Here is a 144179-nt window from a genome sequence, read left to right on the forward strand (position 1 = left end):
AGGGTAGGATCCAATTGGTTTGTTTTACTCTTCATGTCCCCAGAAACTAGGCACATGGTGCCTTGCACTCCTAGGTACTTGGTAGATGTTGAATCAAAACGAAAGCTATGTTGTGGATGGAATTCTTTGCCAAATACCAGTTGGACCAGATGGACTCTGAGGTCTGCTCCAACTCTGAGTTTCAATGATGCTGACATAGTCAGACTTATGGATTAGAAGGAACATTTTGGCATTCATAAAAGAGATGAATTGGAGAGTGGAAAGACTCAGGGGAAAAGCATTTGGCAATTATTACAGTCATATGATAAACAAGATGGTAATCCAAATGACTAGGGAAGGAGTGATAATCATGATAATGATGACAGCTTGCAATTATATAGTACTTTAAGGCTTGAAAAATATTTTACAAATATTTCATTTTCTCTTTGCAACAACCCTGAGAGATAAGTGGTATTTTTTTATCATTTTATCAAAGATGAAGCTGAAGCATATAGGGGTTAAATGACTTCCCTAGCATCACAAAGTTCTGGAGCAAAATTTGAACTCAGGTCTTTTGATCACAAGTTCAATACGCTATCTCCTATACCTTCTAGCTATGTATAAATAGCATAGTTGAGAAAGTTATCCTAGTGGAGTCTCTCAAATAACTATTTGAAATTAAACATCTTTATTTGACTAATAAATATATATAATTAGTACCTCCAAAAACCTTCAATTACTATGATAGACACTGAAATTCCTTCAGAATTCTCTTTAAGTAAAGGCAAGATAAGTTGTGTCACTAAACAGCCAGGATTTATTGTAATCCTATTATGTGCCCTGCACTACAAGAGAAGTAGGACAGTCTTTGCTTTCAACACATTTTTAAACACGTAAGGGAAATAAAACTAAAATGCATAGAAAGTAAATAAATGATCACATTATTTCTGAATCTCCAGTGTTAAAAGGGAACTCGTAAGTCACCAAATATAGCTAAAATGTCAATGGAACCCTCTTCTGTTTAGGTGGTACAGAGAGGCCTGCAGTTAAAAAAGCTTGTGTTCAAATTTCACCTCAGATGTTTACTTGCTCTGTGATACCAGACAGGTCATTTAACCTATTTGTCTCAGTTTCCTTATCAGTAAAATGGGAATGATAATAGCACCTACCTCCTAGAGTTGTAGTAAGCTCAAAAGACATAATGTAAATTGTAAAGCAGTTAGCAAAGTGTAAGCACATATTGAGCCCCATGTTAATGTTAGTTATTATTATTATTCATTTAATATGTTCTAAGAACTCCCTAGTAGCTATAAATATAAATGTAGTAATTAAAGTCCCTTCCTTGAAGTCCCACAGTAATGGGAAATCCACTATATCTCAAGGCAGCCCGTTCCAAGTCATAGAAGTTTTCTTTGCATTAATAGAAAACCTATAATTCCAACAGTAGACCGTAGCACTCATTGCTTTTAGTTTATACATTTGCAGGCAGATAGAATAAGTTCAATTCCTCTTTTCCATTATACTGTGGCCCCTTGCCAGATCATATTTGTTTTGACCAAATGCATATCACAGGGCCAACTCTTCTAGTATGGTAGACAAAAGGAGGGAGGACTCTACCCAGGGCTTGAGGAAGATACAGTCCAGAGCTTCAGTCCTATGTTGTTTTGGCTTTAAAACCTAATGGTTGTTCTAGAGTCCAAAAAGAGATTCACATGAATATCAATTTCCACAAACTGTTAAAAATGCTTGCTTTAGTAGCTTGTAAATGCCCTATGAGTAAACAGCGCTATATAAAAGTCAAAAACACTAATTAAATCATAGACAGCAGCATGAGAGAAAATTTGGGTAGTAGAGAGAGAACTGGCTTGAAATCAGAACCACTTAGAATCAAGTCCATTCCCTGACACATGCCAGATGTATGATTCTGGGTAAGAAACTAACCTCTTAGTTCTTCAGGGCAGAGGAAGGAAGGAAGGAAGGAAGGAAGGAAGGAAGGAAGGAAGGAAGGAAGGAAGGAAGGAAGGAAGAAAGGAAGGAAGAAAGAATGGTCCTTGTCCTCAAGGATCTAACAGTCCAATGGGGGGAAGAAAAACATATATAGAGGAGTCATTGTCAGTAAAAGATACTACAATTTAGAACACTATAGGGATGGTTAATGGAACCACAGGAGAGTGGAATGACATTCTTTCTCATATTAATGACTACATTAATTTTATTACATTTCCAGAACTGAAAAACAATAAGGGGATAGAGTGGAAGGATGGTATATACAACTTTGAGAAGATAGGGTATAAAATGAAATATGGATGGAGCTGGCCTAAATATAGTGGCCCACATGAAGCATTTACCAATCAGTGCAATGAAAGCCTTTGAGTAGGAGTATGGAGATGAAAAGGACTTTCTGCATCTGCAAATTCAGAAATAAGAGATATCACTGGATATTTTAATAATTAGTGAAAGTTTCACAGGAGGGGTGGGGAAAGAGCTGAATCTTGAAAGATAGATACAATTCCAAAATATGGAAGGAAGAAGAAAAAACCCTCAAGGTTGGTTCTTAGGAGAAAACAATTAGCATGATGTATGCTGGGAAAGGGGAGAACAATAACCCTGTAGAATCATAAACTTAGAGCTGAGTTATTGAAGATTTTTGGATAGATAGCCCAGGGACGGTTAATGTAAGTATAAACTGCCAACCAAATAGTAAATTTACTTAAAGCTGAGAATATTGGTCTATTTCATAACTGTTTCCATGGTAGATTTTAGTATACTAGATTTTCTGAGTGACACAAAATATTGTTATTCTCTGAATCAAACTTATGGAACTGTATAAAGCCTTTTCTTATTCTCTACACAGTCACAAGAAGTCTTGTGGCTGCTTTATCTGTATCTGTGTACAAAGTTTAATCCAAAAGATATTTATGGAGTCAGGAAGGGTAGAGATTACAGTGAAAGTCCAATACTCTGGACCTTTCCTAGCTACAGAGAGATCAAGGGGGGACTTTGGTGAATGAAAAGATTGTGATAGGGAGAGAGTGGCAAATGAGTACCTGTTGTCTGAAGAAAAAGACTAGATTGAAACATTGAGGGAGATGATGAGGTCATGACACAATCTGTGATAAGCCATTTTGACTCAAAATCGAATGAAATCATCAGGTTAATAGCTCCTGCCCAGTATGAGTATTTACTGTTCTGTTTCAATAAATGCTGGGGAAATGGATTTCACCACCCTTCCTCCACTCCCCCTTCCTCCTCCTGCCACAACCCTAGAGTCTGAATGAAAGTCCTGACTTGTGAAGACATTGTACTGGGAGAGAAGCAAGTGACCAATATCATGATCTTACAGATACAGGTCTTGAGAAAAATACAGTTCACCTTTAAAAAGAATAGACACCTTTGAAAACAGGAAGAGAAAAGTATCTGGGTTAGGTGGAGAGGTAGAGAAAGAAAGAGAGAGAGAACACAAGAATAAATAATTTTAGTACACTAGATTTTCTGAGTAACACAAACATTTTGTAGACTGAATCAAATTTATGGAATAGTATAAAATAATCTCTTAGGAATGTATAAGAAACTGAAAGATAAGATAAAGAAACTCAAAAAAATAAAAAAAAAAGATGAAGCAATTAAAATGTTTCTAGACAAAACTTGAGATTCTTTGATGAACAAAGGCCTTTTCAGAGTAAATTAATATTCACTGATAGTGCTACATACTTAAAGAATACACAGGTAGATCAATTAACTATAGCCTAGAGACAGCCTTGAGGGAAAAGACAGAAATTAAACTAGACTTGAAAATCGCAAAAGAAACTTCTGAGAATGCAGTGATCATGGGCCAAGAGAGCTCTTAAGAGGTCCCTTGATTCTAACTTCATCCATGAAATACCAAATTACATGTATTTTATAACTATTCTTTTTTCTAGCTTTTGAAATTGAAAATTTCCTTAAGACTAAAATAATACTGAAAAATATTGCTTATTTAAATCGCTTTTGATACTAGTAAGGGTGAAATTTGTTTTGATTATGCTGATCAGAAATCCAAGGTTTTTTTGTATCTTGTTTCTAATTTGAAGAAATGGAAGTGATGCTTTTCGAAAGGAATATCCTTTGACAGGATTGTTAGCCTGAATATATTAGTCTGGAGGGAAAATGATCATCCTAGCTATATGTGAAATAATAGCAAAAAGCCTTTTTAATTAGAGATGAAATTAAACACATAATCCTAGCATTTCAAATAATAATATGAATAATAGCATTAATATAGTTCTTTAAGGTTTACAAAGCATTTTATAAATATTATTTTATTTTATCTTCACAGCAGTCTTTAGAGGTAGGTGCCATTTTAATTCCCACTTTTAAATGAAGAAACTGAGGCAAATAGAGGCTAAGTGAAATGTCCAGGATAATAGAGCTACTAAAAGTGGAAGGTGAATTTGAACTTGTTTTCCTGTTGCCATGTCCAGCAAGGTATACATCAGTGATTCCCAAAGTGGATGCTACTGCCCCCTGGTGAGTGCTGCAGCAATCAAGTGGAGAGATGATGGCCACAGGTACATTTATCTTTCCTATTAATTGCTATTAAATTTTTAAAAAATTAATTTCCAGGGGGCTTAGTAATATTTTTTCTGGAAAGGGGACGGTAGGCCAAAAAAGTTTGGGAACCACTGCTATACATTTTATCTCTTAACTAGCTCTTACATTAGAAAGGAAAATCAAGATTCATCATTTCAACAAAAACCTAAGGGAGGAAATCTACTGTAGCATTCTCTATAAGTGATCATTGAACCTTTGTAAGATGTGGAGGGAAGGGGAACCAACTGTCTCCAGAGGCACTTTATATAGCTCACATATATATGTAGTTATTCCCGATATTAAACCTAAATTTCCTCTTTGGAAATTCTAATTATTTTTCTTACCTCTTCATATTGGCTATAGTAGCCTATATAAAATAATATCAAATACATACAAGCAGAAATAATGTTTTTTTTCAATTTTTAAAATTTTATAATTTTCTTTTTTTTTAAATTAACAATCACATTTGTATTTGTTCTCCAACCCAATTTAAAAATAAAATAAAAACCCTTTTAATAAATGTGTATACTCATTACAGTATGGTAATTTGCCATAAAAAATGAAGGGAAAGAATATGAAGGAAATGGTTTTTGTGTCTCCTATTTCCTAGTCTAAATAGCTATAGTTCATTTAACTGATTTTCAGGTGGTATTTAATCAAATCACTTGTGTATTGTAGATACCCTCCTCTGGATATTCTCCAGGTTAATGATACCCTTCCGAAACAATGAAGTCCAGAACTGAATGCAATATAATCCACATATAGTCTTAGATCACATTAATTTTAAGGTTTTGGGGTTTTTTTGCTACCACACCACATTGTTGACTTATATCAATCTTGAATTTCACTAAAATACTCAGATTAAAAAAAAACTACTATCTAAATGTGTCCTCCCTACCTTGTACTTATGAAATTGATTTTTTACATTCAAGTATAAGACTATATTTAGACCTAAAAGTTTCCTATTTTTTAATATATTAACTATCCTCAGATAATTATTTGATATTTCTCACCTTTACCATTTTTTCACTGATGATAGGTAAGGGAGTCAACGTGATGACTAAGGGGAAACCTTTTCATATTATTACTATTATTATTTGTTGCTACTATGTAATCCTGTAAAACTCTGAATTAAAAAAAAAAAGGCTTCTCTCCATGGAACATTTAGAAGTTCCTTCTGCTATTATCATTCCTCCCAAAATAAATAAGGAAACAGAGAATTTGGTGAGGACTCAATTTTTTTAACTCCTTAGCAAGTTTGTTTAGCTCTATTCATGATGTTTTAACTTTTAAATAATTTTAAAACACTGAAAACACAAATGTGCAAGTAGCAGGTATAAATTACATACCTCAAAGAAACCATCTGAACAACAATGACTCGTCCTGCAGAGTTGGTCTAGAGCTCTGTTTCTTATATTTTGCACCTAAGGTCAACGTGTCATTTTAGATACTGGAGCCTCAAGATGGTGGTCATAACCTGAAAATTATAAACAAAAATATTATAGCATTTTAAACACATAGTTTTATTTTCCCATGACCCCACTCCTAAACCTCTTCACCCACAATCCTGGAAATATTTAAATTCCTTGGGAAAAATTTCACACAAGATTGAAATTGAACAAATCAAGAATCATTTGAATAGAAACTTATTTTCATAAGAACATCACAAATGACTATTCTAAGGAGAATGGCATAATAATACATACTGAGTACTGAATGGATAAAAATGCTTATTGCTCAGACTATGGCATACTATACAGTAAGTACATTGACTGAAGGGAAGCTTTCTCTGGAAAAGGAACAAGAGAAGACAGATGAATCGATTCCAGAATTGAATAGACAAGAGTAGGTTGCATTGCACAGGTCAACCCCAAACTACCCCATAGCACACAGGACAATATTTGCAACTCAAATGTTCTCTCTGCATATATCATATGGTCATTAATACTGAAGACTACAATCTCCAAGGATTCAAAGCTATCGGTGACCCCAAAAAGGAGCTGTGTGGTGGGCCCAAACAGAGCACAGCTGATTTCTTGTTATACACTGAGAAGATAAATTGTTGAAGAAATATATAATAAAGAAAAAGAGGTAGGTTGGCCATATGGTGAGAGTGAGGGAAAGCAAATCCAAAATCAGAGTGCTCAGCTGACATCTAGATTTTATAAGACACTTAGGAAAGGGCTTCTCTTAGGTGTTTTCCAAAGAGAAGTGCAATGCATCTCCTAAGCAGCAAAGATATTAGTTCAAAGGCAGGCTGGAGAGCAATAGGCCCACAGAGGCTTGGATTTGGTCTATTCTAGGTGGGCAAAGGGAGGAGGAGAGAAGTGTCAGTGGCTGAGGCTATCTGCCACTATCCCCATTAAGGAAATCATTTTTTACCCTTCGTTTCAAAGCTTCTAAAATCTTCCCGAAGAAACCATGAGTGAGGAAGAAGATGGGGCTGAAAGGATTAGGTGGATATAATTTAGGAGGAGACCTCAACATCAAATAAATCATCTAATCTGAAATCTGATCTACTGAAATCACTAATTATGAGGGTGGAGTGGAAAATTGTGCCAGGAACTCTTTGAAAAAGAAATGAGGTTTGGAGTCAGAAAAAAACCAGGCTCAAAAAAACAAACAAACCAACAAAAAACACTTCAGAAATTTGGTGGGTGAACATAGACAAATTGTTAAACCTGCCTTAACCTCAATTCCCTCGTCTATAAAATGGGAATATTAAGCTCATTTATCTCATGAAGATTTTGTGAAGTTCAAATGACAGTCTATATAAATAATTTTTCATATCATCATATATTCTATTTAATTTATATTTTATACATTATATTATAATTATATATATATTATGTGTAAAATATATATGATTAATTACCATATGGATAAGGTGATATGTAGTTTGATGAAGAGAGGTCTAAAGGAGAAACTGCTGAATGATGGCCATAGAGATGGAAAGTCTATACTTTAAGAAATTAAGAAACAAGGAATATGCATCGCCAATTAGCAGTGGTGACAGGATGGATTGTGAGAGAGAAATAAGGTGTACCTAATGTCTAACAAAAAGGGTAAACAGGGATGCCAGGGCTTGACTGGGGGTTGGGCTGGAGAGCCAGATTTTCATCAGAGCAAGAAGATAAGAAACAAGAAAGGAAGAGGCATAAGACAAAAGAAATTTCATTAATGTCCGCCCAGGTTTCCATAAGACAGAAAGGAAAGGGAAGATAGAACAATCTGAGTATTTTGAAGGTTAAGGGATGGGTTGAATGACAGTTAAGTGTTTGTTACTGGTAGCAGGGAAATGAGTTCAGACCTACGTAACAGATATGTCAAAATAACAGGGTTTCAGAGAGGAAAGTGTTCCTTGCCCCTTTGCCATGGGAATTTGCTTCAGATGCCAGAATCCTTAGTTTTAACTGTAGTTGCATCTTCTTGCAGCATAAGTTCTTTGAAGACAGACAGTTGAGAGACAACTATTGTCTTTGTATTAATGCCAAACTCTTCTGCACATAGAAAGCCTCCTATATTCTAGTCACTTAACTTTTTTACCCTTATTTGAATTGAATTAGGGAAAGTGCAAACCAGAGCTAGAAATATAGAAGCTTTAGGCAACCAGAAGATAGGATGTACCTACTGGGTGTTTGGGACTAGAAAGTGGGATGCCAAATTGGAGAATAAAATTCAGCTCCTTTGAAAGTTTTCCTAGGGCTGACCCATTCAGCACAAATTAAGGGGAGGGAATTTAAGGTTAAAAAATAGAGTAAGGGCGACTGCTGATGGGGAGAATTAAGGTATTAAATGCTCTCTTAGGAAGGGGAAAAATAAATTTCTAAAGTTTGTATTAACTAAGGTGAAAGGTGGGAAATATGTTGGGTGTTTTGGTTTCCCCCCCACCCTGGGGAAAATTACTTTTGCTTGTTCTGCCGCTGACAAGGCTGAAAAAAGGAAACAAACAAATCAACCAGGTTTCAGATGGCTAAATGATTAACTTGGCAAAAGAAGAAGCTGCTGACACACTAATAAGAAGAGATTTATTTGAAAAGGATCCTTTTTGCCTCTGCAGAGGATTATGTAACCTCGTGCTACATTTTTTTTCTAAAATAGATTTGTTAACTCTGAAATAGCTCAGAAGATTGGAAGCTTTTAAAAGCCTTGACAATTATGCAAGGAAGATGTGTAATGCAACATTTTTATCTCCTTCTCACTTGCTTTCCTCTAAGATATCCACTTAATTTACACAGCTGTTCACTTCCAAATCTGTATAAATTTAAAACTTTCATGCTCTGAACTTCATATTCATGTTGACCCTTTGTCCATGTGCACACTCACATACATTTCTTTTAGGATAACACATCTCTGAGCCCCCTAATTCATTCATATTGAAAATTGTTTTCTTTTCTAAGCACTTGTATAATTGTTTCTAATTCTTAGGATCTTAAAAGATGACAAGTTCACAAGCTGATGATATCTTAGTTTAGGATTCACAAATTTCCTATGAATTTCACACTTCATTCTTTTAATTAAACTTTAAAAAACTACCCTTCCCCAATTTCTTCCTAGGAATAAATGTAACCAAGATTTATGGGAGAGTTTGGTTTATGCCCTTGAAAGCAAAACCAGTTCCCATTAGACATAGATATGGGAGTAATGGGCAGATTTTTTCTCCCAATGATATTATTCTTCCATTGATATTTTTGCCATTCCTTTTCTCATTTTTGGTAATTAGGTAGATGCCAGGAAAGTCTTATATGTGATAAATGAAAATGTCAAAATAAATCTTGGACACTTTCCATAACAAAATAATTGGACCTGCTAAGTCATGGCTAAAGCACTGTGCCTGCCTTTGAAATCTATGATGTCGTTCTTTTGGGGCAGACAAAAGAAGATTGAATCATTCACAGAGAAAAACAACATAATAGAAATAAAACATCCTTTTAAAATGTTTAGCAGAGTAAAGCATTTGAACATAAGATTGTAGACATGTGCTTTGTTCTTTGTTTAAAGTACTGATGTCTTTAAAAAGAGCACTTCAGTGAATCTATGGTTTCATCCATTTGGGTATTTACTCCCTCTTAGATGAAATCACCACTTACTTATGCCTCTGTATCTTGGGAAACTTCTGTTTGCATAGCTGTATAGTACTGTAATTCCTTCATGGGAGGCCCACTCCCAGATTCTTGATCTTTTGGTATTTCATGGATCCCAATAGAGCTGCGAGACTGTACATCATTTCCATTTTTTTCTACCACTTCATGACATTTCTTCTTCTTTTTTTTTTACCATACATCTCCTTTTTAATGTTCTCTATGCTTCTTCCCTGGTGGAATTCTTTCATAGAAATATTGCAACCTTTTAACACTCATCATTTGTGCCTATGTTATCCTTTTGATTATTTAGAGTTTTGATTCTTCAGAGGTGGTAGTATTTGAAGATCCATAGCCATGTACCATCATTGGGAGATTCTTGTATTTCTCCAATACAAGTCAGCCTGCCCTCTTTACTTATTCTATTCTGGGTCAAATTCATTACCCATCCACAGTATGTGTTCAAAATCTAGGAGCTTTTCATACAAATGAATATACATCTATGTGTGGAGGGAAATTCTGGGGGGGGGGCTCAAACACTGAAGAATGACTCTAATGAGCAGACAGGAGACTTGATAAGATGCTGACAGAGAAAAGTTGCTTTATTTGGAGAAAACAGAGGACAGCAGGGAGGAGGGAGGAGGGGGGAGGAAAAGGGACTCTGCCCACATAAGCCGCTAACTTTGGGCCAAAAATGTCCTCTCTTCTTCTAGGTACAATCAGACTTTTATAATAATCCTGAAGCAAGATTCTCTTCCTCCCCTCTGTCCCAAACCTACAGAAGGAAGGGTTGTGTGACATTTACAGTCTTGAGTGCATGATTTTCAACATTACATACCCCTAAAGACCCCGATGATTCAGAAAAACCTGTGACTATCATGGGATTCCCAGGCTGGGGATCATAATGATACTTTTGAAACTCACTTGTAATTTTCCCTCCTTCATCTTATCGTATAGTTGGCTTTCTTCCCACGGTACAGATAAACTCTTCTCAAGGTTTTTGAAAATAGGTCAGGAAAACTAGAAGTTTTATGGGGTGTGGGGGCAGGGCAGGCAGTTTTAGTCTAAGGAATAGTAACACCAAGGGGTCTTGAGAATTGGGGTTACAAGCCAAATACTACTCTGAGAAATACACAGTGAATCTCATCCCACATATCTAGATAAGAAACATTCTTCATCCACTTATTTTTTCTTTTATGAATAGTCATATCAAACTCCTTTAGATTGTTATGTATCTTACTTATGAGGCTCTCCAATGTTCCAAAGCATCTGAGGGCTATCATCACCTATAAGGAATCCTTTTTCCTTTCTACTAGATATCTTTCATGAAAGTGGAAATAACTTTGATTGATATATAACTTCTTTTTATATCTCCTTTTATATCTCACTTAATATTCACCATCAAGGGAAACCAATGACAAATCTATTATTTTTGTTATATTTTTACTGAATATTGGCCTTACAAATAATGTAAAAAGCATTTAACCTAACTGATAACTTGGACATTATTTTAGAGACCAGATGAAATTGCATCATTCTCCCAAAAGGAACAAAAACAACAAAAATATCTAGAAAGAATGTTTTATAATCTTACTATATCCTGAAAAAGATATCTAAAAATATCTACACATCTACATATACATTATGTATACATCTCTTTATGTATATACATATGTAAATAAATAAGCACAGTGGATTTTTCTGGAGGTTTCAATTATTTAAAAAAATTTTAAATATGCTTTTGCACAAAATAAAGTTTACAAAAGCCCATCTGTCTCCTAATCAAACTCTTATTAAAAATGTCCTTGTTGTATTTGCAGATTATTCTCATGGAGTTTTATTATGGAAATGAGAAAATAGGCATAGGACCTAATAGATTTTTTTATTAATTGATCTTTTAAAAATAATAATAATATATCTATTTTGTCAAAAATTATTGTATTAATTTCTTTCAAATATCTTGACTCAATGGCTTCAATAAGATGCTATTTCCAGTAAGATCTCCTCTAAGAACATTTGGTCTAATCCAACTGTTCTTTAGTCTTATTTCTATCTCCACATACAATACATCAGGGACCATCATATCAGAATATAATATATCTTGATGGAAAGAAATGTTTATTTTACAGATTATAATTTAGCTATTAGATATTTAATCTGGTTGTTGGGCTACTTTCAAATTAATCCTTAAATACTCTAAAGGTGATTTGGTTTAATAAGATCTTTTAAAAAACTTTCTGTAAACTTGCTTTTCTACCACTAATACTTAATGTGGGGTAATATAATGATGCTCAAATTTTTCACTATCCTCCTTAATGGAATTCTATAAAAGAGCATTTTACCTTAGGTGCTGTACTCCTCAGATCAAGTGACTGATGAAGACAGTTTCTAGGATCCTTTGGTCTTCTCCTTATGATTTATGTGGGCAATAATTTGTTAAAAAATGTTGAAAATCTGCATTGATAAGTTACTACTTCACACCTAACAGATTGGCCAATATGGCAGTAAAAGAAAAATAATAAATGTTGGAGGGGATATAGCAAAATTGGGACACTAACACTCTGTTGGTGGAGTTGTGAATTGGTCCAACCATTCTGGAGGCCAATTTGGAATTATGCCCAAAGGGCTTTAAAAGACTCCCTGTCCTTTGATACAGCCATACTACTGCTGGGTTTGTATCCCAAAGAGATAATAAGGAAAAGCATTTGTACAAAAGTATTTATAGCTATGCTCTTTGTGGTGGCAAAAAAAATTGGAAAATGAGGGGCTGTCCATAGATTGGAGAATGGCTGAACAAATTGTGATATCTCATGGTGATGGAATATTATTGTCCTGAAGGAAATGATGAACTGGAGGAATTCCATGTGAACTGGAATGTCCTCAAGGAATTGATGCAAAGCAAAAGTAGTAGAAAAAGGTGAACATTGGACACAGAGATTGATACATTGTTGCACAACAATGGACTTCTCTACTAGCAGCAATGCAATGACCCGGGACAATCCAGAGGAACTTATGAGAAAGATGCTATCCACATCCAGAGAAAGAACTTTGGAAATAGAAACACAAAAGAAAAACTTATCATTTGAACGCATGGTTTGATGGGGATATGATTGGGATTTTGATGTTAAAAGATCACACAACTGCAAATATGAATAACATGCAAATGTGTTTTGAACAATGATAAGTATAACCCAGTGGAATCTCTTGTCTGCTCCAGGAGGGGAGAGAGATGAGGAGAGGGAAAGAAAATGAGTCATGTCACCATGAGAAAATATTATAAATAAATAAATAAAAATTAAAATAAATCTCTTATTGTCATTGGAAAAAAATCTGTGTTGATATGTATTCTTTTGTCCATTCTATAAGGGTTAAAATAGGAATTTTGACAAAAATAAGAGAGCAGCTTTTAATAACTTAAGTTTTAATGAAAATATAGTAGAGTTGTAAATTAATATTATCCCTTTAAGTCAGAGAAAAGAAAACTTCTAGCAGCTTTTAATAATTAACAATTTAGCTTACTACCTAAAAATGCCTATATCTACCTATAACTGCAGGTAATAACTGCCCTTAAAGAAAATCCAGCTCATCACTCTTCAGCTCAGCTCACCAGGCAGAATCAATATATAAATATCTCCCAGCCATCAACTAATCACCAACTCACACCACCAGCAACCAAACCCCAACAACCAACTCACTCCCAGCAGTTAACTTCCACTACTGCCAGTCCTAACTGTCAGCAACTGACAGTCCTACCAACCCATATATAACCTACTCTTACCTCACTTCCTATCTCTAAGGTTTCTACTTCTTGTCACTGTGGGCTGGTTAATCCCTACATATCTTTATGGTAAGAGGAACTTTAGGTCCCCTGTTAAATTAGAGAAAAAGAATAAAGAATTCCTTTTTTACAATTCCATGTTTTTGATAGCAGGAACTTATTTAAATCATATAAACTGACATTACCTTAATCACCTTAATACCACACATACATGTAGGCATGCACACACACACACACACATACACACACACAGTCTCATTTAAGATTAATTTTTGTCATTGCTCTAAAAATAGCCAGTGCTTATATATAAGTAGGTAATTGATGAAAAATGGTTCTAATTTTGGTAAAGTCATGTTTTCTGTCAAAATATACTCATTTTATTTTTTGATGTTATTTGCTATTTGCTTTAAACAACAAAATTCTACCACTAACTACAATTTTAAGTTCAATAAAATGATGAAGTATATTTTAATCCCTGGCTTAGCATACCACAGATATGTCCTTTATAACACAGATCCAACATATCCTGTTCATTCCCCAGTTTGATAGTGTACTATCAAACTCTACCCTCCCAATTGCTGTTCTTTGGTCCTTTGTGTAGTTCCATGCCATCTATCTTGTCTCCATTATTAAAGCAGTGCCCTTGAAGGAAGAATACTGTGTCATCTCTCTGCTATGCACCCAGTCAACATTTTTCAACTGACTGGTAGGTAAATGGTAAGAGGTAAAAAATTATTCTTTTAAAGGTCATATGCATGATCCTGAGTATATTGTCAAATCTAAAAGAGAAAAAGAACATTCACTGATACTACTTTAGGTGAATTGCTTTAGCTTTTATACAGCTTCATCGTATACTTCACTTTAGCCAGAACAGATACACTTGCCCATTTACCTAGCAGATGTATTAATTCCAATCATTATACTAAACTCCCCAGAAAAGAGGGGAAAGGAAAATAAACATAAAAACATCCCAAAAGAATGAATAACAAGTGAAACTGAATATAAAGCCAAAAAAGCCCTTGACCATTGCTCCCGAAAAATCACAAAAAACAAACAAAAAAACTGTTTTCTATTCTGGCATGTGTGTTATATTTAGCAAGACCATCTATGTTATTACTTTAATGTGAACCTTTCTGAAAAGGGCCAACAGATTTCTTCACAAGTAATGCATGTGGATTTTGTGCATGGATGGGAGGGGGTGAGAAAGAGAGAGACAGAGACACAGAGACACAGAGAGACAGAGATATAGACAGAGAGCTAACAGAGACCGTAAAAGACAACTAGATGGCTTAGTGGATAGATATCTGCATCTTCAGTCAGGAAGATCTGAGTTCAAATTTAGCCTCAGATACTTATTAGTTTTATTACCTTGGGCAAGACACTTAAAATGTAAAGAGCATGGGACACATACATTGCTGGTGGAGTTGAAAATGGCTGCAACCATTCTGGAGAGCTCTCTGCTCAAAGAGGAGCCATTAAACTGTGCATATCCTTTGCCCTAGCAATACCACAATTAGGCCTGTATGTCAAGGCAAATAAAGATAGGGGAAAGAACCTTCCTATATAAAAATATTCAAAGCAGTTTTTTTTTGTAGTGGCAAAGGACAGGAAACTTAAGGGATGTCCATCAATTGGGGAATGGCTGAACAAGTTATGGTGTATGATTGTAATGGAATACTATTTGCCATAAGAAATGACAAATAAGGTGAGGATAAAAAATCCCAGAAAAACATATGAACATAGTGACTTGGCTGTTATCAACAAGATAAGGATCCAGGGTAACTACAAGAGAATCAATTAAAAAAAATTGGTATGCACCACCATAGAAGAAATAGACAGTGTCAGAATGCAGATTAAAACATACCATTCTTTATTTCCTCCATGAATTTTTATGTAATATAATCAATGTGTCTTGTAATATGAAAACATGGAAATAAGTATACTATGATAATATATATACAACCTATATCATATTATCTACCCTTCCTTACTGGGGAGAAGAGAAAGGCAGGAGGGAGAGAGGGAGAAAGGGAGAGACGGAGAGAGAAAGAGAGAGAAAGAGAAAGTGAGGGAGAGAGAGAGAATATAGAATGCAAAAATCAGAAAACAAATATTAAGAAATTATATTAAGTTGTCATCTAGAAAAATATAAAACTTGTTAAATAAAGTATGTAAAGTGCAAAGCAGGAGCCAATGTACATTGGAAGACAATTCTTTAACTCTAAGTTTCCTATAGCAAATAAATCACTCCCCAACATTACAAATATACTTAAATACACACACACAGAAAAGTTATTTTGGTTATGTATCTGTTTAAATTCAGACTTGTGTTTACAACTGCATAGGAAATTATAACCCAGTTAAATTAAAATTCATTAAGCACCTCTTATGCACCAGGTATTGTGCTAAGGTCAGGAATATACTAAGTTAAGGCAAAAGACAATCTCTGCCCTCAAAGAAATTACAATGTAATGGGGGAGATAACATGCAAACAAATATGTACAAAATAAGCTATACACAGGGTAAATTGGAAATAATTAAAAGAGGGAAAGCACTGGAATGAAGAGGGCAAAGGGAGGCCTCCTATAAAAGGTGTGATTTTTGTTAGGACATAAAAGAAGCAGAGAAGTCATTATTTTGGAATGGAAACTCTATCAATGCCAATCAGTAATTCACTGCCTGAGAATAAGTGACTTGCCCAAAATTACCCACATGGACTGTTTGTTAGGACCCGGTTTAGAATCCAATTCTCAATCTACGTTATGCCCCACCCTTTCCCCCTCTCTTCATTTCTCTCTCTCCCTCGTTCCCTCCCTCTCTCTCTTTCCCATTTATATTTATGTATATAGATTTGAAGAGGCAGATTCAATTGATAGGTAATGTATGTGCATTTGTATGTGACTCTATTAGTGCACAGAACTGGTTTTGATGCAATGCACTTTTATATCTCATCTCACTCAAAATGAGTGGAAATGTGCCAGAAGATGAATCCAAAGACCAACAGAACTGCTTGAATTAGTCTACTTGTAATGTAAATGTAAAAGTTATTAATGCTGTTATCTAGCTCCCTAAGTGATAATGCTCTTCCATCAGGTTTTCAAAGGGTCTGATACCACAGACAGTGATTAGTGGGCAAAGCCCAACATCAACTTTTAAGAGAATGTGTGTGTGTGTGTGTGTGTGTGTGTGTGTGTGTGTGTGCATGCTTAGAAGTAGTCATCTGTTTTCTCTTTCTTGTCTTTAGTAGAATAATTCAGCTTTTCCCATGTACTGTTGTAATCGTTGAGGGACTTGATTGTAAGGATTTAATGGTTAGAAAAGGTAAAGCAGAAAGCCCCAGATGACAAAGGAGCTTTAAACCTTCCTTAGGTATAAACAGAAAATCAGATAACACAACTAAACAATCTCCTCAACCAATCACAGTGTGTTTCTTCAGGAAGACTATGCTCCTGGCACCAATTGATGTTTAATTATTGATAATTAAATCAATAATATTAGAATAACAATGATAATCAAAAACGTACCTGACTACTGATATTACTGATGCTGGTTAAGCTCAACTTCAGGGAGTAAGATTGGATCCTCCTCTGACCCTTCAACTTGCCCTAGAACTTCTTTAAGGCTGACCTGTTGCCAAGTCAACCAACAAAAGGTCAGTAGCTGGACTGAATTTTATAAACAAAACTTTTATTTGTGGTCGTCAGACAACAAGGGAAACTGATAGAAGGGAAGAGGGTTTTTAGGAATCCTAAAATGAAGTTTGATCTTAGCTCTAAGTATTAAATCTAACAGCTTCAGAATGTTGATAACTGTGCTAACCAGGCCCACTGGCCCAGTCAGGCCGCTGGTTGATCTGGCCTGCTTTAGTGGACACTGCTTGTCTATAGACAAATTAGATGTAGTTTGATTGAAGATAAATAGATGAATAGATGCTTGGCTGCTGACCCAGGGCTGACAAGTCCTGGGCCAGATGATGATGTTTAGTTGGTTGAAATATATTCTTGTTCCCTAAGAGTTTGTTGGGTTTGTCGATGAGATGTTGCTATTGGCTAGCAATGATAGTTAAACCTACTTGTCTGAGTAATCTAAACCCATGTTCCTCCTCTCTCCACCCAGAGTCCAACCCCCAATTTGTTGAATTTTATTAATTGAACCAAAAACGCAGTAATACTTCTGTAGCTTTCAGGTATGCTAGTTGATATTTGGCTAGACTAATAAAATGAGGAGAGAAAGGATTACCCTCAACCACCCTGGATCCCTGGCTCCAAAATGAGTCTCAGGGTCCAGGCTCTGCCTCCCTTATATAGGGCACAGCCCAACCAATGATTGGTCTCAAGCCCCAGGATGGCATCAGGAATCTCCAAAGATTCCAAGTGTCCAACAGCAAACTCTGCCCACAGGCATAGCTTCTTGCAAATCTTTGCAAAACTTAACTTACAGTACCTACTATGCTTTAGAAGGCTGTAATGAGCTAGTGGAATCTACATTATTATTACCAGGACAACTAAGCACCATTCAAGTATTCCAGGAAATTAGAAAAATATGAATATTCTTTTTTATTCATGCACATGTATCTCCAAAGTAGAAACACAGAATTTAAATGGGCCATGTTCAGAAAGGTTAGGCAGCTCTGGCTTTGATATTCAATAATGCATGACTAGGCAGGACAAAAAATATCACTGTGGATTTTTGCTTTCTCATATTTAAAATGGTGATTAAGATGCTTACATTAATACTTCAAAAATCTAGAGAGAGAACAGCATTATAGAAACCATAATATTCTACATAAACAAAAGATCAATTAGTTTGTCTTTCATGGTTCTTGAAGCACGTGTTGGAAACATTAACAAATGTTAAGAAAGTTGGATTTAGAATCAGAGAGACTGAATTTAAATAGTGACTCTGACACTACTTGTGTATGATCTTGGGAAAGTCATTTGACTTCTTTGGCCTCAGTTTTTTCCATCTCTTACATAAAGGGATTACACTTGAAAAATAATGTTAAAAGAATAGATATTTAATGAATTGGCTTTCTTAGCAACAAAATATGTTCTGTGAATGAACCAAAATGGTATTATATAAAACCAAGCACTAGGGGAAAATATAAGAACAAAAATGAAGACAGTCAGTACCTGAAGAAGCTTATAATAGGGAGAGACACTATAAAAAAGGAATGTCTTCCAAGGAATATTATGTTGATTTAGAACATACAAGGCTGGAGTCATAGAGGGATAGGTTGACTCCATATTAGAAATGCTGTTCAGGCATTTCAGTCATACATAACTCTTTGTGACTTCATGTGGAGTTTTCTTGAAAGAGATACTGGAGTGGTTCGCCATTTCCTTCTCCAGCTCATTTTATAGATGAAGGGTTAAGTGACTTGCCCATTGACATACAGCTGGTGAGGGTCTGAGATAAAATGTGAACTCAGAAGATAAGTGTTTCTCTCACTTCAGGCCCAGCACTCTATCCAATGAGCCACCTAGCTGTCCTATGCTATTCTATGATCTCCTTAAGAGAAAAGACTACTTTTTTTGCTTTTCTTTGTGTTCTCTATGCTTAGTAGATAATAGTTGTTTAATAAATGCTAAGCAACTGAACAACTCATCCTTTCCAGTAGTAATAACAGTAGTGATTTGCTACTGAATCTAGAACTAGGTAGAGTTTGGGGAGTACAATTTCTAAGGCAAGCATCCTGTGGCAAGATAATTGGTGAAAAGATGGCTGGGGAATAACATTCATTTCTAGTCTGACCTAATATAAAGGGCCATGAGAGGCACTCAGCAATCAGGACAGCAAGACCCCAGGTTGGGAATTCAGAGATGAAAAGCTTAAACCTGATCAGTCATGGTCTCTAGGCTAGTGAGTATGAAAATTGGGGAGGATACAGGATTTAATGAATAAAGAGGTGATATGTACTTTTATGGAACTGGTTTGACATTTGAAAGGAGGATGCATCAGAGAAAGGAGAGATTTAGATTTGAATAAATGGAGAATTGATAAAAATAATTTTATATAAATGCCAATACATAAGATGATATCAGAAAATGACTCCTTTTCATTTGTTTGGTTTCCAAAATGATGGCTTTGGAATTGGTGTTACTTAAGATATCTACATGCAGAAGCATTCTATGATCTACAAAACTGTTTTGTTCAAAATATTTAAAACACTGAAACAGAAAAACATTTGATGCCTTTAAAAAGAGTTATTTCCTTCAAGAAGCAGCTCTAAAATTGCTGCGGCTAGCAGGTAGGGACTATATAACCCAGGGTTTAGTTAAAATACTCCTTTTACCATTAATTAGCTATTCAGGGTTCTAGGGGTCTGTCTGTTCTGACAGTGTAAAAGCAGAAAGCCAAGTTCTCCTGAGAAATCTGGACTAGAGAGAAGCAATCCAAGCAATAGCAAAAGCTGAGTGGAAGAAGCCTCCTGGAGCACACTTGCTTTCTCTATAGGTAATTAGAAAGCAATAGCTCAATTAACAAAGCAGGGAGGAAGTGGCTGGAAGGACTCTTAAGCCTCCCTCTGCTAAGACCAACAGTTTTCTGGCTTTCACTGGCCTCAGCGATGGATTTTTGAAGGTCAAATGATTTCTGGAGTGATTAAAAAGAGATGCCAGAAGTAAGTGAAATTGGGATTCATTAAGAGAACATATTATACCTATCTCTATTTCTTTTAAAATTTTCCTCTTATTGTACACACACACACATACACACACACACTTCACCATCATATTTAAGAAAGTCATTTTACTTGTAAAGAAGGCAGAGACTTAGGTTGGATGTACAAAGGTTGCCACCTCTTCTCTGCCCCTTTACTGTTACTACAATAAATTCCTCCTGGAGGGCATGAGGAAAGCTTCAAAGTAATTTCATGGCCCTGGTCAGGTGGCACAGACGAAGCTGAAGCAAATCATGACAGGCTGTGGGAGGGTAGTGGATATTTCCTAAGTGGAGCAAGGAGAAGGAATGTGGTTGAAAAAAAAAGAAGCTATTGACCTAAGGAACTCTTCTGTGGGTCAACTGGGTTATAAATATTAGAATAACAAATAATGCATTGTTTAGTCCTAGTCATTTGGCAAAGGAATCCCAACAAAGAGGTATGGCATTCCCATTGAATGAAACAAAGAAAAGTATGCCAGAGTGGAAGGGGTATTGGCCTTGGAGTCAGGAAAAATCTAGGCTTAAGACCTATTCCTGGTAAAGTAGTTGTGGAATTCCATATAGTGCCCAGTGTCCTGAAGCAAATGTCTAGCACGATAATTAAAAATAACTTGCTCATTGTGAAGAGGAATTGCCATGCTCATGGAGCTAATTATATGGAAAAAAAATAAGAAAATAATTTTCTTATAGCAGAGCAAAAGCAGAGAGATAACAAATAGCAAAGGTGGAGGCAAAGAGAAAAAGCAGCTTTGGAAGCTAAGTTGAAAATAAATGAGGTACAACCACTTACTAGGAGATGGAGTCATTAAGGGGTTCCATTCATAATATAACCCTAGAGAATACATTATCCTGGGCACATGAACTGCTATATGGTGTTCCCACTTCTACAAATATTATGGGGATTTATGGATGACTCCTTCTGTATGGGGGAAATTTTCTGTCATTCATTTTGCTCATTTGCTCATTATTTATTTTGCCCAGTTTAAAATCCTGACCTATTGCTAGAGTATACATGTATAGGAGCTTGAGTATATTAAGATATTCCAGAGGTACATTCTATTCATTGTATATAGTTATTCTTTTATAGGAGAAAAATGATAAAATTCAATTGGGCATATTATGTATTATTACTGTGACAATTATTTTTAGTCTTTAAAGGATCAATATGTATTTCTATATTTTCCCTATGCAAGGAGTCAGGTTAGGATTAAGTTCTATGACTTTATATGCCATTCAGAAGACATAATTCTGAGGGAAAAGGCAAAGTGAACTGTATGTTAAGGTACTGTGAAGGAACAGTTAAAGGGAATACTCTCTGATGACTGGCACAAGAAATCAGAAGTTAATCCTGTAGCAAACATGTTTAATTAATTCGGCAAGCAAATATAGAGAAGCCATTCTGTACCAAACATTGGGATTAAAAGATATAGGCACTGTTCTGATGAAGATGTTATCAAATGAGTCAAAAGGTATAGACTGGGATAACTAGAACCATTGTTCAGGAAACAAGGTCAAGAAAGCCAGTTCAACCACATCCAGGAAATGGGGATTGGAATAAGGCCAGCAGTAATGATGGTTCAGATGTCTACGAAAGATCTGGCCTTGAACATGTCAGCCCATTTCTATAAACCCAAATGTCTCCCAGTGTAAAATGGAGATAACAGTTCTTATACCATCCATCTTGTAGGGATATTTTGAGGGAAAATATTTTGCAAACCTTAAAGTACCAGGAAAATTTTGCTTCAGTTTTTAAATATTATTATTCCTTTCTTTTTCAATATTATTATTTCTTTCTAACTACCTTTACATCAAATTCACCAGGTACTAAATCATATGTTGACTTGGTTTGCAAAAATTTATTAAATTCTTGAGGCAAGCATATACATTAGTTATGATTATCTTCATGCAATCTTTGCTAACATTCAGCATGAGCATTTCAACAACAAAGTGTTCAAGTATATCTTGCCATTTTATTCCTTATTGCCTTTCTTTATATGGCAGCTGGAGGAATTTTATATAATTTCTTGAAAAAAAAAAGAGAATTCTACATAATATATTATATAACACGTACTCAATCATCATACTTATCAACAATCAATCAAAGGGCATCCCAGTGTTAATAGCAGGTGCTAGAGAACAATTGGATTTGGTTGATATTCTTTATGGATGAAATCATCCTCCAGAGTACTAGTCTAGGGATATCCTGGCTACTACATTTCAGGTGGCACTTAGACTAAGGAAGGTAGGTGTTTGTATGTTCTCCACAGTGGATCACAAGGGCAAGTTGCTGCTTTCAATTATACTATGGAAAAAATGTCCTCTGCATAAGAGTCAGAACTCAGATTGTTGGTCATTTTTATTATTCTTTTACTATCATAGATTACTCCGGAATGAGAAGTGCTGAATGATTCACAAGGTTGGATAAATAGCCTTGAATATCCTATTACAGTGATGAAACTAACTCTTGCCAGTGCCTATATTTGCCTCTCCAAGGAGAATTATATGCCATCCTACCACTTAGCTGAAATGTTCTTGTATTTTTGAGATATCATCATCATATGAATATAAATATTGATTTATCTCAGTTCTGAAACATTAAGTCATCATTCATTGGATATACATTTTACATTGAGAGGAACTACAGCTGATGTTTATAGAAGACCCCACATTTGTATGATTCTGAACATCCTTTGCCCTCTTTTCCATTATTTCATTATAATACCTACAGAAATTGAACAAGAATATATAGCACTGATGGTCATTCTGTATTTTTTTGTTTCTCTGACTAATTGGGTCAATTAGTTCATCATCTAATGGGAAACCTATTTGTGATGAATCTCTCCTAAGTTAGTTTGGTTGGTTCTTGAAGAACAGGCTTAGTCTGCTGCCAATATGATATTCAGAGACTCTCTTTCTTTATGAACTACAGTTTATAGTATGCTAGTATAATTTTCAGGAACCTAGGATTGCTTCCATGCCATAGGTTGTAGACTTTGGGGTATCATCATCATCATCATCATCATCACCACCATCATCATCATCATCATCATCATCATCATCATCATCATCATCATCATCATCATCATCATCATCAATCATCATCATTATCATCATCAGAGTATTTATGGAAAAACAAAGAAAAGAGAAGTACAAAATAAAAACATATGGACAGATTGCAATTGGTATTATCTGGAGTGAGTAACCACATGAATGAAAACACATCCACTAAAGTAACATTGTGGAAAATTGTTTTGATAAAGTCTAAAGTAACTCATTTTTTTCTGAAGCAATTACATGATCCTATTCACCCTAACTGTCTGGGAATTTAAGGATTCTTTATTTACCAAGATGCACAAGAGATAACACATCAGAGCACAAACCTGAGGAAGAAGGGGAATACAATGCCAAACAAATGCACTACCCACTTGGCAGAAGTGACAGGAATCACCAACAAAGAGCTACAGAGTAAATAACCCATTTTATTATTTGCTGCTAATTGCAGCCTCTAGACTCACAGATCCTGCCTATTGTAGCAGCAAATGGCTCACACAACACCAATATAAGAAACTTATTACCATAACACCATCGCAAGGTCTGCCTATCTTAAAATACTTCCTTATCATTACAAAGTGATTATTTAAAAAAATTCTAATTATGGATAAGTGATGTTCAAAAGAATATAAACTAATAAGTTAGAAATTCATCTCTTTAAGAGTAGCAACCACTACTTCAAAATGAGTTTTTCTGTTGAGCTATACTTTGCTTCTAGCTCTGAATTGTTTACTCGTTAGACACTATTATATGGATGAGCAAGCTTTCAAGTCCTGTGAGGGAGTTGTTACTAACTTGAGTTGGCAGGTGAAATAACCTAAAACAAAGAATTAACAACCTAACTCTACCAGTTACTTTTAACAGACTCAAAGAGAGGTTAAGGAAGGTTTTTCGCCATGGAGTACATTAAGAGTGTTCCTGAGGGACATGGAGAGAAAGACATTTTGCATTTTCACATTTTGCTATACTAAAGGCTCTCTTTTGTCACAGAGCATTGAACTGAACTCTCTTGGAAGAACCTGAATCTGAGGCATTCGTTTGAGTTTTTTTAGATGGCGGGAAGTGAGCAATGAGTGTGAAGAAAGAATTTAGTTGAATAAAAAACACTGGTAGCTAAGACCAATCCTTCCTATGAATTTGGTAGAGAATGATTCAAGCCCAGGATGTTGACCTTGACATCACTGAAATATTTATTTTTAAATGAATATTTTCACTAAAATATTTTATGATTTTAATGCTGTTAATTAATAACACTGGAAATCTCTTTGGTTGATATTGAATAGCATTAAATTATGGTTAATCATATATGTATATATACATATATATTCATATATTGAATGATAATAAGGTCATGCTGTCATTCCTCCTTCTGTAACAGTGTGGACTGAATTTTGGGTTCAGAAAAGCTAAATTCATTTCCAGATCCACCCAGCCACCCACAACCACCAACCCCAAGCCCACCAGAGAGCTTGAATGTCTTCTTCTGTAATTGGCAGTTGGCAATTGACAGTTTAAAATCTTCAGAATCTTCACCAAACCCCCTCCTTCACTAGCCCCTTCCAAACAGAACCTCCTCTAGGTTCTGTGAGGCCAGCTACAACTCCTATTGTCTGCTCTCCTTTGCAAAATTCAGTCCACACTGTTACACTTCCACCTAAAAATGTGAGGCTTTCACCTTCCTGATTTACACATTTAGGAAAGTGGTTTTCACCTTATTTTACCTGTAATTTCTTAATTTACAAGTAGATGCTCTACTTGATCAATTCCACTATTTTCTTTTTCTTCTAGGATAAAATATTAATTTCTCTACAGCTTTTAAAACCTTACATAAATTAGAGTCAGTCTATGTGTCTAGTTTCATTAAACATTTTCACCCACATCCACACATAGAAACGCCCACACTCCCTTTTTTATGCAAACTGTCCAGTTTTCTGAACCTCATAACATGATACTCTTCTTTCTTGGTGCCTTCAACTAGTCATCTAACAAGTTCTTTTCAGACAATGACTTTTTACTACCACCTTAAAGAGTTTCTCTCTGTCCCTTTAAGATGTCACTTAAACACCATCTTCTGCATGAAGCTTTTCTTTAAAAAAGAAAAAAAAACCTCACTTTCTGTCATGGAATCAATAGTGACTAATGGTTCCATGGAAAGAGTGGTGAAGGCTAGGCAACTGGGGTTAAGTGACATGTCCAGAGTCACATAGTCAGATAGTGTCTCAGGCTAGATTTGAACCCAAGACCTCCCATCTCATGGCCTGGCTCTCTATTCACTGAGATATCTCACTGCTCTATTAAATCCTTCCTTAGAGTCCCCCTTCCACTGTTCATGTCCCCTTTTTAAGATTCTCTTATGCTTTTTTGTACATATTTGTATTAACTTTATATTTGTGCCATATATTTTTATGTGTTTTTGTTTTCTCCCCATTAGAACATAAGCTTATTGTGAAAAGGGGTTGTTTCATTCTTTGATCTTGTATTCCCCAGTACCTAGCACAATATCTGATTCATATCAATTCCTTAATATAAACTTTTGAATGATTGCCATCTCAAAGATCATAGAAATGAAGGGAAGCTAGGAGCTACTTTGGTGGATCAAGAAATTGAAGGGGACTGAGTTAAGATGGTGGCTTAGAAGCAGCAAAAGTTGAGTACTCTGTGAAAATCCTCCCACACCAATCAAAAACAAATAGCTTCAAAGGGAACACAAAACGAAATCCAACAACAGGACAGAGTTAGGGGACACTTCTGCTCAATTCAACTTAAAAGCTACACAGAGAAGTTTGAATTCTCAGGTTGGGGTCAGCTGGGTAGCTCAGTGGATTGAGAGTCAGGCCTAGATATGGGAGGTCTTAGGCTTAAATCCAGCCTCAGACACTTCCCAGCTGAGTGACCCTGGGCAAGTCACTTGACACCCATTGCCCACCCTTACCACTCTTCCACCAGCAGCCAATACACAGAAGTTAAGGGTTTAAAAAATTTTGAATTCTCAGGTTTAAGGAAAATAAGGAAGGTCCCATGACCCCTCCCCCACCTACTGTGCTGAGACACAGGCAGTAGCTAGGATCTTTGGGTGAGGGTTCCAGTGTAGAGGGAGTGTTTTGCTATGACAGCTATTCAAAGCTCAGGGCTCTAACCAGAGCTGGCAGGGAGGTAGCTGGAGGAGAAATATAGAGAGAAGTGAAGCCTGGTCATAGCCTTCAACCACCACTCCTCATGGTAACTACTTTCAGCCCCCAAACCTTCACCTTCACCTTTGGCTTCTGCTGGCAGCTGTGGAAGATTTGGCTTTAGGGCTCATGAATACAAAAGGCCAGCTCCATCAGCCTAATTCAATTAATCAGTAGATCAGAGAAAAAGTCAATTCAGTATAGAATAGCTCAAACCCAGCAAATAAACAGAGGTGAAAGAATACAGCCAATGACAGGGATGGAAAGAAATGAAACATATGAGTAAACAAAAGAAAAAGAAAAAAAAATAAAATTGACAACTTCTATCCAGGTGTGATAATGAAATTAAATCTGCCCTGCCCATGCTTAATCTAATCACCAAAGGTGAGAACATCCCCATTTAATTCACAAGTTGGGAGGTCTGTGACCCACTTGTGTTAGAATGAGTGAGGAATCAAAATCTACTGACTACCTCCTGGAAAGTCCTAAGCAAAGCATCTGTTGTGATTGGACATGTAAAATAAGAGGAAGGCACAGGAAGTGATGCAAAAGAAGCACCTTTTAAAATGGAGTGACAACTTCCTTTCAGAGAGTTCTTGCTTGTTTCCTGGAGTTGGAGGATAAGTTGTAGACACTGCTTGCTGGACCTGAGACCTTGACCTTGAGACCTGGGTAAGAAAGTTCTTAAATCTCTTCCTTAGAATTACAAGTGTGTAAGAAGAAGGCTGACTACCTTAACCTCCCTGAAGGCACTAGCCTCCCAAAGGCTCCCTTGATTGGGAGAAGCCCTTGTAGCTAAACCCCTTGTTAATTGACTTTTAGGCTCTCCAGCTGGGCCTCTAGAGTCCTGCCAGAATAAGGCCCAGACTTGAATACAAATCTAGTTTGTTAAGTTAGATCTCTTACTCTATCCTCTTCTCATCTCTCTACTTCCACTCTCTTCTATATTTTGTAAATAAATTACTAAAATAATTTTAGGACTTGGTATTTATTCAATTCCTTGCCAACCACACCTTTAAATATTAATATCCAGCCAAAAAACCCATTTTTTCCCTTTTACACAGGTAATGAACAAAAAATGAATGGAACATAGGAGGACCAAGCAACACTAATCAAAACTCAGGAATTTCAGTGAATTGGACACAGTCTTTGGAAGAACTCAAAATACAACTCAAAAATCAATTAAGAGAGCCTGAAGAAAATTGGGGAAAGAACTTAAAAAGCAAAATAGGTCCTCTTGAAACAGAGGCACATGAACTAAAACAAGAAAATGGTATTTTAAAAGCTAAAATTGACCATCTTGGAAATGAGGCAAAGAAAGAGAAATATGAACTACAAAGAAAAATAGACCAAAAGGAAAAAGATGATCAAAAAAACAGGGATGAAATTCAGTCTTTAAAAATTGGAATCTAACAACCAGAAACAAGTAACTTCACAAAGCAGCAAGATTCTATAAAACAAAATCAAAAGGATGAAAAAATTGAGACGAAAATATGAAACAATCATTGATAAACTACAGACATGGAAAATAGATCCAGAATAGACAATTTAAGAATTATTGCACTACTAAAAACTCATGACAACAGAAAAATGATGGACATCATTCTACAAGAAATTATCCAAGAAAATTGCTCTGACATTCTTGAACAAGAGGGTAAAGTAGAGATTGAAAGAATCCACAGATCACTGCATTAAATGCATAACTGACAAATCCCAGGAATGTTATAGCCAAGTTCAAGAACTACCAGACCAAGGAAAAGATGTTACAACTTGCTAAGAAAAAATTATTCAGATATCATGGAGCCACAATTAGGATAACAATAGGACCTGGTTGCATCCACACTAAAGGACCAGAAAGCATGGAATATGCTATTCTGGAAAGCAAGGGAACTGGGTCTACAACCAAGAATCAACTACCCAGCAAAACTGACTATATTCTTGCAGGAGAAAGTATGGTCATTTAATAAAATAAAAAATTTCTAAGCATTCCTAAAGAAAAGACCTGACTTAAACAGAAAAGTTGATACCCAAACACAAAACTCAAGAGAATCCCCCAAAGGTAATTAATAAAAGGGAAAAAAATTATAGGATCCAAAAAGTTCAAATGATTTGTATTCCTATAAGAAAGACATTACTGGTAACTCTTAAAAATTGCTATTATCATTAGGGTAGCTAAAAGAAGCCTACTTATTGGGTACAATGACAAACTGTATAGGATATGTTAAAATATATATAACAAATCAGGCTAAAAAAGAGGATAATACTAAGAAATGGGAAAAGAGGTAAAATGTGGTAAATATATATTTTATAAGAAAGTGCAGGGGGTAAAGAGGGGAGAAGACCAATACAATGGAATGGTGAAAATGATTGGAGACAGGTAATACTAAAATCTCATACACATTGAATTTGTCTCAAAGAGGGAAGAAAAATCAGATCCTTTGGGGCAGAGAATTGTAGTGGGCCAGTGGGGAGGGGAGCAATACAAGAGAGGGAGGTGTTCGGGTGTCATTTAAACTACAGTAAAAGGAAATAAGAAGTGAGGGTGTGGGAAGGGGAGTAACATTGGGGAGGGGAAAGGGGGGAGACTGATTAAAAAGGAAAAGTTGGAGGGGATGGTAAGAGGGATAAGAGAAAAGGAGAAAATCAAAATGGAGGGGAATATACAGACAGTAATTATAACTGTGAATGTAAATGAGATGAACTCATCAATAAAAAGAAAAGAGATTGCAGAAAAGATTAAAAACCAGAATATGCTGTCTAGAAGAAACATACTTGAGGCAGAAAAATACTTGAAACATAAAGGTAAGAGGGTGTAACAAAATCTACTGGGCTACAATTGAGAGAAAGAAGGAAGGAGTAGCAATTATGATCTCAGACAAAGTTAAAGCAACCATAGATCTCATTAAAAGAAATAAGAAAGGTAATTACATCTCAATGAAAGGCAGTATAAATAATGACAAAATATCAGTACTCAACATATATGTACCAAATAGTATGGCATTCACATTTATAAAGGAGAAACTAAAGGAGCTAAAAGAAAAAAAGTAGATAGTAAAACTATACTAATGGGGGACCTCAACCTTCCTCTATGAGAACTGGATAAATCAAACCAAAAACTAAATAAGAAAAAAGTAAGGGAAGTGAATGAAATGTTAGAAAAATTAGAGCTAATATATATCTGGAGAAAATTAAATAGGAATAAAAAGGAATATACCTTCTTTTCAGTAGTGCATGGCACATATAAAAAGAGCATAAAAACATTGCAAGCAAATGTAGGAAAGCAGAAATAATAAATGCAATTTTTTCAGACAATAATGCAATAAAAATCATTATCAATAAGGGCTTGTGGAAAGGCAGAATTAAAATTAATTGGAAAATAAATAATGTAATTCATCAAAACTGGCAGGTCAAAGAACAAATCAAAGAAACAATTACTGATTTCATTGAAGAGAATAACAATGTGTAAACAACATATCAAAAGCTATTGGTTGCAGCCAAAGCAGCACTCAGGAGAAAATTAATATCCCTTAGTATATTTATCAACAAATTAGAGAGAGAAGAGGTCAATGAATTGGTCATACAACTGGAAAAAATAGAAAAAGAACAAATTAAAAATCCCCAGATTAAAAAAAATGGAAATAATAAAAATCAAAGGAGAAATGAATAAAATTGAAAGTAAAAGAACTAATAAATAAGACTAGAAGCTGGTACTTTGAAAAAATAAAGTAGATAAAGATATGGTTAATCTAATAAAAATAAAGAAAGAAGAAAATTGAAGTAACAGTATCACAGATAAAAAGGATGACCTCACCTCTAATGAAGAGCAAATTAAGGCAATTATTAGGAACTATTTTGGCCAATTATATGGCAATAAATATGACTAGGTGAAATGGGTGAATATTTACAAAAATAAAAATTTCCTAGATTGAAAAAGAGGAAAGAGAATACTTAAACCATCCCATATCAGAAAAAGAATTTGAACAAGTCATCTATGAACTCCCTAAGAAAAAAATCCCAGGGCCAGATGGATTCACAAGTGAATTCTATTAAACATTTAAACAACTAATCCCAATACAATACAAACTATTTGACAAAAATAAGCAAAGAAGTTTTACCAAAGTTCTTTCATGATACAAATATAGTGCTGATTCCAAAGCCAGGCAGACCAAAAACAGAAAGACAACTTACAGACCAATCTCTTTAATGAACACAGATGCAAAAATCTTAAATAGAATCTAAGCAAAAAGACTCGAGCAAGTGATCACAAGGATTATTCAATATGAACAGGTAGGATTTATACCAGAAATGCAAGGATGGTTTAATATTAGGAAAACCATTTATGTAATAGACCATATAAACAACCAGACCAACAGAAATCATGTGCTTATCTCAATAGATGCAGAAAAAGCCTTTGACAATATAAATTACTCATTCCTATTGAAAATACTAAAAAGTATAGGAATAGATGGGCCTTTCCTCAAAATAATAAACAACATATATTTAAAACCATCAGCAAGTATCATCTGCAATGGGGATAAGTTAGAAGCCTTCCCAATAAGATTAGGAGTGAAGCAAGGATGCCCATTATCACTCCTATTATTTAACATTGTAGTAGAAAAGCTAGTGGTAGTGATTAGAGAAGAAAAAGAAATTGAAGGGATTAAAGGAGGCAATGAAGAGACTAAACTATCATTCTTTGCAGATAATAGGATGGTATACTTAAAGAATTGTAGAGAAATAATTAAAAAAGACTAGTGGAAATAATTAACAACTTTAGCAAAGTTGCAGGATACAAAATAAAACCACATAAACCATCAGCATTTCTATATATTTCCAACACAACTCAGCAGCAAGAATTAGAAAAAGAAATTCCATTTCAAATCACCCTGGACAATATAAAATATTTAGGAATCTATTTGCCAAGACAAACACAGGGATTGTATGAACACAACTATAAAACACTATCCACAAAATTAAAACTAGATCTAAATAATTGGAAAAACATTAACTGCTCATGGGTAGGATGAGCTAATATATAATAAAAATGACAATCCTACCCAAATCAACTTACTCATTTAATGCCATACCTATCAAACTACCAAGAAACTTTTTTATCAAATTAGAGAAAATACAACAAAGTTTATTTGGAAGAACAAAAGATCAAGAATATCAAGAGAAAGTATGAAAAAAATGTGAATGATGGAGGCCTAGCAATGCCAAATCTTAAACAGTATTATAAAGCAGAGATCATTAAAACAATATGGTACTGGCTAAGAGACAGAAGGGAGGATAAATGCAATAGACTTGGGGTAGATGACCTCAGCAAGATAGTCTATAATAAACTCAAAGATCCCAGCTATTGGGACAAGAACCCACTATTTGGCAAAAACTGCTGGGAAAAATTGAAAAACAGTATGGGAGATATTAGGTTTAGATCAATATCTCATACCCTTTACCCAGATAAATTCAGAATGGGTAAATGAAAAATATAAAGAAGGAATTTATAAGTAAATTAAGTGAAAATAGAATAGCATATCTGTCACATCAATGGGAAAGGAAATAATTTAAGACCAAGCAGTAGATAGAGAATTTTACAAAATATAAAATGAATAATTTTGATTATATATTAAATTTAAAAGGTTTTGTACAACAAAAACAATGCAACAAAAATTAGGAAGGAAGCAACAAATTGGGAAAAATATTTAAAACAAAAACGTCTGACAAATGTCTAATTTCTTATATTTATAATGGAGTTTAATCAATTGTACAAAAAAATCAAGCCAGTCCCCAGTTGATAAATGAGCAAGGGTCATGAATAGGAAGTTTTCAGATAAAGAAATCAAAACTATCAATAAGCACATGAAAAAGTGTTCTAAATTTCTCATAATTAGAGAAATGCAAATCAAAACAACTCTAAGTTTCCATCTCACACATAGCAGATTGTCCAGTATGACAGCAAAGGAAAGTAATAAATGTTGGTGGGGATGTGGCAAAATTGGTACATTAATGCATTGCTGGTGAACTTGTGAATTGGTCTAACTATTCTGGAAGGCAATTTGGAATCGTTACCAAAGTGACTTCAAAGAATGCAAGCTCTTTGATCCAGTCATACCACTACTGCATTTGTATACCAAAGACATAATAAGGAAAAATATGTGTACAAAAATATTCATAGTCATGAATTTTGTAGAGGCAAAAACTGGAAAATGAGGGGTATCCATCAACTGGGAAATGGCTGGGCAAATTGTGGTATCTGATGGTGATGGAATATTATTGTTCTAAAATGAATGATTAACTGGAGAAATTCCATGTAAACTGGAACAACCTCTACGAATTGATGCAGAGCCAAAGGACCAGAACCAGAAGCTTGTTCACAGAGACTGATATACTGTGGCACAATCGAATGTAATGGACTTCTCTATTAGCAGCCATGCAATGATCCAGGACAATCTGAGGGACATATAAAGAAAAAGAATACTATCCACATCCAGAGAAAGAACTGTGGGAGTAGAAACACAGAAGAAAAACATATAATTGATCACCTGGTTAAAAGCCAATATGATCAGGGATTTTGACTTTAAATGATCACTCTATCGCAAATATTAACGATATGGAAATAGATTTTGATCAATGATACATATATAACCCCATGGAATTGCTTGTTTGCTCTTAGTGGAGGAAAGGAAGAGGTGGAGGGAAAGAACATGAATCATGTACTGATTAAAATATATTTTAATTAATTAATTAATTTTTAAATAAAGAAGAAGAAATCTAAAGGATTCTCTCCCAGAAGAGAAATTTATTGGGATTTCAATCATGTCTTTAAAGTTCAAATAGCCAGTTGAAGGGCAAAGAAGAAAGAATATGGAACCTAGAGTTAGAATAGACCTGACCTCAAATCAAGCTTCTGGGATTTAGAAGCTCTGTGACCCTGGGAGAGACTCTTGACTTCTGACTGTTTATGTTTCCTCATCTGTAAAGTGAGGATAATAATAGAACCAACTCCCATTGTTGCTATGATGATAAAATGAGATATTTGTAAGGCACATTAAAAGTCTTAAAGAACTACATAAACACTAGCTATGATCATCCTCATTATTATTAAGAAAATTGTGCTGAACAATGTTTCAGATTTCACAGATGAAAGCCAGGAGTCACGGATTGAATATATAGTGGGATAGTTTAAGTTAGACACCAGAAAGAATTACATGAAGTTCTGTTACATAAAAATGTTAAGAAATGCCCTTGAGTGAAAAGAATAAATCCAAATAATTTAAGATCCAATTTCTCCTATTCATAAGTTATTTGTATATAATTATTTGCTTATTGTCTATTCCTCATCAGACTGTGAATTTATCAGTAATATTTTTACTGTCTAGCCCCTTATTTCTCCATAGTGAAAGTGGTGGAATAGAGGAAAAAGGAGATAAAAAGATGATAAGAACTCAAGAGTTAAGACTATTTATAATTATTCATTTAACTATTGGTACTCAATACCTAAGATCTTTGGCCAAAAACTAATATGTTGAAAAAGCATTGGTGGAAATGAAGTAGATTTGTTTTAATTTTTATATCCTTGCTATGGGAAAAAATATTGCCTAAGTAGATAAAGGACCATCTTTGGAATCATGAACCTTTAGTTTAAGTATTTCTTATGATATATACTACTTGTGAGATCATGGACAACTTCCTTAAATCTTTAGTACCACCAGAGATTTCTTCTATGAACTATAAATTCCAGGTGAATTGCCAATTTCTACCATTGGGATTTCAAACCTGTTTCATCCCAATATTGATGTAATTTGAAATGTGAATAACCATATCCACCCTCTTTTTATTCTTTTTTTTTACTATAAATGAAACTAGAATACCTAAAGAAGTTTTAGCCTAATGTAAGGTCAGCTCCAAAATTATCATTAAAACAATGAAAAAAAGAGAACAAAGAAGATGACAGAGTTGGTTTCATAATGTTCACAGTCAAAAAGAAACATTGCTTAATGGCATACTTGATCATTTAATCTTGAAGTGTTACCTGCTGATAAGCATAAGAAAAAGGAACATCATAAAGATAAGTTTCCTTTATATTTATCTTTTAAAAGATGAAGTAGAGAAATTTCATAAAGATATCCACAAAAGTTCTTAAGCTCATGTAAGTTTATCCCTTAAGACTGTATAACATTAATAAAAATGTAGACATAGGGAAGAATTGGGGGGGAATGTGAAAAATTAAAATCTGAATGAATCCTTAGGTTCCTTGATTATTTGAGTCTTAATCTTAGCAAAACAAATATTTCCTTAATGAAGAGAATAAGCCTTGCTCCAGACATATCAAGCACTGAAAAAATATCAAAACTTGACTCTAGACAGAAAACAACTATTTGCCAAAGCAGAACTCATTTTTCAAAATAGCTACTGTATCCACATGTGATTGCAGACAATTCACAAGTTAAAGCCAGTGTCAAAATCAACATCAAAAGAAAACAGATGATAAGTAATGTCCAATTACAATAGCTCCAACCTAATCTGTTTCAATAAGCTGCTGATTATAAAAACTGGGAGAGAGACAAAAAGTTGTTGATTTTGAGTATCATCCCTTAGTAAAGTTTAACTAATACAAAATAGTTGCCAAAACAAGGAGATCTAAAAAGTCAGAAACTATCTCATACAACAAATAGTGATCTCTTTGCCAAGTAAAAAAATAAGACAGCAAAAGGCAAATATGGTTTAGAATATAAACACATTTTCAAAATATACTGTAGGAGGATGATAAAATCTTATGAGCAATATCACCTCAGAAAATAAGTAAAAAGCAGTGGAAGTCTAAACATATCTATATAAAGCTTGTTAAGAAGGCCCAAACAAGCCCAATTAGCACTAGAACATTTGCACAAAGCATAGTCAAGGAAACAATGAATAGATGTCAAATTGAAAATTTACCATAGTTCCATTTTCATCTTCATTGATTATACTGGAAACACTACACAAAAATCCCCCTTATTTTTCAGCTTCTTTTTGTCTTCTTCTATTAGAATATAACATAAGGGCAGGGACTTTCTTTCTGCTAATATTTATATTCCAAGGGTTCGGCTTGTATCACAGTATTTAGTAAGAACTTAATATTTTTTTCTTGACTTGACTTGATTTTAGGTCCTAAAAAAGATTCCAGAAAGGTCCAGATTCATAAATGAAGAAATAATGGAAGATATTAAAAGTATATAACATAAAATTAAAGCTATTCTCTTTTATTTTTATGTTAATTCAATTTTTAATAATTGCTTTCTGATATTTTGCAAACCAAATTCTTTCAATCCCTCCTACCACTCCATCCTCCCCAAGATGGCAGTTAGTTAATATGGTATAGGTTGTGTTTGTGTTCTTTTTCATAAATCCCTCAGAGTTGTCCTGGGTCATTGCATTGCTGCTTATACAGGAGACCATTACATTTGGTTTTACCATAGTTTATCAGTCTCTATGTATAATGTTCTCGTGGCTCTGCTCCTTTCACTCTGCATCAATTCCTGGAGGTCTTTCCAGTTCACATGGAATTCCTCCAGTTCATTATTCCTTTGAGCACAATAGTATTCCATCACTAACAGATACCACAATTTGTTCAACCATTCCCCAACTGAAGGGCATACCCTTGTTTTCCAGTATACCCTGGTATAGAAGGAAATAGTGAAAGAAGAAAGGGCAGGAAAAGGAGAGGGAATCAAAATGATGTAGAATAGGACAGAATGCAGAAGTGGGGCAGAGAGAGGGGCAGAACTTCCTGTCACAGAAGATTTAAAAAGTGATTTGGCTCCAAGGAAAAGTTGTTGATGAGTGCAGAGCCCCGCTGTGAGGCAAAGAGGAGAGACCAGAGGCTGGAAGACCAGGGAAGTTGAGGTTTTTCCACTGTCACATCAGCAAGAGGGCCCAACATGGAAACCCTGTCTTTTCCCTGACTAAATCCAGCTGAGATTGTGACGCATGTCCAGAATTCCATCCTGACAGGAGCTGATGGCAAAAACCTTTCCAAGAATGATCTTTTTCCCCAATCCAAAGCTAGAAGTTTTGCTCACGACTTTTTGGGGAACTCTACAAATTGTATATGGGATTCACCTCGACTCTTTTTACATGATGCTGGTGAATGCTGAAGTCATGTATCCTCAGATAATGGAAGGCTTCTTACCAATGTGTAATTTGTTTATTTACATGGATTCATTTCTTCGCATCTGTTGGGCGAATGATTTTGAGTTTGCTGATATTCTGCATCCAAAAGGAAAACGTACATGTCGATTTTTAAGTGCCATTATCAACTTGATTCACTTCAGAGAGTCCTGTCAAGAAATATACATAGAACATTTAAGGAGCTACAAATCCTCTCTGGACAAAATGCAGTAACTTCATGCAGCTCAACAGGAAGCATTAATGAAGCTGGAGAAACTTTACTCTGTCCCTGTTGAAGAGCAAGCAGAATTCAAGCAGCTCTCAGAAGACATTCAGGAGCTACAACAAACACTGAACAGGTTTCATTAAAAAGCAGTAAGAATACAAGAAGGAATTTCCCAGAAGTTAGACATTGCTGAGAGCACTAAACATTTGAATGAATTAATATTGTCACTGGTTACTTTAAAAGAAGAACAGTAGAATTTGAAAAAAAAATTTTTTGGACTCCCGAGAGAAGTGAAAGTATGATAAAGAGAAAATGAAGGAGACAGTGTAGAAGCTCAAAGCATCAAAGCTTGAGGTGACTGAGAAATATGAAGTCTATTGAGATGCAGTCAAGGGTATGCCCGCATTCCAAATGGAGTTACAATTGTATCAAAAGAAAATGCAAGAACTTGCCTAAAGCATGGACAAAGTAAAGATCCTGAAGGAGAACCAATCCCTGGAGGACCAGATCAAAAGTACTCAGACAGAATTAAAGAAAGTGAAGGCTAATGAGACCTCACTGAAAAGATAAGTCATTGTTGAGAAAGAAAAACTTGCCACAACCCAGATAAGGATGAATAAGAAGCATGATGATATCAAGCAATATAAACGTTCTGTACTTGAGGAATGTAATAAACATCAAGAGAAGAGAGGAGCCATATATGAACAGGTGACAACAATTAATCATGATTTCCAAAGGATCAGACTTAAAATACAACAGCTCAAAGATATCACTGAAAATGAGAAGCTAAAATTCTAGGAAATCTTCCTTACCTTGAAAAGTGCTATGGAGAAATACCAAGAAGCCAAGGAGAAGGCACTAGTGGAAGGCAAAGCAAGAATCCATGAAAAAGCTGTGCAGCTGAAGAGTGAGAAGTTTAGTATGTAGACTCAGCTGAACATTGCTTTTGAATAGAGCCTAAAATGTGAAGATCACAGTTTGGAGAAAGTCAATAACCAAGTAAGCCAGTTAGAGGATTAGAATCAGTATACCGCAGCACTTCCTGGTTGGGAATTAAAATAGGATTTGATTCCTAATAATCTTCTCAAACCAGAATATGCTTTTGCAGCTCCATTTAAAGAAATTGTTGGTCAATAAAGTCATTTTCCCTGGGAGAACAAAATGATGGGGAATACACAGTTGACAATTACAACTCTGAATGTCAATGGGATAAACTCATACATAAAATGGAAGCAAATAGCAGAGTGGATTAGAAACCAAAATCCTACCATTTATGTTGTCTACAAGAAATACACATGAGACTGATAGACATAGATAGAGTAAAAATAAAAGGCTAGAGCAAAATCTATTGGACTTCAACTGAGAAAAAGAAGGCAGGAGTTGCAATCATGATATCTGACAAAGCTAAAGTAAAAATAAATCTGGTTAAAAGAGATAGGGGAGGTAATTATATCCTGATAAAAGGCAATATGGACAATGAAGAAATAGCAGTACTTAACATGTATGAAACAAATGGTATAGCATCTAAATTTCTAAAGGAGAAACTGGCAGAGCTCAAGAAGGAAATAGATACTAAAACTATACTAGTAGGAGACCTCAACCTTCCCCTATCAGATCTAGATAAATCAAACCAAAAAATAAATAAGAAAGAGATAAAAGAGGTAAATGAAATTCTAGAAAATATAGAGCTAATAGATATGTGGAGAAAAAGTAATACGGACAAAAAGAAATACACCTTCTATTCAGCAGCACATAGTACATTCACAAAGATTGACCATGTAGTAGAGCATAGAAACATGGCAAACAAATGCAAAAGAGCAGAAATAATAAGTGCAAACTTTTTAGATCATAATACAATAAAAATAATAATTAGTAAGTGTACATGTATAGGCAAATCAAAAACTAATTGTAATTAAATAATATGATTCTCCAAATTCATTTAAAGAACAAATCATAGAAACAATTAACAATTTCATAGAAAAGAATGACAATGATGAGACATTCTACCAAAATATGTGGGATGCAGCCAAAGCAGTACTCAGGGGGAAATTTATATCTTTGAGTGCATATATTAACAAATTAGGGAGGGCAAAGATCAATGAATTGGGCATGGAAATAAAAAAACTAGAAAGCTAACAAATTAAAAATCCCCAGATGAAAACTAAATTAGAAATCAAAAATTAAAGGAGAAATTAATAAAATTGAAAATAAAAGAACTATTGAATTAATAAATAAGAGCAGAAGATGGTACTTTTAAAAAAACAAATAAAATTGACAAAGTACTGGTGAATCTAATAAAAAAAGCAAAGAAGAAAACCAAATTAACAATATCAAAGATGAAAAGGGAGACTTCACCTCTAATGAAGAGGAAATTAAGTCAATCATTAAAAATTATTTTGCCCAATTATATGGAAATAAACATAGCAATCTAGGTGATATGGATGGATATTTACAAAAATATAAATTGCCTAGATTAACAGTAGAAGAAATAGAATACTTAAATAATCCCATATCAGAAAAAGAAATTGAACAAACTATCAAAGAACTCCCTAAGAAAAAATGCCTAGGACCAGATGGATTCAAAAGTGAATTCTATCAAACATTCAAAGAAGAACTAATTCCAATATTATACAAATTATTTAGCATAATAAGCAAAGGAGTTCTACCAAATTCCTTTTATGACACAAATATGATACTGACCCCAAAGCCAGGTCAATCAAAAATAGAGTAAGAAAACTACAGACTAATCTCATTAATAAACACAGATGCAAAAATCTCAAGTAGAATACTAGCAAAAAGACACCAGCAAGTGACTATGAGGGTTATTCATTATGATCAAGTGGGATTTATTTCAGGAATGCAAGAATGGTTCAATAATAGGAAAAGCATCCACATAATTTTTGTACTTTACAAGAACTATTATAAGCTGTTTCTCAGGGACTGAAGAGATCACATTTTTTAATCTCTGCCTTCAGATCATCAAGTGAATGCGGTTTCTAATATATATGACAGTTTTAACATTCCCACTCATGCAAAAATTTTGTGGTAACAGATCAGGTGAGAGGTGGTTAAGGCAGAGAGCCTTCTCTATAAAGATCCACCTTTCTGAGAAAGTTACATCCAGGAACTAACAATGCAAAATGACAGCATGCACCATCTTATTAAAATTAAAATTAAACATTTACTTTTCAACATTATGAAAACTGAATAATTGTAAAGGATATATAAATCTATTCCAGGGTTCAATAAACTTTTTGGAGACTATTTTTCTGGCTACTCTGCTGCTGCTACAGCCTAGTAAAGAACCCTTATTATCACATATTACATACCTATCACATACATATATCATGGTCTGATGTGACTTCTTCTGCTTGATAAGATAAATATAGTAGAGCAGAGAAAATAAAAACTGACATGGAAAAAATGGTAACACATTAAATCACTGTCATCCATTAACCACCTGTCATAAATTACTTTATCCAAATAGAAAGTAAACTCCTTGACAACAGTGATTTCATTTTACTTGTTTTTTTTTTTAATTTTAGCATTTATATCCCTAGTATGAAATAAATTGGCTATGGAGTCCTAACTCTCACATGTACTGACTGTATTACTCTGGGCAAGTTCCTTGGGTTTTTCATGTTCTGGACAATATTATAAGGTTATAAATTTCAGAAGAGGTGCCAACTTGCATTGGCAGATGAGATTTCCTCATTCAGCAGCTCTCTATACTAATGAAATGTATGGTCCAGTCTTCATTTTCCTATGTCTAGTGGGCACCTGGTGCTGCCTACTATTACTACTACAACAGCTACTATGGCTACTACTATAACAGCTTCTACTCCTAAGAGTAAACATTTATATAGCATTTAAAGGTCTACAAAGCCTTTACATGTACTATATCATTTTATTTATTCAGCAATCCCATTAGGTAGGCACTACAATTATCTCCTTTTTACAGATGAAGACTTGGGCTAAGTTAGGTTAAGTGATTTGCCAAGAGTTATACAACTAGTAAGCATTGGGGAATAATCCAGATCTTCCTCATTCCAGGGTCACAACTTTTGCCACTACCTTCCTGCCTTATTATTGCTCATTTTGAATTGTTTGTTGCATAGTGCTGAACTGAGAAGACAGCCAAACACTTGACAATGGATAAGTGAATAATACTTAAGACATTTTGATTCAATAACATGGTATAATGAAAAACTTGTTGAAACAAAAGAATTCAAATAAGAGGATCACAGAAAGTTAAAGGTGGAAGTGAGCACAGAGGCCATATAATCCAACCCATACCTGAATAAGAATTCCCTCCAAACCTAATAATCATAGACTTTGCTGTAAGATTTCTAGCAAGGGAAAACCTACCTCCATCTAAAGTGGCTCATTCTACTTTTAGTTAGCTCTGATCATTAAAATGAATTTCCTTAAATTAAATCTAAATCTGCTTCTTTGCAACTTCTGCCTATTGCCCTGTGGTGACAAGCAGAAATATATATCCTATGGCAAGACCTTGAGGCATTTCACAAACCTCACTGCCTTCTTCTTGAAGCTTTCAGATATGTCAAATTCCTTCCTGTGAAGCCTAGAACCATTGTCTCCAAAGAGGTCATCATTAGCCTAGCTAAGAACATTACACTTTATTTAATTTAACCTATGACGATTTACATTGTTCTTTAACTACCATAACATACTATTGATTCATTTTGAGCTTGCAAGTCACTGAAATTCCCAAATATTTTTAAAGAGGAACTATCAAATCATGTTTCCTATATTATACATATCAAGTTGATTTTCATGCAAATTTAAGAATTTATATTTATAATATTATGTAATATAGTATATTTGTAATTACAAATTATATAAATTATTATAAATTTATATTATTATAAATAAATTATAAAATATCTGTATCACCACTATGTATATTTTCATATGATTCTCTCTGACTCTCTGTCTCTCTCTCTCCAAAAAAGCAAAATCATAGATAATAACAAAGAAAATTGACCTCATTCCAATTTTCCTTGGGACACTCTTTGTTTAAGGATATAATGTATTATAAGTTGAAAGGCAGTAAACAGCAACGAGTAGCCTAGAATCACAAAATAATTCTGGAAAGCCTCCAAGGATAGAAGTAAGATGTATCTTTGGGCTTTGAACCATTAAAAAAAACAGTAAATCATTAATCAATAAACATTTGTAAAGTGATGAGTATGGGTTAGGAACTGTTTTTGGTGCTGGAGATACAAAAAGAAAATAAAACCTTTTCATTTAGGTAGAGAAGATCCCAAGGTGGTATCAAAGCTGAGTCCTGAAAAAAGGAAAGAACTGGAGCACATTTTAGATTTTCTTCAGTTTCCACAAATTAAATGAATAAAACTTACACATGTATAGCATTTTTAAGTTTGAAAAGCACTCTTGTTCTACCTTTGTTTCAGTTATGTCTACCTCTTTATGTCCCAATTTATGCATTTTCTTGGCATTTCCTTTTTGATCTCATTTTACAGATGGGGAACTGAGGCAAAAAGGATTAAGTGATTTGCCCAGGGTCAGCAGGTATTAAGTTTCTGAGGCCAGATTTGAATTCAGGAAAATGAGTTTTCCTAATTCCAAATCAAGTACTCTATCCACTGAACCATCTAGCTCTCCCCATAGTCCAGGCTATATATATATATATATATATATATATATATACATATATATAGTGATATATGTGTGTATACATATATACATATAGTTATGAATGTATATATGTATATCTGCATATGTAGATATATATTCTAAATGGAAATGTGTGAGACTAAGCAATATTTGAGTCTGAAATATTTAAGTCTTCTCACTTTTAGTTCCTTTTATAAAAATCAGAGTAAATCCAGAAGTGCTGTGATGAATTAGAATATCCTATCAGGAAGAAATTTATTTCAAGGACACAATGTCCTTATCTAGTCAAGATCTTTCAGAAAGTTGGGAAATCAAGACTGCTGACTAGTTGATGACGGAGAAACAATATAGAATACCAAAGAGATGATAATATGATAGAATTCCCTTAATTAATACCCCCCATGGAAACAAAATATGCTAATTAAGCAATCATTCCTATTAACAGAGACTCCAAGGAATAGCTTGTACAGCATAATGTTCACTTTTAATTAATGAATTGTTTTTTTAAATAACTGGAAAGTGTGACAGTTTTTAATGTATATATAAAGTTTGACTTTATCAAATAAATATAGCAATTTATTGTCAACAATTTGTCCTGTGGAGTAAAACAAAATGAATGATGTTTGAAAGTGTGCTTCATTAAGCATGTTTGAAGCCAAAATATTTGGGATACTGGTAGAATTGGCTGAATTTTAGCATCTTCTGATTGGCAATCTTGCACTGCCCATTTAATGTTGGCTATAGTAGCCAGATAACACTAGTGAAACTGCATGAGGATATATAATCAATGGCAAATTCATAGCTAAATAATGGATTTGAAACAATGCTAGATCCTTAATTTATGCTGGGGCGAGCTACTACATTGATGAGCTCTATCGAGGGACATGCTGCCTTTCTTGTTATTGTGTTCTGATTTACCTGTCAGCTCATCATTTTTAACATGCACGCCGATGTAGTAGAGTCCAGGGAAAATTTCCATCTCCATTAAGTACTATTTTGTTGGCATCAGAAACAGACAAGGCTTCCAACATGACTCGAATTCTTTATTGTGTAACATTGGATCTCAGATTCATTGTGCAGCCTTTAACCTCCATCACTCCAAAAGTACAAAAATAGATATTTATTTAATACATAATATGTGAAGGTAATATTTTAATAGTGGCACACCTTTCTATGTGTGCTGTTCGCATTTCTACTTGTGCATAATACACTGCCCATCATACCTATCTACTGGCATTTCGCAAAGATTATATTTTATCTAGCAAGGAAGCTGTTACCTCAGAATACATTTGTCTCTGTGCTAAGTGAGGGGTAAAGGGTAGTGAAATTTCATTTTATTAATTGTAAAGGTCAGAGAAACTCAGTAATTGCTTCCTTCCTCTAACACTAGCCACCCCTGAAAGGGCCAGATCAGGCAGGCTGCGAATCGAACATTCCTCTTTATCTCCAAACACTTCCCGCTTGGTGTTCCCACTTCTAAAATCCCCAAACTATTTGCCTCTGAAGGCATAGAAAAACAAACTAAAACAAACAGAAATTTCAGTGAAAACACACATCAGCCTACTGGACATCTCTCTTAGTAGAGAGATACGGTCAAACATAGAAAAAGATACATCAGGAAAAACACCTGGTGAATCATCCACCACTGAGTTTGTAGCAGATGACTGCATGGAAGATTCATTCCCCTTGTTTTTCTCACTCCAACTTAATTTTTCACCCTACATCTGTAGAGTGATGAGGCCAATTTTCCGAAACATCAGTGGATCTTCTCTACTAGGTTTTCCTTTAACAGTGAAGTATATTTCTGCAGGTGTAGAACTATAAATGAGCTTCCTGGAGTGGAGGCTTTCCGGCTCATAGAACCTGCCCAAATGATATCTTTTCTTCTATTCTTGATCCCTGCTATTGCTGACAGTTTTCTCCTAATTAGGGTCTTTCTTTTTTTCTTATTCTCCCTACAGAATGAAGAAGAAGAGCCTCTTGAGTGCCTTTGATGGAAATCATTGACCTATTCTATATGAGATCCTCAAGGCCAAGAATAGATTTTCTTGTAGTCTTTCTATGCTCAGCATTTAGTACCCAACAAGAAGGTAAATATTGCTGTTTTGTTTTTATTTTTCTTTAGTTGGATTGAGTCATCCTCTTTTTTTTTTTCATTAGTTCTCTGGTCCACATTCCCATTTTTTGATACCACTCTATTTATTTAATATAAAACTTTAGTACACTCCTTTAATATGCCTTCTCAAGTGGACCTGCTTTCTCCTGTTGTTATTAAAGGGAACTTTAGGTTTGCTTAAAATCATGAATTGAGGAAAGTCATATGAATCATGGGGCTTTAGTCTATAGTTTACCATGGAATATCAATAAGAATTATCAATATGTTAAGCATCAGTGATAAAAATCTACCTGTAACATAATCTTAGAGAGTTGCTTCAATGTCAGAGATGTGAACAACATCATACATTCTTGGATCCTCTCCCTCTGGAGACATCAGCTTGAGATTACATGACATTCAAGGCTATGGAAAAAATTTCTAGAACTACTCCTCTCCTTTGGATATCTGCTAATAGATGGTGGTGTTTCTTGCTTTCTTTTATTTAAAAAAATCCTTTCTATCCTTGAGATCCATGTAGGGCATTAACAGACTCTCCTCTCTGATAACCCAAGAACTGGGGAGCAACTGTTATTTGGGTGATGCTAATAATGACAATGAAAATGATGAAAATATGATTGACTTGTGCTTTCCTTAATTTATGTGTATGAGATTGTAAAATAATTTCTTCAAATAATGAGCCTGGAAGGTAGAGATTATAGTCAATTCATAGGCTATATAGCAATATCTGTGTTGTGGGATTATTCTATTCTTACATTATCTGATATATTACTTAAATTTACCAGGCTATATGAGATATTATTTAAGATGAGCAATGCATAGATCATGATATTTTTGGGGACAACAATTGATAAAACAACCTGGGGACTATTCATAAAAGACATTGTCACCCAACAAACCTTCCTATTTTTTTTCAGGTTTATTGATTTTTTTTCCATTACAAATATTTACAATTTATTCCTATTCCATAAGTAATTAATGAAAATCCATTCAGCATTTACATCTGTAACACTACCCTCAAATCTGTTATGATTGAAATTCTCTAGAGACTGTATCTTAATTTATAATTATTAAATGATAAAAAGCAGACCAGGAATAAAGAAGGCACCAGCTATGTGGGGCCTGTTGCCTTCCATTCTCTTCCATTTTGAGAGCTAGGTCAATACTTCCACTAGCCCTGGATTCCTAGGGGAAACGGCGCCAACTTCTTTCTAGTACTCTAATTTGTCATCTTCAAGACAGCCCTTTCCAAATCCCATTTGTTTGAAGAACCCTAACACTGAGACCTTTAGAAAGGCCACATAATGTTCATCTACCTTTATTCTACCCCACTCCCTTTCCTGTACCCCACTATCTCAAGGGGCTTGTTGTCAGATGAACAAGAATTTTTGTCTCCATTCTTATTCAAGAGGGTGGGGGAGGAAAGCAAGTGGTAGCTTCATTCTTAAGATATTCACTTTAAAATCCAAAAGTTGTCTTGGGGAGCTACAAAAGGGATTCTGGCTAGTGTTAAATTTCCATGATCTCCCCTCTAATTCACTGGGAAACATATTAGCCTCCCTACTGAATGATTCCCTATATAATATCTATTTATTGTAGCATTATCTCAATAGGATACATAAGGCTCAAATGTTTTATATATTTTATGTAGGTTCTAACTATTTGAGTATTCTTAACATATTAAAAATCATTGACAGATTCATTGACAAGGGGATATTTTTCTTTTTAGACACAAGTGTTACAATAAAAATAAAATATCTGCACATGGGAAGGACTAAAGGGCATGGATGATCCTTCCCCAAGTTCAGTCCCAAAGGCTCACCCAGAGTTTCATGATGTGGTGTCTGATTTCTGGGAGCATCTAGTATTCCTGTCATCATTTTATTTTATCTATAATCATGATAGTCCTTGCATTCTTTTCTCCAGCTCTGCTTTTCAGGTTCAGGGTAATGGCAATATCTTTCCCTAAAATTTATTTTAAAAAAGTTTAATCTCTGAATGTTTAGGATAGTTTCACAATCCCCCCCCCTCAGGAAAATGTGATATTGTCTAAGATCTGACCCTATACATAAACACGTACATAACGTGATGACAATACAAAATAATGTTTCAAAACAGTGTACATTATAATAATAAACTGGTATAGGATATACAGCTAGGTTCATAATTTAGGAATGCATTAAATAAATCACCCAAATAATATATAAATCAGCTTCTCCCCCCCCAAATATATATACATTAAAAAAATCAAGTCCCTGATATTTGTCCAATTTCTAGTGGAGATAGTTTATATCCTACAAGCATGTAGGCCAGGTCAAACAATATTGCAATTATTCACCATCTGCCATGACTAAAGAAAGTGGCTATACCAAAAAAAAAGATGGACAGAAGTATTGCAAAAAGGGGAATGTGATCTCCTAGTCTGATTTCTACTCCACAGAAGAGTCAGAGGAATAGTGAGGTAGAATCAGAGCTATGTGAGAATTTTCTCCAGAGGCGCTGTCTTACCAGATAACAAGCCAGGAAAAGCCTACCTTGATCTTTGCCAAATAGCCACTCTTCTGACCCTCCCCTAAGACATTTCTCCCCACCTTGGCACTGACAAAGATCACTACCAAAGAAACTACTGGCACCCATGATCAATGGTTTATTAGGACTCCGTTTTTAGTATATCTGGAATCCAATTCAAACATCATTTATAAATCTCTATTTTTTTAATGAACAGAAATATATTTTTCTCTCTCACCCTAATCCGATTAGGGAAAAGGGAAAGAAAAAACAGTTTCCTTAAACAATGTGCATATCCAAGCAAACTTTTTTTCCCTTCAAGCATACTACCTTTCTACCTGTATCTTTTTGGAACTGAACAATCAAAATGACATTCCCTAGTAAACAAAATTGTCATTTAAAAATAAAAAGGCAAACTTTCATTCACTTCCATCCTATCTTGGTAACAGTATCCTTTTTCCTATTTGGTTTGATCCTCAGTAAACTTCAGATTACCTGCCAGAATGGGACTTAGAGATTAATGACTCCAATCTCCTCGTTTTAGAGACAAGAAAACTGAGGTCCAAAATGACTAATTGACTTCGACATGCTCACCTTATAAATGTCTTGCATGTAATTTGAACCCAGGTCTTCCTGACTCTAGGTTCAGCACTTTACTTTTATAGCATAGTCTAAATGTCTATGTATCTTGAAGAATGGACTCTGTCAACAATGAACAAACAGAATTCAGGTATTAACTAAAAATGAAAATGATCTCATTGTTTTCTCTAGGATCCATATTTTCAAAATCTTCTAACTATATCGTGAACTGATATCATTAAAACTCTTTTAAGCTTATGATATATATCATATTTATATATGTATATGTATAAAATAAAAAAAAACCTCTTTAATAAAATTATTATATTGATTCTTGAATAGGTGCCATTCTGATTCTCAGGTTAGAAATATAGACTTTTGGATAAAGACAATCCTAGAAGAAGAACAAATGGGCAATATTTTAATAATGCAGAGAAAATTAATGTACCCTCTCCTTTCCAAATATTTATGTTGGTTTCCCTAATTTGATATGATTTATTTTATTCTTGAGGCCTTTTATATACTTGATATTTAAAAAATAATGAAAAACCTATGGGTGCATATTTTAAAAGTGATATTCCTTCCCAAAATGTGAAGACAATCATTACTAAATCAAGAAATTCCCATGACATTCCTATTCTTATAGTTCAAGTTTCTTCATGTTAGTATCTGCTAATATGTAATAATACAAAATAATAAAATATTTAATTTTCCTTTGAACTGAACTCAAATGCTTAGCCTATTCTACCATCAAAAGATCATAAAGATATTTTTAAATTTTTGTCATGTGGTACCATAATAGTATTCAAATATCACTAATCTACTATGACCCAATCACAAAAAACACAGCAATATTACTCTCTGTCTAATATGACTACAGTTGGAGTAGGGACCATGTCATTGGTTCTAATACTCATATAACTAATACTAGGTATTGTTTACCTACTGTCATATCAGGAGTTTTCTGTTTTCCTAATGACTCTTCAATGACTTTTTCACAAAAATTACTGCTCTTTAATATTTGCAAAGGCTATTACAAACTCTGCAGCACACTTACATAAAAATGAAAATAATCTCCACAGGAAGAATTGAGCAGACAACAATTAGAACCATTAGCTATTGCCTATGATCCTTCATCTCATCGTTAGACAATTTCCATATCAGGAAAATTACATAAAACTTCATCCAATCAGTTTCCAAAATTGTTGCTTTGTGATTGATAGTTCAGTGGCCAGAGTGGTGGTAATTGATGAAAAAAGACTAATTTCACATCCTGCTCCAGGTATTCACTAGCTTTGTGATTATGGGAAAGTCATTTAACTTCTTTCAATCTCCTTGTCCTCATCTACAAAAATTGGAACTAATGATAACACCTAACACAAAGGACTGGCATGAGTATCAAATGTGACAGTAAATATAAAGTGTTGGGCCTAGATTCAAGAAGTATCATCTTCCTGAATTCAAATTTGGCATTCAATACTTAATAATTATTTGACCATGGGCAAGTTACTCAACCCTGTTCATTTCAATTTCCTCATCTGTAAAATGGTCTAGAAAAGAAAATGGCAAATAATTTCAGTATCTCTGCCAAGAAATCTCTACACGGAGTCACAAAGAGCCCAAGAGAACTAAGAAACAGCTGAAGGACAACAAAAATTTAAAACACAGTATGTTATCATTATTAGTCACACAACTTTCAAAAGTAATAAAACATGTTCTTATATAGCTATTGCTTATGGAACCATAGGGTTTCAGAGATGGAAAGAACCTCTGAATTCATCCATCTAAACCCAATCAAAATGGTATGATATCCCCCAAAGTAACCATTTGGAGATTATATTTTTTGAAACTTTCAACTTCTTGAGAAGAGGAAAGGACATATTAGAGAGACGGAGCTATGCTCTGAAAGTACAAAAAATGAAAAAAAAAACAGTACCTAACTTCAAAGAGTTTATAGTCATTGGAATCAATGGGAGAGAAAATATATACTAGAAATATAGTCGAGATCCACAAAAAGTAAATGCAAAGTAAAGTTAAAGAGTTCTGGACCCTGAACTACATTTCCCACTGTGTGAAGGGAACACTCTTCCAGGATCATGCATGGGGTCCTATCTGCATCCCTGCAATCCTAGAGCTATATCACATCACCAAGAATGGGTCATGGGATGGTAACCTAGGCACTTGATCTGGAAATGATTCTGAAATTGATCCAAGTTTAAAGGGAAGAAATAAAAGAGGAGATCCAGAAGTAAGGATCTTTCTAGCTCAGGTGGGCATGCCAAGGGAATGGAGGCTGAAGTAGTTAGACTGAGACTGATAAGCCTAAAAATCAAAACTCTAGCCCCAAATATTTTCTGTTCCCTCACCTCCCCACCCCCATGACAAACCTAAAAACGTTTCCCAGCTAAAGCTATCTTAACACCTCCTTGAGAAATGTTTTCTACCCTTCCTGGGAATGTTTATTACCGTGATCTACCTCCGGAATGTTTATTACCCTGATATACCTCCGTGGGAATGTTTTATTTACCCCTTTTTATGAATGTTTGATCAAGTGCTTCCTGACCCCTAATCCTGAAACCCCCCAAATGCTTCCTGACCCCTGACCCTGAAACCCTCCTCCCCAGATGTTTCCTGACCATCTGTCCCTGACACTACCTTGATAATTTTGTATGCACCAGCCCCCTTCCCCAAACCTTTCTATATAAACCCTTGGCTGGAGAAGCCTCGGGGTCAGACTGGCCAGCCTTCCTCTCTGCCACTGACCCTAGCTTCTCTGCTAGCAAAATATATGGGCCTCTTCTTGCATATTGCAGTGTCAGTGTGATTCTTCCTGCCACGATCGAATCTGGGTATCAAAACTTGGATACAACAAGACCACCTACATGGTAATTTAAGTTTGGCTATGTTACTTTTATGCTTTTACATAATTCTGATCTTTACCTATTCAAGTAAATTTAATAAACTGTATTAAAATCCTAAGGACCAGAGTCCTGAATTTTAATTCTTACATGATGATGCTTATCTGTATTAATGTTATTTGTCCTATAAAGAATTTATTAAGGCCCTAGAGAGCTGCATTAGTCAACTTCATCTGTATCCCTTTTAGTTTGTCAATATCCTTTTTAAAATTACTGTACAAAGCTAAAAGCAATGGTATAACTAGGGTCAGGATTTTATCACCTTCAAAACTTATGAGAATGTAATTTAAATATCTGAGCAATGATTATGAAATTAATTATAATTTTTCCAAATCATATGGTCAATAAAATGGCAGAGTAGACACTTACCCAATTCTTATTCTCAAAAACATATCAAAAAGGAAATATGCACTAGATATGTAATTAATAAAACTGAGTCCACAGCAAAAGTCAGTGAGAATCCCCCAAAGGTAAAAATACTGGAGAATGCTAATTATTAAAGTATTTACCAATTATCCTTGTTTAATAAAGTTCCATACTCCTGTAAGAATGTACAAAGTATATGCCTAAAAATGTATATGAATAAAATATGGGGAAATTAAAAAGCCAAAATAAAAACACACCCTGAATAATCATCAAAGAGGAAATCTTTAAAATAATAAGAGAAATATTTAATTTGGAAATCAGAAAACACTAGAAAACTGACTAACAACACTAAAAGTTAGTTTTCTTTTTAAATACCAACACAATTGATTAATCTCTATCTAATTTGATTAAAAGGAAGAATAAAGGGGAAAAATCACTACAAACTAGATGAAATAAAAATTATCATACCCTACAATGAACAATTATCTTCCCCCAAAATACTGAGATCTCAAGATCTATCTATCATCTCCAGGTAATCTGATAAAGAGTTTAGTTGATAAGGAAATTAAAGGATACTGAGGATCTTTTTGTCAGCTCATGCTGCTGCTCTATCTCTTGAAGCATGGAGTGTATTATATATATATATTTCAAAACTCATTTCACACAAAAGAACCCCACCCCAAACTTCCCAGATGCACAGAAACACAAATTATGTCATATCAAAGCACAATAAAGTCATAGTTTTACAAAGAATTTTCTTATGATGATAATGACAGATGAGAAAAAAGTCCCAAGGCTAAAAATGAGCTTCACTTTATCTAAAAGTTATTTTGCCTAAGCTTGCCACTCCATGACCTTGGGATGCCTAGAGCAGTTAGTGTGATATACCTACAGCCTCAGCTTTACTCTGCTGAGTGAAAAAAGGCGGTTAATTCATTAAGTGCTGGTTTACTAAGAACTTAAAGTCCTGTAGGAATACAAGGCTATAATGTTTTTCAATAAGAAAAGGTGTGGATCATAAAAGGAGTCAAAAGAGGAGTCTCAGATTTTCATCTATTTAAGACTCTGTTTCTCTTATTGGCCTCGCACAATGAGGATATAAAGGAAAGAGGATGACCTAAAAAATTTAAAATAACTAAATATGTATATGTGTATATATGTAAATGGAGAATTTATATTGTCCCATCTCAAAAAATAAAACAGACCTATCTGTAAAGCAACTATCAAAGGAGAATACCCTTGTCCACAAGCATATATTCTATAAAATGTTAAAGAACAATTAATAACAGTACTAAAAAATATTCTCAATACCTGAGAAAGAAGGCATTCCATCAAACATCTTAAATGAGATAATTAGGTTGCTAACACATAAACAAAGAAAAGATAAGTCAAAAAAGAGAACTGTAGATTGATATTTTATTGGAAGATGATAAATAGATAATTTATTAAGAACATAAATATATGCTAGCCATTGTGCCTTTCACTAGGGATGCATGGAAGATGGTCCTTACTTCCAAAAAAACTTTCATTTTGTAGCCCCCAGTAGTGAGAGTAGGCCCCAATGAAATAAGAGCCATTATCTAGAAATCACAGAGCACATAGTCTACTCTATGGCATGAGAAAAGCAATATTTTCCCCCTCTCCAAATGCTAGATGTCCTGCCAAGAAAACTACTGAATTAGGAGTTCTGTGAGAACAGACAGTATTGGGTCATACAGTGATATGCTGACATCGGATTTATTATCCTATAGAAAAGCACTGCTTAGAGCCACTAAGGCACCACTAAGGCAATCTACATCCATTGTTTCCATCTTGTAAATCATTACCAACTATTGTACCTGCAAAAGGCTTACCTAATCCCTTAGCCCATGTCATTTCCCTATAAATTGTGCACCCCAAGTCAATAAACTTTGTTATTGCCCAGCAGGAGGACATTTGCATGCCTGATTTCTCAGACTGGTGGTTTGACCCTCCTGTAATAGCAGAACCATTTTTCTCATCCCTTTCACAGACCCACGAATAATTTGCTAAGTAGGACTTAACATTTTATCTGGGCAAACAAAATAAAGAGGGAAGCTGGAACTGAAGATGGACTTAAGAGGAAGATACTCAAGAAGAAGTTAGGCACCTGAGAGGACAGGTGGAATGAGCCCAAGAGTGAGCTAAAATTGAATAAAGTGAGTAATGTTTGAAATAATTTAAATAGGATCCTATCAAACAGACTATAAGAATTTATTCCAAAAATCATTCTTTTGAATAAGTTGAATTTCTACTGAGAATGTAAGGATGATTCAACATTAGAAAAACAATAAACAGAATTACTCATGTTTAAAACAAAAACATCAAACTATATAATTATCTCACTACATATAAAAAATCCTTTGAGAAAGTACAATATTCATTCATGCCCAGAAATAAAATAAAATGAAAATCCTATCAAGTATAAAATAGGAGGATTTCACTCTCTTTTTTAATATTAAAAAAACTATATCTAAAACCAAAGCAAGCAAGAATTATATGAAAGGGGGAAAACACTAAAAGCTTTCCCAGTGCAGAAGTAAATCTAGGTTACCTTACTTCAATTCTATTATTTTAAATACAAATGATAGAAAGAACAATAAGACAAACAAAATAAATTAAAGGAATAAAGATAAAGAAAACCAAACTATCTTTATATGCTAATAATAGTTTACTTCAAAAACCAGGGGAATGATCAAGAAAACTAATTGAGACAATTAACTTCTGCCATGTGACAGGCAACAAAATTAACCTATAAATATCAATGCAATTATAAAATTCAAGAAGATATAATAGAAAGTGCCATTCAAAATAAGTATGAAATATATAAATCTCGGAGTTCAATAATCAAAACATAATCAGTACTTATGTAGATTCAATTTCCAAATATTCCTCAGAGAAATAGGGAAAAACTTAAATTTCTTGAGGAATAGTCAAAAACCTAGCTAGACTATGTCTACATAATAGTAATGAAAATAATATACCAAAATTAATTTATAGATTTAATACTATACCAAACTACCAAAGAGATACTTTGCAGCATTAGACAAAATAATGACAAAGTAATTTTGAAGGATCAAAAAATCTAGAATATCAAGGAAATGACTAAAATACTGAGTTAGAAACAGATGAATTCAACAACAATTATTTGATAAATAAATCTCAAAATATGAATTTCTAAGAAAGAACTGTTTAAGTGGTAAGAAAATGGAAAAGACATCTGACGAAAAATTAAGACTAACATCTAAGACCACATTCCACAATCAGTTCAAAATGGGCATATAACCTAATTATTAGACATACTATTAAAAAAAAGTGGAAAATATATCTTTCACAAGTATGGGTAAAGGTGAATTCACAAACAATGGATAGAATCAGTTACCAAAGAGAGATACATTTGATTACAAATTAATGCATATAAGCAGTCATCTGAGAAGAAAATCAGTTCTATAACATATCTGTGATAATTTTCTTATTGAAAATATATGGATACCTAATGTAAATACTCACTACCAAAAGCCATCACCACAATAGATTTGGCCAAAGAATTAAAGAAATGGTCTCAAATGAAAAATCGCAAACAATTTAACAATCTATCTAAAATGTTCCAAATTACTAACAATTAAGTGGCTCAATAGATAGAATGCTAGCCCAGGAGAAAGAAGGTCTTAGGTTCAAATGTGACCTCAATGACTGTGTGACCCTGAACAAGTTACTTAATTTGTAATGACATTTTGCAATGCAATATGAAAAGCAAAATGATTGACAGTTAGCTGTTTAGAACTTAGAATGAGCTGAGCTGGGCAGAGCCCCACTGTACAAATTCAGTTGATGGAAAAAGTAAAAAAAAGCAGGATTTGAACTGAGAGAGAGATTTCAATTTTGATAGAGGGATTGGTGGGAGGTCTTAGTTGGGTTTGGGTAGGCCAAAAGTCAACTTAATAGCCCAAAAGTCAACTTGATACCAGCAACCAGCACTGACCACTTCCATAGTCTCAAATCCTATGTTATCCTATACTGAACATTCTGATTTAATTCACTCATCAAGAAGAAGAAACATCATTTACCATCAAATAACCTAATTCAGGTTGAGGCAGTCTGGCTCTGCCAGGCTGGAAACTGGCAAACTAACCATCAACAACTAGCAAGCTTGAATACTCTGATTACCTTCAATTCATATATCAGCTGTGTCATCAATAACTTAGGCCAAGGATCTCCTATACCCTCTTCCCATCATCTTCCTTGTTATGAGCAGCAGGGGGCCAAGGAATGGTAGCTGGGTTAGCTCAAGGAGAAGCCCTATGCACAGCTAGATGTGAGAATAAGATTTGATCCCCACTCCAGCTGGGCTAAGCCTCCTTCAAGACTGAAAATTCTCTTGCTAACCACAAACCTTAGAAAACAGTCTTTGCAGTCAGTTGGGTAGAAGTAACCAGGAAGAGGAATGTTGGTTGCTGAAACTTTCGGTTATAATTAAGGGTTAGCACTAGCTTGAAAGTGGCTATAACCAGTTAGAGATGTCATCAGGATCTGACTACACCAATTTAGATACTGTCATCAAAGGTAAGATGTTGCCTTAAAGATTATGATAGGCTTTGTGATCAATCTGGGTTTATTTGATAAACTAAAGGGTAAGTAAATGGAAGAAGGAGAGTGGGTGATGGAAACCCTAAATGATCTTGCCTAAGTATTAAAGTCTGATGAAAATTTAAACTCTAGTTGCTCCCCAAGGTGCAGAGTATGGAAAGACCTTGGGGGTGTCTTTCCAACTCTGTTCCTGTTTGTTGCTGAGCCCAGGGCTAACAAGCCTTTGGGTCAGATGCTGTTGTAATTCTTGTAGTTTGCTATATAATGTTGTTTAGAAATAAAGCTTATTGCCTATGCCAATAAAGGGGCTTGATATGGCTAGCAATAAAGTTTGACCCTGCCTGCCTGCTTAATCAAACTTCCCACCTCCCTGGGTCTAGTCTGATATCTCCTACTCCAAGGAGAAGAAAGAAAGAAAGAATGACCCTCAGGGGTTTTTGGAACTCAATTTTTACCATCCCTAACTGTCACCTTGGCACAATCCCAGGGCTACTTTGCCAGGTTCTGAGTTCCAAAGTGGCAAACTGCATTTTTGTACCTACAGAAAATGGCTGCCCATTTCTGTATATCACACCCTGTTTCCCTCCCTAAGCCTGTTATTAAATCTTTAAACACACCTCAAGTGAATGTCATCTTTACCTTAGGGTTTAGTGAATATATCTTTTGGTATTTGACAGAAGAAGGAGATTCCTTTCAACTGCAAAAGCTTAAATCCTAGTCAACTAGCATTATCCATATTAAGATAGGATAAACAGTTAGGAACAGCTGTGTGCTCTTAACCACAAATTCTTCCCTTGACTGTCTGTTCTGGGACACTGTTATACTGAAGTTGGGTAAAGCAGATTCATTACAAATATTCTCGTGGAGTCCTTGGTGTTTCACTATCACAACTTGTGTGTTACACTTAGGGATCTTCCACACTCATTCAGCTTCAGATCCACATAACACCAGGTACATATAACACCAGGTACACATTGCTTAGTCCTTACCACTCTTCTACCTTAGAACCAATACATAGTAACTATTCTAAGATGAAAGATAAGACTTTTCAAAATAAAAATTAAATATATGTTACATTCTGCATGTTACTTTCACAATTGTCATTATTTATTGTATACTCTGGACTTTCTTCCATTCTTCCATATTACTGATATTTGCATTTAGTGATCATTTAGAGTCTACATCCCCAGTCATATCCCCATCAGCCCATGTGTTCAAGCAGTTGTTTTTCATTTGTGTTTCTACTCCCACAGTTCTTCCTCTGAATGTGGCTAGTTCTCTTTCTCATAAATCCCTCAGTCTTGCTCTGGATTCTTGCATTGTTGCTATTAGAGAAGTCCATTATGTTTGATTGTACCACAGTGTATCAGTCTCTGTATACAATGTTCTTCTGGTTCTGTTCCTTTCACTCTGCATCAATTCCTGGAGGTTGTTCCAGTTCTCATGGAATTCCTCCAGTTCATTATTCCTTTGAGCATAATAGTATTCCATCACCAATAGATACCACATATTATGTGCATTTTAAAAAGGTTATAAAGACTTATTTTGGTCATTACTGTGGCTAAACTCTTTCCTTTTCTTTATCTCTCCTCTCTACCATTAACCAAGATAAAAAAGGGGGGTGGGGATTTTAAGGAAATGAGAATCCACTTAGTGGCTATATTTAAAAATGTATGTCTCTGAATCAAGTGTCGATTATCTTTCTGTCAGCATAATTCTTTATGCTAGTGCTTCTGGAGTCATGGTTATTACTTGTATTCATCAGAATTAAATTATACAAAGTTTTGTTTTGCTTTGGGATTTTTTTGTGTGTGTTTTTTTACAATGTTGTCCTCATATTAAATATATTACTGTTTCTTCTCATTACACTCAGCATAATATGATACTATTGAATTTTCTCTTAAATATTCTTTTAAACCATTTCTTCTATAATATTAATATTTCATTATATTTGTAAACCTAAATTTGTTTAGCCATTTCCCAGTTGTCTAAAAGCCTACCTAAAGCTTCCCCTTAGCTTTTAGTTCTTTCCCTCATCTCCCTTAATTCCCATCATCCAGGGTTAGGAATAATATTTATCTCCCTTTTAACTGTATCTCCACTTCTTTCCTGTTAAACTATATGTAGGTATTCAGTCCTTCATTGTTCATTTTTAAGTTGGCAAATATTAGATGGCAGAGTAGAGTCATGGAAAGCTCAAACTTCTCTGAGAATCCTCTCCAATCAACCTTAAAATAAATCTTCAAAAATGAATACTAGAGTGATAAAACCAAAAAGCGAATATTATAAAGCAATTATTCTGCAGATAAAACCTTTTAAGGTAGACAGGGAATAACTGATTCACTGTGGATTCAGGGGAGTGTAGCCCACAGCAAAGCTGCCCCAAAAAGCACCAGCATAACCAAACAACATGCTGCCCCCACCTATCTCTCTCATGGATCCAGGTTCTGAACCTGGGCCTAAACTAACTTCAACACTCCTAAGGCCCTGTCTAAGCCCACAGCCAAGCAATCCCATCCCTGCCCTTAAAGTTCTAAGCCCTTGGGCAAGCCTGCAGTGAGGTCTTAAGACCTAAAAAAAGTCAGTTCAGTGTGGTGCCCCTAGCAAGTGCAAAAACAAAGGGAGCAGGGCAGCTGGGTAGCTCAGTGGAGTGAGAGTCAGACCTAGAGACAGGAGGTCCTAGGTTCAAACCCGACCTCAGCCACTTCCCAGCTGTGTGACCATGGGCAAGTCACTTGACCCCCATTGCCCACCCTTACCAATCTTCCACCTATGAGACAATACACCAAAGTACAAGGGTTTAAAAAAATACTAAAAAAAAAAAAAAACAAAGGGAGGACCAGAACTCCTTTCCATCCTAGCAGCAAGGCCCAAAGCTCCCACACAAGGCAAGTCTGCAATGCACCTGGCCAGTATAAGCCTAGAGTGAAGCCTTGAGCTTCTACCTAAGCTTAACATGAGGCTCCAAGCCCAATGCAAAGCAGTCCACAGTGTGCCTTCCTATTGCAAATCCTCACTAGTGTAGGTTTTTCTATATTCTGAGAACACTGTTCACCTTTAAGATAGAAATAAGTCGGGGAAAATGAGCAAACATAAAAAAATATACCCACAGAAACTATTATAGAGACATTTGTCTCTATCAGACCAAGACAGAAACTCACAAGGGAACAATGAGATCAAAGCATCTAAATGCGAAACTTCCAAGGAAAATGGGACTTGGTCTCATGCTCTGGCAAAGCTCAAAAAGAATTTAAAAAATCAAATAAGAAAAGCAGAGGAAAAATAGAAAAGGGAAATTAAAATAATGCAAGAATATAATAATACCATAAAAAGAAGAATTGGCCATAACATAAAAAGGGGTACAAAAATGCACTGAGGAAAAGATTTCTTCAAAAAGTAGAAATGGTCAAATTATAAAGGAGGTCTAAAAGCTCACTGAAGAAATTATTCTAAAAATTAGAATTGGGCAAATAGGAACTAATGACTTCACAAGACATCAAGAAACATTAAAACAAAATCAAAAGATTGAAAAAAAATAGGAGAAAATATGAAATATATCATTGGATAAAGAAATAACCTGGAAAATAGAACCTACAGAAACAATTTAAGAATTTTTGGACTACATGAAAGGCATGACCAAAAAAAAAATCCTAGACATTATATTAAAAGAAATTATTTTTAAAAACTGCCCTGATTGGCATTTGCTGGGAACTTCCTGGTTAAGATGGCAACTGAGTAAAAAGCAGCTGCATAACCTCTCCTAACCTAAACATATAGGACTCCTCAAAAAGACATAAAAACAAATCCAGAGGAACGAAGGGACTCCACAACAGGGCACAGCATTGAAGTAACGTGGAATTGGGGCATTTCCATGCTATAAGGGGGTGAAATAGCTCTCACTAAAACGCAAGTTGAGCAACCCCCTCCCCCAACCCACACAACCTACAGTGCCAAAGCCTGCACACAAGAGCTAGAGCAAGTTTGGGGCACCCATTAAGTCCTTGGCAGCTACCTGGGGTCACCAGGGCCTGTTCCTGAGAGCATCAAGACTTAAGACCCCAGGGGCAGCTAGGTAGCTTAGTGGAGTGAGAGTCAGGCCTAGAGACAGGAGGTCCTAGGTTCAAACCTGGCCTCAGCCACTTCCCAGCTGTGTGACCATGGGCAAGTCACTTGACCCCCATTGCCCACCCTTACCAATCTTCCACCTATGAGACAATACACCAAAGTACAAGGGTTTAAAAAAAAAGATTTAAGACCCCAAGAGGCTAAAGAACAAGCACGGACAGTGAACGCAGATCCTGAGCTCAGGCCCAAGTGCAGGCTCTTGAGTCCACAGATCCTGAGCGCAGGAGCAGACTCAGATCCTGAGCACAGGAGTGGACCTTGAGTGAGGACCCAGTGCAGAAGAGTGCACAACTGTGGAAATAGCACCCTGAAACTATTAAAGGAGCTTCAGACAGAGGAAGAAAAAAGGGACCACCAGGAGGCTTGACCCTGAGAACAATGAGATCTGAGACTTCAGGAGCCTAGAGAGTACAAACAGACTCTGGGTGTGAGGAAAAACCTGAGAGGGCTCAGGGGTAACAATGGCAAGCCTTTCTCAAAAACCCCAAAAGAGAAAGATCATCAAGAAGAAATCTGTAACACTGGACAACTTTTACACAAAGAAAGGCCAGACAGCAGAGCAAACAGCAGAGGAGAACAAACAAGTAATCACATCCAAACCTTCCCAAAATAATGAAAAGTGGTCACAAGCTATTGAAGAGTTCAAATCTGAGATGATGAGAAAGATGGAAGAGATCTGGCACGAAAATAACAGTTTTAAAGGCATGTCAACTGAAGACCAGAAATGACCAGATTGAAAAGGAAAACCAAAAGATTATAACTGAAAACCAGTCCTTAAAGGCTAGAATTGAGCAATTAGAAGCTAATGATCTCTCAAGACAGCAAGAACAAATAATACAAAGTCAAAAGACTGATAAAATAGAAGGAAACATGAAATATCTCAATGAGAAATTGACAGATCAAGAAAACAGGGCTAGAAGAGACAATTTGAGAATCATTGGTCTTCCTGAAAAAGCAGAAATTAATAGAAATTTGGACTCCATACTAAAGGAAATTATCCAGCAAAATTGCCCTAAATTTCTACAACAAGAGGACAATATAGACATTGAAAGGATCCATAGATCACCCTCTACAATAGACGCTAAAAAGACAACCCGCAAGGAATATAATATCCACATTCAAGAGCTTCCAAGTAAAAGAAAAAATCTTAAAAGAAGCCAGAGAGAGACAATTCAAATATCAAGGAGTACCAATCAGGATCACACAGGATCTGGTAGCCTCTATGCTAAAAGACCTCAAGGCTTGGAATATGATATTCAGAAAGGCAAGAGAACTGGGCCTACAACCAAGGATCAACTACCCATCAAAACTAACCATATACTTCCAGGGGAAAGTATGGGCATTCAACAAAATTGAAGATTTCCAAGTATTTGCCCAGAAAAGACCAGGACTAAATGGAAAATTTGATATCCAACCACAAAAATCAAGAGAAACATGAAAAGGTAAATAAGAAACAGTGGGGAAAGAAAGAAAACTCATAATTTTTAAATTTGTCTCTTTAAGGGCTTCAAAAAGATCTAATTATCTGTATTCCTATGTGGAGAAATGCTATGTATAATTCTCTGTAGTGAACTCTATTCACTATTTTAGTATTCACTATTATAGTAATCAGAAGAATAATTCATAGGGAGAGGGTAGAATACTAAATGGTCTAAGATGATATGGGGGATGGGAAAGAGGGGGTAGAATAGCAGGGGACCAAGAGAAACTTGAGAGAATAAGAAAAATAGGATATTCTATTACACACAAAGAGGGCACAGGAAGGGGAGGGGACAAATACTATTATAAGAAGGAGAGGAAGAGAGCATTAAGAGGTAATATTTAATTTACTCTCAGCGTAATCAACCCGGAGAGGGAAGAGTAGCTATATTATCCATTGGGATAAAAAACTCTATCTAACCCTACTGAGAAAGTCAGAATGGATAAAGCAAGGGGAGCAGAGGAGTGGGGAGTTCAAGAAAGGGAGGGGATAAGGGGGAGGGAATTTATTAGGCCTTTAAAAATAAAAAGAGGGGAATAATAAGGGAAGGAGTAGAAAGGGAAATAAATCAAGGGAAAGGATAAGGGATACTGGTTCAAAGCAAGCCACTGGTTTAAAAGAAAATAGTATAAGAAGAAGGGGTGGGTCTAGGGGAGGATACAAAGATGTCAGTGAATGCACAACTAACAATTGTAACTCTGAATGTGAATAGGATGAACTTGCTCATAAAACGGAAGCAAATAGCAGAGTGGATTAGAAACCAAAATCCTACCATATGTTGTCTACAAGAAACACATATGAGGTGGGTGGACTTACACAAGTTTAAGGTCAAGGGCTTTAGCAAAATCTTTTGGGCGTCAAATGAGAAAAAGAAGGCAGGAGTGGCAATTGTGATTTCTGACAAAGCCAAAGTAAAAATAGCTATGATTTAAAAAGACAGGGAAGGTCATTATATCCTATTGCACCAAGTGGCATAGCATCCAAATTCATAAAGGAGAAACTAGCAGATCACAAGAAGGAAATAGCAAAAACATAATAGCAGGAGATCTAAGTATTCCTCTTTCTGATCTAGATAGATCAAACCAAAAAATAAATAAGAAAGAGGTAAGAGAGGTTAAAAAAGTCTTAGAAAAATTAGATTTAATTGATATGTGGAGAAAAATAAATAAGGACAAAAAGGAATACACCTTTTTTTCAGCTGCACATGGTACATTCACAAAGATTGTCCATGTAATAGGGCATAGAATCATTGCAAACAAATGCAAAAGAGCAGAAATAATAAATGTAACCTTCTGAGATCATAATGCAATAAAAATAATAATTAGTAAGGGAACCTATACAGGAAAATCAAAAACTAATTGGAAATTAAATAATATGATTCTCCAAAACCAATTAGTCAAAGAAGAAATCATAGAAACAATCAACAATTTCATTGAAGAGAATGAAAATGATGAGACATCCTACCAAACTCTGTGGGATGCAGCCAAGGCAGTACTCAGGGGGAAATTCATATCCTTGAGTGCATATATTAAGAAATTAGGGAGGGCAGAAATTAATGAATTGGGCATGCAACTCAAAAAACTAGAAAGTGAGCAAATTAAAAATCCCCAGATGAAAACTAAATTTGAAATACTAAAAATCAAGGGAGAAATTAATAAAATTGAAATTAAAAGAACTATTGAATTAATAAATAAGACTAGAAGCTGGTATTTTGAAAAAACAGATAAAATAGATAAAGTATTGGTCAATCTAATAAAAAAAAAAGAAAAGAAGAAAACCAAATTGACAGTATCAAAGATGAAAAGGGAGACCTCACCTCTAATGAAGGGGAAATTAAGGCAATCATTAAAAAATATTTTGCCCAACTATATGGCAATAAATATAACAATTTAGGAGAAATGGATGAATATTTACAAAAATATAAACTGCCTAGATTAACAGCAGAAGAAATAGAGTACCTAAATAATCCCATATCAGAAAAAGAAATTGAATAAGCCATCAAAGAACTCCCTAAGAAAAAATCGCCAGGGCCTGATGGATTCACAAGTGAATTCTATCAGACTTTCAAAGAGCAACTAATCTCAGTACTATGCAAATTATTTGATATGATAAGCAAAGGAGTCCTACCAAATTTCTTTTTTTTTTAAACCCTTGTACTTCGGTGAATTGTCTCATAGGTGGAAGATTGGTAAGGGTGGGCAATGGGGGTCAAGTGATCAAAAACAGAGAAAGAAAACTACAGACCAATCTCCCTAATGAACATAGATGCAAAAATTTTAAATATAATACTAGCAAAGAGACTCCAGCAAGTAATAAGAAGATCATCCAACATGATCAGGTGGGATTTATACCAGGAATGCAAGGATGATTCAACATTAGGAAAACCATCCACATAACTGACCATATCAACCATTCTACCCAAATTAATTTATCTATTTAGCGCCATACCTATCAAACTACCAAAAAACTTCTTTACTGAATTAGGAAAAACTATTACACACTTCATATGGAATAACAAAAGGTCAAGAATATCAAGGGAAATAATGAAAAAAAATGTGAAGGAAGGGGGCCTAGCAGTACCAGATATTAACTATACTATAAAGCAGCAGTCATCAAAACAATATGGTACTGGCTAAGAGACAGAAGGGAGGATCAATGGAATAGACTTGGGGTAAATGACATCAGCAAGACAGTTTATGATAAACCCAAAGAGCCCAACTTTTGGGACATGAATCCACTATTTGACAAAAACTGCTGGGAAATTTGGAAAACAATATGGGATAGATTAGGTCTAGATCAACATCTCACACTCTCCACCAAGATAGATTCAGAATGGGTGAATGACTTGAATATAAAGAGGGAAACTATAAATAAGTCAAGTGAACACAGAATAGTATACTTGTCAGATCTCTGGGAAAGGAAAGATTTTAAAACGAAGCAAGAGTTAGAGAAAATTACAAAATTTAAATTAAATGGTTTTGATTATATTAAACTAAAAAGCTTTTGTACAAACAAAAACAATGTAGTCAAAATCTGAAGAGAAACAACAAATTGGGAAAAATCTTTATAACGAAAAACTCTGACAGGGGTCTAATCACTCAAATATACAAGGAGTTAAAGCAATTGTATAAAACATCAAGCCATTCCCCAATTGATAAATGGGCAAGAGACATGAATAGGCAATTTTCAGGTAAAGAAATCAAAAGTATCAATAAGCACATGAGAAAGTGTTCTAAATCTCTAATAATTAGAGAAATGCAAATCAAAACAACTCTGAGGTATCACCTCACAGCTAGAAGATTGGCTAAAATGAAAGAAGGAGAGAGTAATGAATGTTGGAGGGGGTGTGGCAAAATTGGGACATTAATGCATTGCTGGTGGAGGTGTGAACTGATCCAACTATTCTGGCTGGCAATTTGGAACTATGCTCAAAGGGCTATAAAAAATGCTTGCCCTTTTATCCAGCCATATCATTGTTGGGTTTGTACCCCAAAGAGATCATAAATAAACAGACTTGTACGAAAATATTTATAGCAGCGCTTTTCGTGGTGGTAAAGAACTGCAAAAGGAGGGTATGTCCTTCATTTGGGGAATGACTGAACAAATTGTGGTATATGCTGGTGTTGGAATACTATTGTGTTCAAAGGAATAATAAACTGGAGGAATTCCATGTGAACTGGAAAGACCTCCAGGAACTGATGCAGAGTGAAAGGAGCAGAGCCAGAAGAACATTGTACATAGGGACTGATATACTGTGGTAAAATTAAATGTAATGGACCTCTGTAACAGCAGCAATACAGTGACCCAGAACAATTCTGAGGGATTTATGGTAAAGAACGCTACCCACATTCAGAGGAAGGACAGCAGGAGAGGAAACATATAAGAAAAACAATTGCTTGAACGCATGGATTGAGGCGGACATGATTGGGGATGTAGTCTCGAAACTACCACACCAATGCAACTAACAACAATTTGTAAATAGGTATTGATCAATGACATATGTTAAAACCAGTGGAAATGTGCATCAGCCATGGGTGGTGGCAGAGCGGGGGGTGAAGGGGAAAGTAGGAGCATGAATCATGTAACCATGTTAAAAATGAATATTAATAAATGTTTAAAAACAAAATAAAATGCATTTTCTGCTAAATGCTGGGGAATAAGTGGTAGGAACTGATCACTTCTTCATCCTCTGAAATTATCTGCTTGAACCCAAAATAAAATCATGCTGTAAATTTTAAAGAAAAAAAAAGTGCCCTGATTTTCTTGAATTAGAGGGTAAAATAGTAATTGAAAGAACCCACCAATTTTCTCCTGAAATAAATCTCCAAATGACAACTCTAAGGCATATTACAGCCAAATTCCAGTGCTCCCATCCCAAGGAAAAATTACTGCTAGCAGCAAGAAAAATATTCAAATATCATAAACTGACAGTGAATATTTTACATTATTCACATTATACATATGTACACTAAGTCAGGACTTAACAACTTTGCATTAAAGGATCAGAAGGCTTGAAATATGATATTCTGGAAGGCAAAGGAACTATCTTTATACCCAAGAATCACCTACCCAGCAAAACTTAGTATATTCTTTCAGGGGGGTAAATGGTTATTTAATAAAATAGAAAATTTCCAAGTATTGCTGATGAAAAGACAGACAAACAGAAAATCTGATGTTCAAATAAAATGTAAGATTCCAGAGAAGCATTAAATGGTAAACAAAAAAAGAAAATTTAAGAGGTTCAATAGAGTCAAATAGGTTTTATGTCTTTTTTTAATTTTAGAGTATTTTCCATGGTTACATGATTCATGATTTTTCCCACCTCTCTTCCCTCCCCCATCAAGTTGATGACAAGTAATTCCACTGGGTTTTACAGGTATCATTGTTCAAAATCTATTTCCATGTTATTCATATATGCAATAGAGTGAACTATTTTTAACATCAAAACCCTAATCATATCCTTATTGAACTACATGATCGATCATATGTTTTTCTTCTGTGTTTCTGTTCCCATAGTTCATTCTATGGATGAAGATAATGTTCTTTCTCATGAGTTCCTCTGGATTGTACTGGGACATTGCATTGTTGCTAGTAGTGAAGTCTATTATATTCGACTATGGCACATGTATCAACTCTGTGTATAGTGTTCTCCTGGTTCTGCTCCTTTTGCTCTGCATCAGTTCCTAGAGGACATTCCAGTTCACATGGGATTCCTCCAATTCATCAATCCTTATAGCACAATAGCATTCCATCACCATCAGATACCACAATTTGTTCAGTCATTCCCCAATGGATGGATACCCCCTCATTTTCCAATTTTTTGCTACCACAAAGAGTACAGCTATAAATATTTTTGTACAAGTCTTTTTCTGTATTACCTCTTTGGGGTATAAATCCAAAAGTGGTACACCTGGGTGAAAGGGTAAGCATTCTTTTAAAGCTCTTTGCACATAGTTTCAAATTGCCTTCCAGAATGTTTGGACGAATTCACAATTCTACCAACAGTGTATCAGTGTCCCAATTTTGCCACATCCCCTCCAAAATTTATCACTTTCCTTTGCTGCCATATTGGCCAATCTGTAAGGTGGTAACTCAGCATTATTTTAATTTGCATTTATCTAATCAGGAGGGATTTAGAACACTTTTTCATGTGCTTATTGATAGTTTTGATTTCATCATGTGAAAATTGCCTATACATGTCACTTGACCATATGTTGACTGAGGAATGGCTTTTTTTTCTTTTTTGTAAATTTGACTTAGTTGCTTATATATTTGGTAAATTAAACCTTTGCCAGAAAGTTTTGTTATAAAAATGTTCTCCCAATTTGTTGATTTCCTTTTAATTTTGGTTGCATTGGTTTTGTTTGTACAAAGCCTTTTTAATTTGATATAATCAAAGTCCTTCAATTTACATTGTGTAATGCTCTATAAATCTTGCTTGGTCTTAAATACCTTCCTTTCCCACAATTCTGACAGTTATACTATTCTATGTTCACCTAACCTATTTATAATATCACTTTTTATATTTAAGTCATTTACCCATTTTGAATTTATCCTGGTATAGTGTATCAGATGTTGATCTAAACCTAATTTTTCCCATTCTGTTTTCCAATTTTCCCAGCATTTTTTGTCAAATAGTGAGTTCTTGTCCCAAAAGTTGGGAGTTTTGGGTTTATCGAAAACTAGCTTGCTGAAGTCATTTACCCCTGGTCTATTCCACCGATCCATTCTTCTGTCTCTTAGCCAGTACCATATTGTTTTAATGACCACTGTTTTATGGTACAATTCCCTTGATATTCCTCATCTTTAGTTTTTTCCAGATGAATTTTGTTATAATTTTTTCCTAATTCTATAAAAAAGGTTTTAGTAGTTTGATAGGTATGGCACTGAATCAGTAGATCAATTTGGGTAGAATGGTAATTTTTATTATGTTAGCTTGTCCTACCCATGAGCAATTAATGATTTTTCTAATTATTTAGATCTAGATTATATTTCTGTATGGAAAGATAATATTTGTAACTCTTAATTTTTTATCGTCACTAAAGTTATTTAAGGAACTTACATAAAAGTACAAGAACAAACATATTAGAATAACAATATTCTGAAAAAAAAATCAAAGGATGAAAAAGAGAATTTCACTGAGAGAAAATGGAAAGGAGAGGAAGATTGGGGTATCTCACCCAATAAGGCATGAAAAAACTATTACAATGGAGGGGAGGATGAAGGTGGTGAAAGGCAATGAAATGGACAAATATTGTCTTCTAATTTTATGTGAATAAAAGTGATTTCCATTTGATCTCTACCTTTCTCATTTTGTTTCCACATTCTCATAGTCTTCTTTTCATGCACCCCAACTATGGGAAATATAAAGTTCAATCCCCTTCTTCCTCCTTCCTAGATCAAAGTATTATTCATTTTGTCTTTCTTTTTCTTTAACCTCTTAAACCTTTGAAATGGCGCCAATACACCCTTGGGAAAGAATAATTTTATTTAGCTTTCTTAGTATCCTTTGAAAACATTAGTTTCTGATAGATACTTATTTCCTCTTCCCACTTACAATATGAACAATATATCAAAATACATCCCTATTTTAACTATTCAAACAAATTTACCTTTCTAGGTTTCTTTCTTTGGCCTGCCCTGATCTTTTTTTTTTATCAGAAAAGCTTAAAGATCCTATATTCCGTGATTTTTGAATCATTTCTTTTCAACTTATTTTTCTAGGTCATTTGTTTTTTATATTAGCTAGTTTATATTTTCTTCTATTTGTTTCAATTTTCAAAAAATGTTTATAATTTTTCTTGCTGCCTCAGAGTCACAGATTTTTTCTTGGTCTGATATAATGTTCAAGGAATCTACTTCTTAAGATAAATAACTCTCTTTAAACTACTCATTCTTGTTCTAATTTTTCCTCAAAAGTTTCTATTCTATTTTTTAAAATATCTCTTGCTTCATTTATACAATAGGTTCATGGAGTTCTTGTGGAAAATCCACTTTTTGATTTAAGCTTCTTTTTTTACTTATTATGGAGTTAGAGTTGCAAAATATATTTAATCTTGGTTGGTATTTCATTGATTTACTCTTCTCTTTAGCTTTAAATCATGAATTGTTGTATTGTTTTTTTCAAAACCTGGCACTACTCCCTACCATATTTTTGGCAGCAAAGGAAAGTAATAAATGTTGGAGGGGATATGGCAAAATTGGGACACTAATACACTGTTGATAAAAAACTTTTACAAAAATACTTATAGCTGAGTTATTTTTGGTGGTAAAAAATTGGAAAAAGAGGGAGTATCTAATGATTGAGGAATGGTTGAATAAATTATAGTATCTGATGATGATGGAATACTATTGTGCTGCAAGGAATTATGAACTGGAGGAATCCCATGTGAACTGGAAAGACCTCTAGGAATTGATACAGAGTGAAAGGAGCAGAAACAGGAGAACGTTGTACACAGAGACTGATACATTGGGGCACAATCGAATGTGATAGACTTTTCTACTAGCAGCGATACAATGACCTAGGACAATCCAGAGGAACTTGTGAGAAAGAACACTATTCACATCCAGAGAAAGAACTGTGGGAACATAAATGCAGAAGGAAAACATATGATTGATTACATAGTTCAATAGGGATGTGATTAGGGTTTTGATGTTAAAAGATCACTCTTCTGCAAACATGAATAACATGGAAATATGTTTTGAACAATGAGACATGTAAAACCCATCGAAACTGCTGGTCAACATCTGGGAGGGGGGAAGAAAGATAAGGGGGCAATCATGAATCATGTATCCATAGAAAAATATTCTAAATTAAAAAATGAAAAAATAACTCTTCCATGACTTCTAATTTAAAAATAAATTAACATATGATCAATGATGAAAAAATATAACTACATCCTAAAGACCAGGCTAAGTAAAGTGAAGCTCATCAAAATATTGATCACAAAATGATGAAATGTTTGGCCCCGGAACTTCCAAAGATTCCCCAGAAATGTAGAGTTGACTGGTAACTTTAATGTCAGCAATATCTGTATCCACTGAATTCTGGTTCAATATATATGAATATGTTTTGTGGATCTGGATATTTTAAGAATACTTTATATGGAATAATTATATAATACCATAAAGATATGACTCAGGGTTAGTTGACTGAATTTTTCTATGTGTTCCTTAAACCTGATTCTATGATAGGAATAGACAGGGCCACATTTAAGACTTAGTCAAAGCACCTGCCTGAACAGAAATTGTCACTTTCCCCAAAATTCTCTAAGCTTGATATATGTCTGATTCACACCTTTTCTGGGAAAAGGACTATATTAGGTTAAATCATTTTTCTCCATATATATTAAGCTTGATGGTATACTTAGACTTAGGTAGAACCTAGATTAAGGATTAAAGTAAATTCTTAAATATCTGGAATTTATTGAATACTTAAAATTAGGAACAAGGAGTAGAGAATGAAACTGATTTCATTCAAACTTCTACAAACACAGATTGGCATTAATGTTTCCATGAATAACCTTAGAAAGTTGTTTGGAGAACTGAGAGATTAAATAACTTGTCTAGGGAGAAGAGATAATATGTCTGAAGCAAGACTTGAACCAAGGCATTCAAGATTCAGAAGCCAGCTCTCCAATCACTATACCTCCCTGTTAAAATTATCTTTTCAAAATGTAAAGTAAAATTCATGTTTTCATGTGTCCAATCATTCTGTTGACTTTTTGAGTCAAATACATCTTTAAAAGTGATTAAATTAATTCTGCTTTTTAAAAGGATTTCTAATTGTTTTCAATTTGGCTCTTATACAATAGCTATTCTAGTATTTAATGAAACAGCATATGAGAGGAATGAAGTCTGCTAGAAGAATGAAGTATTTTTTTAATCTTGTCTTCTACTTGGGAGTCTGTCATCAGCTAGTGACAGAAGTCCTCAGTGATTTCCTAAAGTAACTGACAGAGAAATAGGATGCTTTCATCAACCTGAGAAATGTCTATTTCACTGGTTGTCAGGACCATTCATAGAAGTGTCACCAGGGAAAATGCTGGAAGGGACTGTCCAGAGTCTATCATCCTAATATTCCATTAAACCTACTCTACACTAAGAAAATATTATACCTTGAAGCTATTAAAATCTTTAAAGCATCAAATTATTAAGATGAAATTTAAAAGAAACCTGTTACTGGGACCAGTCCAAAAAAACTCAAAGCAATGTCTTATCATCCCTCTTGATGTGTGATGAGGTACTCATCATCTCACTGGAATGTTATTTTTTATGTCATTTGATAAATGTGGGAAAACCTAAACATGCATTAGCTTGGGATCATAGTTCATAAAGTTATCTAATACCAGTTCCAGTTGCACAAAACCTCCCTTCCAATTTTTAAACACATAAAAATCTGTAAAGTTTTATGTTTTGATTTATTTTTTTAAGTGAAAGATCAACTTATTGGTTCATGAAATAGCTCATTTCAATTACAACTGATCCTTTGAGAATCTCTTTAAAAATAGCAAGTGATAAAGATTTTAATTTTTATTTTTTAATCCCACTTATATTTTATTATTATCATTTGACTTTTGGAGAATCTAGGGAAAGTTAGGCTAAGGATGAGAAATTAGGATCTGGAGTCTGAAGTCCAAAGAAGTAACTTTTAAATTATAAAGTATTAAGTAGAAATTGGAACAACATTATTAGGATAATTTTTGGTAACTATTAAGATGGCATTAAAACCTGCTAAGATGGTTTCCTGGGGTATTAATCCTAATGGGTCACAAGTGTAACAATGATCCCAAAATGCTAACCCCAAAGAAGTTGTGCACAGTACCGTGTTGAATCTGCTGATTCTAATAGTTAGATAGCTTTCTGACTGCTGGTTAGTGCTGAAGCTAGGAAGAGAAGAATCAGCTGATTGGTGAACACAGCTGACCTGTTCTCCCTAGTCTAGACCTAAATCAAGGACCTCCCTCCTTGCCTAATTGTATCTCAGGACTGAGACCAAAAGTTGATTCAGATTTGCCCTTATATAGTCTATTTCCAACTGCCCCTTTGGCTCACACCAGCCTCATGCCACTTTTGGTTAATTTTGATTCCATTCAGGTAACTGACGGTCAAGCTTGATCCAACCTGGCTGCTATTAAAATCCTTACAACATTGACCCCAATTCTGTCACATGATCTAGTTGTTACATTAAGGCAAGCCAAAGCTTTGATAAGATATTAATCCTCTTTCCTTCTACAAAAGAAATAATCAAATGAAAACCTGGGCTGTTGCCTCTTCAACTTTCTCTAAGGTTGAATTTCTGAAGAGGTTTTTATGGTGGGTCATATGCAAAAGTAGATTTGGCTGAAAATGATGGAAACAGTAGGTTTTTACACATTACAGATTTGTGAGAACTATTCTTTTTGAGTGTGTGCATATAATACTCTTGTATATCATATCAGTATTTGTTACTATGCCAGTTCATTTTAAACTAATCAAAACTTTTAGACAAGAATCAGTACTATCTTGACCCCTTATGCCATTGAAATAGAGTTAAGTGACATCTGGGGAATGACTAAACTAATACGGAAAAGGAAAGGTAATGGATTTTCCTGTGCTATAGGAAATAATTGTGAAAAATGTAGACGTGTGGAAAAACATGTTAACTTACAGAGAGAGGGAAACACAATCAGGAAATCAAAATACAAAGCACTCATAACAAAATAAATGGAAACAATGAATACCACCAAAATTAAACAAACAGAAAACATTTACCCTGTGTAATTATAATGATGATTATGTTCTGGGATGAGAAAACACATCTCTCTCCTTTCTTTGCAGATATTGGGATTCATAGGGTTGGATCATTTCATATATTTTCAGGCTCAATTCATGAGTTTTTATTGAATTGCCTTTTCTCCCCTCTTTCTTTTATTGTTCACACTCTCGGAGAGTGAGGTTGGGAAGGGTACAGAACATATTAAGAAAGGAAGATGATACAAAAACAAAAGATGTCAAAATATTTTAATGGATAGAGGTTATGGTAATCAGGAATAGATTCTCAAAAATTCTAAATTACTTGAATATTAGATTCGAATTGTTCCTGTTTGCATTGCCCATTCTACGTATTTCTGTCCCTTTCTCAAGTTTCCTGAAAACTAGTTGTGATTCATCTAAATCATATTCTATGCCAATGGAGTGGTCAAAGAAGTTAAAAAGACTAGTGATATTCCAGAATCTTTTCAGTATTCTTATTCTGTTCTCTAAAGCTAAGTAAGTGAAATTGAAGAAAAAAAAACTGTTTAAAAATGTGACCTCTTTGACAAACCCAAACCCATCAATCATGAAACTTTGACCACTGCTTAAAAGAACATAGTAAGAAATCCTGAGTCCCAAGTGTTATGGCAAACAACTGTAAAACAGCCCTTTTAGAAGAAAAAAAAAAGAATATGTCACAATTTTGTCTTAGCCACAGGTATTATCCATGGTATCAGTAGATTGAGATTTTGTTTTCCATTCCATTAATTTTATTTTAAATTCATTTTCATGTTTGATTTGGACATAGAAAAATATATATTTCTCTGATGGAATGAATGAATTAAATGAGGGAATGATTTAATGAAGAATTAAGATTTGCCAGAACTTTGGGGACTTAAGATACAGGTTGAGTAATGGAATTTTTATGCAGAAAACTTTACTTTTTGGGAAAGCTTCAGGTGTCACATTTTTGATGGCCTTATAAATGTTTTCTGAATACCATAAAATAAATACAGCATGAATTTTATTTTTCTTGTGATTTATAAGGAGTTTCATATCTTCTGGCAAATTAAATTGGAGAATGGAATGGAAGCGATCATTGGTAGATAGAATAATTTATCATTTTCACTTCTACACAGGTAGATGAAGCTCAATTTTTTTAAAATTTCAGCTGAATCACTCTACACAGCCCATTATTGCAACATTCTGCCCCTAAATTTTAGAATTACCTAATGAATATTGGAGACAAATAGTCTTTGTCAGACTTACTATTTTAATAGCAAAGCCATCACAGCTCAATTTATATCTATATCTATAATATATCTATATTTATATCTATTAGTAGTGGAATTAGAATAATCAAGGTTAAACATTAATCAGAAATATATTACGGGGGCAGCTGGGTAGCTCAGTGGAATGAGAGTCAGGCCTAGAGACAGGATGTCCTGGGTTCAAGCCCGGCCTCAGCCACTTCCCGGCTGTGTGACCCTGGGCAAGTCACTTGACCTCCATTGCCCACCCTTACCAATCTTCCACCTATGAGACAATACACCGAAGTACAAGGGTAAAAAAAAAAAAGAAATATATTAGTGGAAAATTCACTCAACACATAATGAAAATCCATTCATTATATAATAATGATATGTAATAATTATCATATACACACTTTCTCATTTGATTCTGATGATCTTTTGAGGAATTATTATTTTCCTCATCTTAGATTTCCCCATCCTTAGATGAGGAAAATGAGATTGAGGTATGTTACAAGGTCTGAATTACATGTTTGAATCAGGATCCCTGGCTTAATGTAATGCTACCAAACTGGACTCAATATACGTCACTAAGGAACTGTGAGCAAAGATAGTGGTATATAAAACCAAGTGATAGGGTCACATGAATGTAAATGGATGTAGGCACAGTAATGGAAATACAATTAATATAATTTTGCTACTGATTGGATATTGGGATGACAGAAAGGAAGAATTGAAGAAAAATCAAATCATAGTCATGACCTTGAATTAATGAAGGGGTAATGAGAGAGAGAGAGAGAGAGAGAGAGAGAGAGAGAGAGAGAGAGAGAGAGAGAGAGAGAAATTAAGCTTTGGGCCTATGAGAGGTAAGTTCTATTTTTAGACATAGTCAATTTGAGATAAAACCAGAGCTTGATGATGCCTTTAAGGAGAGAGATTAGGGTAAAATAGATCTGATTTGGGAATTTAAATTTGTTATACATAATTAATAAGTAGAAAAATTCTAATGGTGACTTGAAAAGATTATCTGAATCAAGTCAATATATAACTGGATTAGTGATTTCAATTTAAAAGTAGAAACAGGAAAATGTTGAAAAATGTAAGAAATATATATTTAATATTAAGAAATGAAAGTGGTCAGTGGCTTATAGATTACTCATAAGATTTTTATGTCTATCTCTTAATTTTTTCTTCAAAAAGTATCTGTTGGCAATGGATATGGTAAGAACCAAGGAGTATTAATGTAAAAAAAATTAAAAAAGATTCTATCATAAAAAGTTTGCATTTTTTTTATTTAGGAGGGAGTTATTTTAGAATCAACTATTTATATGGTTAAATATTCAGCTGGTTTAGTGATAAGATAAAAATATCACAATATTAAAATGAGGAGGAGAGAATGAGAAAGCTGCAAAGAAAATTACATAGTTATATTCAGATATATTTAAATGTCAGTCATGGATCAGTTATCTCTTTGATATATGTATTTCATTCAATGGTACAAAAGTGGTACAAAGAGATCACAACCTGTCTTCTTATTTTAGGCCAAAGTCTTTATATAAATAATCTTATGTAGAGCAGTGTGGGACAGTCTACAAAATGTGGTGGAGCCTCTTTCATATTTCTTGACAATGAATAGGTCAAAAAAGAATATACTAGTTTTAAGCTATCCCTTTCCCTTGCTACATGACCAATTTACCTGCTGTGCATTTTCTACTAATAATATGAGGCAGCTTTCTGATATCCAACACATATGTTACTCATAACTTTAATCTTTTGGAGGAAGCAGTTTCATTTGTAACAATACAGAATCACTGAAAAAATATTAATGTTATTAAAAGTTGGACCCTTTTTCTACTACAAAAAGTTAGATCATTAAAAGTACAACCCAACTATCCAAATGAATTCCAATCCCTCATTTGCTTCCTCCCTTACAATGCAAGAATGACTTGATTTATCTTGCAATGTCTGTCCTAGAAATATTTATTTAAAATCCAGATTCATGGGTTGTTCATCTAGAACACAGGAGAGGCATGGAATGAGAAGACAGGTTTTGATCTTTTTGTACCACTGCATTCAGTGGTACATATGTCAAGGAGATCACTGATTCATGAATGGCATTTAAACACATCCAAATATAAGTATTGTAATTGATCCTGGCATGTACATGTGTAAGTCCACAGGAAACAATATGAAGTTGTTGCATCATCCCAAAATTCAAGTCTGTCTTTGCTGATTCAAAGTACATGTCACCAAAAGAAATCAGAGCAGAGACTCAGGACCATAGGGAGTGATCATGACCCAGACACAGCTCTCCAAATGTCCACCTTCATATATCTTTCTCTTCTACATTGCTATTACTACCCTTCCCTTAATTTTTGTCAGTTCGATTCCTTGTGAACTAGGTATGTGATATAATTTTGCTATGGAAAATGGAGAACAGGATGAGTGACACTCAACAGTTTTAGAATTTAGAACCAACCCAGATGCCACGAGCCAGAAGGCAAAAGCAGTTACTGCCAGGACTATAAAAGGGAGAAATATGAACAAGAAGCTTTCTCATTCCTGAGAAGGGACCTGGGTTGGTTGGGTAGGTAGGGCAAACCAAATCTGCTTAGGTTACCTGCATCCTGTTCCAATAGTTATCACATCCTCAACTTCTGGACAAAGCTGTGCTATATATTAATCATTTGGACATCAAAGAAGAACAATATCGATACTCAATCAATCTGGTTAAGGCCAGAGGTGCCTGGCCTGGCCAGGGTGCCACAGAGAGGAGAAACCTCTCTAGCAGACAGTCTCAAACCTGATTACACTTTGATTGACAAACCTGATCATCGATAGTTTAGTGAAGCTTTCCTAACACCTCTTTCCTTCAACCCTGTTCCTCTCCCTAAGTTTGTTATAATTAAATCCTAAAAGCTTACTTAGGTGAACGTCATCATTGTCCTAAGGATCATTGATCATATCTTTTGGATCTGAGAGGAAGGGATTGCCAAAGCAAAGTCAAATCACAGTCATCAGCGTTATCCACTTAGTATATAGTGTTATCCATCAACTTAAACCCAGGATAAGCAGTCAGAGAAGCTGTGTGAATCTAATTCACAGCTTCTCACTTGATCACTTATTTCTGGGCACTGCTTTGTGGGAGTTGGTGTTTAGCTGAGTTTCAAATACTTCGTGAGACCTGGTGTTCATTACCACAACTTGGTGATCCACCTAGGCTTCCCACCTTCACTCAGCTCAGGTCCTATACCATAAGAGGACCTTGGGCCATCTCTCTATCAGGCCCTATCCTGTATCACCATCCCACCTATAACAGGTATCATTTTCCAAAGAAATGATGTAGTAAGAGTTATTCATTACTAGCTCAAAGATATATAAAAGATCAATTTTGCTTCTTTGTCTTAGTCTTCAGTTCAACTTGCTTAAATTCCCATATTGGTGCTCTTGTGTATAGATACTGATTCCACAGGTTTCCCTTCTGGCTTTTTTCTTAGTTTTTGTCCTCTGTGAACTTCTGGTCACATCTCCTAATATTCTTCTTGTTACAATATAGTTATTTGCATGGTATCTATATTGGTAGATAACCATTCATGGTTTTCTCCTTCTGACTTCTTTTGAAATTTAAAGCCATTTTGATTATTAATATTCCAGGCAAATATAATTTTATCAGTTCTTCTTATATCTGTTCCATTCTTCTTTAAAATATTGTTGTTCTTATATTTTAAACTATGTTTCAGAATTTCCACCATTCATTCTCAGATATTACTTCCTTAACCATCTGTTATAAATTTCCTTTCTTTTTTGAAATTCCTATCTACACTCAGAAGCAGGGATGAAGATACCACTTGAACCCTTAAAGAACAGACAAACTTTCATAGATGATTTTGTATAGCAGATCATATCTCCCCATTCACACAATTTATTAAATGATGTAGAGAATACAAAGTCCCATTATTTCAAAATTTGTTTGGTACAAAACTCAGACTTAAATGCTCTACTCTCAGCAACTATTCTGGAGAGCAATTTGGAACCATGCACAAAGGGCCATAAAACTGTGCATAACCTTTGACCTGTCTGTATCCCAATGTGTTTATAAATAGGAGGAAAGAAACTACCTGCACAAAAATATTTAGAAAAGTTCTTTTTGTGGTGGCAAAGAACTGAAAACTGAAGTGATATATATCAATTGGGGAATAGCTGAACTACTTGTGGTAAATGATCATAATAGAATATTATTTTGCTACAAGAAATGACAAGATGTTCACAAAAATTTTTCTTTGTAATATTGTGAATTTTAAAACATTTTTCTTAGAATAAGTTCATGGACTTCACCAGAATGCCAAAGACAACTATGACACAAAACAAGATTAAGACCTTCAGATTTAAAAGGATAGTTAATCTTCAATAAGTACTTATTAAGCACCTGCTTTTTGCTAGTCGATACACCAATGTGCAGCGATAAAAGTAAAACCTTCCCCAATCACCAGGAAGTTATATTCTATCAGAAAGATCATATTTAAACATAAAACTAGATACCAAAAACCCCACCACATAATGGGGCAAAGGACACCAAAAAAGGACTTAAACTGGTTGTTAAAGGAATAGAACAAACTCAATCAATAAGAAAGATGAGAAATTTACTGGGTATAAAGAACAACCAGCTTGGATGGAATGCAAATTGCACTAGGGGCAAATTGAGATCCATCTGGAAAGCTAGGTTGGCCAAATCAGCTTTCAAAGCTCAACTGAGTTTATATTTAAGTGGAGAAGTAATAGGAAACCACTAAAAAATAACATGATTAAACCTGCATTTTAAGTTAGACAATCACTTTGGCAGCTGTTTTTGGCAGCAGAAATAGAATACAGTGAAAGAAAATGAATAAAATAGCTTGTGGCACTTCAGGAAGATAATTAGTTTTTATTTTTTTCTAATGGTCCTAATGATTAAAATCAATGAAAGAAACTATAGGCCAAGAGGCCAGTGAAAAAACCTATTGAAATACTCCAGACAAGAGATGAAAAGTTCTTGAATTAGGATGGCTAAACTGGTGGACAGAAGCAAGAGATCTCACTCTACTAATAACAATGTCATTTCTATGATTCTGAACTAAGAAATTACCTTCTGACAAAAAAATATATTCTTTATCCTTCTATTCCCCCCCCCATTGCTCTTCTAAAAAGTTATTTTTTTTTCGTCTCTACAACCTCCAATTCCTTCAACATTCCCTGTTCTCTCTTCTTTTCATAATCTTGACAAGTTCAATTATACACTTATATCCACATATCAACAATGCAAATAACAAGATGTATCAGTTCTTCTGGTTGGACAAAAGATCTAACAAATAATGGGGAGGATCCAGGTGGTACTAAATCTTTTGATTTTTTGAAGAGGGTTTACAGATGCTTGTCAGTCAGTGAGCAGTAGATTGCAACTGAGAGGTTCTACTACTCCAGACTGAACATAAAAGCAGTTGAAATCTTGTCCAGCTCAATGATCCACTTAAAGAGTGATCCTAGAAATAGTTTTGCTGTCTTCCAAATTGCATCTACTTAGCTACTTCTTGAACCTACATCTATTTCTTACACACACACACACACACACACACACACACACACACACACAAAATTATTGCTTCCTTGTGAACAGACATATCTGGGCATTGGAAGTTTTCTGCTCTCTTTAAATCTTACTTATCTGATGCTTGGTGTTTTGTCTCCAGCTAATGATAAACTGATTTTTTATTGCATTCTGAGGGATGTTTGCTATAAAGTTGTGTGGTTCCATATGGAGAGAAAGGATAACAGGAAATACATGATACCTAGACTTAACCATGTCAGTTTTAAAGTCTCTCTATGATAATAGAAAAAGGAGTTTCATGCTGTTCTCAACTTTTTATTTCTTTGCAACTCTTGTCATATTGCTGTTTATATTCTAGTGACTGTCAATCACTTTACTCTAAGTCCTTGCTGGCAAACCTATGGCACACATGCAGATCATGCCAGAACATGCTAGAGGGGGCTGCTCCCTTCCCCTTCTTCCTGGTTGCCTAAGGACATTTCTCACATCACTGGCCCCTCTGCCCAATAGTCCAGTGGCAGTGGTACCTCCCTCCCATGTCTAGTGTAAGGTGAGGACTCACATGTTGTGTGAGAGTTGCAGTTTGTGTACTTGGCCTCTAATAGGTTTGTTATCACTGCTCTAAGTTGTATATGCTCTTGCTCCCAAGATGTTAACAACACTGGGGGAAGTCCCTTTATACCTACTGGTTACAAATTCCTTTTACCTAATCTCAACTGCAGCTACACTGTTGCATAAAAAAATTATATTCTTGAATTCAATCTTCCCTCCAGCCCTTGGGAACTATCCCAAACCTTTTCTTCTCCCTAACCATTCCCCCCTTCACTTAATAGCTGTTCTCCTTTCATAATTTATTAAGAAAAAATAGCTATCAGAAAACTTGTATTTTTACAAATTTTCAGAAGATTCAGTGAACGCGGCCTTGATCTCAGAACCAGCAAGATTCATCTTTGTGAGTTTGAATCTACTTTCAGATACTTACTAGATGTGAGAACCCGGACAACTTGCTTAACTCTTCCTCAATTCTTCATCTGTAAAATCAACTTGAGAAGAAAATGGCAAACCACTACAATATCTTTGCCAAGAAACCCCCCCCCCCCATGAAGGGTCAGACATGACTGAAACAAGTGACCAGCAAAAAATAACTTTGAGCTAAACCTGTTTAAGTCTGCCAAGTTAACAGACTCACATGATTGGGAAATAGAGGAAAAGGCATTAACAGAGGTTATAAATATTTCTGAAAGAAGTTTAACCACTGTGAATCAATCGCCATAATAAGAATATCAATGGATTTTAGAAACTCCTTCCCTCACTTGTGTTCCCTGCCAAACAGAAAATTCAAGCAACGGATATTAATATCAGATTAGAAGAAAAATGTGTTTATAGGGTTTTATTGAGATTATGAGTTTATGGGACCTCAAACAACATGAAGCAAAAGAGGTGGACTGGAAAAATTTAAATAAAGCCTAAAAGAAAACATCATCCCAAGAACATGTAAAAATGACACTGGGAGTATAAGAAGTATATACATAGTATGAAATATCTGTAAAGGTCTTATTATTGAGGACAGTATATCAGTCATATTTAAACTATTTTCATAATTCCAGTTAAGCTTAAAAAGAAATGGCACTGAAGAAAATGAAAATGAAAAAAAAAACATTAGACTAGACCAATTATTTATAGTTAGCCCTTGCTGGAGTGGAGAAAATTTTGAAGGTCTTATTCTCATATTATCTAAAATAGAAGAGAATACCAAAAACATTGGAGGAATTATCAGACCTTTTAATAACTCCTGCCAAAAATAAATAAAATCAGCAACTACATAGCTCTTGAACTGACTTAAACTGGAGGAGAACAGAGGACAATACTCAATATGTGAAAGTGTTGACTCAAAGTTACTCACTAAACCAAGTCATGGCTTTTTTAAAATACACCATTTTCTGGTAGTATTTAATTGCTACAAATAACTAGATACTGAAGTATAAAAATGGAAGTATATCATTACCTAAAGAACAATGGAGAGAGGCATGGTGGCCTTAAGCAGCCTTCAGGCATATTGAAAAAAAGAAGAATTTCAAAGTATAAGGATTTTAGATAAACTTGAAAGAAAAACAGTTTGGTTTTGCCATGGTGACATGGCAATATTAAATTGAACAAAAATGGATAAACCACATTGCCAGGAAGAATTTATTAGGTGTTTATTATGTCATCAGCACTTTAGAAATAATATCTCATTTGATTCTCATAACCATGAGATACAAGCATTATCATTCTCTCCATTTTAGAAGAAATTGAGACATACGAAGATTTCATGACTTTATCATAATTACACAACTAGTGTCTGAAGTTGGATTTGAACTTGGGTCTTCATGACTCTAGGCCCAGCACTCTAAACACTGCACTATCTAGCTTCACCACAGACATGCATATATATATGTCATAACAATTATGCTCCTCCTTTTTCCAAAAGTATATGTAAGCAAAGCATGCTTCATACACATAGTTTAAAGAATTGGAAGAGGACTTTGATAGAGCTTTTTTGAGGTTCTCTGACAATTTAGTAATGAAAAGTATGATTTCTCTGTAGTACTCAGATCAAAGTTGGAACAATCCAAAGAGTCTGGAAACCTTAAAATTAACTATTGTTTCACGAATTATTCTGTCCATAGTTTAGTTGCTGCTCTTACTACATACAAGAAACAAATAATTTATATTCAATTTTCCCCTTTACTTTCCCAGTCCCAGCTCTGTCTACATTTTAATTATTTCTCTAACATGTCTGCCTTTATCTTCATGCCATGTAGAAATTAGACTCCTGACACAAAATCAGAATAGACAGTTATATATTTAGCTGCAGCCTACTAGTGAGAATGTTCATAATTTAGCCAAAAGTGATTTTGTACAGTCTGAGGTTGAAAGGTCAAACAGTATTTTTAAGTTGAATACTCAAGAGGGGAAGGATATTCTTTTGGGAACTGCCCAGGTCCATGACTTCCAATGAAGTTGAAAAGGCGTTTGTAAATGAATCTATGATTATCCAGTTATATATGACAGCTACCAGCTGTCTCCATTTACCTCAAGAAGTGTCATGCATTTATGGATACCTTATTAAAAGAAAAAATTATAATTAAATCTATTTTTAAGCCACCCATCTCCTTTCCCTACATTAATTGGCTTTGCTTTTTTTGCCTATATGTGTACCCACGTGGTTTGAATGTAACCAAGTGATGTATGTTTAATAATTTATGAATCAGATGAAAGATCTATAATAGATTGGTCTTGGGTTCAAATTTTGAGGTGATACATGAATGTGGAAATTTAGGCACTCTTCTATTTAAGTGTGATATCCTTGTGACCAAGAATGACAATTGTTTTATTTTAGATAACTCTATTTGGTAGCCTGGAGAGATGGATGATGTGAAGTGTAGGATTAGGGAAACTGTAAGATGACAGAAGTGGCAATGGAGTCTCCCCAATTCCTTGTCTTTGGAGAGACACAAGCAGGCTTGACCGGATGGGAGGGGCAGGAGCTTTTGGAGTACTCTTTCACCTCCCCCCTCCCTCTAAGCAGTTGGAAGTCAGTTAACTGTTTGGTAATGGAAGATAATCTAGCTTGGTAACTTCTGGGCCAAGATGGTAAGTGGGTTAAGGCTCAACCTTGTGGTGATATCTTCCTCTGTATTATTTCCCACAGGTTAGAATAGGTGAAGTTTGATGTCTTAGAAGCAATTCACTGGCTCAGAGGTTAGGATCAACTTCAGAGCCACTAGTAAAAGGAAGTTGGCTTATGGAGGGTTTGAGTATTTCCCCAAATTATCTGTATCCAGACACAGTTCCTAGATGATAAGGGTTTAATGATATCTGGGAATAGGAAGGGGGGAAATGGTTTAGGATTGAGAGGTAAGGAAAAACTACTTAAAACAGCTATGTCAGGGGCAGCTGGGTAGCTCAGTGGTTTGAGAGTCAGGCCTAGAGACGGGAGGTCCTAGGTTCAAATCTAGCCTCAGACACTTCCCAGCTGTGTGACCCTGGGCAAGTCACTTGACCCCCATTGCCTACCCTTACTCCTCTTCTGCCTTGGAGCCAATACACAGTAATGACTCCAAGACGGAAGGTAAGGGTTTAAAAAAAAAAAAAGAAAAGCTATGTCAAAAACAGCCCCTCTACCCAAAGGGTAAAATGTACCTTGAATGGCTGACCTCCTATCTAAGCCCCTGAATATTCTTCTTTCTAAACCTAGATAGCTAAACTAAGGTAGACTGTGGTCTTGTTTGAAGGTCTAACAAAGTAAAGCAGCTTTGGCTGTCAAAGACTGAATGGCTCTGCTCAGAGCTACACAGATTGCCCCTCTGTTCAGATCCAAGAGCAAAGAGTCAGGACCAGGCCCCTGTAAGAAGGGTGACCTGTCTTTTTATACCAGGACTCCAACTGCCTTTAACTGCCCCCTCTTTTTAGAGTTCAGAGGACACTATGAAATTCTTTGATCCAGCTTGAACCCCTCTCTGCAGCTTGAACCTCTCTCAGCAATATGGATCCCACAAAGTTCTTGTGAACAAAGACAGAAACAGAATATAATCTATATGCCTAGGAGCCTTAGTTTCTGAGAGAAAATGAATTTTCCTCTTAACTACTTAACTATAAGTTCAATATCAGTAAAAAAGCCAGCTTACACTTAAATTTAACCTTTTCTATGAGTTACAGTCCCACCAACAGAGAAAAAAATTTTTTTTTCCTGTGTTACAATAGAAAGAGGACAACTTTGGACTCAGAGGACCTGGGTTCAAATGTTTCCTGTTTCACTACTTGTGTTATCTTGGAAAAGTCACATAAGCTCTCTATGTCTCTGTTCTGTAATTTATAAAACTAGGAAATTAGAAATAAACTCTGAGTTATTTTATATATCTGTACCTGTGATCCTGTAAATAGTGTGCCCCACCTCCATGCACTGTTGCTACCTACCTGCAATGATCCTACTCTCCAACTCAATTAGAACTAAAAGATCACTGCCTATTTTTGTTTCACATAAGAGTTTTCTCTTTAAAACTTTGGGCAAAACTATTTACTAATTCCATTTTCCCAAATGTAGAACTGCATTTTTTTTAACTCATGGTGCTCTTTAATTAGCAATCAAGTGATCCTCAGAAACAATGACAACAAGCTGGTCCCAGAAATAGGTAGCACTTTGGGAATATAGATCACACGAAACTAATGAAGCAGCTTCAGCTACAAACACTAGAATGACATTCAGAGCAGCTACATGTACAGGTCAAAAAATAATCCTCCTTTGTACTAAATAACTTGCATTTCAGGTTAAGTACATTGTTATTGACATCAACCTTTCAAATGTCTTCAAATATGAGAGACAAATGAAAATATTCTTTATTTTTAATAATTTTATATGGAATAGACTTATCTAATATATAAAACCTCACTCCCTTTCTCCTGAGATCTCAAAGATATCAAGAGGGTATTAAGATTTCCCACCAATTTCTCATTCTTTTCACAGAATCAGTCTATTTTCTTTTATATTCAATATGAAACTTTAATGAAATAACTCATACAATTTCATGATTACTTATTTGCAGGTGTGGTATCTTACTCACATATATCATGAGTTTCTCTGTTTCCCTCTGAGTGACTTCTTTTTTTCAGATATTGTAGGATTCCATGAATCATAACATATAGTACCCAAGTCCCATAACTGATCAAACAAAACTAGTCTATCTCCAAGCCAGGATATATATATATATATATATATATATATATATATATATATATATATATATATATATATATATATATATATATGTGTGTGTGTGTGTGTGTGTGTGTGTGTGTGTGTATGTGTGTGTGTATATATATATATACACATATATATATATATTTTTTTCTTTTCATCATCTTTATTTTTTTTTTCATTTTTTTAAACTCTTAATTTCTGTGTATTGGCTCCTAGGTGGAAGAGTGGTAAGGATGAGCAATGGGGGTCAAGTGACTTGTCCAGGGTCACACAGCTGGGAAGTGTCTGAGGCCAGATTTGAACCTAGAACCTCCCATTTCTAGGCCTGACTCTCAATTTACTGCCAGCTTCCCCCTTTTAACCATTTTTTTAAAAAAAGTTTTTAAACTTATTTATTAACTTATTATTTATTAACATTAGAGAAGGTATTATTTGACAAAAAAGATATATGTCTTGATGGTTTCTGTTTATCAGTTCTTTTTCTAGAAGAGGACATACATGACTTATTTTTCTACAGAATTTCTGTTGCTGTATATAATGCTTTCTTGGTTCTCCTGTTCATTTTATTCTTGATAATTTCATGTAGGTCTTTCCTTTTTTTAAATTAATCTGCCTGTCCAGTTCTTACAGCAAAGTAGATTCTATCAGAATGGGCAAACATGTAATAAAATTCTCTTTTCAAAGACAATATGATGTATGTAAAGAATATCATAGAGATGCAACTAAAATTTTCTTTGAAATTTGAATAATTTCAGCAAATTATCATATTATAAAATAAACAAACACAAATCATCAGCATTTTTATGTATCACCAACAAAGTCCAACAATAAGAGATAGTAAGAGATAACCCATTTCAGATAACCATAGATAGAGTATACCTGCCAAAACAAACCCAGGAGCTACATAAACATAATGATGAAATGTTTTTACTTCCTTTTAAACAATGTCATGATTCTCCCAATCCTTTAAGGAAAGCAAGAGAGAGTATGCCCATGAAATGTAAAGAGTTGCCTTTTACTTTCTATTTTAAAAGGGTAGCCAGGTAGGGTTAAGGATTAATCTAATTCCAAACCACACTTCTATGCAATATTCTAAGACCACCTGGATATGAATGGACACTGGTACCTTATATATACAGTGAACCCAAAATGGCCAAAAAAAAAAAACAACTCTGATAGCAAGAAAAAGTGATTACTTATCATTAAGGAGAAGAAAATGGTCTCTACATTTTGAAATAAAAATAGCTTACCATTGTTACCAGTAGCATTATCTGTTACTCACTTAGAATGTACTACAGGCATAAACTAAGAAGTAATAATGATTTTCAATAGGGAGAAAATAATATGGTAAAGTTTTCTCCTTGAGTTTTCATTCCCACATTCTGGTCAGAATCTGATTCAAATGATACCAAGTCAAATCTTATTATAAGCAATTTTAATGTTACCAATGGAATGTGTTTCAAAAGTTTATTTGTTCATCGGTGGTCTGAAAATTAAAACACATATTGCCATAAAAATAATATTTTAAAAGTGACTAGATCACCAGGTGTGAAAATAAAAGTCTATTTAACTGATAGAGTAATTATAGCCACTAGTCCAGCAGCAGATAGAGTGCCAGGCCTGGAGTCAGAAATCCCTAAGTTAAAAATCCAGTCTCAAAAACTAATTAACTTTGTGACCCTGGATAAGTCATTTAACCATTTGCTTCAGTTTCCTCATCTTCAAAATGAGCTGGAGAAGGAAATGATAGACTACTTCAATATCTTTGGCAAGAAAACTTCAAAAGGAGTCATGAAGGGTTGGACACAACTTGAAACTACTAAACAATGAATTCAGAACTCTTCCAAGCCCTGAGATTCAAGATTCTCCCAATGTAAATTTCCCAATTCTTCTAAACCATGAGCACTTAAAAATTTTTGAGGTCAACATTATTTTAAAAACAATATAGTCAGACTCCATTTTACAATTGTAAAAACTGAGGACAAGGGAAATGAAGTGATTTTTCTAAATTATTTATAAAATTGGGACTTAATTTCAGTTCCTTTGATTCTAGAATTTATTATTGCTCCTAACATGCTATATTGCCTTTAATCTCTTTGAATTCCTCCTTGATAGTTCCTTCCCCCAGATAGCCAATCTCTAGTCTCCTGGTTGCTCAAACTTCTCCTTTTCAACATTTATACAACATATGTCTTCCATCCACCAGAACTTAGTTCTCTACTGTCCTCTTTCCACGAAACTCCAACAAAGAAACTGATAGAGCTCATTCATTCTAAGGTATAGATGATGGCTAAGAGCTCACTTTATTTACTATCCAAATTAAATTATTTAAAACTATCTGTTGGAATAGAGAGAAAGCAACTGATTATTAATCTTAAAACTAATTTTTTTTAAAAAAGTGTCCATGAAAGAGGCATTTACCTTGAAGGTCTGAAGTTCTGGTGTTATGTAAATAATGCAAAGATGTTCCTAATTTAAAGATATTACTCCTGAGAAGCTTATAGATTTTGAGCTCAAAGTAACCTAAGAGATCATTCAGTCTCATTCCCTTATATAACAAATCATGAAATAAAAGCTTAGAGAATCAGTCACTTGCCAAGCTTAGAAGTCTATAGAAGCATTTGTTAAAGCAAAGCTGTCTCATACACACAGTGCTCAACACTCTTTCCATCACACTACATAGTATTTTATGCTTAAGCTAAAACACCTGCTGAAAGATCCCAACACAATTGACTGAACACATTCCAGACCAAAATTATTTGGGGATATTTTGGTCATTGTCACATTTTAAGATGTCGAAAATCCCAGAAAGATGCTCTTTCCTCAACTACTCATGCCAAGCATAATTATTGATATATTTATATGGCAATTAAGTCTCCTCCTGGGAAATTGGTAACAGTCCTGGTTGCCTGGGTATTGTCAAAAAGCAGCAGCAGTCATTCTCTAACTTTCCCCCCTCTTCAATTTCTATCTTAATTTAAATTAGTTGAAGTCATGGAAAAAAATTGAGGACAGTCATATTCTTCCATCATTCTTTTCTCTCAGACCTTCGGCTACTGGCTTACAAATTAGTATTAATCTAGCCATCTCTTTCGTAATAAATTAAAACTGAGGAGTTATACTATTATTTAAGGAGGAAGGAAAAGTAATATTCTACTGTTATTTTTATGCACTCATATAATTTCAGGGCCTGATCAATAAAAATGCATGAAATGTCTCTATTCTTTGTGCAACATGGACATTCCTATTTTTCTTGCCTGAATAAGACATAGTCAGGATCTTGGGGCTAATTCACATTATTCGAAGAAAGTGGTTGGGAGCCCAGAGTCATACCTCAAATAAGATTAAATACAACTTCATATGTTCAAAGAAAGGGTGACATTACATCACAAAAAATAAACAATAAAAGAACAGGCAATGAACAGGATTGGGTGCCCCAGACCAATTCCATTTAAGAATTCTTAAGTGGACTTTTGCAAATGCCTCCTAATTAGTATTCCTACAATCAGTCCTTTTCCTCTTTCCTCTCCAATCTATTCTGATCACAGCTGCTAAATTGATATTCTAAAGTACAGATCTGGGCACATTACAGCTTTTGACAAGAGGTAGAAGATACATATTGGGATAGGGACCAAATCATACCTAGACCTACTCTGTCTACTCATAAAGGCATGCTTTATTACATGTTTCTTCAGCTATGGTCTCCAAAATAAAATACAAATCCTTTTTTTTTGGTATTTAGATTCTTCACAATCTAGCTTCTGTCTACCTGTTCATATTTATTTCTCATTGTCCTCCTCCCACTCTACATTTTCAAAAAACTGGTCTTCTTGCTACTTTCTGCACATGGCTTTCCATTCCTACTTCCATGTTTTTTGCACAGCTTACCTTATATTCCTATAAAACACTCTTCTCACTCATCTTGTTTCCTTTAAGCCTTAGCTCTTGTGTGTCACTTGCCTATATAAGGTTTTTACTTAATCTTCCTCCACTGTTAGTAGCCTCCTACTCTAAGGGAAAAAATTCCTTAGGACCTACATTGCATAAATTATGTCATTACTTATTTTTGTATTATATACCTCAGGTAAAAGCTTAATATCTTTGAATATAGTAATCCTTAATGTCTGTCTTTGAATCTCAGATATTCATTATAGTGTACTAAATCATATCTCCCCTAAACTTTGGCAAAATTGTAGTCCCGGGTGACTTTTTGTAATTAAGTCATTTACAAATAGTGATTGGAAATTAAAGCAAAAATGGAGATTCCACAAAACGCCAACAAAAGAAAAGTATGTACTTGTTGAATTTAATTCTATTGAATATGAATAAATATCATCTCTCCCAATGGTGTTTGAATGTTAATGGGACACTCCTGCAGACTCTTTTAACTTTAAGAGCCAAAGTACATTTTGTAGAATTTGAGGCATTTTGATAAGAGGCAGAAGATACATTTTGGAGTACATATCCAAATCATACCTAGACCTACTCTGTCTACTCATAAAGACAGGCTTGATTATATTTCTATGACATAAACAAGAATAAATACTGTTTAGATTGTTTTTTATTCTTTTCTTCAAGACAAACTTCACATATACTCCCAAATGCCCATAATAATTTATAAAAACATGCCTAAAATTCAGAGGAGAAAGGAATGGTGGAAAATTCCCACTGTGGGAGGGAAAAATTGGGTAGTTAACAACTTCAGCTGCTTGTTTCAACTGTGAATAAGTCTAGTACTACTAGAACTGAGATATTTGAAAATCTAGTTTTCTATATGTCTAGTTTATAAGCAAATTATAATACTAATATTATTCTTAATAGACAACAGACAAATAAAGAATATTTTTTAAAATGAGAAGACATACATTAATTGAAAGAAGGCAATGAAAGATAGAATTATGTTGTAATTTAGACTTCCTAAAATGAAGAGTTGTGTACAATGTACTCTATTGGTCAATATCTGTTCATATATGCAGCTATTAATCCTTTATTCAATGCCCCCCTTTTTTTCCTCAGACCCAAACAGTTTTAATAGAAATTTAAGGTAAAAACCTGTACTGTTAAAGCAACTACCTCAAGGCAATGACAAGTTACCAACAAGGAAAAGCACCCATCACGTGTGGTCCAATCTCCCACAGATCCAATACCACCAATTAAAGAGGAACCATTGCTTCTTAAACAACACACATTCCTAAAATTACTTCCCAGCAGGATATCCTCTGCTTTCACTGCAGTAGCTTACTTCTTCCTATGGAGATTTTGTCATTGATGGCTAGACTATTCTCTCCAATGAGTTGCCCACCTGGTTCTCTGTTTAAAATTCTGGTATCTATTAGTTTTCTAGTAAAAAGTGTTACTACCTTGTTTCCTCTTCAAAGGTAGTATTTACCATTACCTGGAGAGATAGCCAATTCCTGGAGCTATTTTAAGGCATGCAAAACTTTTTTCTTTCCTTATTTTTTTAAAGACTTGTGAGTCAACATAACTATGAGTCCCTCTGGACAAATATTTTTCACAACCTTGCTTCTCCTTAACAGGACTTCCTCAAGTTTGCTTGATAATGGAGACATGATAAATAAATTACTTTCTACTCCCATTTTGCCCTTGGCAGTTGATGCAAAAAATATTTTTCCCCTTGGGCCTCTATTAACCATGTTGAAGAATAAAATTAGTGTTCTTTGATCAAAATTCCTGATGTTATTTATACTCAGGTAATAGAAATAGATTCACACAACAACCATACACACACCAAATACAGCTACCTAAAAAAAAAAGAAATTTTTATAATACAAAAAGTAAAATGTCAAAAGGAAACACAGAAACAAGATTTTTAAAATATATTATAATTTACACCAAATTAATAGATTTGAAACACAAATTGTTTTTAAAAAGATATTTTATGGTTTCTGGTAAGACTGCCTTTTAGGGGGCAGCTGGGTAGCTCAGTGGATTGAGAGTCAGGCCTAGAGACAGGAGGTCCTAGGTTCAAATCCGGCCTCAGACACTTCCCAGCTGTGTGAACCTGGGCAAGTCACTTGACCTCCATTCCCCACCCTTACCACTCTTCCACCTAAGAACCAATACACAGAAGTTAAGGGTTTAAAAAAAATAAAAATAAATAAAAAAGTCTGCCTTTTAATTTTGTTCACATGACAGAATATCTGTTTTGTTTTAGTAGTTTCTAAGTTTGCATTAACTATAAATTCTCTTCTGCTCTTTATTATCCTGCACTGCCCTATTTTCTTTGGAATGTTGTGCTGCAGGTACTTGTATCTGAAATTTGTTTGCAAAGCTACATGCTAGATTTAGATGTGTTTAAATAAATTGAACTGACTACCCTTCCTATTACTAGAATATCGGTTTAGTATATATTCTTGGAGGGCCATTTCTATTAAGGTATTATTTCCAACCTGGACTTCCAAATGCCTTCTAAGAGATTCATAATCATAAATTGTCCAAGTAGAACTATAATATTTCAAAGTGCTGACTACCTCCTAATTCTATTGATGTCCATTTAATTCCTTCTTTATAACATTCTCCATACTGCTGTTTGCCTTCTAAGAATTACTACTTAGAAATGGAATATTGCAGATATGACAGTGATTTACATCACAGAAACCTAATGAGACATAACATCTATGCGCTCCTGCATATTGGTACTGCTCTGTGACAAAAGATACATCTTTCACTTCAATTTCTGCTTCTCTGGAAGCTGGTTGAATTATATTTGCAGGGCTATGTGCTTTCAGGCAATTTCAGTAACAAAAACTTGTCTTTGCATTGCATTTATAAGATCCACTCCTTTGAGATAGGATTTGAACTTAAAAATTACTTATTAACAATGGTGGTGGGCAGATATGCACATTCAAATAGACCTTCTAGTTCCCTGTCCTCCTTCTTCCTCCCACTGAAGACTCAAATAAAATATGATAAAGATTACAAATCTTTACTAGCACCCAACAAAAATGAATAAATAAAAGATGCAAGATTAACCTAATTGCTTTGTTTAAGCTGTGTTCATCCTTCATTTTCAAATAAGACCAAAGACAGCATAATAAGTGATAACCCAACTTTCTCTTGAACTGGATTTTAGTGAGGCAGAATTGCACAAAATCATCAACCCCTTCACCTTATCTTTCCAGAGTCATCAAAGTCCAGTGGAAATACAAAAGTCAGGGTGACTGCTGGTAGCCAGGGATGCAGTGGATGACCTTGGTGTCTTTTGATATCTTACCAATCCTTAAGTGCTCCAAAGTATCTGCTTTAGCATCCTTCATGACTGGTGGAACGAGTTGCTTTCATCTTTTTTTAGCCCATTTGCTGAGATAGTTTTAATGGGGTATGGCTGTTGTGCAGCTTTTTGGAGCCATAGGTGAGGGTAAGGTGAAAGTCAGACATCAAAAGTGGTAGTGCTAATCCTCCCAGGACATTCCATATATACCCTTTTAGTTAGGTTAACTTGATAAGGTTGGTAATCATGTCTCAACCCAAAAGGCAGACACCAATAATGGGAATTTTAGGTGGCTATAATAAATCAACTTCAACTGTATTCCACAGTGTTATTTACCAACACCGAGATTCTAAATTGTCCTAACTCAGCTAGGAAGTTGACTCACCATCTTGACAGAAGTTTAGTGAAATTGGCCCCCTGATATTTCTGTGCCCAAGACAAGTTCTCTCTAAATTGGAAGTTACATGAAAGAAGTGATATAAGGACACTTTAAAGGACCGACTGAAGAACTTTGGAGAATTGTGAGACATGGGAGATGCTGGCAGGGGACCATCAAGCTGGGCATGCCTGCATTAAAGAAGGCGCTATGCTCTATAAGCAAAGCAGAATTGTAGAAGCTCAAAAGAAATGTGTCATCCACAAATTTAGAAATATTTTCATCTCAAATGTTTATATGGGGTATTTGTTCTTCCAAAAAACGGTAGAGCCTTCTAAGCCCATTTTGGTCTGATCAGCGTCAGACAGACACACTGTTACACCTCAGTCCCTACGTAGCGATGTCATTTTGATCTTCTTCAAGTATGAAGGGCAACAACCAACCAAGAATTATAGAGGCAAAAACCACAGATTTATAGGAGGCAGTAAAATATAAGCAGCCAAAAGAAGCTGCCACCTGATTACAACAGGTGCAGCAAATGTGTTGTGTGGTGCCAGGAGTCATACCAAGATTTCAAGCTGCAGTCAGAGAGACAAAAACTAAAGCAACTTGAACAGGAAGGAGAGCTGGAATGAAGGATATATGTGGCAATAAAAGAGGTGTTCTAGAGGATAAATTAGGTGGGATGGCATTGAAACTCCAAGATATATCGAGAAAATAGCAATATGGTGCAGTGGTAGGAACAATGGAACAGGAGTCAGGATAATATGAGTTCAAATCCAGCCACAGATATTTACTAGGTACGTAATACTGAATAAATCACTTGGTCTCTCTATATCCCAGTTTCCTCATCTTTAAAATAGGACTAATGATTACATTTACTTCTCAACATTAGTGTGAAGATAAAATGAAATATTTGCAAATAATTTTGCAAATCTTAATGTTTTATATAATTATAGCTATTATTACTACTACTGCTACTGCTACACTACCACAGCAAACAGGGTTAAGTGATTTCTCTAGGATCACATGGCTAGTCAGTGTCTGAGGTTGGGTTTGAATTCAGGTCTTCCATGCTCCAGGCCTGCTACTCAATCCACTCTCAACTTTTTCTTTTAGGATCATAAAAAGTAGATTCTGCCCATTAGGTTATGAGATGACTTCTTCTGAGATGAGGTCAGAGTAAATCTTAGGAGCAAATTTCTTATTACAGAATAATTTGGGAATGAAGAGAAGGCTCTACAATAGTTCTGATTATTCACGTCTGAAGAAGACTAAAGGAAGACAAAAGTATACCTACTTATTACTATTTTCTAATTTTTCCCTAGTAGGGGTTGACTAGAAGTCTCAGAGTAAGGACTTTGTCCTTGAACCTAATTATACCTCCTCAAACTGGATATGTCCTAACTTCTTCCATAAAACAAATAATCCTTAACATTAAAAGAGTACTGAAAATTGAACCTATGAAGATGTAATAATATCTGGTTAAGATGACTTTTTGTTCAGTCTGTCTCCTGTTCAATTTCTACTAAGAAGTTATAAATGAGATCTGAGCATCCTTCAATACTACAAATGGATTCTTGAATTTCCTCTTGTGTACATGAGTTTTCCGTGGTACTAAAAAATTAGTTGCTTCATTTAAATGCCAGAGGGACTTCTGGAGGCAGAGGCAAAATGGCAGAAAAGAGGAAGCAGCCAAGCTCTTCTAACATACCCCTCTAAACAAATTTAAAATACTGCCTCAAATCTAAATCTGGAGCAGCAAAGGAAAAGAAAAACTATTAGTGAGAGACATTTTTTGCCATCCCAAGACTACTTAAGGATTAGCAATGACTATGCTTCTCTCTGGATCACACCACTTTGGAAGTATTCAAAATTTCCCAAACCTCAGAACTAGCTCTGAAAACATCAGCACAAAAAGCCTAAAGCTTAGAATATTGTATCCTGTAATCTCTCCTCATTCTAAAAACAGAAGATACATGTAACTCTAGAACTTTATCATTATTAAGACAGATAGGAGTATGCATAGACAGAGAAAATGAAAGAATATATTATATTGAGATGATCTAAAAATTGAAGAGTTGAGAAAAGGTGATACCAGGAGAGAAAAGAAAGGGAGAGAAAAATGGGGGGAAATTATCTCACACAAATTATATGTGCAATGAAGAGCTTTTACAATAGAAGGGAAAATGGTAGGGAGACAGTTAATGTTTGACACTCTAATCTGAATTGGTTCAAAAACTGTAGAATATATTCAGTTAGACATAGGTGCAAAGAGGAGATTATATGTGTACATTATATGTATATGTTGTATACATATACATATATATGTACACTCATTTGGATATAGAAATATATCTTCCCAATAAGGAAGCAGGAGGACAAAAGGGCAAGAGAGAAAAGGAGGAAATAAAAGGAAGAACTGATTAAGAGAGGCAATCAAAAGATCTAAGAAATGACAAAGTGAAAATAGAGGTGGAAAACCAAAAAATAAAAGATGGAGGTAAATGCATACTTATTAATCATAGATAGCTATGAATTTACCTATAAAATATAAGCAAATAACTAATAGGATTGGAAAACAAAATGTAACAATATGTTGTTTAACAAACAACCCCCCCCCCACAAAAGGAAACAGAGATACAGACCCAGATTTAAAATAAGGGACTTGAGCATCATCTATTTTACTTCAGATGAAGTTAAAAGGGCAGGGGTAACAATCATGATCTGAGACAAAGCAAAACCAAAAAAATATCAAATTAAAAGTGATAAGCAGGGAAAGCACAACTTACTAAAAAATAGACAATGATGATATGTACACCGAGCATATATGTACTAAATATATATGCACCAAACTACATAGCATCCAAATTCCTAAGTGAAAAGTTAAATGAGTTATGGGAAGAACTAGAGAGTAATAGTATACTAGTCTTTTACTCTCAAAACTAATTAACCATACAATACAATACATAATAATCATACAATAAAGAAGAAAGAATTTAGGGAAATGAATAGAATCTTAGAAAAGTTAGATTAGAAAGACCATTGGAAAAAGTTGAATGGGAATAGAAAGGAGTATAGATTTTTTTCTATGTGGTAAATGTTGCCTTCACCATGTATTAGGTAAAAGAGCTCTCAAAAGCAAAGAACATTGTACACAGAGACTGATATACTATGGTAAAATCGAATGTAACAGGCTTCTGTACCAGCAGCAATACAATGACCCAGGACAATTTTGAGGGATTCATGGTAAAGAACGCTACCCACATTCAGAGGAAGGACTGCAGGAGAGGAAACATATAAGAAAAACAACTGCTTGAATGCATGGGTCGAGGTGGACATGATTGAGGGTGTGGACTCGAAACTACCACACCAATGCAACTACCAACAATTTGGAAATAGGTCTTGATCAAGGACACATGACAAAACTAATGGAAATGTGCATCGGCCATGAGTGGGGGGAGTGCGGGGGATGAAGGGGAAAGTAGGAGCATGAATCATGTAACCATGTTAAAAATGAATATTAATAAATGTTTACATTTTAAAAAATAAAATAAAATAAAATACTAAAAAAAAGCAAATGCAGATAAGCAAAAATATTAAATTCATCCTTTCTAGAGCAATTAAATAAAATCACAGTAAAAATAACAGGCTATGGAATCAGATTAAAAATTAGCTTGAAAATGAATCATCTAATCCTTTTAAAAAAATCCTTACCTTCCATCTTATAATCAATACTATGTATTGGTTCTAAGGCAGAAGAGTGGTAAGAGCTAGGCAATGGGGGTTAAATGACTTGCCCAGGTCACATAGTTAGGAAGTGCTTGAGACTACATTTGAACCCAGGACCTCCCATCTCAAGTCCTGGCTCTCAATCCACTGAGCCACCCAGGTGCCCCTGAATAATCTAATCTAAAGGATGAGTATGTCAGCAAAAAAATCATAGAAATGATCAATAACTTCACTAAAAGAAAATGACAAAAATAAGAAAATATGCCAAAATTTATGGGATGCAGTGAAAGTAGTCATTTTTCAATTGTGTTCAACACTTTGTGTCCCCATTTGAAGTTTTCTTGGCAAAGATACTGGAGTGATTTCCCATTTCTTTGACCTGATCATTTTATAGATCAGGAACCTAAAGCAAATACTATTAAGTGACTTTCCCAGGAGTGACACACTTAGTAAATTTATGAGGTTGGATTTGAACTCAGGGCTTCCCAACTACAAGTCTGGTGCTCTATCGATTGTGCCATATAGTTATCCAGTCAAAGTATTAAAGAGGGGGAAATTCTTATTTCTAAAGGTATATTAATAAAATAAAGAGTAGATTATTTAATCAAGCATGCAATTGAACAAAACTTAGAAAAAGAACAAAGTAAAATCCCCATTTAAACACCAAAATCAAACTACAGAAAATAAAAAAAGATCAATAATATTGCAAGTAATAAAACCATTGAAGTAATAAAATTAGGGAGCTGATTTGATGAAAAATAGATAAATCATAGTTTCATTTAATTTGCATAAAAAGGAAACCAAATTACCAAGTATGAAATATGAATGGGTGAATGCTGAATTATATCAAATATAACTAACGTTCTAAGGGAAATGGATGAATATTTACAAACATATAAACTGCCCAGGTTAACAGAAGAGGAAAGAGAATACTTAAATAACCTTGTCCTAGAAAATGATATTATACAAACCAACAATGAGATCTCCAAGAAAAAATTTCCCAAGATAAAATGGATTTATAAGTAAATTCTACAAAGTACTTAAGGCACAATTAATTCCAAAACTTCTAAACTATGTGATAAATAATAAAAAGAGTCCTACCAGATTTCTTTAATTATGTAAATATGGTTTCAATACCTAAATCAGGAAATGCAAAACCAGAAAAAGTAGACCAATTTACTTAATGAATTTCAATGTAAAAATTTTAAATACAATACTGACAAAAAAGTTACAGCAATATATCTCAAATATTATACACTATGACCTGATTACTAATACTCTATTAATATTATATTCATAATATATTACTAAAACTCTATTAATTATATAATACTCTATTTATTTTTCTCCATATATGTACTAATATATATCTAATAATTCTGAAAGATTTATGGAAAAGAATGCTACCCACATTCAGAGGAAGAACTACAGGAGAGGAAACACAGAAGAAAAGCAACTGCTTGAACACTTGGGTTGATGCGGACATGATTGGGGATATAGACTGGAAATGACCACACCAATGATTTGGTATTGATATCAATAATATGGAAATAAGTCTTGGTTGATGACACATGTTAAAACCAGTGGAAATGCGCATTGGCTGGTGGGTGGTGGTGGAAATTGATGGGGTGAAGGGGAAAGTAAAAACATGAATCATGTAACCATGGAAATTTTTTCTAAAAATAAAAAAAATTCTATTAAAAATTAAGTAACTCTCAAAAAACAAAAAGATGCTCTCAGAGAAATAAATTTAAACTAGTTATAGTATTATAAGACATGCTCTAAATCACTCTTTATTAAAGAAATGCAAACTGAAAGAACTCTGAGATACCATCTCAAACCCATCATATTGGCTAACATCACCAAAAGAGAAGATGATAAATGTTGAGTGGATGTAAGAAAATTGGGACACTAATATACTTTTTGTAGAATTAATAACCATTATGGAGAACAATATAGAACTGTGCTCAAAGAGCCATCACACTAGATATATCTTTTGACCCAGCAATACTACTAATGGTTCTGTATTCCAAAGAGATCAGAGATAAGAGGAAAGTATCTACCTCTATTCCAAAAAAAATATTTAGCAGCTCTTTCAGTTGTGGCAAATAATTGGAAATTGAGGTGCTGTCCATCAATTGTGGAATGTCTGAACAAGTTGTGGGATTTGGTTGAAATGGTGCCATAAGAAATGATGAACAAGATGAGTTCAGAAAAACATGGAAAGATTTGTATGAAATGCAAAGTGAAGTGAACAAAACCAGGAGAAAATTTAGTAAAAGAAATATTACAAGATGATCAACTGTCAAGGACTAAATCATTATCATCAAAGAAAATTTCCATTATGAAAAATGCTATCCACAGCCAAAGATGCAACCATACTCTTTCATTATATTTTTTATTAAATGTGTGATATGTGTCTCTATCACAATTTGGGCTCTATGAAAAAATTTATTGTGTGAAAGTATTCATATAAACTATGTTTAACTATTTATTAACTTGGGAAGGCAGGGGAAGGGAAGAAGGGACAAAATCTGAATCCTAAAATGTTAGAAAACAACTGTAAATAATTATTTCATGTAACTAAGTAAAGTATTTTAAAAAACAAAAAATATGAACTGAAAATTTTCAGAAGAAATAAAAGCTATCAATAATCACTTGGGGCAGCTAGGTGGCTCAGGGGTTAAAGACAGACTGGAGATGTGAGAGCCTAGGTTCAAATCTGGCCTCACACACTTCCTAGCTGTGTTACTGTGAAGAATTCACTTAACCACCATTGCCTAGCTCTTAATGCTTTTCTGTCTTAGTATTAAGTGTTACTAAGTATCATTGCTAAGAAAAATGACTATAATAATTATATAAAAATGCTTTAAATCACAACTGATTAAAAGAAATGCTGATTAAAATAACTCTGAGGTACAATCTCATATCTATCATATTGGATAATATGACAGAAAAGTAAAATGACAAATTCTAGAAGGGATGTGGAAGAACTGGACTACTAATGCACTATTGGTGAAGTAGTCAACTCCAACCATTCTGGAGAACAATTTGAAACTACACCCAAGGGATTATAGAGATGTAATACTTTTTGACTTAGCAATACTACTACTAAATCTGAATCATAAAGGAATGAAAGAAAAGATAAAATGACCCATATGCACAAAATATTTAAATCAGTTCTTTTCAAATTAGAGACTGAGAAGATACCATTCCATTTGGCAATGGAAGCTCAAATTGTAGATTCTGATTATGATGGAATGTTATTACACTATGAGAAATGATGTACAGAATGCTTTCAGAAAACCTGGGAAGACTTATAAGAACTGATGAAAAATGCAGTGAGCAGAACTAGGAGAATAATGTATTATATACCATAACAACAATACTATAATAACAACCTAATGTGATATATATTTATAGTTACTCTGATCAAGAAAATGATGCAAGACAATTCTGAAGGACTAATGATGAAAAATTCTATCTACCTCTACAAAGAGAATTGATAAAATCTTAATGAAGGCTGAAACTTATTTTTTCCACTTTGTTGGTGTTTTTTTGCATTTTTTATTATTTTTTTCAACATGGCTAATATAGAAATTTGTTTTCCAAGCTTTAGCATGTCAAATTAATTAATTAAAAATATCTAAATAATGCATTTTGCTTTGATTCCCCTAAAAGTCATCTCTTAGGGTACTAAAATAAATGCCTCCCCAGAGCTGCAGGTGTGTTAAGATCAGAATAATATAGTAATCAATGTAAAAGACTGACAAAATTAACTGTCCATAAGTCTCTTTGTGAACTATGTAACCAATTTTTCTAATTAAAGTTTCTTCTTTCTGGCATGGAAATGCTTACAGAAGACTCTTTTGTCCTTAAAAGAGAATTAAATTTCTTGAGTGAAAATGAACAGAGAAAAAAATTAACTTTTGTTCTAGAGCAGTGGTTCCCAAACTTTTTTGGCCTACCGCCCCCTTTCCAGAAAAAATATTACTTAGCCCCCTGGAAATTATTTTTTTATTTTAATAGCAATTAATAGGAAAGATAAATGCACCCGTGGCCATCACTGCCCCCCCCCTGGATCGCTGTAGCACCTACAAGGGGGTAGTAGCACCCACTTTGGGAATTACTGTGAGTATGAAAAGTTCCTCCAATGCATGCTGCTGACAATTTTAAATCAGTTCATTTTAAACAGGGTTATGATGCTATATTTAAAGATGATACTTTGAAGCTTTGAAATGTTTTTAATTTAATTTAAATGTACTGCTGGAAAAATTAGAAAACAATATTGCCAAAATTAGGTACAGATCAACATCTAACACTTATACAAAGACAAGGTCAGAATGGATATATGATTTAGACATAAAAGGTAATATTATAAATAAATTAGGGCAACATAGAATCATTTACCTTTTAGATATATGGGGAAGGGAAAATTTATGACCAAACAAAGGATAGAGAATATTACAAGATATAAAATTTCAAAAAATGATTATGTTAAATTAAAAAGGGTTTGTACAATCAAAACCAACGCAACCAAAATTAGAGGAGAAACAAATTGGGGACATTTTTATAACAAATTTCTCTAATAAAGGTCTCATTTCTTACATTTACAAAGAATCAAATCAAATTTATAAGAATACAAGGGATTCTCCTATTGACAATAAGGCAAAAGATAGAAATAGGCGATTTTCAGAAGTAGAAATTAAAGCTATCAAGAATCATATGAAAAAATGTTCTAAATACCACTTGATTAGAGAATTGCAAATTAAAAGAACTGAGGTGCCACTTCACACCAATCAAATTGGCTAATATGACAGTAAAGGAAAATGATAAATTTTGGAGGGGATCTGGAAAAATTAGGACACTAATGCATTGCTAGTGGAGTGAATAGATCCAACTATTCTGAAGGGTAATTTGGAATTATGCCCAAAGAGCTATAAAAGACTGTGTACCCTTTGATTTAGTAATATCACTACTGGATCTGTATCCTAAAGAGATTAAAAGGGGGTGGGGGAAGGACCTGCTTGTACAAAAATATTTATTGCTGTTTTTTTTGTGGTAACAAAGAATTGGAAATTAAGGGGATGTCCATCAATTGGAGATTAAATGAACAGTATATGATGGTGATGAAATAGTATTGTGTTGTTAGGAATGATGAATTGATTTCAGAAAGATGGAAAAACTTTCATGGACTGATGAGAGTGAAGTAAGCAGGACATAAGACATAGTAACAGCAATATTGTAGCATGATCAACTGTGATAGACTTAGTTATTATTAGCAATACAACAATCCAGGACAATTCTGAGGGACTTATAATAAAGAATGCAAACCATTAAACCATTTCTGTGGATTTTAAAATTAGTAGCCAAGGAAAGAACTGCATATGAAAGCATAAGATTTTTCAAGTGTTTATTTGGGTTTATGTTTGGGGGTTTTGGTATTATAAAATTACTAACTTTAAAAATGAACAATATAGAAATGTTATACATGATAATACCTGCATAACCCAGAGCAAATTGCCTGCCAGCACCGCAAGGAGGAAGAGAAGGGAAGGAGGGAGATAAGTTCAATCATATAACTTAGGAAAACTTGTGTGGAAATTAGTTATTACATGTAATTAGTAATAAATCAATGAAAAGAAATAATAAGAAGGTTAATTTAAAATCAACATGGAAAGACCTATACAAAATTATGAAAAGTGAAATGAGTAAAGCTAAGAGAACATTATATACAGCTACAGAATTAATGGTTCAATAATAATATGTGAAAGTTCATCTTCAGAAAATAAGTAATTGCTAGAAACTTGAAAGTCATAATTTATATATGTGTATATATATATTTAAGTGATGCCTTTACTAATGTGGGGAGGGAAGGAGATACTAGGGATTCTGAACAAAAATAAAATAAAATAAATACTACTTCAAATATTTAGATTCTTTTGTGATTGTGGGAATCTCATTTAATCACTCTACAATGCTGTCTCCTCATCCATAAAATGGGATTAATTATAGTACCTACCTCAGAATTGTTCTGTGGAGCAAAGGAGATGATGTATTTAAGGTACTTTATAATAACTTAAAATGTGTATGTATGTGTAAACGTGGATTTTATTAAGTCTTAATAGATTTCATCACAAAGACCAAGACACCTTGGACCCCAAATTTCCTGATGTTGGCAAAAAATTAGAAGCAGCGGGGCATGATGCATTTCTAGGAATTAAGGTGATTAGAAAGAGCAATTCAAAAGATGATTCTACAAACCCTGTTCTAATAGGAAAGAAAGATGTCACCAAACTGGATCACTCTCTTAGGAGATTTCTCCTCCTGGTGCTGCTCAGAAAATGGTGATCTAGGAATGGTAAGAGGGTGGTTTTTGCCATCCTCTGAAGCATCACTCATGTAACCACTGTAGCAAAAGCTTCCTGCTGAAATGTATCTCTGTGCAAATGTTTCTCATTTCTGATTCAGAAAGCTCTGTGAAAACAATTTAGATTCAATGCAATGTCAAAAGATCCTGGTATCAGGAACATATGATTGTACCAAGCTGAAATATCTTTGCTCTGTCCTATTAAAGAAATTCAGCATTCATGACATTGAAGTGGAAAGTAAAACTTTCCAGGTGAATAGTACTGGAGTCTTAAAAACAAGATTAATGTATGGTGGTGAGCTATTCTTTACTTGCTTCTAAAGCAGGGCCAGCTTGTTACTGTAGTTTTCCTCAGTTTCATTTACCATATATATATATACATCTATTTGAACCATTAATACTATGATGAGGGCACTCTGAAGTTGAAAGGACATTTGGCTTTTGTGTTTTAATATCTTAGCAAATGTTCAACGTGTACCAATACTTTCATTTCCCTTCTGGGGGGAAATCTCTTTTAAGAAATTTAGAATTCTTCATTTTAGAATGTCAAAAGGTTCTGCAATCTATAATTCTACATAAGGAGTAAACAAGGTAATACGAGGAAAAGTTGAGACCTGGAATTATCCTCCAAGCGTTAAAGTATGTTCCATGAAATCATTAAGCTAGACTTTCATTCTATGGTTTAGAGGAAAATACTTAAATCAAGTGAGTATCTAGAGGCAAACTAGGTTATATTTTCTGTTCTCTGCATATTAAGTATTTTTTAAATGTGGCTTTTCTCAGACTAAACATTTTATACCAACATTGGGGAGAATATACTAAGGGAAAATATACAATTTATAATGGATCTAATCAGACATGAATATAGACTCTAACCAATGCTAAGTACACATTCCAAAAATGCAATACAATGCAATTTTAGATGTAAAGAGATAGGTGATAAATTTGATATTTACTCTGATGGGAATTTAAGTCAGAGTTCTGTAATGAATTTGTGGAAAAGTTACCCATCTCCATTGTATTTAATTTGTTAACAGTCTGATAATAAATGTTTCTTTCTTTGAAATCATTTAATGCTGAGTTAGTGATACATTTTTTCCATGCAAAAAACTCTCCTTTGCAGAACACCTAGATTGGGTTCTCTCGGGGATGACAGTAGATTGAATTTGATTGGTTGGAATAATTAAAACAGATGCAGTATTTTCTACATAAGAAAGTTCATCTAATATTATTTCATTTGTATTCGCAGTATGTCTGGAACTAAAGATAAATATTCTTTGCATTTTACAGGTGAAGAAACAAGTCATATCCAGTACCATACAGCTAATCAGCATTTAAAGAAAAAATTAAATTTAGACCCTTGTTGGGATTGATGGGAATATATGCTGGGAAAAGTGCAGCCCTTGTAGTTGAGAATTGAGTTCAAAAATCTGGATTTGGCATAACGAATTGGGTAAACATGAGCAAGCTTCTTATTTCCCCCAAGCTTCAGATTCTCTAACTATAGATCAGTGGGCTGGACTAGATAAGATTTAGGTTCTCTTCTAGCTTCAACATTTTAGGTTCTCTTCTAGCATTCAACATTCTGTACAATGCCTACCATAGGCATACCATCTTGATGGAATGCTTTTATAACTTTCAGTGTCACTAGGTATTTAATATTGTAAGTTTCAGATTCATGAACTTTTTATTTGTGAATAACTTATAAATACAAATGACCAAGGGACCAAGTCCCTATTGTTTCTTTGATTTATTAATTTGTTCTTTCATTCAACAAATAATTGCTGTTGCAGAATATAACTTTTTAGTATAATATTTTCATATACAAATACATCTTTTAAATCATGAAATCTCTGAGAAAAGGGGCTTTTTAAAGCTCATGTGTTCTATTTTTTCATTTCAAAGATGAGGGAATTATAATCATAAATAATTATGCTTAATAAATTCTTGTACATTAGTTGATTTATTTTCTTGGATAAATTTACTCCTGTGGTGATATAACACCTTTCCTTAGACTAAACACCTAATTTCATTTAAAACCATATGTTAAAAATCTAATAGAGCTTATTAAATGTAAGAATAGCAAGAAACACACAAATGAAAAGCAAATTAGACTATAATGTGTGACCAGAAGTATAAATAAGGTGTGATATGGGCATGAAGAGGGAGTAAGATTCTTCTAGGTAGCTAAGTTTACAATCTTGAGACATATTTTGGCTCTTCCGGCTTCCTCAATCCTCAATGCCCTTAGTTTTAAAGCTTCAACTTCTATTTTCCCAATATCATGTCATCCATCTCCTTTTCCCTCATATTAACACTCCCCTATTTCAGGACAATTTTACCTAGTCTATGGTAGTAGACTCTTATTCATTTTTTATGTTGCTAGTATCTTTTCTATCCAGTCTATACATAATTAGACCAAAATAATCAAATGATCTCAATTCCTTGCTCAGTGTCTTAAGTGGTTTCTAATTGTGTCTTGCATAAAATCAAATTCCTCAGCAGGGTACTGCCAGTCTTCCCCACCTTACTCCTCCTCTATGGTACTTTGCTGTTAAAATGAACTGCCAGCTTTTTCTCAAGCTGAGTAGTTCTCTTTCTCAATGTGTTTGCATAACCTGGAATTCACTTTTTAATTGTCTGTGTTCCATTATCCTTTTCTTCCTCTGCAATATAGTACAGGTGTAGCCTCTCACAAGACACTTTCCTTGATCTCTCCAGTTGATATGGTTATCCTTCTCCTCCTCAAATTACCCTCCATTTACTTATCTCCACTAATGTGTAGCCCTCGAATAGAATGTAAACTCTTTGTAAGGGTAAAGTCTATGTTTTTGTATATTAAATGTTTGATGAATTGAAGTGAATTAAGGCATAGATCTAGTCACATTACTCCTTTATTTTAAAAGATGTTGGTTTTCCTTTCTGCTTATTAAAACCCAAACTTCTAGCCTGTTTTTCAGTTCCCAAACTCATAAAAAAGTGAAAGTAGTAGAATCATATATGGAGGAAAATATAAACCTAGTTCTCAAAGCTTTAAATGTAAGAGAATTAAACAATGTGACAAAGTGAAAACACTAATGGACACTTTAAAACTATTCTCTCATTTGATCACCACAACAACCCTGAAAAATAGGTGCTCCCATTGTCTCTATTTTACAGATGAGAAAACTGAGGTAGGTAGCAGTTAAGTGACTTGTCTAATCAAACAACTAGCAAGTGACTAAGGCCAGATTTGAACTCATCTTCTTGACTACAGTCTCTGATCTTTGGTTAAAATTTATACTCCAAGTAAAATTTCTATCCACTGCCCTTTCTAGCTATCAAGTTCTTAGGATTAAGAAGTAGCTATTATCTTTTATGATAGCAATTTTCATAAAAACAAAGGAGATAGGAAAGTACCCACAAGAAGTGAAGGTAGTGACTACAAATTAATCTTTAAAAAAATTGGAAATTGAAAAAGAATGTAAAATTAGATGCCTTCAAAATGCTGTACATAAGTTTTTGTTGTTATCATTCAATTTATAGATGTTCCAGGTGAAGTAACTACAGCTTAGAGTGGTTAAGAGACTTGTCCAGTTTTGCACAGTTAAGTGGTAAAACTAAAATTTGATTACAGGTTCCCTGACTATAATTTGATCTTTCACCTTTAGCATATTGCTTCCAAGTTAAGTCTCAAAAAAAAGATGTCTTGGATATAAAACATTCAATCTACATTTTGATTATCAATATTTTGCACAATTTATTTTGATTATTATTTTATTTAAGATCATATTCAATTAATTACTCATATACCCTGTACATTATTTACCCAAGTTTTTCAGATTTGAGTGATGTCATCCTCTGAGCCAACTATAAGAAAGCACATTCTCCCATCAGAATCTACCTGTCTCACTTAATGACATTCAAGACAGTTCAGAGCCTAGTTCAAGGGTTCCTAACTTTTTCTGTAATTGGGAACCTTTTCAAAGCTTGGGGAAGTTTATGAACTCCTCAAAATAATGTGTTTAAATGAATAAAATACATAGTATTAGTAAGAAACCAATTATATAGCAATCATTGAAGTAGTATTTATTAAGCATTTACTGTGTGTCAGGCACTGTGTTAAGCACTGGGGATACAAATACAAGCTGGAAGACAATTCATGTGTCCTGTGAGCTTATTTTATAATGGGAAAGATAAGGCATGAAAGTTCCATTGTATCACTTAGCAATATTAGAGTAATTTAAAATATAATAACAGCAATAGTCTTTAGTCTAGTCTCATATCTCCCTGCAAATGCTAGTTATTTCTAGAATCCCAAAATCTGTTCTAGAAGCAACCTCAGTGACTATCTAGTCTAATCTTTCTGTTTGTTGAGGTCCTCTTAAAAGGCTAATTCACATTGCTTACTTCATGCATTCATTAGCTATTATATTTACTCATTAATGTGTACTTCAGAAGTCAAATATGATTACTGATATTTAACCATCATCAAATAATTGTGAGCCATGAACTCTATATGGATAGTAGATACTAATGCTTCAGTAACTAGTTTTATTCTACGGCATAGATGAAATTCTAGTTTTTTACAAATCTTTACTTACGTTGACTCAAAGTTAATGGTTTTGAGATTCAGTAACTGGTATTTTTTAACTTCCCACTCAAGTTAGACTAGATCACTACATTGATTAGCTTTGATGGAACCCCACATGCATTGTCTACACATAAGATAATAAATTAATGAGTTCAGGAGTTCAATTTATTTCATTAATGCTTGTTATTCTTTCAGCTATGCCCTTAGATATGAATCACAATTATCCTTAATGGAATTGCTGACATCTTATTGACACTTTTAAAAGTATTTTGGGGGCCAACTCGTTGTGTTCAGCAAGCCTAAGAAATAAATCTTCGAATAGCAAATTCATTGAAAGTTGCAACAAGCATGGCATTATTTGCTATAAAATTCCATTTAAAATGCAATTTTCAAAAGCTCCAGAATCGGAGCATGTATTTTTAAGTTTTTTTTTTCCTCTGGAGCTGTTACCTTAAACAAGATACTTAACCACCCTGGGCTACAGTGTTCTCATCTGGAAAATAGGAAAGTTAGGTTAATGGTTTCTTAAGCTCCTTCCAGTTTGAACTCCATGATCTATGAATTTTTAAAATGTTCTATTCAAAATATTGATAGATCAACTCTTATTCTTGTTACTTCCAGTAACTAATACTTTCCCCTACTTTCTATACTGATTTGTTTGTACTGTGAAATGATTCCAACTAACAAAACTGATCAGGAAATCAGTTCAACAGCCTCTATGAGTCAAGTTTTAGGTTGTCAGTTGAACTTCAAGTTGAGAAGACATAAAGGAATCAAAATGATATTCATGAAAATCAGCACTATTTAGGTGAAGATTTCATTTAAGTATGTGATTAATAGACTTCTTACTTGCAATAAAGATGTTTGCAATAAAATGTTTGCAAACATAGCAAATTGTGAGCTCTACCCCTCCAAAACACTGCAAACACAGTTCTCATCCTCAAACGTATTTATTTGCCTGTCCAAACTACGAAATAAAGGACAACCCAATGATAGTAAACCAGTCAGGCCTTTTTTTTTGAATGATAAAACTGATGTATTTCATAGCACTATGTGCGAGGGAAATATGAGTTAATCCAAAAGACTAACTGAATATGTAGTATGACAAAGTCCTTGACTATTTTTCAACACAAGACATAGATTACTTTCATAGGCTATCAATTCAAACTACATGCATAAGTCCTATGACCACTTTTAATGGGAACAATGATGAGAAACAAATAAACTGAATTCTTTGAAAGGAAAGCATAATTTTAAAGAACTATATTGTTATATTATTAAATGAGTTCTTCCATATACCTATCTGCTCAAATTGACAACTACAGTTACAACATGTGTAGTGAGCACAGTGTATGGATTAATGTGGAAAGTTCATTTTGTTTCATATTCCAAGAAGAGATTTCCAACTGTTTAAAAAAATAACTCTGTGCTTAGATTGAATCCATGCAGACTTAGAACCACATGAGGTACAGATCCTTCAGTTTTGAAAATTCAACCCAAGTTATTCGATTTTATGAGCCCATTTGGATTTAATTTTTAGGCTTAAGAAATGCTTCTTCAAAAATAGTTCAGCAATGAGTGGGGAAATAGGTTGTTGTTTCTATACAACTGAATGTGAAAAGATCATTTCTTTTTCAGGTAGGCAAAGATGGAATTTTGTCCAATGTCTTCTATTATACATCACTTATCAATACATAACAATTGAAAGCTTATATTTTGATGTCTGTTATTTTATAGCAGGAAAGAAATGTTGAAAAACATCCCCCCCAGAAACCTGCACAAAAGCAAGTGCCATAATGTGTAGTTTTGAAGGAATAGGAAAACTGTGGGTTTGTTTCCTTCTCAGTTCTGAATAGCTCATTGTGGAAGAAAGAGGACTTATTTAGTCTAGTTAGCTCTGAACTCCAGTAAAAGACTATGTTAAAGTCAAAAGTTTTTCCATAAATAGTGATGTGATCTTTAGCAATCCTCAAACTCTCTGGTCCTCAATTTTCTAACTAGTAAAATGGGAACAATAAGCTCTGTATTCTCTTCCTCTTATGGTTATAACAAGATTAGAATTAGGCCATATATATATATATGTATATATATGTATATATATGGCCTAATTCTAATCCATATATATATATACATATATATATATGGATTTTGTAGTCATAAAATATGATATAAACTGTTATTTTTAATTCTAGCCTAAATATACTAAAGAAATTAAGAGTTAAATTACCCTGGCCACCCTTTAGTACTAAGGAGTCACCAATAAAGAGAGAAAATTGAAGTTATATATCTTCTAACTCAGTAATAGGCAAACTACAACCTGTGGGCCAGATGTGGCCCCTTGAAATGTTCTATCCAGCTGCTCTACATTATTCCTAATCTGAGGAATACAATGAGTAGGATACAATACAATGAAACTTCAGAAGATTTGCTTTAGAAACAGACTGACAGATGAGCATTTCCTTTCTTTTGGCCCTCTCTTTAAAAAGTTTGCCCATCACTGGTCTAATTCATTTAAACAGCAAAATCTCAAAAAAAATCCATTTGTACAAAAACATTTTATTACAACTCTTTTTGTGGTAACATTGGAAATTGAGGAATTGTACATCAATTGGGGAATGTCTGAACAAGTTTTGGTATATGAATGTAAGGAAATATTTTTGTGCTGGAAAAAATGATGATCAGGATGATTTTGGAAAGGCCTGAAAAGACTTACATGAATTGATTTCAATTCTGGAGGGGGCCAAACCAGAAGAACATTTTACATAATAACAACAAGATTTTTTGAAGAACGATTGTGAATGTCAGTTATTCTCAGCAATATAGTGACCCAAGACAATCCCAGAGACTCATGATGAAAAATGCCATTTGACTGAGAAACTACTGATGGAATCTTAATACATACCAACACACATATTTCACTTTCTTCTTTTATTTTGAGATCTCTTCCAGAAAATGACTAATATAGTAAAATGTATGACAAGATTGAACATAAAAAATCTATAGCAAATTGTTTAACATCTCAGGGATGGAGGAAGGTGAAAGAAAATAAATCAGGGAGAATAAGAAGAAGGAATAGAATTTGGGACTCAATTTTTTTTAAAACGAATCAAAAATTAATTTTACATGTAGTTAGGATAAATTTTAAAAAATCTGAAATGGATATTTTGGCCATTTTCACAAGCAGAGCTAACCTTGGGCAAAGTAGATATCTCTTGCCCCTCTCTCAAGGGAAGATATTAATAGTTGTCAAATGATGTGAATAAGTATTTTCACATTTTATTTTGCCATCTTAAAGTTCCCCAATAATTAAAAATAAATTAGTATCTACTATATAGTTAAGTGCCAAGAAAAATTAAAACAGACTTTCTCCTTCTTCTATATTCAATGAACTCTAGCCCTAATCCATTTTTTAATGATATAGGGAAACCCAGCATGAAATATACTCTAATAATCTATTAAACTTTCTCCCTTTTCAAATCCTTTGCTATCTCCCTCCCCATAATTATTTATTTATTTCACTTTTATGCGATGTATGTTCATCAGTATGTATGTATTACTTTCTAAAAGAAGAATGTGAGAACCTCAAAGGAAGGAATGATTGCATTTTTTACCTTTGTTGTCCCTGAGCATAACTCAATGCTTGGCACATGCTAGGTAATCAATAAATACTTGTTGAATTGACTTGAACTAGAAAATCTCTTCTCTGAAAAATATTGGCAACTCAATTGTATCTTATATACTGTTAGAGAGTTTCTTGGGACACCAAAATATTAGAAAACTTGCCCATGGTCACATTGTCAGAGGTAAGGTTTCAACCTAAGTTTCTCTGATTCTAAGAGCAATGCTCTAACTGCTATGATATACCTCTTTCCTGTTACTATATTCATGAATACTATTTCCTTAAGCCTTTGAAGGCATGGCATGTCCACTTTAACAAAGATCTTCCTTGGAGGAAAGGACAGGGCAGCAGAAATTATTTGCCCAAAGTATTGAATTTAATGATGAAAATTCCAGGTACAAATGCAAGTTGGTAAGCAGATATTTGGGTATTCAAAACTTAGGACACTTACCATCCTACCACAGAGGCAGCTGCTTAATCTACCTATGAAATTCCAATTGTGTACACAAGCCAGTTCAGTCCAGTTCAGAATTTCACATACCTCAAAAAGCTAAACTCCCTTGGAAAGCTCTCATCGGAGGCCCGATAGCTCCATTTGGTCTTTCCTTCCTTCCTTCATTCATCCAACAACTATTACTGTGTTCCATTGAGAGAGGAGCAGCTGGTTCAATGGAACATTCAGTGCCAGTTTGATTTGTTCCCTCTCTGAATACATGGCTTTAGAGAGATATTGAAGGGGTGTTCCATTCAGACAAAGTTTAGCTTAGTAATATTTCTAACAGCCATTTAGTGGATATTTAGAAGTATGATCTATGTGTTGACTAGAAATAGAGAATAAGTACTACATTTCCTGAACTTTTAAAAATTTAATCATTTAGATGTATGGCATGAGGGGGGAAATCAGCACTTTGAAAAGTATTGCTTAAAGATTAAAAATCTTACAATGTCTCCATAAATGAGCACCATTATTTCCTTTCTCTAAAATTATTCCTTTACTGATTCATATCTCACATTTGAGAACCTTGATGAAAATAGCAGGATTTAATTCTTAAGGAGTACTTAGATGTTAATCTGAATATAACACAGGATATGGTGCAGAGGGTGCATCCCTGGCTAGGAATCAGGGACATCACAAACTAATCCAGAGGAATTTTAGTTAAAGAACTTCCTTTATCTTTGGAGTTCTGCATATACAAAGTATTTAAATGAAATAGAAAGGAGAAGACAGATAAGAAAAATAGACATAAAGGAATAAGTCAGTCAGTGCTAAATGTCTAACAGAATCCTGAATGAAAATACAGGAGGATATATAATATATATATAAACATATATTATATAGATAAATACAGATGTGGAAACACATAAATCATCAATGTAGTTTTAAAAACCTAAAAATAAGAGTAAACTAGAAAATGAAATTGGTATTTGATTCACTGACAGTGTGCTTCCATAGTTCCTCTGATTTTAATGAAATACACCCTTGTAAAGAAAGGAGAATTAGATCTTAAACCTCCTTAATTACTTAGTGAGAGTTTTTGTGGTCTTACTTTTTTTCAGACTGCATTATATTCAAAAGTAGACAGGATTTTATGCAAAATTTGGTGAATTAAAGAATAACTTGGCCTTTCTCCTCCCTTACAGACTAAGAGCTTCTCCAAGGTTTTGTTTCATTCAGCTCTTTCTGACAAGTGAGTGAAAGTACTGTTTCAAAGGTTAACAGCAGTCGCTTGCCTCCCATCTGGAAACCACTTTAAATAAAATATTTTAACAAGTTTATAATGGCAACTTTCCTTTATGGGTAGTCCTTTGGGCAAAGGCACCATTAGCATTCTGAGCAAAAGATGCAACCTCAGACTTTCTTTTGACCTCAAGTTACAGAGATATAGAAAAAGGTGATCTGAAATTCCCAACCATTTTTTGTTTCAGTCACATCTGTTTCATAGAAGATGTGCAGCTTAATTAAGAGTGAGGTCTTACTGCATCTCCAGCAGAGATAACAGTGAGGACTCTGGCAATGGTTTTAAATAAATAAATAAATAAACGAACGAATGAATGAACAAAAAAAAAACAAATGAATAAATGAATAAATAAATGGATGGCTCCAATGAGTACTCTCAAGCCTATGTATTGAATTTTACACATATTAAACAGAAGAATAAATCCAGTAAACATAAGAAATCAGCAGACTGTGGCCCTTTTACAGAAAAAAATATATAATTTTTTTTCAAGAAAAGATATTTTTGTTTCTTCTCCTTCCTTTCTACTCCTCTATGTCATATCTAGCTCAGTTATAGGAAGCTATAAGTAAATTAGGTGATCACAAAATAGTATACTTGTCAGATCCTTGGGAAAGGAAATATTTTAAAACCAAGCAAAAGTTAGAAAAAAATCACAAAATGTAAAATAAATAATCTTGATTACATTAAATAAAAAACATTTTGTGCAAACAAAAGCAGTGCAACCAAAATCAGAAGGGAAGCAACAAATTGGGAAAAAATTTATAATAAAAAACTCTGACAAAGGTCTAATTACTCAAATATATAAGGAGCTAAATCAATTGTACAAAAAAATCAAGTCATTCCTCAATTGATAAATGGGCAAGGGACATGAATAGGCAATTTTCAGATAAAGAAATCAAAATTATCAACAAACACATGAAAAAGTGTTCTAAATCCCTTATAATTAGAGAAACGCAAATCAAAACACCTCTGAGGTACCACCTCACACCCAGCAGATTGGCTAAAATGACAGCAGGGGAGAGTAATGAATGCTGGAGGGGATATGGCTAAATTGGGACATTAATAATGCATTGCTGGTGGAGTTGTGAATTGATCAAACCATTCTGGAAGGCATTTTGGAATTATGCCCAATGTGCGCTAAAAGACTGCCTGCCATTTGATCCAGCCATACCACTGCTGGTTTTATACCCTGAAGAGATCATAAGGAAAAAGACTTGTACAAAAATATTTATAGCCAGGCTTCCAAAGTTAAGATGGTGGCAGAGTAAAAACCAGCTGTTTGACCTCTCCTAGCCCACGCATATAGGACTACTCAAGAAGACATAAAAACAAATCCAGACAAAGGGATCCCACAACAGGGTACAGCATTAAAGGTATGTGGAATTGGGGCATTTCCATGCTATAAAGGGGTGAAACAGCTCTCACTAAAATGTGAGGTGAGCAACCCCCTCTCCCCCACATCACTTATAGTACCAAAGCCAGAGCAAAAGAGTTAGAGCAAGTTTGGGGCACCCATTAAGTCATTGCCAGCTCACAAGGGCCTGTTCCTGAGAGCAACAAGATTTAAGACCCCAAAAGGCTAAATAATGAGAGGACTTTGAATACAGACCCTGAGCACAGGCACAGACACGGATCCTGAGTTCAGGTGTGGACCTTGAGTGGGGACCCACCTCAGAGGGGTGCACAACTATGGAAGCAGTGCCCTGAGACTATTAAAGGAGCTTCAGGCAGAGGAACAAGCAAGGGGACCACCAGGAGGCTTGACCCTGAGAACAACTAGACCTGAGACCTCAGGATCCCAAAGAGCTCAGACAGACCCTAGGTGTGAGGATAAAGCTGAGAGGGCACACGGCTCACAATGGCAAACTCTGTGGGATGCAGCCAAAGCAATACTCAGGGGGAAATTTATATCCTTGAGTGCATATATTAACAAATTAGGGAGGTCAGAGGTTAATGAATTGGGCATTCAACTTAAAAATCTAGAAAGCGAGCAAATTAAAAATCCCCAGATGAAAACTAAATTAGAAATACTAAAAATCAAGGGGGAAATTAATAAAAATCAAAAGTAAAAGAACTATTGAATTAATAAATAAGACTAGAAGCTGGTATTTTGAAAAAAACTGTTAAAATAGATAAAGTATTGGTCAATCTAATAAAAAAAGGAAAGAAGAAAACCAAATTGACAGTATCAAAGATGAAAAGGAAGACCTCACCTCTAATGAACGGGAAATGAAGGCAATCATTACAAGCTATTTTGCCCAATTATATGGCAATAAATATAACAATCTAGGAGATATGGATGAATATTTACAAAAATACAAATTGCCTAGATAAACAGCAAAAGAAATAGAAAACCTAAATAATCCCATATCAGAAAAAGAAATTGAACAAGCCATCAAAGAACTCCCTAAGAAAAAATCTCCAGGGCCTGATGGGTTCACAAGTGAATTCTATCAGACCTTCAAAGAGCAACTAATCCCAGTACTATACAAATTATTTGCTATAATAAGCAAAGAGGAAGCCCTACCAAATTCCTTTTATGACACAAATATGGTACTGATTCCAAAGCCAGGTAGATCAAAAACAGAAAAAGAAAACTACAGACCAATCTCCCTAATGAATAAAGACGCAAAAATATTAAATAGAATACTAGCAAAGAGACTCCAGCAAGTGATCAAGAGGATCATCCACAATGATCAGGTGTTATTTATGCCAGGAATGCAAGGAAGGTTCAGCATTAGGAAAAGCATTTACTTAAATGACCATATTAACAAACTAACAAACAAAAATCACATGATTATCTCAATAGATGCTGAAAAAGCCTTTGACAAAATACAACACCCATTACTATTGAAAACCCTGGAAAATTTAGCAATAAAAGGACCTTTCCTAAAAATAATAAACAGTATGTACCTAAAACCATCAACAAGCATCATATGCAATGGAGATAAATTAGAAACCTTCCCAATAAGATCAGGAGTGAAACAAGGATGCCCTTTATCACCTCTATTATTTAAAATTGTACTAGAAACATTAGCAGTAGCAATTAGAGAAGAAAAAGAAATTGAAGGTATCAAAGTAGGCAATGAGGAGACTAAGCTATCACTCTTTGCAGATGATATGATGGTCTACTTAAAAAGTCCTAGCGAATCAATTAAGAAGCTTGTAGAAATAATCAACAACTTTAGCAAAGTTGCAGAATACAAAATAAATGCACATAAATCATCAGCATTTCTATATTTTCCAACACATCACAGCAGCAAGAGGTAGAAAGAGAAACAAACACCATTTAAAATCACCCTGGACAATATAAAATAGTTAGGAATCTATCTACCAAAACAAACACAGGAATTATACAGAAACAACTACAAAAAAGTTTCCAAACAAATAAAACTAGATCTAAATAATTGGAAAAAAAATTGATTGCTCATGGGTAGGACAAGCTAACATAATAAAAATGACCATTCTACCCAAATTAATTTACCTATTTAGTGCCATACCTATCAAACTACTAAAAAACTTTTTTACTGAATCAGAAAAAAACTATAACAAAGTTCATTTGGAATAACAAAAGATCAAGAATATCAAGGCAAATAATGAAAAAAATGTGAAGGAAGGTGACCAAGCAATACCAGATATTAAACTATACTATAAAGCAGCGGTCATCAAAATGGTATGGTACTGACTAAGAGACAGAAGGGAGGATCACTGGAATATACTTGGAGTATGTGGCATCAGCAAGACAGTGTATGATACACAAAGAGCCCAACTTTTGGGACAAAAATCCACTATTTGACAAAAACTGCTGGGAAATTTGGAAAACAATATGGGAGAGATTATGTTTAGATCAGCATCTCACACCCTACACCTAGATAAATTCAGAATGAGTGAATGACTTGAATATAAAGAGGGAAATTATAAATAAGTTAAGTGAACATAGAGTAGTTTACTTGTCAGATCCCTGGGGGAAAAAAGATTTTAAAACAAAGCAAGAGTTAGAGAAAATTACAAAATGTAAAATAAATTATTTTGATTATATCAAACTAAAAAGCTTTTATACAAACAAAAATAATGTAGCCAAAATCAGAAGGGAAACAACAAATAGGGAAAAAATGTTTATAATAAAAAACTCTGACAGGGGTCTAATTACTCAAATATACAAGGAGTTAAATGAATTGTATTAAAAAATCAAGCCATTTCCCAATTGATAAATGGGCAAGAGACATGAATAGGCAATTTTCAGATAAAGAAATCAAAAGTATCAATAAGCACACGAGAAAGCATTCTAAATCTCTAATAATTAGAGAAATGCAAATCAAAACAATGGTGAGGTATCACCTCATACATAGCAGATTGGCTAAAATGAGAGAAGGGGAGAGTAATGAATGCCGGTGGGGATGTGGCAAAATTGGGACATTAATGCATTGCTGGTGGAGTTGTGAACTGATCCAACCATTCTGGATAGCAATTTTGAACTATGCTCAAAGTGCTATAAAAGAATGCCTGCCCTTTGATCCAGCCATACCATTGCTGGGTTTATACCCTGAAGTGATCATAGATAAACAAACTTGAAGGAAAATATTTATAGCTGCACTTTTTGTGGTGGCAAAAAACTGGAAAATGAGGGTATGCCCTTCAATTGGGGAATGGCTGAAGAAATTGTGGTATATTCTGGTGATGGAATAATATTGTGCTCAAAGGAATAATAAACTGGAGGAATTCCATGTGAACTGGAAAGACTTCCATGAATTGATGCAGAGCGAAAGAAGCAGAGCCAGAAGAACATTATACACAGAGACCAAGACACTGTGGTAAAATAGGATGTAATGGACTTTTGTACTAGCAGTAATGCAATGACACAGGACAGTTCTGAGGGATTTATGGAAAAGAATGCTACCCACATTCAGAGGAAGAACTGCAGGTGTGGAAACACAGAAGAAAAGCAACTGCTTGAACACATGGGTTGAGGCAGTCATGATTGGGGATGTAAACTCTAAGGACCATAGAAATAGGTCTTAATCAATGAGACATGTTAAAACCAGTGGAAATGCACATCGGCTATTGGGGGGGGGGAGGTTGGGGGATGAAGGGGAAAGTAAGAGCATCAATCATTTAACTATATTAACTTTTCTAAAAAATAAATATTATTAAATGTTAAAAATATTTATAGCCGCACTCTTTGTGGTGGAAAAAAAATTGGAAAATGATGGAATGTCCTTCAATTGGGGAATGGCTGAACAAATTGTGGTGTCTGTTGGTGATAGAATACTATTTTGCTCAAAGGAATAATGAACTGTTGGAATTCCATGTGAACTCTCAGAATTGATGCAGAATGAAAGGAGCAGAACCAGGAAAACATTATACACAGAGACTGATACACTGTAGTACAATCAAACATAATGGACTTCTCTACCAGCAGCAATGCAAGGATCCAGACAAGGCTGAGGGACTTATGAGAAAGAGAACTAGCCACATTCAGAGGAAGAACTGTGGGAGTAAAAACACACAAGAAAAACAACTGCTTGGACACCTGGGTTGATGGGGATGTTATTGGGGATGTGGATGCTAAACAATCACCATATTGCAACTAGCAATAATATAGAAATATGTCTTGATCAATAATACATGTAAAATCCAGTGGAATTGCACACTGGCTATGGTGCGGGGGTTGTGGTAGAAGGAAAGACCATGAATCATGTAACCATGGGGAAATATTCTAAATTAAAAAAAATTTTAAAAGATACTTGAGTTTAAGTGTTATGTTTAATACGTACTAATCATGTGATCCTTTCAATGCCCAAGACAAGTCTCTAGGACTTTATGGAGCAGTTGATCAACTTTATTACACCATTTTTAAAGAAATAAGTTCATCTGTTTGTTTTGCTTTTATGCCAATTGTGACAATAATCAACAAATAAAACTTTTAATATACAAAAATAAAAAGAAAAAGTATCACATACAAAACTGGGAAGTCTTTCTAGGGAATTTCTTCACAATTTCTCACTCTAATGAAATTCATAGTTATAGGCTCTTCCCCCCACTATACACATATACATACAAAATATGCATGCATTCATTCACGTATATTCATGTTTATAAATAGAAAAATATATTTATCTGTCTAGTATACAAAGTTTCTTTCTGACAAATCTGTGAGGGATATAATGCACCTTGAAGATAAAATCTGTTTCATTTTTGTCTTTAAAATCCCAAGTGATTAGAACACAGCTTGGTATGGATGATTAATAAACTTGTTGAATGAAATATAGTCAATGAAGACTTTAATTACTTTCAGGAAGAAAATCAAGAGATTGGAGTCATAACCTGGTCACTCAGAGAAAAGAAATGGGGTTACAATTATATTTGTCTGCTCCTCCACAAAATATTATTAGCCTAGGAGAAATAATTTTAGGTTCAAGAAAAAGAGATATTTAACAGCAAAGGAGATCCAGGCTTAATGCCCTTGCCAACAAAAACGAAGTTCTACTAAGAATGTATGTAGTGAATTGCAAATAAACTCATTCATTTAAGAAAATAAAAATAAGAAATCAGAGAAGGTGCTTAACTGAGAATATACTAGAAAACATACCAAGTTAATTGACTCATCCATTGGGAGGGAATTATCTTAACTCAGTAGAGAAAGTAAGTCAGGCAGAGAGGGAAAGAGAGAGACAGAATCAGAAAGAAACAAAGATAGACAAATTGAGTCAGGGGTAAGAAAGAGAAAGGGAATCAGAGACAGAGAGAAAAAGAATCCTATACTTCACACAAGGGGAAATGCCCTGATGTCTCTAGTGTAGACAGCTAGAGAAGAGGGCTGTGTTGGTTGCTTTATACATGACCTTCATTTTAGTTTTTCTCTCAACTTGAGGACTTCTCTCCAAAGAGAATCTGGAAAGCATATCTTTCTTCTCAAAGATAGAAGCCAAAAGATAAAAAATTCTCTTGTCCTAGGCTCTCATCAATTCTGCCTCTAGGTACCTCAGAGCATTACATAAGTATTCTCCATCAATGAGAGGAGTCTTATGCAAATGGACTTTGAGACTCTGACTTCATGCCTATATATATGAATTAAGTTTGAAAAAAGTTGGGAGAAGCCAAAGTCTTTTCATCAGATGAAAAAAGGTGACTCATCAGTATTCACCTTAAGTTAAGCCTCTCTATAGATGCCCACAGACAAAGAACCTCAACTGAAAAATCCCAAACTCTAAAGGGACAGGCTTTACAGACATACTCATTACTGTGGAGGACCAATCCACAATCATGCCATTTCAAGATGTATTTAGCTACTTCCTTAAGGCCAACCTATATGTTTTCTAATAGTATCCACTGACATGAATGAGAAATCAGCAAAGTAGTATTAAAAAATAAGCTACAAACAAGAAATGCATTGAGAAATTATGTTGTTCTGTGGAAAATTTAAGGGAGCTGAAAATGTACCTACTTTATCTTAGTGACTGGAAATCTATTTTATAAGAAACTATTGATTATGACTTTCAGGAATAATATAGTTATATAAAACAAACCAGGAATTTCAATCCCAAATGTTTACTCCAGAAAAAAAGATATATTGCTCTTGGGGAGATACCATAACCAAGATTATTAACACTTATGTGGCCTTTGCTACTGTAAAAATATGTGAAATGTTCATATTTCTGTCTCTTCCTTATATAAGCCTGGATTCCCCAGAGTCAGCACTATCTGGCCAATAGTTGATATTTTGTGCTACCTGAACCCACATGGAATGTGAAACTGCTTTGTAATTAAATGCATGGCATGCCTATAATTTACCATTATTGCTATTATAATATCTCAATGGGGTGGCACTGAGAAAGGATAACTCTAAATGAAAGCATGTGGAGAATGCTGATTGAGAAGATAGTGATTGGATTTCTCTCTTTTATTTGGGTGCCTGTTCTTTGTGATTTACCATCAGAAACTCACCAACCAGGGTGACAATTCTATTAGCATTCATCACTTATATTTCTTTAATTTTTCTGGAATTCCAGAACATTTTTGTTCCATTCCATTCTCTTTCTTTCACATCCACACACAGGCTAAAATAATACAAAATGAATTAACTCAAACTTTTGCAGAATGCCCTCCAGATACTGCAATAATTTCTCTCATTTATATGCAGTAATGTCCTTCATCCAAAAGATTCCCATGATGCATTGTGTATTCAGGAATTTCTTTACCCTCTGACATAATCCACATCATCATTTTTGTTCTTTTTCCCTGTTAAAATTCACATATCTCTGACTCTCTAGTCAGAACTGAAATATAACTTCTGAACAAAAAAATGTATCCAATAAATTAATAAAATATTCCTCCAGACCCCACTATTACATAATGTGGTCAATCAATCAGTAGTAGGCTAAAATTATGGCTGCATTAGATTAGCACAGATTTCACAATGCTTGCTATGTTAGTCCTGGTATTGGTCCCATTGAGAGACACAAATAAAGAAGACAGTCCCTGGTGTCAAAGAGTTTGCAATCAAGTAGAAGGGATTAACCCATAAAATAATCTGTGAATAATAATAAACACAATGTTCTAATCAATTGTGCATACCAATTGTAAATACTTTAGGAGTTTAAGAAACAATCTAAAGAAATCTACTTCTAGAGAAATCAAGGAAGAGACCATTGACATAAAAGTACTAGTACTTGGTAATAATAATAATGATGATGACGATAATTGCTAATATTTACATAGTTCTTACTATGTGCCACCCAAGATGTTAAGTGCTAAACAAATATGATCTTATTTGATCCTCCCAGTTATCCTGGGAAGTAGATTCTATTATTATTCTCATTTTATAGTTGAGGAAATTGAGGCAGATAGCTGTTAATTGACTTGAACAGGGTTACATAGCTAATAAATAGAGGAGCAGGATTTGAAATTAAGTTTTCTGACTTCAGGCTCAGCACACTATCTACTGTGCAACTCAACTACCATAGTTAATCCTCAGCAAGAAACAAAATAAGCAAATTAAGCAGCAGGTTGCTTTTTGTGCACTTAAGTCATTTCTGTTTTGGACGATAGTAACTAAGGTGGTGGTAGGAAGAAGAGAGAGGAAAGGCTAGATATTAAAAACACTTCTATATTAATGAAGAGGAGGGAGAAATAAAAACTGACTCTCAAGTTTCATGCTTTCCCTAGGATAATAATCTTATCTGCAGAAAATTCTTAATCATGGAGATTATATTAATGTTGATGCTGAAATCTCATCAGTATTCTTAATTGCTTTTGCCTTTGACTTGAGGGCTAGAGAACAGAGCAAAAACCACCTCTCAAGTTCTTCCATTTTAGAGGTCTCAAAATCCTAGACATCTCTTCATTTGAGACCAATGGCTCTGCTTGATTCCATGTCCACCATCATTATCATGCAACCTGCAAAAGATATCATCTGGAGTCACTTCTTTTTTGCTTAACTTTTGTTTATTGTCTTCCTGCATTAGATTATAAATTTCTTGAGTGCATAGATTATCTTTCTTTTTCTTATTTCTGTCTTCAGAACTTGGCACAGTTTTAGGATATGATAAATACTTAATAATATTTTTTGCATCATATCATAACTAGAAGAACAGTAGAACCAGTATTAGAAATAAAATAGATCAGAAGAGCTACCAATTTGGAGCTCCTAAAAGGATATAGAAATTTAAAAATCAATCCCATACCCAACTGTCTATCTTATCCATACTTCTCAGACCAAAGTAAGAAAGACAATATGATACGCTGGAAAAGTTTTGGAGTCAGATGACCCAAATTCTGCTCCATCACTTATTAACTAGATGATATTGACTGAAGTATCTAACCACTATGCACCTCATAACTCTTATTTGCAAAATCATGCTTCAGTACTAGTTGTAAAATAGTAATCTAAGCATACAGGATTCTGTGGCAGGATTATAATTTCCTCTTTTTTAACAGGATTAGTATGATTTTAGAATAAACTTCCATTTAAATGTAGAAGAACAGACACCCTTAATTCCTACATTTTAGTTTTCCTTTATTTTAGATCATGAATAAGACCAGACAAAAGGCAGAGATTATCTTATCTCAGACCAATTTCATGCCTGATATGATCAGGTGTTTTGGATACCATAAACACTTGATTTGCCTCATACAGACTACTGCTATTATCTAATATATAATCTGATATTTTTCTCTGCCTTGGCTCATAGCTATATTCCAGTTAACACTTTTTATCCAACCCTAAAATGGGACAGACAGTATGGTACTGGAAGATTAAAAATGAATATCTAATACTTCAAAGTATTATATTTTATAAGATCTATTAATAATCACTTAAAGTAGAGGAAAGTAAAAACTATAGGAGTTTCCCAAACTGTGAAAAGCTGGAGAAGAGAGAGAGAGAGGGCAGAGTTGCAGAAATTTGTCTTCAAAACATAAGGATGCAACATGAGGATGAAAGTAGGATTCTGGTAAATGAAGTCCAGGGGTACAAAATTCTAATTACACAGTAGAGTGAATAGAGAGAACTGACCTTGAAGACAGGAAAACCAGGGTCCAACTTATTCCTCCAACACAAGCAAATTGTGTAACCCTGAACAAGTTGAATAAGTTAATTTCTCATTATTATAGACAACTCTCTAAATCTAGAAGTTGCAAATAGGGGGTTGACCTTCAATGATGAAAACATTTTCACACTCAAGAGTTTGCCAGTTTAGTTCTTTACCCTACCCTAAATTTTTACAGAATAAGTTTTCTTTCCAAGACATGTAAATGGAAATATAAAGGTCAAGATAAATGTGAATTATTAGGAAGCCATTTTTACCTGGCCAGCTGTAATTTCATGACAATATCAATTCAGCTGGGCTTTCTGTACAATTCAAGAATCATTTTATTCATCTCTTGATACCTCCTTTTTGCATTTTCCCCAATTATTATTTTAAACATATCTGTTCTCTTCAAGACTCTAATCCCATCTCTACTCTCTGTTTCATAGGGAAAGGTATTTGCCCATTACCATGTCTTTGATCTCACCCTTTCCCACATCAATTAACTGCTATCTTCTAAAGCATCTTTAATCTCTCCTTTCTATTGCCTCCTTCTTCTTTCCCTTCCTAACATTAACAGGTTTTGCTTATCTTGAAAATACCTTACAATCTACTCTTCTGTCTTCTATAATTAATATTCTAACTCTGTCCTACTTTTCACTCCTAAATTTCTTTGATAAAGTGATGTATCCTTCCTTACTATTTTCTTAGCATTGCTCTTCTTTTATTAACTTTAATCCAGTTTCTACTTCCTCCATACCAGTAAGTCTCCTTTCTTAAAGGTTTCCAATAACTTACTCATGATGAAATCCACAGATATTTTTTTAACTTCTCATTCCTTTTGATTTCTCTGGATCATTTCATGATGTAGGTTCCTTCACTCCATACTAATTGAAATTCTTTCATCCCCTGTATAATGTGTTTTAAATAAAACACAGTGTCCTGAATCTCACTTCACCTATTTGACATGGACCCCTGTGTCTCATGACTTCTTTTTTCTCCAATTCCCTAAAGGTAGGTAATTGTCTTTAAAACTTCCCAAAGTTCAGTCTTACATCATTTCCTTCAACTCTCATCTTCAATCAGTCATTACTCATAAGTGCTGTTATTTCTTCTTTCACAATGACACCTAGAACTGTCTTTTAGTGTCCATTCTCATTAACATCAACAAGAGAATATTAGGTGTCGCAAAAGGAGTGGATGAGCTCACAGAAAGTCAGAAACCAGAGGCTGAGAAGATATCTATATAGGCCTCTCAGAGGAAAGTCAGAAAAGGAGAAAAAATAATTCAGAATTCAAAAAGTTAAGATGAAAATGAGGAAATTATGTTTCATAGCAACTGAGAAGAATGTTTCAGTAGTACAGGGTCAATAATGACAGATATTCAGGGGCAGCAGGGTGTCTCAGAGAACCAGGCCCAAAGATGGGAGGTCCTAGTTTCTAATCTGGCCTTAGACTCTTCCTGGATATATGACCCTGAGTAAGTCACTTGATCCCATTGCTTAGCTTTTACCAGTCTTCTGCCTTAGAACCAATACACAGTGTTGATTCTAAGATGGAATGTAAGGGTTTAAAAAATATAATTATAATGACAGATACTATAGAAAGTTCAAGCAGGACTAAAAAACTCATTGAATTTGGCAAAGGAGGAAAAACTTGGTCATTTTAAGAGAGTAGTTTCAGTAGGATAGTTGAAATAAAATAAATAAAATCAGGTTGCAAAATGTTAAGGAATCTGTGGAGTATGTGAAGAAATGGAAGCAGTAGGCACTAGTAACCTACGTTAGCAGTTTGGAAATCAAAAGGAAAGAGAGTAGTCAGAGAAGATAAGACCATCTTAGCATTTTGGGAAGAAATATACACTTTGCTTTTTGTAATACAAGTGACACCTAAATATTTTTAAAGGGGGAAGGAAAAGAAGGAAACTATAAAGAGTTAAAGGAGCATATTACATAGAATATGAGGGGATAAAGGGCTTAAGACTACAGTGATAGTAGAAAGAAGGACTGATATTCAAGTGAAGGAAAACTCTAACTAGAAAGACACAATGAGGTCTTTGATTTGGCCAACATTTAAATGAGTGCCAGCACCCTGATTTTTGGCTGAAAACATATGGATGAATTTAACATCCGATTAGAAAAATTAATATTCAAAGTTGAATGCTACCAAATGATACTTAATCTACTGCTGACCCTTCTACTCTGACTCCTAGAAGTATCTTTCTCTCCCCCATAGTGGCTTCATTGTATCTAGGAGAAAAAAGGATGGAAGGTANGAAAGAAAGAAAAAAGAAAGAAAGAAGGAAGGAAGGAAGGAAAAGAAGGAAGAAAGGATGGATGGAGGAAGAAAGGGAGGAAAGAAAGAAGGTAGGAGGGAGAGCGAAGGAAGGAGGGAAGGAAAAAAAGAGGGAGGGAGGAAAGGTGGGAGAGAGGAAGAGAAGAGAAGAGAAGAGATGAGATTTGAGAGCATATTTTACCCCGATTACAATATTTGGTGACCATAGTTCTGAGGAAAAGGAATGGCTTTTGTTCTCATATGAAGGCCTAGTAGGCCTTGGTTTTATTATTAACACAGTAGCTTTTCTGTCTGTCATTGTCTTCTCATTGCATCAGTAATCCACTTGATTCAGATGGAGTTCTGAGGCAGAAATATGATTTAAAATTATGTTTCTGTGACTGCCTCTAATCAAAGCATGTTCTGCTTTCTTTTTAATACGTGTTCAGCCATCACTTTAAGCTACAAGTTCTTTGCAGGCCAGTATAATTAGCCATTATAATGTCTGAATAGAGAAAAGCTATGTTTTGAATAATAATACTTTATATGTAACTTTATTTCAACAAAACAAGACTAGATTGTCTTTAGCATTATCCTAGTCTTTATTTCTATTATTTTAATAAAGAAGAATATATTATTACACTGAGGATGAATGAATTTTGCTTTCATTATTTTACTTTTTATCTCAACCAGAATTCATTTTTATAGAAATCAGATGAAAAAAATATTCCATATCAGAAATATGTATCACAGAAAAACTTGAAACATAGTGCTAACTTTTACCATCTAGTTCAAGTTATGACTACATTATGAAACAGTTTATCTTCTGAAATAGAATGTTTAACAATTATTAAAGATTTCTTTTATCTTTAATATTTTTTAATTGCTAGACTTATTTTGGTGAAAAAAATTCATCCCATTTCCTCTCCTCTTCTTTTTTAACAATATATCATACACTTGAATTTTCAAAATAGGCATTTAAGGAAAGTCAACTTATTTCATTTCAATCAATTGGACACAATCTGTTATCAATTCTTCTAAAGTAGGATTTCAGTTTTTATCATTGTGTTAATCCTTGGAGATCTGAAGTGACAGCTTGAGCTTGAGACTATCACCTTGACAGTGTATCTGAGCCAAACTCTAAAGGGAAAACTGAAATGAAATAACAGTCTTCCAAAAGGTTCCCTGGATCCTTTTCTTACCTATAAATTATTACTTCAAAGAAAGGCTTCTTTGTGAACAACCCTTATTTAATCTTCTGCATCCTCCACAAGCATTCCTGGCTTTATATATGCAGGCATAAATATACATATATGTGTCTTTGTGTATATATATGGAGAGAGAGAGAGAGAGAGAGAGAGAGAGAGAGAGAGAGAGAGAGAGAGAGAAAGAGAGAGAGACAGAGAGAGACAGAGAGACAGAGAGAAAGAGAGAGACAGAGAGACAGAGACAGAGAGACAAAGAGAGACAGAGACAGAGACAGAGACAGAGACAGAGACAGAGACAGAGAGAAAACTTTGGAGTCAGTGAAATCTGGGTTCAAACACAGTGTTAGACTTATCTTGGTTGTGTAACTCTGGGAAATTCATTCAGCCCTGCAGTGGTCCAGGAAACCATCTTATCTCTTAATTTTTTTTTCAAGAGAGGTTTGCTTAGTATAGGATAGCTAGTTTAGGTTTCAGGGCGGGTTTTAGGTGAGAGAGGAGAGGGAGATAAAAGTAGTCCATCAATTCACTGAAGACCATTCTCACGAATATTTAGTTCCCGGGGTACTTAGCTAGTAGCATAGTGATAGAAATTACCTTTCCCCTCCAAACCTCTCTTTGAGAATAAATTTCAACTTTCAGTGACTTTTGTCTGATCTGTTACTGAGTGGTCTGTGTGCTGGACCCTGGACCAGGCTCTCACCTGGTCAGAGTTAACTGCTGGCCTTCAACCCACAGTATAAAATCCTTATAACTGACCCAAAGTAATTCATCTAATCCCATTTCCCAAAATACCCTTATTACACTCCCTTGCATTCCTCTCTCTTAACCAAGACAGCAAGTAATATAAGTTGCACATGTGTTATCATACAATACATATTTATATGTTTGTCATGTTGTGAAAGAAGATACATATTAAACATATGATTTATCACTTGCTTATTTGGGTATACAGTTTGGAGGTTTGGTTTTTGTTATATTTATGGGAAGCTGTAAAATGTCAGTGGTCTGTAGCAATCAGGTCTTACACCCACAGACAAACTTGACTGAAGGGAGGGGTAGGATCTTACTGAGTGCTCCTTCACTTTCCCCCCTCCCACCAAGCAGTTAGAGAATAATTTATAAGATGGAGGTTGATCTGTTATCTTCCGGGCTCAGTCAGGAAACTAGGAAGGACTAAACTCCTAAAGATGATAACTTTCTCTAAACTATTTCCCCACAGGTTTGAGTAGGAGAGAATAAGAGAAGCTTGATGACTTTGAAGCTTTCAGGCACAGAGGAAAGGTCTTACTTTTGAGCTCCAAGGCAAGAGGAATTCAGCTTGAAGAATTTGTGAGTATTTCCCTAAATATGATCAGGCATTGCTCCCAAATGATTAAAGGTTTAATGATATGTGGGGAAGAGAAGGATGGGAAATCAAATGAGGATAGATAAGGTCTGGGAAGCCCTAAACTGTTATGTCCAAGCAGCCTCTTCCCCCAAAGGGGAAAGGTATTTTGTATAGCTAGTTTGCCCTCTAAGCCTATAACTAATCTTCTCTTATACCTAAATAACTAAATAGAGATAGCTGTGATGTTGATTGAAGGTCAAATCAAGGTAAAGTAGGTTGGCAGCTAGGAACTAAAATGGTTTTGTTCTGATTCAAGCCTCTAGCCCAGGGGTCGACAACCTTTTTGGCCTTGAGACCCATAAACGCCACATTTTTTAAAATGTAATTTCGTGAGAGCCGTACAGTGCTCACAGTGCCGCTCCTATAACAGTGCCTGAAAAAAATTGACTTTATGGCTCCTGCAGAAAGAGCCATATCTGGCCCTCAAAAGAGCCAGATATGGCTCGAGAGCCATACATTGCTGACCCCTGCTCTAGCCCCTCAAGAGCAACCAGGAACAGGATCCAACAAACTGCCCTCTCTTCTAGAGTTCTTGGGGGGAGAAGTGGGGCCTGGAATTCTGAACTGTGGCTTGACCCCCTATGATAGTGCAGCTGGAATTCCACTCTGCAATTTCAATGTCACATTTTATAATGTTATTCTCTTACGGAAATGAATAAAGAGTATTAGAGGCTGGATTTGAATGCAGTTTTTCCTAAGGACTTCCTCTAAGTCCAACACTCATGCCCCTGTACTAGTAAATGAACTCCCATATTGAGAGCTCTTTAAGCTGAGGAAATGGAAGACTTATTCATTTTTCTTTCTGAGTCTTTCTTTGTGTCTAAAATTTTAGGTTGCCCTGGATGTCTAAAATCCCAGCAGAGGCAGGAAACTCACTATCTCATGTGACAGTTTTATTCATAGTTAGACAATTGTAATTATTTGTTGATCCAAAATTTGTCCAGTTATGTGTCCTAGTTTTGACCAATACAATGGGAAGTTCACTCACTTTATATAAGAAGTTTTCTCAAACACAGTTGTGAGGTATCCTCATAGTCTTCTCTTAGCTAAGAGAAGATATCTTCTTCTATCTAAAAGAATCTATCACATTCTTTTACCGCTTTTACCATATATAAACTGCTTTGTGATCTTTAACATGTTGCATAAATGCCACTTTTTGTTTCCCATATGCATTGAAAAAGAATTAGTTGAAAATGAAGAAGCTGATGACTGGTCTTCAGCCAGGCTAAGCCAAACAACCAACAAACAACCAACACCACCAACAACACCAACAACAACAGAGATTGAAACCTGTCACCAAGTATTTCATGTATAAGGTTAGATGAGATGTAGGTAGTATTTAAAGAAGAAAAGGTTTATTTAAGCTTAGCATAAGGAAGAACTAGAACTTAATTGGGATATCTGAAAGTAGAATGGTTTGCCTTTGGAGATAGTTGTTTCCATTCATTGAAGTTCCTTAAGTTAAAGTTGGAGAACTTCTTTTCAGATGAGTGGTAGTGAGGGTTTTTTAGACAAGTATGAGTAGGACTAGACAGCTAGGTGGCACCGTAATATAGAGCATGGTGTCTGGAGTCAGGATAACTCATTTTCCTGAGGTCAAATATGGTCTCAAACACTTACTAAGTGTGTGACCTTGGTCAAGACATTTTACCTTGTTTCCCTTAATTTCCTCATCTGTAAAATGAGCTAGAGAAGAAACTAGCAAATTATTCCAATATTTTTTGCCAAGAAAACGCAAAATAGGGTCATAAATAGTTGAATGCCACTGAAAACAACATGAGTAGGCCTGTATGGTTTTGGAAATCCTTGTACACTATGGAGAATCTTTATTTATGTGAATCCAATCCAAAATAATGGAAACCAAACTGGAATTTCTATCAGAGTACTGGGGTTTGAATCTTAGCAGAGACTCATTTTACATGTTTATAAAAAAAAAGGGCTTGAAAAGTTTAAGTGAATTTCCCAAGTTCAATATTGCACCCATGCTATCACTATGAACAAATGAAACAACAGATACATTTGATAAGGTGACTAATGTGGACGATCTCATCCAAGCAGTAAGAAGGCCATTACCCTCTGTCCAATCTTGCCTGTATTTATAGATTGACTGAAAAGAAGAGGTGACAATTTAGTCAATAGCCTTTGACACAAATTCAGACAAATCTTGCGTTCCTCACAATGACAAATTACTCTAGAAAATTAACTGTCGAAAGTGCAGTAATATGATGAAGATTGATCATTTTATTCTTGCATCTCTGCTTCAAGCCAGAGAGACTGCCTCATTTGGACACAGATGGCACTTACAAGGAAGGACAGACAAAGTGCTCATCTCAGCCGAAAAAGAGAAGATGAATTTTTGCTGGATAACAAAGATGATGATTCTTTTTCTTGAGAAGGAACTTGTATTTGGTGAGAGCCTCTTTAGCCTCATTCTTACAGACCTATTAAAAATAACTACTATATATATAAGCAACTTGCCACAGCCTAAAGGAACTGAAAATTGAGACTGGAACTTAAAAAGTTGAAATGTGTTAATTAAACTATTTGACATTTCCCCCCACCTTTGGCTGCTATTAGAAGAGCATTTAGAAAATCAGAATATCATAGAATTTCTGGAAGGGATTTCAACAGCCACATAATCCAGCTAATGCTTGAAAAGGAATCCTGCTGATAATATATATGACAAATAGCCACTAGCCTGTGATTGAAGAAGCTAATCTTTCCCATTGTACTTTTTAGTAGCTCTAAATGTTAGGAGGATTTCCTTAACATCAAGCGCAGATATATCTCATTGCATTACCAACCCAGTGCTCTTGGTTCTTCTTTCTCAAGTCAGATAGAAAAAGTCTAGTCTCTCTTACACATCATATTTCTTTAAACATTTTTACACAGTTGACATTTTCCCCTCTTTGCCCAATCATTTTTACTCCAGTCCAAAGAAAACATGTTTTAAGAAAATTTCAAAAATATTTAGGGATACTTAATACATTTTTTATAACTGGAACCAGTATACAATCAACTTATAATTGATCAGTTCCAGCATCCAGTGGATTCTTCATTGATAATTGGTTTTTATTTTTTTATTTTTGTTTGTACAAAAACTTTCTAATTTAATGTAATCAAAATTATATATTTTACATCTTGTAATTTTTTCTAACTCTTGCTTGGTTTTAAAATCTTCCCCTTCCCAGAGATTCGACAAGTATACTATTCTGTGTTCACCTAATTTTCTTATAGTTTCCTTCTTTATATTCAAGTCATTCACCCATTCTGAATTTATTGTGGTGTAGGGTGTGAGATGTTGATCTAAACCTAATCTCTCCCATATTGTTTTCCAATTTTCCCAGCAGTTTCTGTCAGTGGATTTCTGTCTCAAAAGTTGGGCACTTCGGATTTATGATAGACTGTCTTGCTGACGTCACTTACCCCAAGTCTATTCCACTGATCCTTCCTTCTGTCTGTTAGACAGTACCATAATGTTTTGATGACCATTGCTTTACAATATAGTTTAATATCTGGTACTGCTAGGCCACCTTCCTTCACGTTTTTTTTTCATTACTTCCCTTCATATTTGTTATCTTTTGTTCTTCCAAATTATCTTTGTTATAGTTTTTTTCCTAATTCTGTTAAAAAGGTTCTTGATAGTTTGATAGCTATGGCACCAAATAAGTAAATTAATTTGGGGAGAATGGTCATTTTTATTTTGTTAGCTCATCCTACCCATGAGCAATGAATGTTTTTCCAATTGTTTGGATTTAGTATTAATGGTTTGGAAAAATGTTTTGTACTTGTGTTTGTATAATTCTTGTGTTTGTTTTGTTAGATAGATTCCTAAGTATTTTATATTGTCTAGGGTGATTTTAAATGGTGTTTCTCTTTCTAACTCTTGCTGCTGCGATGTGTTGGAAATGTATAGAAATGCTGTTGATTTATGTGCATTTATTTTGTATACTGCAACTTTGCTAAAGTTTTTTTTATTATTTCCACTAGCTTTTTAGTTGATTCTCTAGGATTTTTTAAGTAGACCATCATATCATCTGAAAAGAATGATAACTTAGTCTCCTCATTGCCTATTTTAATATCTTCAATTTCTTTTTTTCTCTAATTGCTACTGCTAGTGTTTCTAGTGCAATGTTAAATAATAAAGGTGATAATGGGCATCCTTGTTTCACACCTGATTTATTGGGAAGGCTTCTAATTTATCCCCATTACATATAATGCTTGTTCATGGTTTTAGATATATACTTTTTATTATTATTAGGAAATGTCCTTCTATTCATATACTTCCTAGTGTTTTCAATAAGAATGCATGTTGTATTTTGTCAAAGGCTTTTTCAGCATCTATTGAGATAATCATGTGATTTTTGTTTGTTTGTTAGATTGTTGATGTGGTCAATTATGTGGATGGTTTTCCTAATGTTGAACCATCCTTGCATTCCTGGTATAAATCCCACCTGATCATGATGGATAACCCTCATGATCACTTGCTCGAGTCTTTTTGTTAGTATTTTACTTAAGATTTTTGCATCTACATTCATTAGGGAGATTGGTCTGTAGTTTTCTTTCTCTGTTTTTGCTCTGCCTAGCTTTGGAATCAGAACTATATTTGTGTCAAAAGGAACTTGGTAGGACTCCTTCTTTGCTTATCATGTCAAATAATTTGGATAGTATTAGGATTAATTGTTCTTTGAATGTTTGATAGAATTAATTTGTGAATCAATCAAGCCCTGGCAATTTTTTCTTAGGAAGTTCTTTGATGCCTTGTTCAATTTCTTTTTCTCATATTGGATTATTTAAGTACTCTATTTCTTCTGCTGTTCATCTAGGCAATTTATATTTTTGTAAAAATTCATTCATATCACCTAGATTGCCATATTTATTGCCATATAATTGGGCAAAATAGTTTTTTTTAACTCTTAGCTTCTGGGTATTGGCTCCTAGGTGGAAGAGTGGTAAGGGTGGGCAATGGGGGTCAAGTGACTTGCCCAGAGTCACACAGCTAGGAAGTGTCAGAGGCCGGATTTGAACCTAGGACCTCCCGTCTCTAGGCCCAACTCTCAATCCACTGAGCTACCAGCTGCCCCCTCAAAATAGTTTTTAATGATTGGCTTGATTTCCTCTTTATTAGAGGTGAGGTCTCCCTTTTTGTCTTTGATACTTATGATTTTGTTTTCTTCTTTCCTTTTTTTAATTATATATACCTGTACTTTGTCTATTTTATTTTCAAAGAACCAGCTTCTACTCTTATTTTTTAATTCAATAGTTATTTTACATTTGATTTTTATTAATTTCTCCTTTGATTTTTAGTATTTCTAATTTAGTTTTTATTTGGGGATTTTAGATTTGTTCTCTTTCTAGTTTTTTAAGTTACATGCCCAATTTATTAACCTCTGCCCTCCCTAATCTGTTAATATATTAACTCAAAGATATAAATTTTTCCCATAGAACTGCTTTGTCTGCATCCCATAATTTTTGGTAAGAAGTCTCATTGTCGTTGTTGTCTTCAATGAAATTATTAATTGTTTCTATGATTTGTTCTATAACTAACTTATTTTAGAGAATTATATTATTTTTAGGTTTTGGTTTGTCTCTCCATGTGTCCTTGCTAATAACTATTTTATTGCATTATTACCTGATAAGGTTGTATTTATTATTTCTGCTTTTTTGCTTTTGTTTGCCATGTTTCTATGCCCTATTACATGGTCAATCTTTGTGAATATTCCATGTGCTGCTGAAAAGAAGGTGTATTCCTCTTTATCCCCATTTATTTTTCTCCATATATCTATTAACTCTACTTTTCCTAGGATTTCATTCACTTCTCTTATATCTTTCTTATTTATTTTTTGGTTTAATTTATCTAGATTTGATAGAGGAAGGTTGAGGTCACCCACTAGAATAGTTTTGCTATCTATTTCATCTTTGAGATCCTCTAGCTTCTCTTTTAGAAATCTGGATGCTATACTGTTTGGTGCATACATGTAGAGTACTGATATTTCTTCATTGTTTATACTGCCTTTTATCAGGATGTAATTACCTTCCCTATCTCTTTTAACCAGATCTAGTTTTAGTTTGGCTCTGTCAGAAATCATGATAGCAACTCCTGCCTTCTTTTTCTTAGTTGAAGCCCAATAGATTTTGCATCAGCCTTTCATTTTTACTCTATGTATGTTGGCCTGTCTCATGTATGTTTCTTGTAGACAACATATGATAGGATTTTGGTTTCTAATCCACTCTTCTATTTGCTTCCATTTTATGGATGTGTTCATCCCATTCCCATTCAGAGTTATAATTATCAACTGTGTATTCCTAGACATTTTGATTCTCTCTCCTTGTCCTGCCCTTTCTTCTTTCACTATTTCCTTCTATACAAGTGTATTGTTTTTAATCAGTTCCCCTGATCCCCATCTTTATTGTATTTCCCTTTCTCCCCTCTCCCTTCTTATTTCCCTCTTTTTCTTCTTTAGGGTCTTTTTAAGCTACCTCCCCTGCCCTTTCCCTCCCTAGTGTTGCTTCCCTCCCCATCAGTCATTTTGATACTCTTCTACTTCTCTTTAGGGAGAGAATCAATTCTCTGCCCCAATGGATCTGATTATTCTTCCCTCTTTAAGTTAATTTCAATACACTTAAGTATTAAGTATTTCTTCTCTCCAACCTCTTTACCCTTGCAGTATATTGATCTTCAACCCTGTTCACCCTACATGCTTCTTTATGGAATTTAAAATTAGTCCTTTTTGTCTCTTTTCCCATTTTCTTTATATTATCTCCTTTTTCTCCATCTAGTTTTATATACATTTATACATACATACATATATATCTTGACATTTCATCCTATACAGTTTGTCACTGTTCCCTTTAAGTAAACTTCTTCTAGTTACCCTGTGGATAATAACAATTTTTCCCTTTTCTTCTAGGGATACAAATCGATTGAACTTATTAGGTCCCCTATTGAAAAGATTCTCCCCCTTCACCACCCACCCCACCCACCGCCACCCCCACCCCCAACCTTGCTCTCTTAATTACCTCATGGTGATTCTCTTGAGTTCAGTGTTTGGGCAGCAAACTCTCTGTTTAACTCCAATTTTTTTTCTTTATGAATGCTTGGAAGTCTTCAGTTTTATTGAATGACCATAGTTTCCCCCACAAAAATATAGTCAGTTTTGCTGGATAGTTGATTCTTGGTTGCAGACCCAGTTCTCTTCCTTTCTGGAATATTGTATTCCATGCCTTCTGGTCCTTCAATGTAGATGCATCTAGATCCTGTGTTATGCTAACTGTGGTTCCCTGGCATCTAAATGACTTCTTCTTAGCAGCTTATAATATTTTTCCTTGGTCTGGTAGTTTTTGAGTTGTCAGTTGTGGATTAAATGTAGGAGGTGATCTCTTGATTCTTTCAATTTCTCTTCTCCCTCTTGTTCAAGAATATCAGGAGAGTTTTCTTGTATAATTTCCTGTAGGATGATATCCAAACTTTTTCTTTTTTCATGATGTTCTAGTAAACCAATAATTCTTAAATTGTCTCAGAGATCTGTTCTGTAGATCTTTGGTTGTATCAACGACATATTTCATATTCTCCTCAAATGTTTCATTTTTTAAAATTTTGTTTTATATATTCTTGCTACCTTGTGAAGTCATTTCCTTCTAGTCATTGAGTTCTTTTTCTTAAATACTGAATTTCATCCCTGGCTTGTTGTTTATCCTTCTCCTTCTATTCTGATTTTCTTTGTAGATCTTCTTTCCCCTTCTTTGCTTCTTTTTCGAGCTGGTCAATTTTAGCCTTTAGGACTTTATTTTCTTGTTTTGGTTCATGTATTTCCTTTTTCAAATTGTCTTCAGCCTCTCTTGATGGCTTTTTGAGTTTCAAAAGTTCTTGAGTTAATTGAATTTTGAGATCTTCCAAAGCCTATATCCAATTCACTGGAGCTTCCTCCTCTTCTTCTATTTCATTTGCTCTTTTATCACTTCCTGGAAAGAAGCTGTCAATTGTCATTCCTTTTCTCTTTTCCTGTTGTTTACTAATTTTTTCCCTTTTCTGTTCTGCTAGTTTAATCAGATGGATTTAATGAGCTTTGATGAAAGATCTTCCCCAACCAGCAAAGGAGGTTTGTAGTTAAGTTCTCTGCAGTCTATGAAGAGGGGTGTTGGAGTTTCCCTGCCCTCTGAAGACTTCTTATTTCTCCAATTGATGGGATTAAGCCTGGATTAGTCTGTATTGCTTAATGTGTTCTGTGGGTAAAACCTTGAGAGAAGAAAAATAAAAAAGTAGGGGGACAAGTTGGAGTGTTTTCACTGAGCTGTCTAGCAGTAGGGTCCCTGTGCTCTGTCCTACTGTTAGACTTGGTTTTCTTTCCTCTCGAAGCCCTTTGTTCTCTGTCTTGGTGTGGCCATGGGTCTGAAGTTTTGGTCCATATAAGCCGCCATCTTCCAAGCATTTTTACTGTGTTTCTCTGGCTTTCTCCTCTAGCCATCTCCCTGGTGCCTGTGTTCAACTCCCTGAGTCTGGCACCAGCAAGGCCCTCTCTCTCCAGGCTGGTGCACCTGCTTACCAGGAGATTTGGGGGGCTGCTGGAGACTCCCCACAGCCCATGGGGGAGGGGTCCTTGGATTCCCCTTCTATACCCTCAGACCCAATAGTTCAAGAATTCAAACCTTTTTCTTAGCATACCTCTTGAGCTGTTCAGCAATAGGATCCCCCTTACTCTGTCCTGTTGTTAGATCTTTTCCTCTTTCTTCTCAACGTGCTTTGTTTTCTATCTTCCTGTAGAAAGGGTGTGGAAGTTTTAAGATTTGCTCCATCTAAGCTGCCATCATCCCAGAACTGAAAATTTTACTTTCAAAAACCTGCAAAGAAAATAGAGTGCATCGCAATCTTTCCTTGTTTTTATTTTTTTAAATGGGTGTTACCTGACAAATGGTCCTGGATGGAAAAATAAAGCTATGTAAACATGAAGGAACTTTAGTCTGGTCATAAGAGACACATGTCTTTAGTGCTTATTTCAACAAACTGTGATATGACATCCATGTCAAATGCAACCTTTAATAGTAGGGAATGACTTTTCTTTCAGTGATTATATCATCACATACTAGTACAATGCTTATCATTATATATCAGGGTTAACTTAGTCAAGCTTTGTTAAATGGGAAGGAAAAATGGTAGAAGCAACAACAGATACTAGCATAAAGACATTGGATTTATTTTCTTTAAAGTTTGTAAGTGGGCCACTACAAAAGATTTCATCCCCAAGTAGAAGATGTGGAAATTAATAAGTACTCCTAAATCTAACCATTTAATTTTACAGAAGAGAATACTGAGACTTAGAATGTGCAAATGGTTTGCTGATAACTAGAAAAGCCAGGATTTAAACCCAAGCTTTTTGACTCCAAATTCAGTGACCTTTCTATTGCAGTATCCTGACACTTCTGGGAAATGGAGAAGGAGAATTAACTCATTTAAACTCAGAGAGAAGTTCCACAGTATATAACTGCATGGCTCTCTAAAACCACTATTCATGACTTCCTTTCAAGCCACTTTTTTTACTCTCTTTTCTCTGAACACTGTTTTAAAGTGAAGTGAATTCAAAATAATTTTAGGTTCATAAATTCACAGCTCACCTAGGCAAAACAGAAAGTATCTAGAGCAGTGAATCCAAAACTTTTTATGTGGAATTTTATTCTACAATTGTTCCTGGGTATAAGAGGGATTTGAGAAGCAACCAGTGCTGAGATGAGGAGGAGCCTCTATCTTAATAAAAATGGTAGCTCAGTATACATGAATGAAGCTCATATCACAAATCAAAACCTAGAATAAGACAGTAATATTCATGGACAGAGTATCATCTTGGCAATGGTTAAAGATGAGGACTTTTAACCAGGTTTGCTACAATGTTTGAGTAAAGTCTTCATGATCCACAGATGGTTCTCTGCCCCCTGGTGGAAACAAGACTCCTGTGTATCACTTTAAGCATTATTGTTGTTCCCTCATACCTAATTTATTAACTGAGAGACTGAATTCATTCTTACGTTATGCCAACCTCAAATGATAAAAATGGGAAAATGAAGTCAGTCATCTGGATATATGGCACCGTGCATGCAACACATCTGGATGAATCTGTAACATTTCCCGTCTGAATTTTTTATTACTATTAGAAACTGCTGTTTGTAGAATTAGTATTTGATTCAATTCAATGAACATTTATTGAGGACCTACTAAGTGCAGTGAACTATGCTAGAAATTGAGGGAGATTTAAAACAATAAAAAACATGAGCCCTAAACCCAAGGAGTTTGGAAGCAATTAGGAAGTCTATGATATATAGTGTCATATAAAAGATTTACTAAGTTCCCAAGATAGACACAGTGTAATATGAGAGGCCAGAGGGAGCCAAGATTACATTCAGGGTAATAGTAGAGGTGGCATTGGAAGTAGGTCATTGTGAATAAGAAATATATTAAGAAGTGAAGATCAGGATGGAGAGCACTCTGAGTTCCTAAATGGTGTTAACAATGTCACATAAAAGGAAAAGCATAGATCACATTCAGAGAATGGATATAAGCGATAGGAAGAGATTAAAGAAGTATCATTCTGTTATTAACTAGCAAACAGACCATGAGACAAAAAATAAACTACTAGCATTACTTCTCTAATTCATGTTTCATCATCCATATTTTTTCATAATTAGAGGCTCTTTTAGCTACTCATTCAACCATAAAGGAAACACTTTTTGCCAAGCCTTATTAAAAGTTTATTTTACTCTTGCAGATGTGTTTAATTAGAGAAAGTCTATTCATCTGACTTGTGGACAGTCCATCTAAAATGCAGAGTGACAAAGTACTATGGGAGAAGAAACCATTTGGAAGAATCACTTTTAAATAATTTTAATCTAGTAAATACATTTAATAACTTCATTTAATGAAATAATTTTTTACAAAATTTAATGATTTTTTGTTTTGCAATTCCTAAAATGATAATCATTAAGTCATTCACCTACACCTACAATCAGTCCTAAATTTATTTTCCTTAACAAGAATGACCCATGACATATAACTCCTTCACAAAGTGTCAGGGAAATATTATAGAAATATGAACATAAGAAACCTGGGGTCTACTTATCAAACTTTGAAAAAATTCCAGAAACTCATCTATTTTCAGATATAGGTTCCAGTAGAATGCATGGTATTGACATGCAAGGTCTATGTTATTTTTTATTTTGAATATCCGGTGTCTAGCCAGTGCTTTGCACAAAACAGGTATTTATTGAGTGTTTTTAGAAAGAATATAACTTAACAGAATCTCAAAGTTGGAAGACACTCTACAAGTCACCTGGTCCAACCCTTTCCTAAATAAGAATACCTGATAAATGGTCAGAAAGATTTCAATGGACCTATTGAAATGACTGATGACCCAGAAGGGATGAGAAGCTCTAATGAATATAATTCTAAAGACACAAAGATAAGAATTCCAATGAGAAGAAGAGGAAATTGTCTCAAGAAATTAGTGAAGATACATAGATTTTATAGCAAGTCAACTATGATTTTAAAAAATACAACATACAGAAGATGATAGCAAAGGCAAAAACTGAAGCATAGCTAGAAACATAGGAACATTCATTAAGAATAAGTTCAATAACAACTATGGTTGGCAGTGGATGGGGGTAGATGGATGGGCAGATCCTGGAAGCATTGTGGAAATTTAAACTTTGCTAAGTCAAATTCATTATCTTGAAAATTAAAATCAACAATCAATAACCATTTAAAAAAGAATATCATCAATAATGGGGCAGGTGGCTTAGTGGATTGAGAGTCAAGCCCAGAGACAGGAAGTCTTGGTTTCAAATCTGACCTCAGACACTACCTAGCCCCATTCTCTAACACTTACCACTCTTCTGCCTTGGAAACAGTACATTGTATTGATTCCAAGACAGAAGGTAAGGATTTAAAAAACAAATGAAGAAGGTCAGCAGATATCATATTCAGAATGACTTTAAGATTACTAGAAATTTAAAGAGATTGATTTTGGATATTAAAGTTAAAAGAGGAAAACCAAAGAAGGAAATTGTAGCTATTGATAAGAAGATGATAATGGAAAATTGAGAGAAGGCAGACCCATTTGACTTTGTTTTTATTTGCATTTTCTCTGTGAAGTGGAATGATCTCTACAGGAAAAAGCAGAATAAAGTTGGCAAATGGGGTTGGGGCTTTGAAATAAAATCAATATGAAAATAGTAAGGAGCAACCTATTTGATGAATTGATGAATTTAAGTCACCAACTTGGACAAACTGCATACCAGAGTATTGGGGAAAAAACTGCCAGATGTGATTGAGCCACTTTCAGTGATTTTTAATAGATTTTTGAGAAAGGGGAATGTATCTTAGGAGAACAGAAGGAAAAATATTTATATAATTTTCAGGAAGTCAATAGTGTCTTCAAACTAAAGACCAAAATATATAACTAATTTCTGGTAAATTTTTAAATATGTTATTGAAAATATAGTTAGTGGAAATTTAGAGAAGTTATTGGTAATAGTAAAGACACAATATGGCTTATCAATCCCTTGTTGGTCATGGAATCAGCAAGATATCAGAGTAGCTGTTTTTGGCATAACTCTCCTAATTTAACATCTTCAAAATAAGAGGAAAAATACCAAATCTAGGATAATTAAAGTTACTGCAGTAATAATATGAAAATTAATGATTCCACCCAGGGTAAAAAATTCTTAAATAACCTCAGGAAAAGAAAATATATCTGTCATGCTCCTCATTTCCTTCTAGCCTAAATTATATATCAGCCCAAGCCAGGACATGAAACCTGATAAACTTATGTTTTAACCCATAATATATTTGCTACCTGAGCTCGACCCTGATTACTCCTCTTTTGACAGTGACATGGTTTGAATCTCACACTCATAACTCATAAATAATAGCAAACATCAATCTTGCCCAGCAATGTTATAGATAGGAATTGCAACTGCAATGTGGAGAATGAAGATTATAACAATACAGAGCTATAGAGAGCTGAATGGGGCTTGCATGATTAAGAGAAAGGAAAATAAAAAGGTAAAGTCATTCTTCTTTTACTATTTATACAAGACTGAGAAAAAGCCAGTTCTTGGGCCCTGTATTCAAAAGAACTGTTCAGAACTCTATATAAGAGAAAATATGGATACTATAATAATGGGAGGGAGAGGAGGTGAAGAGGAAAGAGACAAGCCAATGAGAAAACAAGAGAAGAAACCAAAAGGCCAAAAAGCCAAAATAAAAGCCGGGATAAAATTATTTTTTTTTCATTATTCCAAATAATATCATTAGTTTTCCCAATCTAACAAAATAAGAATAAGATTCAAAGAGAGAAAGTCAAGTAAGAATTCAAAATTAAGGCCACAAAATAGTTAATATATGTTATCCATCAGAGCATCACAAAGCTTATAGAGCTGATGAAACTTCAGGAGTTGTCTTGTCCAATTAATTCTCTAAAAGAAGTTCCCACTTAAAATTTTTCTAGCAAGGGGTAACCAGACTTATCCTGACGATCTCCAATAAGCCTGAATCTACTACATTCCAGATTCAATCCATTTCATTTTAGAATAGTTCTAAAAGTTAGAAAGATTTTTCCCTTGAGAGCCAAACTTCATTTAAGTCTTTGTAAATTTTCTTTGTTCATGGTTTTACTCTCTGGGACCAAACAGAATAAGTTTTCTTTTTCCACATGACAACTTCCGTACTGACAAAGATATGTAACTTGTTCACCTTGAGTATTCTCTTCTCCAGTCCAAACATTCTAGTTCCTTTAGAAAAAATTTTAAAGTAAAGAAAACAGCAAAACAATTGCTAAAAGGACACAAGGATAAATTTTACATATTAATAGGATAATTTTTAAAACTCTAGGATAGTTCAAAAGATAAATAAATCCTTTAGCATAAGAAACTACTATAAAATATGCATTATGTCAGAAATCAGACCTCTCAGAAAAAAAATACAATAAACAGAGTAGATAACTTGGTAAACCAGATAATCTCTCCAAAGAAATCTGAGCTTTGAAAAAGAAGAAATATTTAAAACACAAAAATATAGAGGAGGAAAAATGGTTAGGAAAAATAGCTTTAAAAGAATATATGAATTTTATACAAACTAAATTAACTGCCCTTGAAGACGGAATTGTGAAAGAATGCCAGAAGAAAAGATTAAACTGTTACAAAGTAAATTTTATAAAAAAAACATGCAGAAACTTAAAAGTATGAGTACTACATTGAAGTAAATCTGAAAACTACCCAAAGGTTTTGACATGATTCAGGAAAAAAAAAAACTGCATGATTCAAACTGCAAGGTATGTTGTGATTAAAATTTAGAACTTGAAAGCCTAATTACATTTTTAGCAATGAACCAGGAGAAAGGCCCCCCCACCTTTGAAGGAAAGTCAATTAAAATAGCATAGGATTGTTCCACATCAACGGAAAAAAATAGTGAGGTAGCTAAGTGGCACAGATGATAGAGAGCCAGATCTAGAGGCAAGAGGTCTTGGATTCAAATTGAGCTCCTGACACTTCCTAAACTGTGTAACTGGCCAAGTCACTTAATCCCAATTGTCTAGACTTTATGAAGAATCTTAGGCAAGATTGAAACATGTTAAAAATAAAACACAAAAAATGGGAAAAGGAATGAATCCTAAAAGAACATATCCTATAAAGATTAGTTTAATTAATAAATAGAGATGGAGCTTCCATTGAGTAGGATCCAATCATGCTGATACTGATGGTAAGAGGGTAAGAAGTGGGAGAAGACACAATTGCATAAATAAGAAAAATAAAAATTTAAGGAAGTAAAAAAAGTAGGGGCAGCTGGGTAGCTCAGTGGAGTGAGAGTCAGGCCTAGAAACAGGAGGTCCTAGGTTCAAACCCGGCCTCAACCACTTCCCAGCTGTGTGACCCTGGGCAAGTCACTTGACCCCCATTGCCCACCCTTACCAATCTTCCACCTATGAGACAATACACTGAAGTACAAGGATTTAAAAAAAAAGTAAATGAGTGTGTAGGAATGGGAATGGGAAAGCTTCAGAAAACAGACAATAATTTAATTAGTGTAAACAAAACAAATCTGAAGGTTACAGTGCTAAACTGAAGTTGAAAAGAGGGTAAAATGATTCAAAAGAAATAAATGGAATAAAATACAAGTCAAAGAATCATAAATTTAAAATGTTAATGGATTAAATAATCAATATTGTGAAAGAGATAAAAATATAAAGAATGACAATTAGAGAATTGAACAAGGAACCAGGGATACAAAAACAAAAACAAGTCAGTATACAAACACACATACAAATATAGAAGTTATACATATATATATATATATATATATATATAATGTATTTACTACCATGGATAGACAACATGTACACTAATACTTATAATAAAAAGTGAGGAACGAGACATTACTAATGACTGCCTTTATGGAGAAGATGGCATCTATATCAGGAGAAATCAATCAAATTATTAGTAAATTGACCTTCAAAAAGGGCTAAATATCGGGATGATTTTTTCAACTAATAAATCAACACTTACTAAGCATCTACTATGTGCCTGGTATTATGTTAAATACTGAGAATACAAAAGGAGGCAAAAACAGTTCCTGCCTTCATAATCTAATGAGAAAGGTAGCAAATATATACTTAGATATAAGCTCTATATGGGTTAAATAGGAGATGAGTTTAGAAGAAAAGCACTAGAATTAGGTGGGTATAAGAAAGGCTTCTAAAGGAAGGTGAAATTGTGGTGGGACTTAAAGGAAACCAAAAAACAGAAGCTTACATTTTACCTAATTTCCCACCCTTCCCCAAAAGGCAATCTAAAATTATATGTTTCCTGCTAAAGTTTGAGAAAAACAATAGTGAAAAATGATAAAATTTCAGTCATTGAAAAACTCATTAAAAGCTAAGGCTTTCTAAAGCTCAAATAGGATGCCTTGAAAAGGTAATGAGTCCTCTCTTTTAGGTGATTTTCAGACAAAAGGTGAATGACTACTTAGTCACTGGAGGATTATTTATTCAGGAAGGGGTTGGAATACATGGTCACTAAGGACCCATCTAATTTGCAGGTTCTGCCTGTATGATCTCAAGGAAAACATATGTGGAAGTTCAGATATTCAAAGAGGTCCCATAAGTTTATGTCTGGCTCTCTTTCCACATCACTGCAATATCTTTCTTCTATTACCATCTACAAGAAGTACTCAAATAATAATGATTGTATATTTATATGTAAAAGAATGAAAAATATAATTCATTTGTTTAAAGATTAATAATGAAAATATATTTTCTTAATATGAAAAATGTTTAA

At 34.5% G+C, this 144179-nt stretch overlaps 1 pseudogene; it reads left to right on the plus strand.

Annotated features, from left to right (window-relative positions):
* The first annotated feature begins 36211 nt into the window (after positions 1–36211).
* On the plus strand, positions 36212–37593 carry LOC123252412 (annotated as a pseudogene).
* The last annotated feature ends 106586 nt before the right edge of the window (positions 37594–144179 follow it).

This window comes from Gracilinanus agilis, chromosome 6, assembly GCF_016433145.1.
Source record: "Gracilinanus agilis isolate LMUSP501 chromosome 6, AgileGrace, whole genome shotgun sequence".
NCBI classification, from domain to species: domain Eukaryota; kingdom Metazoa; phylum Chordata; class Mammalia; order Didelphimorphia; family Didelphidae; genus Gracilinanus; species Gracilinanus agilis.